At 45.2% G+C, this 121,896-nt stretch overlaps 3 protein-coding genes and 1 long non-coding RNA gene across 18 annotated transcripts; 2 read left to right on the plus strand and 2 right to left on the minus strand.

Annotated features, from left to right (window-relative positions):
• The first annotated feature begins 24,061 nt into the window (after positions 1 to 24,061).
• LOC310754616 lies at positions 24,062 to 43,075 on the plus strand. Its single transcript, XR_014543928.1, has 3 exons — positions 24,062 to 24,170; positions 27,726 to 27,830; positions 42,813 to 43,075. It is a non-coding gene; the product is annotated as an uncharacterized lncRNA (long non-coding RNA).
• A 15,997-nt stretch (positions 43,076 to 59,072) lies between these two features.
• Positions 59,073 to 68,003, plus strand: PMPCA (peptidase, mitochondrial processing subunit alpha). The gene is made up of 13 exons (XM_083596448.1): positions 59,073 to 59,176; positions 60,707 to 60,909; positions 61,275 to 61,354; positions 61,787 to 61,869; positions 62,464 to 62,558; positions 63,098 to 63,198; positions 63,751 to 64,014; positions 64,165 to 64,257; positions 64,355 to 64,473; positions 64,682 to 64,772; positions 65,094 to 65,156; positions 65,379 to 65,523; positions 67,474 to 68,003. Exons 1-13 carry the CDS (start codon positions 59,130 to 59,132, stop codon positions 67,641 to 67,643), a joined length of 1,554 nt encoding a protein of 517 aa, XP_083452574.1. The 5' UTR covers positions 59,073 to 59,129; the 3' UTR covers positions 67,644 to 68,003.
• Positions 68,004 to 69,784: 1,781 nt separating this feature from the next.
• On the minus strand, positions 69,785 to 81,093 carry INPP5E (inositol polyphosphate-5-phosphatase E). 2 transcript variants are annotated; one of them, XM_083596410.1, is made up of 11 exons: positions 80,908 to 81,093; positions 78,591 to 79,487; positions 77,399 to 77,522; positions 76,586 to 76,683; positions 75,246 to 75,370; positions 73,767 to 73,886; positions 72,990 to 73,097; positions 72,090 to 72,248; positions 71,869 to 71,984; positions 71,523 to 71,659; positions 69,785 to 70,850 (listed from the first exon to the last, which is right to left on the minus strand). In XM_083596410.1, exons 2-11 carry the CDS (start codon positions 79,325 to 79,327, stop codon positions 70,718 to 70,720), a joined length of 1,857 nt encoding a protein of 618 aa, XP_083452536.1. In that variant the 5' UTR covers positions 79,328 to 79,487; positions 80,908 to 81,093; the 3' UTR covers positions 69,785 to 70,717. The 2 variants fall into 2 exon arrangements, with proteins under 2 accessions (XP_083452536.1, XP_083452535.1); XM_083596409.1 differs by having other exon boundaries at positions 72,090 to 72,251; positions 80,908 to 81,092.
• A 982-nt stretch (positions 81,094 to 82,075) lies between these two features.
• Positions 82,076 to 121,449, minus strand: SEC16A (SEC16 homolog A, endoplasmic reticulum export factor). 14 transcript variants are annotated; one of them, XM_083596218.1, is made up of 32 exons: positions 121,347 to 121,449; positions 112,147 to 115,862; positions 110,134 to 110,276; positions 109,436 to 109,524; positions 107,865 to 107,985; positions 106,550 to 106,736; positions 105,223 to 105,385; positions 104,966 to 105,108; positions 103,838 to 103,899; positions 103,593 to 103,731; positions 102,950 to 103,192; positions 102,245 to 102,342; positions 101,485 to 101,566; positions 100,982 to 101,099; positions 100,732 to 100,843; positions 100,111 to 100,216; positions 98,642 to 98,782; positions 97,682 to 97,795; positions 96,896 to 97,103; positions 95,976 to 96,215; positions 94,808 to 94,896; positions 93,532 to 93,585; positions 92,759 to 92,908; positions 92,547 to 92,624; positions 92,391 to 92,447; positions 91,968 to 92,079; positions 90,667 to 90,813; positions 89,585 to 89,679; positions 89,043 to 89,117; positions 87,959 to 88,018; positions 85,471 to 85,533; positions 82,076 to 84,808 (listed from the first exon to the last, which is right to left on the minus strand). In XM_083596218.1, exons 2-32 carry the CDS (start codon positions 115,786 to 115,788, stop codon positions 84,740 to 84,742), a joined length of 7,200 nt encoding a protein of 2,399 aa, XP_083452344.1. In that variant the 5' UTR covers positions 115,789 to 115,862; positions 121,347 to 121,449; the 3' UTR covers positions 82,076 to 84,739. The 14 variants fall into 14 exon arrangements, with proteins under 14 accessions (XP_083452344.1, XP_083452345.1, XP_083452346.1 ...); XM_083596219.1 differs by lacking the exon at positions 121,347 to 121,449 and adding an exon at positions 120,432 to 120,580 and having other exon boundaries at positions 93,532 to 93,582; XM_083596220.1 differs by lacking the exon at positions 121,347 to 121,449 and adding an exon at positions 120,432 to 120,580 and having other exon boundaries at positions 90,667 to 90,810.
• Between the last annotated feature and the right edge of the window lie 447 nt (positions 121,450 to 121,896).

Genomic DNA, 121,896 nt, shown 5'->3' on the forward strand with positions numbered 1-121,896 from the left:
CCCTCTTTCTTTTGCATCAGTTAATATCTTAAATTTTATTCTGGGCTTTTTGCCCTGCCAGACAAATCTAGATATGTCTTTTTGCCACCTCTTGAAACAATCCATTTTATCCACAATCTGCAATGTTTGAAACAAAAATAACATTCTCGGCAAAACATTCATCTTAATAACAGCAATTCGGCCTAACAAGGAAAGTCTCAAATTTGACCATATTTCTAAATCTTTCTTAACTTCTGTCCAACATTTCTCATAATTATCTTTAAATAAGTTCACATTCTTAGATGTCAAATTAATCCCCAGGTATTTCACCTTCTTTGCTACCATTAAATCAGTTTCTCTCTGGAACTTCTCTCTTTCAGCAACTGTTAGATTTTTATCCAGTACTTTTGTTTTCTGTTTTTTCAACTTAAAACCTGCTACTTGACCAAATACTTGTATTAGCTCTAAAACTCTTCTCGTACTAGTGTCTGGCTCTTGTAAAGTTAATACTAGATCATCTGCAAACGCTCTCAATTTATATTGTTTAGCTCCGACCTGAATCCCTTTAACCAGCTGGTCCCCTCTGATCATGTTTAATAAAACCTCCAAGACAGATATAAAAAGTAATGGGGATATTGGGCACCCCTGTCGTGTCCCTTTTTCAATAGCAAATTCTTCAGTAACCACATTATTTACAATCAATTTTGCTTTTTGTTCAGAATAAATTGCACCTATACCATTCTCAAAGCCTTGGCCTACCCCCATCCCTTGAAGATTCTTTTTCATGAAGCTCCAAGAAATATTGTCAAAGGCTTTCTCCGCATCCACAAATATTAATACTGCCTTGGTATTAATATTAACTTCTAATAACTCCATAATGTCTATTATATTTCTCACATTATCTGATAAATGTCTTCCTGGAAGAAAGCCCGCTTGGTCTTTATGAATCTCCCCCACCAAAACTCTTTTCAATCTTTTTGCCAAAATGTCTGCAAAAATTTTGTAATCCACATTGAGTAATGATATAGGGCGGTAGTTCTTAATCTGGTTCTTATCAGTCTCTGATTTTGGTATAAGTGTAATGTACGCTTCTTTCCACGATTCAGGTGCCTTCTTCCCCTCTAAAATTTCGTTACAGACCTCCTTCAAAGGTTGTATAAGCCATTCTTTCAAAGCTTTGTAATATCTGGAGGTCAGTCCATCAGGTCCTGGAGATTTTCCCAATTGCATATTTTGAATGGCTCCCTCAATTTCTTGATCAGTTATCTTCTGGTTCAAAATCACTTTACTTTGTTCAGAATTTTTTTGTAATCCATATTTTTTAAGAAATTCTTCTATTTCTTTTTCATTCACCGGCCCTTGTGCATAAAGTCTCCTGAAATAGCTCTGAAAACAGTATCTGATCTCATTTGGTTTGTAAATATTCTTTCCTTCCACTTCTAGATTTGTAACCGTGTTCTGTTTTTGTCTCTTCTTCAGTTGCCATGCCAGAAGTTTCCCACATTTGTCTGCCGATTCAAATGTCTTTTGTCTCATTTGTTTTATTTTCCATTCTATCTCTTGCTTCATCAATTCCATATATTGTCTCTGATAAAACTTAATTTCTCTCAAAATTTCATGTGACTTTGGTTTAAATCTCAAATTTTTTTCTCCTTCTTTTATCTTTTCCAAGATCTTATCCTTCTTCTCATTATGTCTCTTTCTTTTTATGGAGTTCTGTTGTATTAAAAATCCTCGCATAACGGCTTTGCTTGCGTCCCAAATTACTCTTTTTTCCACTTCTGTTCTCAGATTTATCTCAAAATAGTCCTTTAGCACCTTCTGGGCCTTTTTATACACCTCTTCATCTCTAAACAGGGAATCATTCATCCTCCATCTAAAGGAGCCAGCTGTTGTTGGGTTCATTTCCATCTTTACAGCATTATGGTCGGAGCAAGTCTTTGGGCAGATTTCCACTTTCTTAATCTTTGATGCCATCCCACTAGTTACCCATATTTGGTCAATTCTAGTCCAAGTCATTTTTGCCTCAGAAAAGAAAGTTCCCTCTCTCTCAAGAGGGTTCCTTGTTCTCCAAATGTCAATCAAGTTCATATTGTCAGTCATTTCAAAAAAAGTCTTAGGTAGTCTCCCATCCTTGGAGACCACCTGTCTTTGTGCTTTATCCATATTTGTAGAGACCACTCCATTCATATCTCCCATTAAAACTACATTATAATCCAAATAGTCCATTAGTGTCTCATGCAATTTCTTTAAAAATTCTGACTTCCCTTCATTCGGTGCATAAACTCCTATTATCAATAATTTTTCTCCTTGAACTTGAATTTCAATTGCCAAATATCTTCCTTGTTCATCTTTAAATATTAATTTAGGGGCCAATTTTTCCTTTGCATAAATCACCACTCCTCTTTTCTTCACTTTATCCGATGAAATGAATTCTTGTCCTAATCTTTTGTTAATAAGTAATTTTCGATGTACTCTAGTCACGTGGGTTTCTTACAAACAAATCAAGTCCAATTGTTCTCTTTTTAAAATATGAAAAACCTCACGCCTTTTTCTGGGAAGGTTCAGTCCATTACAATTCCAACTTAGAATTTGCAGAGACATCTTGTTGTTTACTTAGTTATTCCTCCAGCTGCTCCCAGCAGATCTTCTTCTGTTAGTGCTTTATGCCCAAAGGATAGGTTTGAAATGTCTGGTACTTCTGTTAGGTCCGTAGGTTCCACCGTTTCCTTCAAAAGGTCCTCCTCGTTCCTTGCCAAAAATTGTTCTTTATCTTGCACTGTTTTTATCTTGATTTTCTTTCCTTTATAGTTAAAAGACAGGCCTTGTGGGAACTCCCATCTGAATAGTATGTTGTTCTTTCTCAATAGAGTGGCCAGATCCTTATAGTAAGTCCTCACTTCCAAGATATATTTAGGAATATCTTTAAATATCTGCACACGAAAGTCTTCAATCTCAAGGGCTTTTTGAAAGTGTAAATTTAGTATCTTATCTCTCTCCTCCTGAGATCTCAGAGTTATCAAGCAGTCTCTTGGGCTCTTTCTGTTTTGTCTCCTGCCCAGTCTAAAAGCGGTTATTATCTTAAATTCCTCTTCTTTCAAATTGTCCTGCCAAAATTCCAGAAATTCTTTTGTAAGAAAGTCTATCAAATTGTCCTTTTCACTTTCTGGAATCAATCTTAGTCTCAAATTTCTACTTTTCCTCTGTAGTTCCAATAAAGACAGGGTCGCATCATGATCTTCCAACTTTTTACAGACTGGTACTAACTTTTCCTGTGCAGTTTCTGCAGAAGTTTTTGCCTCCTCTGCAGAAATTTTTGCCTCCTCCGCGATCTTTCTAGTTATCTCATTTTCTTGAACTAATTTATTTATTGTCTCTGTATTTAAATCCAATTTTGTTGACAGTACATTCAGCTGTTTGGAATTTTCAGTGCTCTGCTTTGTGAGCGCTTCCAGAGATTCATTTATTTTGACTAATGCCTGTGTCACGGTATCCATAGATAAAGTTGTAGCAGCTGCAGTTGGATTTATAATTGAGCCCCTTCTTTTCTGGTCAGCTTTACTCTTAGCTCTTGTTGTTCTCTCCTCTATTGGGCCACTCATGTCCCAAGGTCGTTCCCACGGGAATTACTTTCAGATGGAAAATTCCACAAGCCTGTTCCTTACAGTAAGAATAATAATTATTTTCCTGCAACCTCTAGAGGGAGCAGTCCAAAGTTCCAAGTACAAAGAAACAAGAGTTCCCTTCAAAGGCAACAAAAGTAACAACCAATTGTCCAATATTCTCAAAGTCAAAATGTAACTTTCCAAAGTGCCAGACTTGTAGCAAATAGAGTCTTTACTTGTTGTAAAAAGGCAAAGCACCAACTTTGTAGCAAGTCTCTAATGACAGCTCTCAGTCCCGGTGGCTCACTTTCCAGGCAGTCCTCCCCAAGGGTTCAAAATGGCAGAAATTTCCCCTTCTATACTTTTTCCATGCAGGTAAAACAAATCAAAGATCTTCCCCCCCTGCCCCTGCCTGCCAAAGGGGGGGATTTAAGTCCAATGTCTGAGTCCGTCAATTTTAAGGCTGCTTCCTGTCAAATTGCAGCTTCCAATTTCGTTGCTTTAGTTACATGCAGTCCGAGGAAGGCAGACTTCCTTATTTTTTGCCTTCTCCGTTTTCAGCCAATTTCCAAATATTTTCTTTTAAAGTTGTTGTTCGGTCTTACTCACGGATAATCCAATTAGGTTCCAAATGTCAGGAAGGAATCGGCGCTCTCCGTCAATGGCGACATGGCTTCACTCCACGGGCTGGGTAGCGGCTCTCAGCACCGCGCTCCCCGATGCCGCTCCGGAGCCTTTAAAAAGGCTCCTTTGCAGTGAGGGGGGCGCTTAAGGTGCCCACCGAGCCTCCTTGCTCTCAGGCTTCCGCGCCTGAGATTTTAGGGGTCCCCGCTTCGCCGTAGCGGTCAGACCCGAACTCGCAGAGCAGCCTCCCTGAGCAGAGCTCAGCGGGAGGCGGCCATTAGACGCTGGCGCCGACCGGAAGTCTCCACTTTCCCCAGTTTTTACACCTGTAATCTCTTTATTTGCTCTTATGTTTTTGGCAAGTACTTCCAAGACCAGAATAAACAATAATGGTGATAATGGGCATCCTTGTCTTGTTCCTTTTTGGATCTTACAATCATCCGTTATCACCCGATTTATAATTAGTTTGGATTTTTGTTCTGCTTTAAATAAACTTTAGACCCGGCCAATATGGCCAACTATTGCCCAGTCTCAAATCTTCCATTCTTGAGCTAGGTGATTGAGCGGGTGGTTGCTGAACAAGTCCAGGCACACCTGGCGGATTCGGACCATTTGTATCCCTTCCAGTCGGAATTCGGGTCTCACATGGGACTGAAACTTCCTTGGTCACGCTGGTTGATGATCTCCAAGGTGAAAGCTGTTTCCTAGTTCTGCTGGATCTCTCAGTAGCCTTTGATACCATTTACCACCACATCCTGCTGGACTATCTAGAGGGGCTGGGAGCTGGGGGCACTGTTATACAGTGGTTCCACTCCTTCCTCCTGGGCCATGTTCAGAAATTGGTGTTGGGGGATGAGTGTTCAGACCCCTGGGCTCTCACTTGTGGGGTGCCTCAGGGTTCTGTCCTGTCCCCCATGCTTTTTAACATGTACATGAAGCCGCTTACATCAGGCAGTTTGGGCTGGGTGTTCATCAGTATGCAGATGATACCTAGCTCTACCTCTCTTGAAGGTCCTGGGGTATTACCCCATGGCCTGGACCCCACCTCACCAGCCTGGGGCAATGATCCAACAGCACACAGAATAAGATTTATAAAAAATGATTTCTTCTCATCTCTGTTCTTGCTCAAAGACTGTTGCAGCAAAAAGCAAGTGAACAGACTGTTTTTAAAAAATCATGCAAGTAATAGGACATCAGCTCCCCCCCCCCTTTACTTGTGCCAGCCGCTCGAAGTAGCTTCAGAGCGCTTATCTCTTGGCTGCTATCTCAGAAGGACACTGCTGCATTCTCGCCAGCCAGCTACTCTGACCTGCTACTGCCTGGAACCAATTAGGATTTACAGTCAAGCGACATAAACCCAGAAGGCCAAGGGTTACCCACCCCCCTGCCCCAAGTACTAACCTGGAAAGTGACTTTCTTAAAAAGCAAGTGAATGCTTTCTGTGAACTTTGTCAAAAGTTTTTCTTTTTAGGTGCTATTGAAGATGCGCAGCATAGGAATTTTAAACTTTGAAACTTTGCCAGTGCACGGGAACACCATGTCCCTCCTGCTTAGAACTAGCAATCACTTGGCAGATGAGCTGAAAATTACACGCAAAAGCTCTGAAAAAGCAGAATGCAGGAAAAATACTTTTAAAAATCTCAGCTGGCAAAACTTAACCCAATAAAAAGGACTGTCAAATTGGGTTGCCATGTTAACTTCTTGCCCAGTTCCACGTGCGAAGTCTTCCTGCCACATTCCCTAGACCTATACCTTGTGTGAAAATGATATGTTCTGTGCAGTCGCTGCCGTCTTTGTTTTCTCTTCTCTTAACAGGTGGACTTTTGCCAGAACGCCCTATCAACCAGGTGAGGAGGTGATTGGACCCAGACGCCACTCCAGCCTTGTTGGAAGGGACCCAAGATGCCTGATGCCCACCAGATGACCCAACACCCACGAAACTACTGCCCTGCTGACGTCACTCCTGGACGCTGACGTTTTGCACAGCTCAAGAATCCAGCATGGATTGAAAGAGGACATTTTCTCATTTTATTTTATCTCCCTTTGCATATACAGTTTTTATAGAAGGTTGCTGGGCCCCTGGATAGCCTTACACCACCCCTGCAGAGGAGGGTGTTTTTGTGGGACGTTCAATCAGGGAAATTACGCCCCAGCCCCTTTCATTATCTTGCCACCTGGCAGAGCTCCACCCGGAGCCTCCAGAACTTAACTGAAGCCCCCCTTGGCCCACAGCACTGACTTGGTAATAGATAACAGGATCCCTGTGCACAAATGGCATGGGTAAGGCTGTGGGTACCCATGATGGTATTTTTGCAAATGGCAGAAATGATGGCTTATTCTGCAAATCAAACCAATTGCACCTTCTGCACTCTGGCGCCTACAGATGCTCTGGGGGGACTGCCCCTCCTTCCTGTTCCTTGGAATGAGTCCTTAGTTACAGCTCCGATTCTTGCCTTCCACCCTCTGAGCAACCATTTTTTAAAATGGAATTATTCCATCCCTTTTCCAGGTTCACCGAATTACTGGCTAGCTTTGTGTCAAAATAAATCAAAGAGTGCCAGTAACAATCTGACATGTGTAGAGACCTCCAGCTGCAATCGTACCTTCCCAGCCCAAACCGTTACACCTGAGTCCACGCCAGGAACTCTTTCTGGCTTGGTGTGGGCTTCAGAAGGGGGAGGTAGTGTATCTGCTCAAGAACGAGAACATGTGGCAAGCATGGAGTTTGCTTCCTGACCCGATAAACTCTGCACCCCGTGGAAGGAGGCGTTCAGCTGACCTAGCAACAATTGCAGGAGGCAGCTCCCAAACATTGGGGCAAGCATCAGTGGCCTCAAGAAAGGATAGTGGCCCATTTGGGACGAGCCTGGAAAGGCTGTCCAAAAATTAAGAGGGGGGAATGAAGGAGGTGAGGACAGGTGACCCCACCTAGGCCTGAAGTCACACCCTCCCAACCAGGCCTCAAAACTGTCAAAAATTCCTTTCTCTCTTCTAAAAATCCACAGCTAAAGTTTTCCTCTGCTTTTCTCACAAGATGCTGTGCATTGGCAAACTGTTACTTTTATCAGTACGAGAAGGCTTCAAAAAGCTAATGAGTAGACTCTGTCAGAGCAAGCCTGAGAACTGACTTTTATCTCATTCAGTTGCAACATCTTGGACATGCTGAACCGCAAAGCTCCTCAACCCCCTTGGCTTCTCACCCCCTTTCCTAGGAAGAGTCCAAAAGAGTCCCAAGACAGGAGCTTTCTGTTCATGCCCAGGAAACACACGGGGCAGGACTCTTGAAGAGGAGGAGAAAGGGGAGGGAACTGGAAGGGGAATATATGCTCTGTGCAAATGACTGTGAACTCATGCTTGTTTTGTGAATCTATCACACTTGCTCCTTCTGCCCCCCCCCCGGGAATGGCAGAATAAAGCTCTTTCTCTGGATTTAACCCCCTTGGTGTCGTTTGACTCTTTTCGTCTCTCTCTGGGGACAACGCTATCCTACCCGTGGTTAAAAGGGCCTAGAAAGGCTACACTGGAGGATGGATGGCAGCTAACAGTTTGAGGTTGAATCCTGACAAGATAGAAGTACTGTTTTGGGGAGACAGGGAAAGGGTGGGTGTGGAGGACTCCCTGGTCCTGAATGGGGTAATTGTGCCCCTGAAGGAGCAGGTAAGCAGCCTGGGAGTCATTTTGGACTCACAGCTGTCCATGGAGGCACAGGTCAATTCTGCATCCAGAGCAGCAGTCTACCAGTTCCATCTGGTATGCAGGGAAAAACCTGGCCAGATGGGTGCGGTATAAATAAAACATTATTACTATTATTAAATCATATATGAGTTTCTACTATATCAAAAGGCATGGGAATTGAAAGACTGAAATGAACACCCTAGGTCAGAAATTAACATATGTTTAATTTTAATTTTAGTTTAATTTCAGAAATGAAAAGGGCTGCAAGTAAAGTTGGGCTACATCTGGTTTTAAAGATTGTGATGTTTCATCAGCTAAATATCGCAGTATACCGGAATAATATTATATCTAAAATAATGACAGAACTATGTGGAGGCTAATTGAGGTAATGTCCTGCCAACTGCTGCTGCTTAGGTGTTTAAAACAGATAAATTTTTGCTTACTTTAACGTATTGTTACAACTGTGACTCTAAGATACAGAAAACCTTTAAGTTAGCACATTTTTTTAAAGCTGTGGAAGTAATTAATAGCATAAATATCAAAGGTAACGTGAGATTTTGTGCCCACAAATTTAACTATTACTAAATATTAAAAAATCCAATTCTGTGACATGAGGGAGACGCAGAAACACAGAGAAATGCACACACACAAACACACAGTAGGAGAGAAGGGAGCTATGAGGCTTAAACAACAGGGCAATATTTATTTGCATTTTTTAAACTAAGTAAATAACCCCAGTTTATTTTTCCACAGGTCAAGCTGCTACATTTGCATAAGGTTTACCAGGCTTTGGGAAGGCGGTGTCAGGGCTTTGGCAGCATCCCAGAGCCCTTCCCCCCTTCCCAAAATTGCGCAACCACTTACTAGACTTCCTGCTTTGGGTGGTGGCAGAGCTCTAGCGCATCCCAGAGCCCTCATGCTGCACTCCAAAAGCCACACAAAATGGACGGACTTCGCAATCTTTCCTGAAATGGCACCCTCTGTGGAAACCTATGTTTGGCGCCCTCAAGTGGATCTTTTTAATTGTGCACCACCTCAGCTAAGAGGCGCCCTGTGCAGAGAAACTGACAGCACCTCTCAAATATTGCTGGCACCACTGTCAATCCAGTCCTGCCACTACAGCTGAGCTTCTGGGAAGGAAATTATCGGGCTCTGGCAGGGTTCTAGAGCCTTTCTTGTCCTTCCGAAAGGTGGGCAAGCGCGGTTCTGGTTGTTTATGGTTTTACACCTCTGCTCCCACCCCAAAAAGGATTCTCCTCCACAATCAGCTGAGCGGGTCAGATTTTGTCACCAGGCACAAGAAACATCCACCATTAATGTTGGTTCCGCTTCATTAGCAGCACTGAAGTGAACTCTCTGGAGCACAAATCAAGTCAGTCCGTCTTCACAAATCCCCTCTACATGAGAGGAGAGACAGTTGTCCTTTCAAGGGAGATAAGGGGATGGCTCTCCTGAGGTAATAAAACAGAAGCCCTTAAAAGCCAAAAACTGAAGGGCAACTGCTTTTCTTGGAAACCATCATTAGAAGAAACACAATTACGCACAGTGGTTCAGTTGTATCTTTGTACAAGGAAGTGTCTATGCAATTTTGGTGTTCCACCACTAGAGGTGTATTCAGATTTTTTAATGGTCTGAAATAGCATAGCTCTATGTAAATACGAAAACGGAAAAATGAACGGAAATGGTAATAAGTACCTCAGGAGAAGGTTCCACAAGAAAAGCAGGTTCTACAAGCAATGTATTGTGTCATATATGAGGTTCCGCTTGAAAAGGAACGGAGAGTAAAATTAACCTCCTTCATAAATATAGCTCAGAAATGAAAAGGACTGCAACCAGGGCTAGGCTCTGTCTGCTTTTCAGCATCGTGATATTTCACCAGCTAAACATCGCGGTATACCAAGATAACACGATGTATGAAATAAGGACGGAACTGTGTAGAGATGAACGAGGTAGTGTCCTGCCAACTGCTACTGCTTAAGGATAAAAAATTAACACATTTTTACTTATCTTTAACATACAGCTGTGATTTTATAATACAGATAATTTTTAAATTAGCACATTTTCTCTAAATTAAAAGGAGTAAACCTAATTCGCAGTATAGCTATCAAATATAAGGTGAGAGATTGTTCCCTAAAAATTTAATTCTATTATTAAACATGAAAAATATTCTATGATATGAAGGAGACACAAAAAACACACAGAAACATGCACATAAAAAGGGGGGAAAGGGAAGAAAGATACTTAAAGAACAGGACAAGGTTTATTTTTATCAATTCTGAAGTAAATGAGCCCAGTTGATTTTTCCATGGACTTGGAGCGGCTGAAAGGGTTCCGGCTTTCGGAAGGGGGGACAGGGCTCTGACCATCCCAGAGCCTTCACGCCGTGCTCCAAAAGCCACACAAAATGGATGGAGATTGCAATCTTTCATAAAATGGTGCCCGCAAGAAGCCTGTATTGGCGCCCTCAAGTGGATCTTCTTAATTGTGCATCTCTCAGCTCAGCAGCGCCCTGTGTGGAGAAACTGCTGTCACCACTGTCAATTCAGAACTGCCACTGCAGCTGCGCTAGGCACCTGGCTCTGGGAAGGACGCTCCCAGGCTCTAGTAGAGAGAGCCCTTCTGTCCTTCCAAAAGGTGTGCAAGCACAGTTTTGGAGGTTTCTGGAATTATGCTTCTGCCCTCCCTCCCAGCACCCGCATTCAGGATCCTCCTCCACATTCAGCTGAGTGGGTCAGATTTCCCCCCCAGGCACAAGATAGACCTACCCTTAATGTTGGTTCTGCTGCTCCATCTTCAAAAAGAACCTCTACACTGTAGGGTTGCCACCTGTCCTGTATAATACAGGATTGTCCTGTATTTCAATGTAAAATGCTATGTCCTGTTTGATACAGTTTTGCCCTCTATTTCGGGTCTCCTCTCTTTCTCCCTTCCCACCCTCTCTCTGCCAAGTTATGGATCCTCTCTAAATGCATGTGTTTGAAAGGGTGTGCAAAAGATCATGTAATTTACAAAGATCATGTATGATTTACAAATTCGTGTGTGTGTGTGCAGCAAATTCCCGAGGGCTGGTCCTGTTAGGCTGCAATAAATTGTAATTGATTTCTTTGAAGTCACTCCAGCACTAGATGAAAAAACAAATCACCACCCACCCTGCCCTGTATTTTGACAGAACAAAGGTGGCAACCCTAATGAGAGGAAAGACAGTTGTCACTTAACATGAGATAAGGGCTGTCTCTCCTGAGGTAAGAAAAACAGAAGTCCTTAAAAGCCAAAAGCTGAAGGGCAACTTCATTTCTCGGAAATAATCTTTAGAAGAACCAAAATTAAATACATTGCTTCAAATATATATTTTTGTACAAGGAAGTCTCTATGCAATTCTGGCATTCCACCACTAGAGGTGCACCTCAGATTTTTAAAAGATTGAAACACCACATGCAATGTAAAAATTAGAACAGGAGTAATGGGGTGGAAACAGCCTACAGTTTTATTTCACCCAGAACAAAGACCCAGTTTGGCACCCATATGCGCATTTCCATACACACACACACAGGCTGGGAGCCTCAATGGCGTCAATCTGGAAGCTTAACTTGCGCAGAAAACCTAGATGGCTCCCCTCCCCAAGCCACGGCTCTGATATGCCATACAAAAAAACCAGGTCCTACAAGCAATGTATTATATAATATAGGAAATTCTGCTACTTGAAAAAACATTGAAATAGTGAAATAAGCCTCCTTCATAAACATAGGTCAGAAATGAAAAAGGCTGAAACTAAGGTTGGGCTATGTCTGCTTTTAAACATCGTGATATTTCACTAGCTAAACATTGCGGTATACCGAGATAACTTGATGTCTGAAATAAGGACAGAACTGTGTAGCGGCAAACAAGAATGTCCTGCCAACTGCTACTGCTTAGGGGTGTAAAATGGATAATTTTTTACTTACCTTTAACATAGTTGTTACAACTAAGATTCTATAGAACAGATGATTTTTAATTTAGCACATTTTCTCTAAAATTAAAGCTGTAGATGTAATTAGCAAATGTTAAGGTGAGAGATGGCTCTCACGTATCCAACTATATTACTCAATGCAATAAAAGACAATTCCGTGATATGAGGATGGCACAGAAAGACACACACACACACACACACACACACACACAGAGAGAGACAGAGAGAGAGAGAGAGAGAGAGAGAGATGGAAAGAGAAGGAAGTAACAAGGCTTAAACAGCAGGGCTAAATTTATTTGTATTTTTCAAAACGGTGAAGTAAATGACCCAGTTTATTTTTCCTCAGGACTAGCAGCAGGACTAGCAGCAGCTTCTAAGCCGAAAAGATGCTTTTGCATTAAGTTTACTTATCAGGGCTCTGGCGGCACCCCAGAGCCCTTCCCTCCTCCTCCTCAAAGCTGGGCACAAACTTTCAGAAGTGGGGGCAAGGCTCTGACAGCATCCCAGAGCACTCGCACCCTGCTCCAAAAGCCACACAAAATGGACGGGCTTTGTAATGTTTCATAAAATGGCGCCCTGTGAGAAGCCTATTGGTGCCCTCAAGTGGATCTTCTTCCTCAGGTCCGCCCACTCTCTGCAAAGCAAGTGTTGTCACCACTCTAAAATGCTGCACTGCGGCAGACCAAGGCGCCTGGCTTTCTGAAGCTTACCATGCCTTGGGAAGGAAATCGGAGGGCTCTGGGATGCAGCCAGAGCTCTCATGCCATTGCCTTCCCAAAGTCAGGTAAACTTTCTTCCACCCTTCTGGGGGGCCCTGGTTTTGGTTTTATGTGTTTTCCCCCTATATAAGATACTCCTCCACATTCAGCTAGGAGGAGCCTCAATTCCCCCCCCAGCATCCTGCCCTGACAAAACCAATGACCTACAAATCCTTGCAGCATAATAAAGAATGGAGCCACAGTTAATAAGTGAAGCTGTCTATACCTCCCCCCTGCCACTTGCTTCTGTTCTTGTCACACTTCCTAGCAGATGGGTAATAAGGCTGAGACAGTTGTCAGTTGTCAGTGAGGGAGCAAAACCGAGCCCTAAAAATCAAAATATGAAGAGCAACTTTATTTTGCAGAAACCATATTTAAAAGAACCACTATAAGGACAGAGGTTCAATTCAACCTTTTTGTACAAGACAGTCTCTTTGCAATTCTGGGGTTCTATGACTAAAGCTGCATTCAGGATTGTTTTTAGGTCTGCAGAAGCTTAGCACTATGTAAAAATGAGAACAGGAATAATGGGCAATAAATAGTACCTCAGGAGGAACAGACTCTATAAGAAAATAAGTCCTAGAAGCCACGTATTAGATCGCATATGTAGTTCTGCTATTTGAAAAGGCATGGAGATTGACTGGCTGAAATGATCATCTTACATAAACGTAGGTCAGGCATGAATAGGGCTGCAACTAGGGCTGGGCTCTGTCTGCTTTTCAGCATTGTGATATTTCACCAGCTAAATACTGTGGTATAGCAATATAACACCATGTCTAAAATAAAAGACACAGAAGCATACAGAAAAACAAACAATCACATTAAGAAGGGGGGACAAGAAGAGAGACGATTAAACAGGGCTATGTAGATAGATAGATAGATAGATATTTAAAACAGTGAAGTAAATGATTCCTTTTTATTTTTGCATGGGTCTAGGAGCAGCTTGCAAGCCATCCTAGAAACCTTCCCTCCTTCCCAAAGCTGGGCAAGTTTCAGAAGCGGTGGAGCAGGATTCTTGAGCATCTCAAAGCCCTTGAGCAGTGCTCCAAAAGCCACACAAAATGGACAGACTTTGTAATTTTCCATAATACATGTATGGTGCCCTATGTGAAACCTATATTGGTGCCCACAAATGAATCTTCTTAATTTTGCGCTATGTCAGCTCATCAGCTCAGTGCCCTGTGCATGGAAACTGCCAGCGTAGACACTGCTCTCAACAAGAGCAAGGAGGCAAAGCAAGGCACCTGCCTCTGGGAAGGATGTTCCCAGGTTCTGGCAGGGTCCTAGAGCCCTTCTGTCCTTCCCAAAGCTGCACAAGCACTTGCCATGCTTTAGGAAGGAGATGGGAGGGTTCTGCATAATGTGTGAAATAAAGATGTAACTATGTAGAGGCGAGGGGGCTTTAATGTCCTGAACACTGTTGCTGCTTAGGGGTCTAAAATGGATAATTTTTTATTAACTTTAACATATTGTTACAACTGTGATTCTATAGTACACTTCACTTTTATAATACCACGTTTTCTCTACGATTCAAGCTGTGGAAGTAATTAGTAGCCTAAATATAAAAGGTTATGTGAGAGATTGTTGCCTAAAACATTAATTCTATCATTAAACATGAAAAAATCCAATTCTGTGACAGGAGGGAGACTCAGAAATACACACACACAAAGAAACAAAGTCAAAGAAGAGGAGAAGGGAGGAAAGAGATTCAAACCCGAGGGCAAGGTTTATTTTTATTTATTTTTCAACTCTGAAGTAAACTGACCCCAGATTATTACTAAAGAACTAGAAGAGGCTTACAAGCTGAAAAGCTGTTATTGCATAAGGTCAGCTTTCAAAGGACTTTGGCAGGATCCCAGAGTCCCTCCCTCCTTCCCAAAGCTCTGGTTTCTGGTTTGGGGAAGCCTCCCCCCCTTCCAGAGCCCTTGCACTGCACTCCAAAAGCCACACAAAGTGGACAGATTATGTAATGTTTCATGAAATGGTGCCCTTGGAGAAGTCTGTATTGGTGCTCTCAAGCGGATCTCCTTAATTGTGCACCACCTCAGAGTGATGCCCTGTGCAAAGAAACTGCCCTCACCACTTGATCTCAAATACCTTACTGCGGCAGAGCAGGGCACCTGGGTAAGCAGTCCTCCTCCTGACTGAGGCCCCTTCTGGGGGGTTTTGGTTTCCCCACATACATGATCCTCTTCCACATTGAGCTGAGAGGGGCCTTAGATTTTGCTCCCCAGCATCCTGCTCTGATAAAATCCATGATGTACAAGATAATTGCAGCAAAATAAAGGGTGCAGCAACGTTTCATAAGTGAAACGGCATACACCTCCCCCCTGCCATTTGCTTCTGTTTTTCTCAAACTAGCTAGCAAATGGTTGAAAAGGCTGAGGCAAAAGCATATGCACAAGAAAGACCCACCCTTAATGTTGGTTTTGGTGCATTAACAGCATCAAAGTGACCTTTCTGGGGCACAAGCCAGGGCAGTGTGTACCAAGGTTCTGGGTTGCCCCCCTGCCGTCGCTGCCACTGCTGCGCTGATGTAGTCCAATGAAAAGCAGAGCTTTGCAGGACTTGTGTACGGTTTACTCCTTATTCTTTGCTTCTCCTGAAGATATTCCACTAGGCAGCAGGAATGATCGTAGCCAAGGGGGGCAGGGGGGCAGCTTCCCTATTAAATCAGGCAAATTAAAAAAATGTTTTAACAAACTAACCAGCCATGTTACTGTTAGCATGGTTCAAGCTTCTCCAACAATAATCCTGCCCCCCCCAACAGAAATCCTAGCTATGACATGGCAGCCAGTGCAAATTGTTCAGAAACCATAATTAGAAGAACTACAATTAAGCGCATAGGTTCAATAGTACCTTTTAGTATGCAGAAGACTCTGTGCAGTTCTGGGGTTCCACCACCAGAGGTGCATTTGGGATTTTTTTAGGACTGGAAAAGCATAGCACTATATAAAAATGAGGAAAGGAAAAATGGACAAGAACGATGACAAGACCCCCCTTTTTGCCACACTGATGTGGTTCAAAAGAAAGCCAAGCTGTATGTTTGGCACCAACTTGACTGCAGGACGTGCCGGAATAAGCTCTTTTAAAAGCTGAAAGCTGAAGGGCAACTTAATTTCTTAAGAACCATCATTAGAAGAAACACAATTAAGAGCAGAGGTTAAATCATACATTTTGTACAAAGAAGGTGCTATGCAATTCTGGGGTTCCACAACTAGGAATGCGTGAAGGATTTTTTTTTAGATCTGAAAAAGCATAGCACTATGTAAAAATTAAAACAGGAAAAATGAACTGGAAACAGCATGAAGTACCTCAGTAAAAATAAACCTAACAAGAAAAGTAGGTTCTATGACTTTCTGCCACTTCAAAAGGCATGGAGTTTGACAGAAATGAGCATCCTACAAAAACAAAGACCAGAAATGAAGAGGGCTGCAACTAGGACCGAGCTCTGTCTCCTTCTCATCATCGTGATATTTCACCAGCTAAACATCGTGGAATACCGAGATAAGACGATGTCTGAAATAAGGAGGGAAGTATGTAGAGGCGAACAAGGTATTGTACCGCCAACCACTACTGCTTAGTAGTGACTTAGTTTATGACTTAACTTTAGCATATTATTACAACTGTGATTCTACAATACAGGTTATTTATTTATAATTTTTATTATTTATTTATTTATAAATTAGCACATTTTCTATAACATTAAAGCTGTAGAAGTAATTAGTAGCATAGATATCAAAGGTAAGGTAAGAGATTGTTCCCAGAAATCTAATTCTGTAATTAAGCATGAAAAAGGCAATTCTGTGACATGAGGGAAACACAGATGCACAGACAAATATACACACAAACAAACACAAAAACCACAGGTCAAGGTTGATTTTTATTTTGTTCGACTCTGAAGAAAATAAACCCATGTTATTTTTCCACGGGACTCAATGCGGCTTCCAAGCCGAAAAGCTGCCTTTGCAGAAAGCTTACATGTTGGAGCTCTGGTATCAACCCAGAGCCCGCCCCTCCTTCCCAAAGCTTCCCGGCTTCCAGAGGGGGAATGCTGCACTCCAAAAGCCACACAAAATGGAAGGACTTTGTAATGTTACATAAAATGGCGCCTTTGTAATGTTACATAAAATGTGAGAACCTGTGTTGGCGCCCTCAAGTGGATCTTCTTAATTGTGCGCCACTTCAGCTCAGAGGTGACTTATGCAGAAAAAATGCTGGCGCAGTGCAAGGCACCAGGCTTTGGGAACCTTACTGTGATTTGAGAAGGAGATGGGAGGGCTCATGCCACTGCCTTCCCAGTGTCAGGTAAGCAGTCCTGCACCATCCTGGGGTCCCCTGTTCTGGAGATATTTGGTTTTGCGCCTTTTTTCTCCTATACAGGATCCTCCTCCACATTCAACTGAGAGGGGCCTCAGATTTTGTCCCCAGCATCATGCCCTGTCAAAACCAATAACTTAAATATAATTGTAGCAAATAAAGAGTGGACAAACATTTCCTAAGTGAAACTACATATACCTCTGCCATGCCACTTCCATTTGTTCTTATCACACTAGCTAGCGGATGGGTAATAAGGATGAGGCAAAGGAATATGCACAACAAAGACCCATCCTTAATGTTGGTTCTGTTGCATTAGTAGCACTGAAAGGACCTCTGGGGCACAAACCTAGGCAAATTGTGCAGAGCTCCTGGGCTGCCCAGATGACAAGACTGGCTGCCCAGTTCGTCTTGCAACAGTGGTCCAAAGTAAAGCAGAAGGAGGTCTACAAAATGCCAGAACCACCCTGTGTAGGGTTTTCTGCTTTGCCTTTTCTTCTCCCAAAGGTAGCCCACAAGGCATCTGGCATGGGCGCAGCCAAGGCAGTGCAGGGGACCAGCTGCCCTCCTCTAAATCAAGAAAAAGCTTAATAACAGAAACAATTGTCTTGTCCACATCAATCCTGATACCCTAAAATAAACCCTGCCTATGCCCATGTCAGCAGGTAAGGATTATTCTATCTTCACAAGGGCTCCGTATAGGGCTGGGCCATGGCTGGAAGCTATGGAAGCAATCAGTAGCATAGATTTCAAAGGTAAGGTGAGAAATTGTTCCCTAAAAAATTAACCCTATTACTAAATATGAAAAAAGCCAATTCTGTGACAGGAAGGAGACACAGAAACACTCCCCCACACACAAATAAGGGGAGAAGGGAAAATATAGGCTCTGAGAAAAGAGGAAGATTTATTTTTATTTTTTTCCAACTCTGAATAAAATTACCCATTTATTTTTCCATGAGACTCATTGCGGCTTCCAAGCCGAAAAGCTGCCTTTGCATAAGGCTTACGTGTCAGGACTCTGGTAGCACTTACTAAGCACTTAGTAAGGTTCCGGCTTACAGAAGGGGAGGCAGGGCTCTGGCGCCAGCCCAGAGCCCTCCCACTGTGTTCCAAAAGCCACACAAAATGGAAGGACTTTGTAATGTTACATAAAATGGCGCCTTTGTAATGTTACATAAAATGTGAAAACCCGTGTTGGCGCCCTCAAGTGGATCTTCTTAATTGTGCACCACCTCAGGTCCGCCCTCCCCATGCAGAGAAAGTGCTGTCACAGCTCTCAAATACCGCACTGCGGCAGAGCAAGAAACCTAGATCTGGGAATTTTACCTTGCTTTGGGAATGAGATTGTCACCGCTTTCCCAAAGTCAGGTAAGCAGTCCACCACCTTGCTGGGGCTCCTGGTTCTGGACATTTCTGGTTTCATGTGTGTGTTCCCCCCACAGGATCTCGGTCCACATTCAGCTTAGAGAGGCCTCGGAATTTGTCGTCCCCCCAACATCATGCCCTGACAAAATCAATGGCATACGTATCCTTGCAGCAAAAGAAAGATTGCAGTCACTCTTTAATAATAATATAAGTGAAGCTTAATAATACCTCCCCCCGCCACTTGCTTCTGTTCTTGTCACACTAGCTAGCAGATGCATAATAAGGTTGAGGCAAAAGGATATGCACAATAATGAACGACATTTAATAATGCTGATTCTGTTGAATTGGAAGCACTGAAGCTCTGGGGCACAAGCCTGGACAATCCTGGGCTGCCTTAATGACAAGACCCACCCTACTGGCTGCACTGATTTGCTCCAAAGGAAAGGGAGTAATATGTCTGGCACCAATCTGGATGCAGGAGTTGCCTGAAGGAGAGGTGCAATATGCTTTAGGGACTACACTCCTTTTGTGTGTAGGGTTCACTCCTTAGCTTTTTCTTCCCCAGAAGCAATCCCACAAGGCAGCGAGAATGGACATATCAAGGGGGTGCTGGAGGCAGTTGCCCCGAATCAAGCAAATTAAAACAAAATACTTAACTAACTGACCAATCGTGTCACAGATAGTTCAGTTCTGCCACCACCACCACCCCACAACAAAAATCCTGTCCACCTGAAATAAATCCTGGCTGTGCCCATGGCAGTAGGTAAGGATTGTTCTGTCTTCACAAACCCCCTCTAAATGAGAGACATGTTGGTTAAAGAGAGATAATGGGGTGGCTCTCCTGAGGTGACAAAATAGAAGTCCTTAAAGCAGACAGCTAAAGGGCAACTTCATTTCACATAAATTGGAAGAACCACAATTAAGCACAGAGGTTCGATTCTACCTTTTTACAAGGAAAGCTCTATATGGAATTCTAGGGTTGTACCATTTTTTAGAACTGATTTTTTAGTATAGCACTGTGAGAACAGGCATAATGGAAATGAAACAGTATTAAGTAGCTCAGTAAGAGATTGCTCAAAAGAAAAGCAGGTCCTATAGGCAATGTATTATATCAAATATGGAGTTCAGCTACTCAAAAAGGCACTGAGATTGACAGACTGAGATGAACATCCTTCATAAACATAGGTCATAAAAGAAAAGAACTTCAACTAGGGTTGGGCTCTGTCTGGATTATAACATTCTGATATTTCACCAGCTGAACATTGTGGTATACCAAGATAAGACCATGTCTGAAATAAGAATGGAAGTATGTAAAGCAAACAGGGTATTGTCTTGCCATCTGCTCCTGCTTAGGGTAGGGTTGCCATATTTCAAACAGTGAATATCTGGACAGAAAATGTATAGGAAATCATGGACCTATGGCAGTCCTTCTTCCATGAAAATAGTGATTTTGCCCAGAAAAGCTCAACAACTTTTCCATCCAGATTTTCACTGTTTGAAATACGGCAACACTAAGCAATGGTTGTCGGTTAAACTTTAAGATGAGGGAATGGGTCTCTTGAGGTAAGGAAATAGAAGCTCTTTAAAGTCAACAACTGAAGGGCAAATTCATTTCTCAGAAACCATCATTAGAAGAACCACAATTAAGCACAGAGGTTGCATCATACCCTTTTGTACTAGGCTAATTGCAATTCTGGGTCCACCACTAGAGATGCAGTTGTGCTTTTTAAAGGACCGAAATAGCATAGCGCTATTAAAACTGAGAACAGAAATAATGGACAAGTAAAAGCCTTAAGTACCTCAGGACGAATAATACCTAGCAACGGGAGCAGCTCCTACAGGAAATGTATTATTTCATATATTATGTTTTCTGCTGCTTGAAAAGGCATGGAGATTGACCGCCTGAAATGAGCATCCTACATAAACATGTAGGTCGGAAATAAAAGGGCTGCAAGTAGGTTTGGGCCATGTGGGGCATCCAACATCATTATATAGTATTTCACCAGCAAACCATTGCTGTATAATGATATAACACAGTATTTGGAATAAGGAAGGAAGTATATAGAGGTGAAAGGGGTGAAGTTCTGCCAATTACTACTGCTTAGGGGTCTAAAACAGTTAATAATTCACAGAATCACAGAATCACAGAACTGTAGAGTTGGAAGGGACCCTAAGGAATTGATTTACCTTTAACACATATGCAAACAAACAATCACAAAGAAGGGAAGAAAGTGGCTTAAACAAAAGGGGAAGACATTTATTTTCCCTGAAGTAAATGACCCTGGTTTCCTTTCAACAGAACTGGGAGCAGCTTCCAAAGCAAAAAGCTGCCTTTGCATAAGGTTCAAGTGTCAGGGCAGAGCCCTTCTCTCCTTCCCAAAGCTGAGCAAGAACTTACTAGGTTTTCAGGTTTCAGAAGGGGGGATAAGGCTCTGGCAGCTCCGCTCCAAAAGTCACACAAAATAGAGGGACCTTGTATGTTTTTATGTTTCATAAAACGGATCCCTGTGAGAAGCCTATACAGACACCCTGAAGTGTATCTTCTTAACTGTGTGTCATTTCAGCTTGGCAGTTACTTGTGCAGAGAAACTGTCGGCACAGTGCGGAAAAGGAAGGCGCCAGGCTTTGGGAAGCCTACCGTGTTTTCGGAAGGAGATGGGAGGGCTCTGGCTTCCCACCGCCTTCCCTAAATCTGGTATGAAGACCTCCACCTTCCTGGGGCCCCCTGTTCTGGTGATTTGACACCCCCCCCCATATACAGGATCTTTGTCCACATTCAGCTGACAGGAGCCTCAGATTCTGCTCCCCCCCCCCCCAGCATCCTGCCCTGACAAAACCAATGACACACATATGTTTGCAGCAAAATAAAGGATGGAGTCTAGGTTCATTAGTGATGCTGCAGACACCTCCCCCCCTTTGCCACTCACTTCTGTTCTTGTCGTGCTGGCTAACAGATGCACAATAAAACTAAGGAATATGAACAACAAAGACCCACACTTAATGTTGGTTCTGTTGCATTAGCAGCACTAAAGTGATCTGGACAGTTCTGGGTTGCCCAGATTTCAACCCTTTTGGTTCTGCTGATGTGGTCCAAATGATAGCAGAGCTATATGTTTGGCACCAATTTTGCTGCAGGTGTTGTGCTAAGTAGGCCTGAAGGAGATAATTTTAAAATAAAAACTTATCTTTCAGATAAGTTTTAAATTAGCACATTTCCTCTATAATTAAACCTATGTAAGTAGTTAGTAGTATAGATATCAAAGGTAAGGTGACAAATTGTTCCCTAAAAAATTAAATCCATTACTCAAATTGATAAAAGCCAACTCTGTGATATGGGGAAAACAACGAGGCAAGGTTTATTGTTATTTTTTTCCAACCCTGAAGTAAATGATCCCAGTTTATTCTAGAAGCGGCTTCCAAGTCGAAAAACTGCCTTTACATAAGGTTTATGTGTCAGGGGTCTGGCAGCATACCAGAACCTCTCCCTCCTTCCCAAAGCTAGGCAAGACCTTACTAAGCTTCCAGAATACTGAAGGGGAGAAAGGGGTCTAGCAGCATCCAAAAGCCACACAAAATGGAGGGACTTCGTAATTTTTCATAAAGTGGAGCCTTATGAGAAGCTTGTATTGGCGCCCTCAAGTGTCTCTTCTTAATTGTGCACCACCTCAGGTCCGCCCTCCCCGTGCAGAGAAAGTGCGGTCACAGCTCTAAAATACCGCACTGCGGCAAAGCAAGCAAGGCGCCTGGCTCTCAGAAGCTGACCATGCTATGGAAAGGAGATGGGAAGGTAGTTGGAGGAGGGTTCTGGCAGTATCCTAGAACCCTTCTCCAACCACCTTCCCAAAGTCGGGAAGGCAGTCCTCCACCTTGCTTGGGCCCCTGGTTCTGGAGGTATCTTATTTTACACCTTTCCCCCCAATACTGGATCCTCTTCCACATTCAGCTGAGAGGGGCCTTAGATTTTGTCCCCGAGCATCCTCCCTGGGAAAACCAGTGAGGGATAGATCTTTGCAGCAAATTAAAGAATGGAGCGACAATTCATAAGTGAAGTTATAAACACCTCCCCACTGCCATTTGCTTCTATTCTTGTCACAGCAACTAGCACATGCTTAATAAGGCTGAGGCAAAGGATTATGCAAAAAAAGACCCACCCTTAATGTTGATTCTGCTGCATTAGCAGCACTGAAGGGTCCTCTCTGGGGCACAAGCCGGGGCAGTCCTGGGCTGCCCAGATGACAATACCCCGCCCCTGGCTGTGCTGATGTAGTCCAAAGAAAGCGAACTATATGTTTGGCACAACGTGCCAGCCAACCACCTTAAGGACTCCACTACAGACTTGTTTAGAGTTTACACCTTAGCCTTTTCTTCTCCAGAACATATCCCACAAACAGCTGGCATGGGCATATCTGGTGGAGGGGCAGTGCCCTCCCCGAAATAAAGCAAAAAACAACATGAGCACTTAACTAACTGACCAATTGTGTCACAAATATCTCAGTTCTTCTCCCCCAACATCAATCCTGCCCCCTTAAAATAAATTTTGGCTACACCTATGGTAGCTGGTAAGGATTGTTCCATCTTCAAATACCTCCTCTACATAGTACACAGTTGTCGGTTAAATTCAGATAAGGCTCTCCTGAAGTAACAAAACAGAAGCCCTTTAAAACCAAAAGTTGAAGGGCAACTTCATGTCTCAGAAACCACCATTAGAAGAAACACGATTACCGGTAAGTGCAAAGGTTCAATTCTATCGTTTTGTACAAGGAAGTCTTTGGGCAATTCTGGGGTCCCACCACTAGATGCATATTTGGGTTTCTTTTAAGACTGAAGAAGCTTTGCACTATGTAAAAATGAAAACAGCATAAATTGGACTGGAGTGTTAAGTACCTCAGGAGGAATATATCCTATAAAAAAAGTAGGCCCAACAGACAATGTATTATATAATATATGAGGTTCAAATACTTCAAAAGGCATGGAGAGTGACACTCTAAAATGAACATTCTACATAAACATAGGTTAGAAATGAAAAGGGCTGCAACTAGGGTGTGGCCATGTCTGGTTTTCAACAACGTAATATGTCACCAGCTAAAACTTGTGGTTTACTGAGATAATATGATGTGTGAAATAATGATTGAAGTATGTAGAGAGGAAGGAGGTAATGGTCCTGCCAGCTGCAACTGCTTAGGGGTCTAAAAGGGATACATTTTTATTTATCTTTAGCATATTGAGAAAACTGTGATTCTATACTGCACGTTTTTTAAAATTAGCACATTTAAAGCACATTTAGTAACCGAGATATCAAAGGTAAGCTGAGATATTATTCCCTAAAAAATTAACTCTATTACTAAAAATGAAAAAAGCCAATTCTGTGATGAGGGAAACATAGAAACAAACAGAAACACACACACACAGAGAGAGAGAGACAAGGGATGAAGGGAAGAAAGAGGCTTACACAACAGGACAAGGCTTATTTCTATTTTTTTGAACTCTAAAGTAAACTGACCCCAGCTTATTTTTCCATGGGTCTCAAAGCGTAAAAGCTGCCTTTGCGTAAGGTTTACAAGCTTCCAGCTTTCCGGGGGGGGGGGGGGGACGGGACATTGCTATGGCAGCAGCCCATAGCTCTTGCGTCAGTGCTCCAAAAGCCACACAAAATGGAGGGACCTTACATAAAATCGCGCCCTGTGAGAAGCCTGTATTGGCGCCCTCAAGTGGATCTTCTTAATTGTGCACTACATCAGGTCCGCCCACTCTCTACAAAGAAAATGTTGTCACCGCTCTAAAATGCTGCACTGCGGCAGAGCAAGGCGCCTGGCTTTCTGAAGCTTACCATGCCTTGGGAAGGAAATCGGAGGGCTCTGGGATGCTGCCAGAGCCCTCAAACAACCACCTTCCCAAAGTCGGGTAAGCAGTTCTCTACTTTGCTGGGTCCCCTGTTCTTGAGGTTTTTGTTTTTTCCCCCTTTTCCCCCTGTACAGGATCCTCCTCCACATTCTGCTGAGAGAGGCCTCAGATTTTGTGCCACAGCATCCTGCCCTGACAAAACCAATAACCTACATATCCTTGTAGAAAAATAAAGATTGGAGCTGTAGTTCATAAGTGAACACCTCTCCCCTACCATTTGTTTATGTTCATGTCACACTAGCTAGCAGGTGGGTAATAAGGCTGAGGCAAAAGTTTATGCACAAGAAGGAGCCACCCACTCTCAGCAGCCAGAAGCATCATAGCCAGATGCTGGAGAGACCTGTCAGGAGTAAGCATAGACCCATGGTATCAAATAGTATGGAAAACAGCCTTATTAGAAAAACTAACCAACAAATTGAAACTGAGACAGGGACAAATAGAAGAAGACGCTTTCACCCCGGTATGGTTACCTTTTATCACATACACAGTCCAACAAGAACCCACCAACAGCATACAAATCAATCTGGCTAACATGATCCAAAAACACACACACGAAAACAAGTTTCACTACAGCCAAATAAAGACAACCAACCACACCTTAGGCCACACCAAACCTCTCTCACCACCAAAGAAATACAAGCGAATAGTAAAGAGAACCCACAAAAGTGACCCTGACACAAAACCCCACCTATACACTAAGTAGAATAGAAGCATTGCCACCCAACCCCACCCCACTCACCATCCCCCCTCCACCTCTCTCCCTTCTTTTCTTCCTGTTGTAACACTAATGTCTCAATAAATGAAACTGATCTGTAGAAAATGTAACTTGAAAAAAGAGACATTGCACATACTTTTGTAAACCAAGAAAACTTTAATAAAAACATGTTTTAAAAAAAGAAGGGGCCACCCTTAATGTTGGTTCTGTTGCAGTAGCAGCACAGAAGGGATCTCTTTGTGGCACAAGCCTGGCCAATCCTGGGCTGCCCATATGACAAGACCCCACCCCTGGCTGCACTGATGTAGCCCAAAGAAAGCAGAGCTATATGTTTGGCACCAACTTGTCTGCAGGCGTTGCCTGAACTAGGCATTTGTTGTTGTTGTTGTTTAGTCGTTTAGTCGTGTCTGACTCTTCGTGACCCCATGGACCAGAGCACGCCAGGCACTCCGGTCTTCCACTGCCTCCTGCAGTTTGGTTAAACTCATGCTGGTAGCTTCGAGAACACTATCCAACCATCTCGTCCTCTGTCGTCCCCTTCTCCTTGTTCCCTCAATCTTTCCCAACATCAGGGTCTTTTCCAGGGAGTCTTCTCTTCTCATGAGGTGGCCAAAGTATTGGAGCCTCAGCTTCACGATCTGTCCTTCCAGTGAGCACTCAGGGCTGATTTCCTTAAGAATGGATAGGTTTGATCTTCTTGCAGTCCATGGGACTCTCAAGAGTCTCCTCCAGCACCATAATTCAAAAGCATCAATTCTTCAGCAATCAGCCTTCTTTATGGTCCAGCTCTCACTTCCATAGATCACGACTGGGAAAACCATAGCTTTAACTATACGGGCCTTTATTGGCAAGGTGATGCATACAAGGCTCAATACAACTGCCTTAGGACTCCACTCTGGACTTGTGTAGGGTTTGCTCCTTAGCCTTTTCGTCTCCTTAAGATATACCACAAGGCAGTGGGTCCATATTGTTCTGTCTTCTGCACAAATCCCCTCTACATGATAAACAATAGGGTTGCCATAAGTCCAGTTTTTCCAGATGGTGAAGGGCAATTTCATTTCTCATAAACCATCATTAGAAGAACCACATTTAAGCACAGATATTGCATCATACGCTTTTGTACTAGGTTCTATGCAATTATAGGTTCCACCTCTAGAGATGCAGCTGGGATATTTTAAAGTCTGAAATAGCATAGTACTATTAATACTGAGAACAGAAATAATGGACAACAAACAGCCATAAATACCTCAGGGGGAATATGCCCTGCAATGGGAGCAGGTCCCACAGGCAATTGATATCATATATGAGATTTTCTGCTACTGGAAAAGGCATGGAGATCGACTGGCTGAAGTGAGGATCCTACATAAACATAGGTTAGAAATAAAATGGCTGCAATTAGGGCTGCACCATGTCTGGCATCCAACATCATGATAGATTATGTCATCAGCAAAACATTGCTGTAAGCTGATATAGTATAACAGGGTGTCTGAAATAAGGATGGAAGTATGTAGAGGTGAAGTGGGTGGATTTCTGCTAACTACTATTGTTTCGAGGACCAAAACATAAAATTATTGACTTATGTTTAACGTCTTGTTAAAACTGTGATTCTGTAGTACAGATAAATTTTAAATTAGTACATTTTCTCGAAAATTCAAGCTGTAGAATTAGTACCACATATATCAAAGGAAAGATGAGAGATTATTCCCACAAATTTAATCCTATTACTAAACATGAAAAAAGCTGTTTCTGTGACATGAGGGAGACACAGAAATATAGACAGATAAACACACACACACACACACACACACACACACACAAAGAAATAAAGAAATACAAAGAAGGGAAAAAATAGAAATAGAAAAAGAAGAAGACTTATTTTTATTTTTCAGCTCTGAAGTAAATGACCCTGGCTTCTTGTAAACTGGGAGCAGCTTCTAAGCTAAAAATCTGCCACTGCATAAGGTTTAATTGTCAGGGCTCTGGCAGCATTCCAGAGCCCTTCCCTCCTTCCCAATGCTGAACAATAACTTACTAGGCTTTCAGCTTTCAGAAGGGGGGGGCAGGGCTCTGGCAACAGTGCTCCAAAAGCCACACAAAATGGAAGGACCTTGTAATGTTTCATAAAATGGACCCCTGTGAGAAACCTATACAGGCACCCTGAAAGGTATCTTCTTAACTGAGCGCCACTTCAGCTTGGCGGCGACTTGTGCAGAGAAACTGTCAGCACAGTGCGGAAAAGAAAGGCGCCAGGCTTTGGGAACCCTACCATGTTTTCGGAAGGAGATGGGAAGGCTCTGGCTTCCCACCGCCTTCCCTAAATCCGGTATGAAGACCTCCACCTTCCTGGGGCCCCCTGTTCTGGTGGTATGACACCCCCCCCCATATACAGGATCTTTGTCCACATTCAGCTGACAGGGGCCTCAGATTCTGCCCCCCTCGCATCCTGCCCTGACAAAACCAATGACGCACATCTGTTTGCAGCATAATAAAGGGTGGAGTTCATTAGTGATGCTGCAGACACCTCCGCCCTTGCCACTCGCTTCTGTTCTTGTCGTGCTGGCTAACAGATGCATAATAAGACTGAGGTAAAGGGATATGCACAACAAAGACCCACACTTAATGTTGGTTTCTGCTGCATTAGCAGCACTAAGGTGATCTGGACAGTTCTGTTTGTGTGGATGTGGTCCAATGGAAAGCAGAGCTATATGATTGGCACCACATTGGCTGAAGATTTTGCCTGAAGTAAGCCTGAAGGGAAATGTACAAGGCGCCATCCAATCACTTTAGGGACTTCAGTCTGGTCTTGTGTAGGGTTTATTCCTTAACCTTTTCTTTTCCAGAAGCAGTCCCACAAGGCAGATGCCATAGGCAAAACCAAGGAAGTACAAGGGGACAGCTGCCGCCCTACATCAGCCGAACTAATTGAGCAATTACATCACAGATAGGTCAGTTCCCCGCCCCCAGCATAAACCCTAGCTACGCCCATGGCAGCGGGTAAGGATTGATGTAGCTGCACAAACCCCCTTATATGAGAGGTTAACTTTGAATAACGTGAGATAAAGGAGTGGCTCTCACGAGGTAGCAAAACAGGAGGCCTTAAAGCCGACAGCTGAAGGGCAACTTCATTTTTCAGAAACCACCATTAGAAGAAACACAATTAAGCCCAGAGGTTCAGTCATCATCTTTTGTACCAGGCTCTATGCAATTCTGGGTTCTGGGTTCCACCACTAGAGATGCAGCTGGGATTTTTAAAGGACTGAAATAGCATAGCGCTATCAGAACTGAAAACAGAAATAATGGACAACAAACAGGCTTAAGGACCTCAGGAGGAATATGTCCTATAACGGGAGCAGGTCCTACAGGCAATGTATTATACAACATATAGGGTTTTATTCTACTTGGAAAGACATGGTGATTGAATGGCTGAAATGAGTATCCCATAGAAATATAGGTCAGAAATTAAAAGGGCTGCAAGTAGGGCTGGGCCATCATGATATAGTATGTCACCAGTGAAACATTGCTCTATGCTAAGGTTACCAGATGTCCCCGTTTCCTGGGGACAGTCTCCAGATTTACAAATCAATCCCCTGACAAAATCCATCTATTTAGTAGGAATTCGTTGAAAAAAATCTGGTAACCTTACTCTATGCTGATATAACACGGTGTCAGAAAAAAAGATTAAAGTATATAGAGGTGAAGGGAGTGAACTTCTGTCAACTACTGCTGTGTAGAGGTCTAAACCAGATTATTATTGACTTACATTTAACATTTTATTAAAACTGTGATTCTGAAGTACCGATAATTTTTAAATTAGCACATTTTCTCTAAAATTCAAGCTGTAGAATTAATTTGTACCACAGATATCAAAGGAAAGGCGAGATGGTTCCCGCAAATTTAATTCTATTACTAAACATGAAAAAAGCCAATTCTGTGACATGAGAGAAAAACAAACAAACACAAAGAAAGAAAGAAACACAAAGAATGGAAGAAAGAGGCTTAAACAAAAAAAGGAAGCCTTGTTTCTTTTCTTTCAGCTCTGAAGTAAATGACCCAGGTTTCTTTTCAAAAGAACTAGGAGCAGCTTCCAAGGCAAAAAGCTGCCTTTGCATAAGGTTTAAGTGTCAGGGCTCTGGCAGCATTCCAGAGCCCTTCCCTCCTTCCCAATGCTGAACAATAAATTACTAGGCTTTCAGCTTTCAGAAGGGGGGACAGGTGGGCAGGGTTCTGGCAACAGTGCTCCAAAAGCCACACAAAATGGAAGGACCTTGTAATGTTTCATAAAATGGATCCCTGTGAGAAGCCTATATAGGCACCCTGAAGTGTATCTTCTTAACTGAGCGTCACTTCAGCTTGGCGGCGACTTGTGCAGAGAAACTGCCAGCACAGTGCGGAAAAGGAAGGCGCCAGGCTTTGGGAACCTTATCATGTTTTCGGAAGGAGATGGGAGGGCTCTGGCTTCCCACCGCCTTCCCTAAATCCGGTATGAAGACCTCCACCTTCCTGGGGCCCCCTGTTCTGGTAGTTTCACACTCCCCCCCCCCATATACAGGATCTTTGTCCACATTCAGCTGACAGGGGCCTCAGATTCTTTCCCCCCCCCAACATCCTGTCCTGACAAAACCAATGACTCACATATGTTTGCAGCAAAATAAAGGGTGGCGTCTAGGTTCATTAGTGATGCTGCAGACACCTCCCCCCCTTTGCCACTCACTTCTGTTCTTGTCGTGCTGGCTAACAGATGCACAATAAAACTAAGGAATATGAACAACAAAGACCCACACTTAATGTTGGTTCCTGTTGCATTAGCAGCACTAAAGGATTCTGGACAGTTCTGGTTGTGTGCTTGTGGCCCAAAGGATAGCAGAGCTATATGATTGGCACCAAATTGGCTGCAGACGTTGCCTGAAGTAGGCGTGAAGGGAAATGTACAAGGCACCATCCAATCATCTTATGGATCCCAGTCTGGTCTTGTGTAGGGTTTACTCCTTAACCTTTTCTTTTCCAGAAGCAATCCCATAAGGCAGATGCCATAGGCAAAACCAAGGAAGTGCAGGGGGACAGCTGCCCACCTATATCAATCAAATAAAAATACATATGCCGGACTAACTGAGCAATTACATCACAGATAGGTCGGTTTTGCCCCCCCCCCCAGCATAAATGCTAGCTATGCCCATGGCAGCAGGTAAGGATTGATGTAGCTGCACAAACCCCCTCTACACAAGAGGTTAACTGAGGTAAGGCAATGGCTCTCTTGAGGTAGCAAAACAGGAGCACTTAAAGCCGACATCTGAAGGGCAAATTCATTTCTCAGAAACCACCATTAGAAGAAACACAATTAAGCCCAGAGGTTCAATCATACCCTTTTGTTCCAGGCTTTATGCAATTCTGAGAACCACCACTACAGATGCAGCTGGTATTCTTTAAGGACTGGAATAGCATAGTGCTATTAAAACTTAGAAGAGAAATAATGAACAAACAGCATTAAGTACCTCAGGAAGAATATACCCTACAAGTGGAGCAGGTCATGTGGGCCATGTATTATATCATATATGAGGTTCAGCTACTTGAACAGACATGTATATTGACCAGCTGAAATGAGCATCCTACATTAATGAAATGAAATGGTCAGAAATGAAAAGGGCTGAAACTAGGGCTGGGCTATAGCTGTTTTTCAACACTGTGATATCTTACCAGCTAAATATCATGGTATACCAAGGTAAAATGATATCTGAAATAAGGATGTAAGTAAGTAGAGGCATACCGGGTAATATACTGCAAAGTGCTGCTCCTTAAGCATCTAAAACAGACCATTTTTTACTTACCTTTGTTACAACTGTTATCTTATATTAGAGATTATTTTTATATTACCACATTTTCTCAAATATTAAAGCTGTATATGTAATTAGAAGCATAGATATCAAAGGTAAGGTGAGAGATAGTTCCCTAAAAATTTAATTATTTTACTAAGCATTAAAAAAAGGAATACTCTGACAAAAGGAGACACAGAAACACTAATACACACAGACAAGAGGAGAAGGGAAGAAAAAGGCTTAAACACCAGGGGAAGGTTTATTTTAAATTTTTTTCAGCTCTGAAGAAAATGACCTCAGTTTATTTGTCCACAGGACTCCATGTGGCTTCCAAGCTGAAAAGCTGCCTTTGCATATGGTTTCCCAGAGCCCCTCCCTCCTTCCAAAAACTGGGCAAGCACCTACCGGGGGGTGTAGCCAGGATTTATGTAAGGTGGGCAGGCTTCATGTTAGGTGGGAAAGGACCTCCATTAGTTAAGGGGGGGTTGTATTGTTTGGGGAGGGGAATTGTCCCCTACCCCTTCCCAGGACCATGACACTAAGTAAGCTTCCAGCTTTCGGATGGGGGGTGGCATTGCTCTGGCACCCCTCTGAGAGGCCTCGCGTGCCCCAAAAGCTACACAAAATGGACATGTTTTGTAATGTTTCATTAAATTGCGCCCTGTGAGAAGCCTGTTTTGCCACCCTCAAGGGCATCTCTTTAATTGTACACTACCTAGTTAGGCATGCATTGTGCAGAGAAACTGCTGCCATGCCATGCTGTCAAATATTGCACTGCGGCAGAGCAAGGCGCCTGGCTTTCTGAAGCTTACCATGCCTTAGGAAGGAAATGGGAGGGCTCTGGGGTGCAGCCAGAGCCCTCACACAACCGCCTTCCCAAAGTCTGGTAAGCAATTATCTGCTTTGCTGGGTCCCCTGTTCTTGAAGTTTTTTGTTTTTTGCCTCCCCCCCCCCCCCGTACAGGATCCTCCTCCACATTCTGAGAAGGGTCTCAGATTTTGTGCCACAGCATCCTGCCCTAATGAAACCAATGCAGTGGCGGAGCATATGTCTGTGCTGCCCAGGGGGGGCACTCTCCCGAGGGGGGGCGGGGCATGGAGGGAGCTGCACACCCCCACCAATCCCGCTTTCTTCCTCTCCCCTACACTTCCCCCTCCATTATTTACTCACCTGCCTCCTTCCTGTCCTCTCCCCTGCCTGCCAGCCTGCCAGCGTCCTGGGAGGTTTCACAGGCAGGCAGGCAGGCGGGCAGGGGAGAGCATGGGAAGGAGGCAGGCAAGTAAATAACAGAGAGGGAAGGGAAGGGAATAGGAAGGTGCCAGCACCACTGACGGGGTTGCATGAGATGCCCGGCATGGAAGGAGCGTGGCTGCAAAGATCCGCAAGGGGTTTTTTTTTGTCACACACCCCAGAGATGGCACCTGGGATGAACCCCGCCCCCACCTTCGTCCACCAGTGAACCAATTACGCACATATATTTGCAGTAGAATAAAGAATGCGTCCACATTTCATAAGTGAAGCTGCAGACACCTCCCCTCTGCCATTTGCTTCTGTTCATGTCACGCTAGCTAGCAGATGCATAATAAGGCTGAGGCAATGGGATATGCACAAGAAAGAACCACCCATAATGTTGGTTCTGTTGTATTAGCAGCACTGAAGGGACCTCTCTGGGGCACAAGCCTGGGCAGTCCTGGGCTGCCCAGATGGCAAGCACCCCCCTTTTCCCCATTTTGGCTGAAGTGATGCAGTCCAAAGAAGGCAGAGCTATATGTTTGGCACCAGCTTGGCTGCAGGAGTTGCCCAAGGTGGTGTACAATACCTCACTCTGGACTTGTGTTGAATTTATTCCTTGGCCTTTTCTGCTCCTGAAGATATCCCACAAAGCTGCTGACATGGGTTTGGCCTAGGGGGCTGGGGCTGGGAGGGCAGCTGCTGTCCTCCTAATACAGTAAATAAAGAAAACTTTACTAATTGGCCAATCACATTGCCGATAGCTCAGTTCTGCCCCCCCAAACATATGTCATGCCTCCCTAACTTCAATCCCAGCTATACCCATGGCAGCTGGTATGGATTCTCCCATCTTCACAAGCAAATGTCAGTTAAAGTGACGTAATGGGGTGGCTTCCTGAGGTAAAAAAACAGAAGGCTTTAAAATCTAAAAGCCAAAGGGCGACTTAATTTCTCAGAAACAATCATTACAGGAACCACAATTAAGTGCAGAGGTTCAACCATACCTTTTTGTACATGGAAGTGTTTATGCCAGAGGTTTTCAACCTTTCTGAGACCATGGCTCCCTTGACCAACTATATTCTTTCTGCGACATCCCTTTGGGGCTCAGGGACCCAGTTATGTCACCCCTTGCCTGCAGAGCTGGCAGCCTTTTTTTGAACATTTCCCTTGTGGAGTATTCCCTCTCACCTCACCTCACATCTCCTTGGGAGTCCTCTGGGTAGCCACTGCTGCTGCCCCTGGTCTCTGAGCTCCCTCATCCCACCCCAAAGAGTGGTGCCTCTTCACACCTTTCCACAGGGGCCTGGGCAGAGGATGTTCCCAGCCTTAGTGGCCTGATGGAGACTGGCCAAAGGTGAATGTGAGGCAAGCACCTTACCTTGGAAGGCAACAGTGGCAGTAGCAAGCCTGCTACAACAAACAGCTGTGCAAGCCTTTGAGAGAAAGAGATGCAAGTGGGCATCAGAGGAGAGAGGGAATGAAAGAGGGAAGAGGCCAGTGTTGCCCACGGCATCACTAACCATCATTCAAGGCACCCCAGGGTGCCACAGCACACTGGTTGAAAACCACTGGTCCATGCAATTCTAGGATTGGACCACTAGAAGAGCATATGAGATTTTTTTAAAGCACTGAAATAGCATAGCACTATTAATCATGAGAACAGGAATAATGAACAAGAAACAGTGTTTACTACCTCAGGAGGAATATACCCTACAATGGGAGCAGGTCCTATGGCAACTATTATATCATTTATAAGGTTTGGCTACTTGAAAGGTATGGAGATTAACAGACTAAAATAAGCATCCTGCATAAACATAGGTTAGAAAAGAAAAGGGCTGCAAGTAGGCTATGGGTGGTTTTCACAATCGTGGTATGTCACCAGGTAAACATTACAGTTTACCAAGAGGACTCAGTGTCTGAAATAACGATGAAACTACGTAGAGGCGAACAAGGCATATGTCGTGCCATCTGCTACTGCTTATGGGTCTAAATTTTTACTTACCTTTAATATATTATTACAACTGTGATTCTATAGTACAGATAATTTTGACATTCATACATTTCCTCTAAAAATAAAGCTGTAGAAGTAATTAGTAGCATAGATATAAAATGAAAGGTGAGAGATTGTTCCCACAAATTTAATTGTACAGTATTACTAAACATGAAACGCCCATGATGTGACATGAAGGAGACACAACCCCCCCCCCACAAACGCATACACATAAAGAAGGGGAGAAGAGAAGAAAGAGACTTAAACAAAAGAGGAGACTTCCCCACCCCTAAGCTCTGAAGTACGTGACCCAAGTTTCTTTTAAACAGAACTAGGAGCGGCTTCCAAGCTGAAAAGCTGCCTTTGCATAATGTTTATGTGTCAGGGCTCTGGCAGAATCCCAGAGCCCTTCCCTCCTTTCCAAAGTTGGTCAAGTGCTTACATAACTTCCGGTATAAGGAAGGGGGTGCAGGGCTCTGGTAATCTCAGAGCCCTTGCACAGTATTCCAAAAGCCACACAAAATGGACGGACTTTGTAACGTTACATAAAATGGCTCCCTGTGAGAAGCCTGTATGGTGCCCTCAAGTGGATCTTCTTAATTGTGCACTACTTCAGCTAGGCACGCCCTGTGCAGAGAAACTGCCGTCACCGCTCTCAAATACCGCACTGCGGCAGAGCAAAGCGCGTCGCTTGGGGAAGCTTACTATGCCTTCGGAAGGAAATGGGAGGGCTCTTGGATCCTCCACATTCAGCTCAGAGGGGCCTCAGATTTCTCCCTCCAGATTTCTCCCTCCAGCATCTGCCCTGGCAAAACCAATGAGTCACATATCCTTGCAGCAGAATAAATAGTGGAGCCATGGTTCATAAATGAAGCTGCATACACCTCACCCCTGCCACTTGCTTCTGTTCTTGTCACATTAGGTAGTGAATCAGAGTAAGGCTGAGGCAAAATGATTTTAGTTAATATTTTAGTTGCAGTTCATTCATTTTCAGCTTTGTATTCTTGTTATAACAAAGTGTGTCGAGACATTCCATTTTTGTGTCCTTAACCTAGGATTAAGGTGCCATTTAGCCCCTACCTTTAATATCTCCATTTATAACACTGTGCCTAAGGGACCCCACTCTGGACTTCTGCAGGTTTTACTTCTTTGCTTCTCTTCTCCAGAAGCAATCCCACAATGCAGTGGGCATGGATGTAGCCAAAGGGGGCAGAGGAACAGTGTCCCCCCAATCAAGCAAATAGAAACGGATACTTAACCAATGGACCAACCACGTCACAGAATGCTCAGTGCTGCCCCCACCCCATAAATCCAGCCCCACTAACATAAATCCTGGCTATGCCCATAGCAAGAGGTGGTGGTGATGGTTTTATACACCGCCCATCTGGCTGGGTTTCCCCAGCCACTCTGGACAGCTTACAACATATCTAAAATCATAATAAAAACATCCTTAAAAACTTCAAATGTTGCCTTCAAATATCTTCCAAAAGTCAGATACTGTAGTTGTTTATTTCCTTGACATCTGAAGGGAGGGTGTTCCACAGGGAGGGTGCCACTACTGAGAAAGCCCTCTGCCTGGTTCCCTGTAACTTCACTTCTCACAGTGAAGGAACCAGCATAAGACCCTTGAAGGAGGACTTTAATGTCCAGATTGAGCGATGGGGATGAAGATGCTTCTTCAGGTATAATGGGCCGAGGCCATTTAGGGCTTCATAGGTCAGCACCAACACTTTGAATTGTGCTCAGAAACGTACTGAAAGCCAGTGAAGATCGTTTAGGACCAGTGTTATATGGTCCTGACGGCCACTCCCAGTCATCAGTCTAGCTGCCACATTCTGGATTAAGTGCAGTTTCTGAGTCACCTTCAAAGGTAGAGCGCATTGCAGTAGTCCAGGCAGGAGATAATCAGGGCATGCACCACTCTGGTGAGACAGTCTGTGGACAAGTAGGGTCTCAGCCTGCGTACCAGATGGAGCTGGTAGACAGCTGTCCTGGACACAGAATTGACCTTCGTCTCTATGGACAGCTGTGATTCCAAAATGACTCCCAGACTGCTCACCTAGTCTTTCAGGGGCATAGTTACCCTGTTCAAGACTAGGGAGTCCCCCACCCCCACCCACCCCCTGTCCCCCAAAAACTACTTCTGTCTTGTCAGGATTCAACCTCAATCTGTTAGCTGCCATCCATCCTCCAATTGCCTTCAGGCACTCACACAGGACCTTCACTGTCCTCTATGTGAGGGGCATGTTGGTTAAAGTGAGATAAAGAAATGCCCTCCTGAGGTAACAAAGCAGAAGCCCTTGCAATCTGAAAGGTAAAGGGTAGCTGCATTTATCCAAAACCATCATTAGAAGAACCACAATAAAGTTCAGAGGTTAAATTCTACCTTTTTGTACAAGTCTCTAGGCAATTATAAGGTTCTACCACAAGAGGTGCATTTGGGATTTTTTAAGGTCTGAAACACATAACAGTATGTAAAAAAGAGAACGGAAATAATGGACTGGAAACAGCGTTAAGTACGGTAGGGCAGGAGGAATATACCCTACAAGAAAAACAGGTCCTACTACAGGCAATGTATTATATAATATATCAGGTTCTGTGACTTGAAAAGGCATGAAGATTGACCGGCTGAAATTAGCATCCTACATAAACAGAGGTTAGAAATGAAAAGGACTGAAACGAGGGCTGGGCTTTGTCTGGTTTTCAACATCGTGATATGTCAGCAGCTAAACATCGTGGTATACCGAGAGAACACGATGTCTGAAATAAGGACGGAACTGTGTAGAGGTGAACGGAGTTATGCACTGTCAACTGCTTCTGCTGAGTCTAAAACGAACTTACCTTTAACGTATTGTTTCAAGTGTGATTCTACAGTACAGATAATTTTTAAATTAGCACATTTTATGTAGAACTAACTTGTAGCATAGATATCAGAGGTAAGGTGAGAGATTGTTCCCTAAAAATTTCATTTTATTACTAAACATGAGAAAAGACAGTTATGTAGCAAGAAGCGTGCACAGAAGCACACAGAGACAAACAAACACACATGGAAAGGGGAAAACGGAAGAGAGAGGTTTAAACAACAGGGCTTCATTTATTTGTATTTTTAAAAATTCAGAAGTAAATGACCCCAGTATATATTGTTTCACGGGACTCAGAGCGCCTTAAAAGCTGAAAAAGCTGCCGTTGCAAAAGGTTTCCAAGTCAGGGCTCTGGCAGCAACCCCTCCCTCCTTTCCAAAGTTGGCCAAGCACTTACTAGGCTTCCAGCTTTCAGAAGGGGGGGAGGGGCAAGGCTCCAGACCATCCCATAGCCCTCGCACCGTGCTCCAAAAGCCACACAAAATGGACGTCTTTATAATGTTTCATAAAATGGCGCCCTACGACTAAACGACTAAACAACAACAACAAATGAGAAGCCTTATTGGCGCCCTCAAGTGGATCTTCTTAATTGTGCACCACTTCAGCTAGGCACGCCCTGTGCAGTTCTCTGACGTCACAGGCACTGCTCTCAATCTGGCACTGAGGCAGAGCCAGGCGCCTGGCTCTGCGAAGGATGCTCCTGGGTTCTAGCAGGGTCTAGAGCCCTTCTGTCCTTCACAAAGCTGTGCAAGCACTTAACATGCATTGGGAAGGTGATGGTAGGGCTCTGGGATGCTGCCAGAGCCTTCCTGCTGGTTTCTTGTTTTACACATTTTCCCTCCCATATGCAGGATCCTCTTTCACATTCAGCTGAAATGGTTCATAAGTGAAGCTGCATACACCTTCCCTCTGCCACTTGCTTTTGTTCTTGTCATACTACCTAGTAGAGGCATAATAAGACTGAGGCAAAAGGATATGCACAAGAAAGAACCACCCTTAATGTTGGTTCTGCGGCATTAGCAGCACTGAAATGACCACTCTGGGGCACAAACCAAGGCTGGACAGTCCTGGGTTTCCCAGAGGATAAGACTCCCTCTTGGTCCTGCTGATGTGATTGAAAGGAACCCAGAGCTATATATTTGGCAACAGCTTGGCTGCAAAAGTTTCCCAAAGGAGGCGTGCAAAGTGCCATCCAACCACCTTAAGGACTCTGCTCCAGACTTGTGTAGGGTTTACTCCTTGGCCTTTTATTCTCCTTAAGATAACCCACAAGACATAGGGCATGGGCAGAGCCAAGTTGGTGTGGGGGGCTGGAGGGCAGCTGCTCCCCCCAGAATCAAGACTAATTTACCAATCGCATCCCAGAAAGCTTGGTTTTGTCCCCCTAACATCAATCCTGCCCCTGCATATGAATCCTGCCCGTGCCCATGGCAGTGGGTAGGGATTGTGGTGTCTTCACAGCCCCTGTCTACATAAGTAACAGTTGTTGGTTAAAGTGAGACTAGGAAATGGCTCTCTTGAGGTTACAAAAAAAAAACCCTTAAAAACGCACAGCAAGGGCAACTACATTTCTCATAAACCACGATTAGAAGAACCCTATTAAGTGCAGAGGTTCAACCATATTTTTGTACAAACAATTCTCTATGCAATTCTCTGGTTCCACCACTAGAGGCAAATTCAGGATTTTTTTAGGTCTGAAAAAGCATAGCACTATGTAAAAATGAAAATAACAGGAAAGGACTGGACAGAATGTTAAGTACCCCAGGAATAATATACCCTATAAGAAAAGTAGGTCCTACAAGCAATGTATTATTTCATATATGAGGTTCTGCTTCTTGAAAAGGCATGGAGATTGACGAGCTGAAATCAGCACCCTACACAAACATAGCTCAGAAATGAAAAGGCTGCAACTAGGCATGGGCTATGTCTGCTTTTCAGCATCATTATGTCAGCAGCTAAACATTGTGTTATACCAAGACAACACAATGTCTTAAATAAGAATGGAAGTAAGTAGCGGCAAATAAAGTAATATCCTGCCTACTACTACTTCTTGGGCATCTGAAATAGATTCTTTTTGACATACATTTAACATTTTGTTACAACTCTGTATTGTAGAGATGATTTTATATTAGCACATTTTCTCTAAGATTAAAGTTGTGGAAGTGATTGATAGGATGGTAGCATAGATATCAAAGGTAAGGTGAGAGATGGTTGCCTAAAATTTTAATTTTGTTATTAAAGATGAAAAAATAAATTTATGTGACATGAGAGAGACAGAGAAACACACACACAAATACACACACACACACACACATACAAAGAAGGGGAGAAGGGAGGAATGATATTCAAACTGCAGGGCAAGGTTTCTTTCTTTCTTTTCAACTCTGAAGTAATGACCTCCACTTATTTTACCAAGGGACTCGGAGAGGCTTCCAAGCCAAAGAGCTGTGCTTGCATAAGGTTTATTTTTGGAAGGCAGTGTCAGGGCTTTGGCAGCCCCTCCCTCCTTCCAAAAGCTGAGCAAGCACTTACTAAGCTTCCAGCTTTCCGGAGCGGGAACAGAGGGGGAGCAAGGCTCGGAGGGGGAGCAGGGCTCTAGCACAGAGCCCTGCGCCCCTCTCCAAAAGCGCACACCCTGGGCAGAGGAGCTTCAGGCAGCACTGTCAAGCCATTACCGTCACTGGAGCTGAGCAAAGCCCCTGGCTCTTGGAAGGATGCTCCCAGGCTCTGGCAGGGTCCTAGAGCCCTTATTCCCTTTCCAACTCTGGACAAGCATTGAGAAGGCAATGGGAAAGCTCTGGGGTGCTTCCAGAGCCCTCCTACAGCCATCCCAAAGTCAGGTGAGCAGTCCTCCACTTACTGGGACCACTGGTTCTGGAGGTTTCTGGTTTTATTCATTTTTTCCCATATGCAGAATCCTCCACATTCAGGAGAAGGGCCTCCAATTTTGCCCCCCAGTGTCCTGCCCTGATGAAACCAATGATGCACATATCCTTGCAGCAAAATAAAGAATGGAGTGATGGTTCAAAGCTGACACTGCATATCAGCTCCCCCTTAACATTTGCTTCTGTTCTTGTCACACTAGCTAGCAGATTTGTGATAATGCTGAGGCAAAGTGATATGCACAAGAAAGACCCACCCTTAATGTTGATTCTGCTGCATTAGCAGCACTGAAGGGACCTCTCTGGGGAACAAGCCTGGACAGATTGTGTGGATTTCCATACAAAAAGACACACATGCCACACTAATGGGATCCAAAGGAAAGGAGATGTTCAGTTCACATCAATTTGGCTGCGGGAGTTGCCCAAAGGAGACTTTTAAGGTGCCATCCAACCGATTTAGGGAATTCCACTCCAGAATTGTGCAGGGCTTATTCCTTAGCCTTTTCATCTCCAGAACATATCCCACAAGGAAAAGGATACATTTTGTTCCATCTTCCCAAAAAACCCTCTACATGACAGGAGAGACAGTTGTCAGTTCAAGTGAGATAACGAGATGGCTCTCCTGAGGTAACAAAACAAAAGCACTTAAAAACTGGCAGCTAAAGGGCAACCTCATTTCTCATAAGCCTTCATCAGAAGAACCACTATTAAGTGCAAAAATTCAAGCACTCCTTTTTGTACAAGGAAGTCTCTGCAATTCTGGGGTTCCACCACTAGAGGTGCAGTCTGGAATTTTTAAGGACTCAAATAGCATAGCACTATGCAAAGATGAGAACAGTAATAGACAAGAAAAAGCATTAGGTACCTCAGGGAGAATATACCCTACAAGAAAAGCAGCTCCTACAGGCAATGTATGAGATCATATATGAGGTTCTGCTACTTGAAAAGACATGGAGAATGGAAATGGGCATCCTACAAAAACATATGTCAGAAATGAAAAGGACTGAAACTAAGGCTGGGCTCTGTCTGGTTTTCAACATCGTGATATGTCGGCAGCTAAACATCGCAGTGTACCGAGATAACACGATGTCTGAAATAAGGACGGAACTGTGTAGAGGCGAATGAGGTTATGTCCTGCCAACTGCTACTGCTAAGGGGTCTGAAATGAACACATTTTTATTTTTAACATATTTTTACAACTGTGATTCTATAGTACAGGTAATTTTTAAATTAGCACATTTTCTCTAAATCAAAAGCTGTATTAATTAAAAGCTAATTAGTAAGATAGATATCAAATGTAAGGTGGGAGATTGTTCCCTAAAAAATTAATTCTAGTACTAAACATGAAAAATGTCAATTCTTTGATATGAAGGAGACAGAAACACACAGAAACACACACATAAAGAAGGGGAAAGGGAAGAAAGATACTTAAAGAACAGGACAAGGTTTATTTTTATCAATTCTGAAGTAAATGAGCCCAGTTGATTTTTCCATGGACTTGGAGCGGCTGAAAGGGTTCCGGCTTTCGGAAGGGGGGACAGGGCTCTGACCATCCCAGAGCCTTCACGCTGTGCTCCAAAAGCCACACAAAATGGATGGAGATTGCAATCTTTCATAAAATGGTGCCCGCAAGAAGCCTGTATTGGCGCCCTCAAGTGGATCTTCTTAATTGTGCACTACGTCAGCTCAGCAGCGCCCTGTGTGGAGAAATTGCTGTCACCACTGTCAATCCGGAACTGCCGCTGCAGCTGAGCTAGGCACCTGGCTCTGGGTAGGACACTCCCAGGTTCTGGTAAAGTCCTAGAGCCCTTCTACCCTTTTCAAAGCTGGGCAAGTGCTTACCAGGCTTTAGGAAAGAGATGGGAGGACTATGGGATGCTCCCAGAACCCTAGTGTTGCCTTCCCAAAGCCAGGTAAGCAGTCCTCCACCTTACCGGGGTGCAGGTTTTGGAGGTTTCTGATTTTATTCCTTCCCCTAAATCCTCCTCCACATTCAGCTGAGAGGGGCCTCCGATTTTGCCCCCCTGCATCCTGCCCTGACATAACCAATGATGTACATTTCTTTGTTTATGAGTGAAGCTGTATATATCTCCCCCCACTGCCACCTGCTTCTGTTCTTATCACACTAGCTAGCAGATGCATAATAAAGCTGAGACAAAGGGATATATACAAGAAAGACCCACCCTTAATGTTGGTTCTGCTGCATTAGCAGCAGCAAAGTGACCTCTCTGGGGCACAAGCAAGGGCAATGTGTATGGCAGACCAAAGCTCCCCAGACAACAAGATTCTCCCACTAGGCAGCACTGATTTGGTCAAAAGTAAAGCAGAGGTGCATGGTTGACATCAGCTTGGCTGCAGGAGATGCCCCAAGGAGGCATTCAAGGTGCCATCCAACTGCCTAAGTGGCTCCACTCTGGACGTCTGTAGGGTTTGCTCCTTAGCCCTTTCTCCTGAAGATATCCCATAAGTCTTCATAAACTTATTTACTATATAAGCGACAGTTTTCAATTAAAGTGAGATAAGGGGATGGATCTTTTTGCGGTAATGAAACAGATGCCTTTAAAAACCCGCAGCAGAAGGACAATTTAATTTCTCAGAAACCATCATTAGAAGAACCAGAATTAAGCGCAGAGGTTCAATCATATCTTTTTGTACAAGGAAGTATCTATGCAATTCTGGGGACCCACCACTAGAGGTCATTCGGATTTTTATAGGACTGAAGTTGCATAGCAACATGTAAAAATGTAAACAGGAATAATGGACAGGAAACAGAGTTAAGTACCTCAGGAGAAATATACCCTATAAGAAAAGCAGGTTAGAAATGAAAAGGGCTTCAAGTAGCCTTTCATTCATTGGTAGAAGTGCAGTATTTAAATGAAGGAATTGATTGATTGATTGATTGATTGATTGATTGACTGACTGACTGATTGATGAATGAGTGAACACTTCCAATGCTTGACAATGAACTATCACCTGATTTTAATAATGCAGAAGCATAATGCTGATATGTGCCACCTGGCGACTCTTCCTCCTCCCTCCCCACCTCTGCCATCAGCTATGGAAGATACCCCAAAAATTCTGAGAACTGTAACCTCAAGAAATGGTGCCTTTCTTTTTCTTTCCTCTCCACCCCTTTGTCCCCATCCTTCCACAGGGCCTGCAAGATGGAGCTGTTCCGCCTGGCCTTCGGTCCTGGCCCAGTTTAACCCCCCTCTATGGGACCCTTTTTTTGGCTCATGTGGGACCAACATGGATAGCTGGCCCTGATGAATACTTGAGGTTCCCGATCCGTATGGTTGTAATTCGTGGGCAGTCATTTAATTTTACCCTGATTCTAATTTTTAAGCTGTATTTTAATCAATTGTTTGATTGTGTTTTAATGTATTTGATATTTGATGTTAGCTGCCCTCAGCCCGGTCTTGGCTGGGGAGGGCGGGGTATAAATAAAAATTTCCTTCCTTCCTTCCTTCCTTCCTTCCTTCCTTCCTTATATGTACTGTGTCCTTTAAGAGTGCAAGTACCAAATGCAGGCAAGGGATGTGTTACTACTGAATCTTTGTATGGTGCTCTGAGACCCATTTTGGCTGAGGGGTTTAAATAAATAAATAAAGTGGGGCTTCTTTCAGAGTGGTCACACATAATTCTGCACATGTTGAATTATATAGAAGCTCAGGAAGTTTTACCCAATGCAACAGAAGACAGAATCAAGGATTTAAGATGACCTTAACAGATTGGAAAACTGGTCCCAAACTAACAATATGAATTTCAATTGCAAAAAAAATAAGGTTCTACATTTAGGCAGGATGAACCAGATGCATAAATATAATCTGAGGGACACCTGGCTTGCCGGTAATACATGCAGAAAGGACCTTGGGGTCTTAGAAGACCACAGCTTCACATGAGTCAACAGTGTGAAGCAGCAGCAAAACAAACAAACAAACAACCCTAATGCTATCGTAGGCTGCATCAACACAAGCATAGTGTCCCGTTCAAGAGAAGTAATAGCTCCACTTTATTCTGCAATGGTGAAACTCCACCTAGAATACTGTTTCCAGTTCTGGATACCACAATTTAACAAAGATATTGGTAAGCTGGAATGTGTGCTTAGGAGGGTGACCAGGATGATCAAGGGTCTGGAAACCAAGTCTTATGAGAACAGTTGAGGGAGCTGGGTATGTTTAGCCTGGAAAACAGACTGAGAGGAGATATGATAGCCATCTTCAAATATTTCAAAGGATGTCCCATGGATTATGGAGCAAACATCCCCCTGCCCCTGTTCCGGAGGGTAGGACCCAGACAAAATAATTCAAGTTACAAGAAAAGAGATTCCAACAAAACATCATGAATAACTTTCTGGTTGAAATAACTGTTTGACAGTAGAATGAACTGCCTTGGGAAATGGTGAACTCTCCTTCCTTGGAGGTTTTTAAGCAGAGGTTGGTTGGCCATTTGTCATGTAGGTTTTAGCTGATATTCCTGAATTGCAGGGGGTTGGACTAGATGATCGTTGAGGTCTCTTCCAACTCCCCAATTCTATCATTCTCTGAAACAGGCTAGTTTAGCATTTGAACAGCTCTTCCTGCACTTGGTAGGCTGGGCTTAGTGCCGGAACAGGAAAAAGGAAACCAAGGATGGAAGAGTAGCTTGTGCAAGCCAGCCAGCCGGTTACAAGGATTCCAGAAGATCCAAGAGCAAGTGAAGCAGGAGCTTAGCTTCATGGGCAATGGACACCCACAGGAATAAGCTTAAGGAGGGCCCTGATGGTGGCAACAGCAGCTCTGAGACTGCACAAAGCACATAAGTCAAGCAGAGTTAGGTGGTGCAGATGCTCATTTCTTGCCTGTGTCCAGAGCTGGTAGTCAACATATTTGGGTACCTGAACAAGGGCAGGGTGGTGTATCTGTGCCAGGCCTGGTAAGATGCTGCCTATCTCCACATTATGTGGTAGGGTGTGGAGGTCAAGCTGGTCCTGAATCACTCCTTCACTGAGAATTGGTACTGGTTTGCCTGGAAGCACTCGGTGTCTGGCAGTTTGGGGTCATGGAGATCCTCAACGTCAATGACTATTTTGGTCTCACTGGATGAGCTGAGATATGTTTTGGGGGCAGACTTGCTCTCCCTGTGGGTGTTGGGCCTTCACTGACAGGAATTTCCTGGGCAGGAATTTCAAATACCTCAAAAGCCTGGAAGTTCTGGAGCAGATATAAAAAGGTCACTGATACCGGCCTCCTGCTCATTGTCAATGACTTGGGGCATCTCAAGAGATTCATACCAAACTGATGCAGCCTGGTCACTGACCCCAGAGTCCAGTATCTGGCCCAGGAGCTCTCCTGCCTATGCCACCTTGGCCTTTGTTGCTGTCAAATCACAGATGAGGCTGTCTCTGTCATGCCTGAGCAGGCTGAGGCCTCTCAACTTGAAATTATGTGACTTCATCACCAATGAGAGCATCAGGCACCTGACAATGGCTGCCTGGAGCTGAAGCAACTCAGTCTGATGACTTGCCATAGGCTCAGCAATTACAGTGACCACTATCTGTCCCAGAATCTCCCCTGCCTGCACCCCTTGACCTCAGATAATAATGTGTCAGATAATAATGGTCAAGACACTGCTTTCTCAGTCACACCTGAGGAGGCTGAGGACCCTTGACCTGATCTGCTTCAACATCAGTGACAAGGGCATTGGAGCGGCATCACCTGCAATAGACGGCTGGAGCTGAAGAAACATCAGCTGGCAAGCTTTGAGTGGCTCATTGATTTTGGCATCCACTGCTTGGTCCAGAGGCTCCAGGAGCTGCCAAAACACCACAAACAAGGTGCTGCTGTCCCTGTCATGCCTGAGAAGGCTGAAGACCCTCCTGGATGAGGGCATAACAGTCAATGATTGCATTACAGTACATAACTGCAACTTACATGCATTTAACTCACGCAATTTCAACCATACGTGGTTGAAGGCTGTCTGGTTGAAATTCTGCTAGTTACATGCAAGCAAGGAATAGAGTGTAAAAGCTTTATCTACTGCATTGGGTTGCCAAGTGCAAAAAGAGCTTTTAATCTCTCTATGCTGTTTGGGGGTCAAGTCCCCCTCAGAACACTGGTTCCAGAAGGCTAGGAGTGCTTGTGTAGGGATGGTTTGAATATACACCTTTTTGCATATATGTCATCCCTGGAATGCAATCCCTGCATAAGATGCAATCGTACTGTACAGTACTTGTTTTTGTTTTCTCTTTTTCCAATAATTTTTTATTATTCTCCTTACACACTTTTTCAGACAATACATTGATCAACAATATAAACCTTTTTGCTCTGCCGAGCTAACGACTTCCCTCCTTCCCTTCAGCTGGTATCCCTTATCAAATCCAATCACACATTCTGACTCTTTACAGCTTATCAACAATGTAGGAGTTACTTCAGTCCTGCTAGTGTCTTTAAATTTTTACAGTTATCATTTAAGTATACAATAAATTTACTCCAGTCTTTCTGGAATTTCTGATTGTCCTGGTCTCGAATCCTGCAAGTCAGTTTGGCCAACTCAGCAAAATCCATCATCTTTGCCTGCCACTCCACAATAGTAGGAATTTATTGTGATTTCCATTTTTGGGCCAAGAAAGTCCTCGCTGCCGCTGTGGCGTACATGAATAGTCTTTGATCTAACTTCATAATCTTGTTTCCCTTCAAGCCAAGCAAAAAAGCTTCCGGCTTTTTGGGGAAGGTATATCTAAAAATTTTCTTTAATTTGTTGTAGATCAACTCCCAAAATGTCTTTACTTTATCACAAGTCCACCACATGTGATAGAATTCTCCATCTCCATCTTTACATTTCCAACATTTTTTATCCCTCATCCTGGACATTTTTGCTAACTTTACCGGTGTCAAATGCCACCTATATATCATCTTCATTAAATTTTATTTCAGAGCCGTACAAGTTGTAAATTTAATACTTTCATTCCATAATTTTATCCATGCATCCAATTCAATGTTGTACCCAAAATCTAAAGCCCATTTTATCATAGCTTCTTTCACTTTCTCATCTTTCTAAACCATTCTAACAACAGATTGTACATTTTGGATTGTGTTTTACCTCTGCCTTCCAACAATTCTACAGTGGTACCTCTGGTTACATACTTAATTCGTTCTGGAGGTCCATTCTTAACCTGAAACTGTTCTTAACCTGAAGCACCACTTTAGCTAATGGGGCCTCCTGCTGCTGCCACGCTGCCAGAGCACAATTTCTGTTCTCATCCTGAAGCAAAGTTCTTAACCCAAGGTACTATTTCTGGGTTAGCGGAGTCTGTAACCTGAAGTGTATGTAACCTGAAGCGTATGTAACCCGAGGTACCACTGTATTTGAAATCTTGATTTTTTATCTTCAAACCCAGCTTTCCTCTTGTCTTCTTTAAGTATATCATTTGCCTGGTGGTATTGCAACCAACCTGTAAACAAACCTTCAGTTTGTTCATATGGTTTAAGCTTTAACCCTTGTTCTGTTCATCTGGTAATTTCCTCATAGGTGGCTCGCCTTCCCTCCATATTTACTTTCTTAACCATCAGTACCTCTATCAGTGATATCCACCATGGTGTCTTTCTTTCCAATAAGTTTTTATTTCTTTCCCATACCTCATAAATTGTCCTTCTAATCTCATGGTTTAGGAAACCTTTATGAACTTTTACCTTATAATACCAAAGGTACGAGTGCCACCCGTACCTATTATCGTGACCTTCCAAATCCAAAAGATTCGTATTTTCCAATGTTATCCATTCTCTTAGCCAAACGAGACAGGATGCCTCAAAATAAAGTTTCAGATCTGGCATGGAGAATCCACCTATTTCTTTTATATCTGTTAATATTTTAGATTTTATCCTCGGCTTCTTCCCCTGCCAGACAAATCTCAATAATATTTTTTGCCATTCTCTAAATTGTCCTCTCCCCTTGATCACTGGGATTGTTTGAAATAAGAATAACATTCTAGGCAAAACATTCATTTATATCACTGATATTCTGCTTTAAAAAGACAGTTCAAATCTATTCCAAATCTCAAGGTCTTTCTTGATTTCCCTCCATGTGATTTCATAATTATCCTTAAATAAATTTATATTTTTCGATGTCAACCGGATTCCAAGATATTTCACTTTCTTAGCCACCATAATTTCTGACCTACATTGCAATTCCTCTGTCTGTTCTTTATTCATATTATTAACTAACATTTTGGTCTTAATTTTATTAAGTTTGAATCCTGCTACTTGCCCAAATTCATCCATTTTCACCAGAGCTTCTCGTACACTACTCTTTGGATCTTCTACTGTTAAGACTAGGTCATCTGCAAAGGCTTTTAATTTAAACTCTTTTGCCCCCACCTTAATACCTCTGATTTCTGGCAATTATTTCAAATTCTTATTTAATACCTCCAGGACCATAATAAACAACAATGGTGACAGCGGGCAACCCTGCCTTGTACCTTTGGAGATATCAAAGTTATCGGACAAATTATTATTTATTATGAGTTTGGCTTTTTGTTCTGAATATATGGCACCGATACCTTTCAAAAACATTTCCCCTATTCCCATCATTTTTAAATTTTCTTTCATAAAATGCCACGAAATATTATCAATCACTTTTTCCACGTTGATAAACATTAGCGCTACTTGTTTATCATTCCTGGTCTCCAAATACTCAATTATATCCAATATATTCCTAACGTTATCTTTCAGCTGTCGACCAGGTAAAAAACCAGCTTGGTTCTTATGGATTACTTCATTTAACACAATTTTTAATCTATTAGCCAGAACATCTGCAAATAACTTATAGCCATTGTTCAATAATGAGATAGGCCTGATTCAAACCATCAGTGTCTTTCTTTGGAATCAGGGTAATGTGCGCCTCTTTCCATGTATTCAGAATTTTCCCGTCTTTCAAAATATTATTCATAACCTCACATAGCACCGGCAATAATTGCCCGCTTAGTATCTTATAATATTTTGCCAAAATACCGTCCGGGCCTGGAGCTTTCCCTGTCTTCATTCTTTTTATTGCCATCTCAATCTCCTGTTCCATTATTAGCCGATTTACCGTAACTGTTCCATTTTCACTAAAGGGATCTGTTGTAACTGATGACTTTGTATGTAGCTCTCTATTTTCTTAGTATCTTGTTAAAGCAGTCACCAGAAATTTGAGAACAGCATCAATAGGAGCGGGGAACCACCAGGAGTCTGCAAGACCCCAAGTCAGTTACTACCAGTACTTTCTAGTGCTCTGCCGTGGTTGATGCTGCCCTTTGCTCTGGGGCTCTGCTGTTGTAAATGAAGAAGAAGAAGAAGAACATACACACAGAGAACACACACACATACGGTGTGTGTGTGTGTGTGTGTGCACGCGCTCGCTCGCGCTCGCGTGTGTATAAATGCACCCAAGACATGCTAACAAGCCAAAGTGGCCTGTTAATTTATGCAGCGGGGAGTCAACTGAAAGAGGAAGACTCAAATATGCAAAGGAAAAGTGCTATTTAGACTTGATTTTTGCTGTTTTCTCTAAGGAAACCTTTCAGAAACCACCCTTTTACTTGGAACTTTTTACTGAATGTACCTGAAATGGTTTTCTGTGCATGTAATAATAATAATTAAAAAAAAACCCTTTTGACTCTTAAACCATTCCTGACTTAGCACTTGTACAGTGGTACCTCGGGTTACAGACGCTTCAGGTTACAGACGCTTCAGGTTACAGACTCCGCTAACCCAGAAATAGTACATCGGGTTAAGAACTTTGCTTCAGGATGAGAACAGAAATCGTGCTCTGGTGGTGCGGTGGCAGCTGGAGGCCCCATTAGCTAAAGTGGTGCTTCAGGTTAAGAACGGTTTCAGGTTAAGAATGGACCTCTGGAACAAATTAAGTTCTTAGCCCGAGGTACCACTGTATTAATCTGAAACAAATGTAGAAACTCTGATGGAATAACAAACTGTAACCATTTTGAATGTAACAAATAGTGTAAGAAGGACAAATGACTTTGAAGCAATAAACATTTATTGAGATACAAAGACAAAACTGTTGCAAAATCTTTCCTGGGGCTAAGATCCTTCTATGGTACCCCATGCAGCTAAATTGCTTCTTAATCGTGGAGTCTTGAGAGTGTCAGCCACCTGCCTGTCCTCAAACTTGCCTTTGACTTGTAATGTCTTTCTTCCCTTCCTGTAAAGGCAAAGCATAAATGTCAATATGATATGCAAGACATCACATTGCATCTGAATACCCTGTTTCTGACATCTATTGTACCACTCCGATTTCGTCCATCAACCTCTTGTCTGAACTACCTAAAGTTGTCACTCCTGTGTAACCCTATCAAATGCAAATGTGTCTGCACCCAGCACCACTGTCTTTGCATCTGTGTGCCTCCTTGCATGCCTCACCAATGTACCTCAATCCACCCTACCTTTACGTGTAATGTGACAGCTTGCGACATTTCATACTGCCCGAAAACCTAAGGTATAAAGGTTCAAACATGTCTCTGTTCTGGGTTCTTCTTCTGCCCATCTCTGGCTACCCAGTTACAACTGAATTGTTGTTGTTTAGTCGTTTAGTCGTGTCCGACTCTTCGTGACCCCCTGGACCAGAGCACGCCAGGCACTTCTGTCCTCCACTGCCTCCCGCAGTTTGCTCAAACTCATGCTGGTAGCTTCGAGAACACTATCCAACCATCTCGTCCTCTGTTGTCCCCTTCTCCTTGTGCCCTCCATCTTTCCCAACATCAGGGTCTTTCCCAGGGAGTCTTCTCTTCTCATGAGGTGGCCAAAGTATTGGAGCCTCAGCTTCACGATCTACAACTGAATAACCAGGATCAAATTTTAAAGCTTATTTGATCTGATACACTGCATTGCCTGAGTCTTTTCTCCACTTGCCTAGCCATCTCTCCTGAGGGCTCCTGAAGCTCCAGTAGCAGATGGGGACCTTCCAAAGTACCCCCCCCCCCCGTTTTGTATTTTTACAAACGCCAAACGCTGCTCCTCCACGGCCCTGGGCACCTGCAATGGTCTTTGTAAGTGTGCAGACGCGGTTGGCCCTCCATGGGAAGCCGTCTGGCGGTTTCACCTCTGACTGGTAGCTCAGTCCTTCTCCTTCAGGCGAGGGACTGTGCACACTTCCTCCTCTTGGGTGGCTGAGGCAAGCGAGGCAGAAGTAAAGCTAGCGGGGCGAAGCCATGACTGGACACAGCATGGGATTGGGCAATGATAGTAGAGAGCAGCGGGGAAGAAGAGGTATCAAAAGCACCTGGAGGTGGGGGCAGCAGCGTACCTAATCTCCCTTGCACCCTTGGCAAGGAGCTGCAGATGCACTCCTGGTCTCTTGTGCCCCTGGCGCCTCCGAAGCCGGGAGAGACCATGGACTAGAAACTAAAAAATGTTGCTTTTCGTCACCTTTCGCGCTCTGCCAATAGCCATTGGGGTCTGCTCTGCCTCCCTCCCTCCTCCGTTGATCCATCTGCCTGCCTGCCTGCCTCCTCCTCTCCCGCCCCCCTCGCTGCTGTCACTTCTGCCTCCTTCCTCACTCCTTTTTTCCTCTTCCTGCATCTCTCTCCCGCTGTCTTTCCCCATCTTTCTGCTTTGATGACCCATGCAAGCAACTGGATTCCTCCGCCGAGATGCCCGACCGCCCAGAGCAGCGGATGAGCGGCCCAGTGAGCATGTGAACGGGTGGGCTCCTTGTCACTCCAAGCCAGACTGGAGAGGCGCAGTTTTTGTGCCCGCCTGAGAATGGCCACGTATATGTGGATGCAGGTGGCAATGGTTCCCCATCCACCACTGACCACTGATTATGATCAAGGGACTGCTGCCCTGATTCCCAGTTAAGCATTTGCCTTCAACGTTCCAGCTCCTAGTGTTATGGAAAATATGCTCGTAGGAAAGTACATTTTTACTCTCGAGTATGCACAAGCACAGCGCAGACAGATAGCATCGCTGACAAGCACCGGTAGCCCATTAGATTTTAAATCCCCTTATAAAACAGCAGTCTCTATAGGAATAGCCTTGTAAGCAGCAAGCTAGACTCTGCAAAACCTCTGCAGAGTATCCATCAAACAGCAGGGGGCAAAGTAGAGAAACGCGCCTCGCGGGACTTAGGGTATTAATGCGGGTAAACTCATTTTTATGAATGAAAACACAGTAAATATTCCCAAATGTTCGGGTGGACCGTGGTCCCGAGCAGCCAGGTAATTGGCAGCCACAATTCCGGTACTCGTCCTTTCCAGCAAGCTATCAATGAGCAATACCGGGTAACAAAAGGCAGAAAAATGGTTTGTTGTTGTTTAGTTGTTTAGTCGTGTCTGACTCTGCGTGACCCCATGGACCAGAGCACACCAGGCACTCCTGTCTTCCACTGCCTCCTGCAGCTTGGTCAAACTCAGGTTCATAGCTTCGAGAACACTGTCCAACCATCTCGTCCTCTGTCGTCCCCTTCTCCTTGTGCCCTCCATCTTTCCCAACATCAGGGTCTTTTCCAGGGAAGAAAGATGGTTATCTAATCATAAATAAAAGACTATTTGAACAAGAGGTTGAGTGAATGGGATTAGACCGATATTATCTGTCATATGTCAAAGAGATATGTAAGTTGTTGCCCAAAAGGTGAAAGACACTATGACTGACAATTGACAGGTCAGCGACTCGAATTTATGCACATCACCACCCCTTTCTGTGACATAATATGCTGACTGTATTACGCTTTTGGGGGGTGGATTTCAGGAGGAAATAGAAATTTGAAAAGGAGTTGCATCCTTTCGTTTGGGGCTTCTTCTTGTTGCCTCTATGAAGTGGAAGCGTCTTAACAATTAAAAATCAGTCTTACTAGCTACAGACAGTGGTACCTCGGGTTAAGTACTTAATTCGTTCCGGAGGTCCGTTCTTAACCTGAAACTGTTCTTAACCTGAAGCACCACTTTAGCTAATGGGGCCTCCTGCTGCTGGAGCACGATTTCTGTTCTCATCCTGAAGCAAAGTTCTTAACCCGAGTTAATATTTCTGGGTTAGTGGAGTCTGTAACCTGAAGCGTATGTAACCTGAGGTACCACTGTACTTTGTTTTACCTAGACTTGGTTTCAGTTCCTGACAAATGGACCATGCGGAATCGCGAGGTCCTTTTCTGAGGGGTGCGCTGCACCAGCGACCTCTGATTTCCACATCAGTAGTTTTAATGGAGACGATTGTGGGATCTCGGAGATTTTGCCTATTGACTCCAGCAGTTCAGCCACCTTCTGCAGCTCTTTCACGCTAGAGAGCAGCTACCTGAACTGAAAGGAGGTCGTTTGAAGAAAGTTTTTTTTTTTTAAAGGAAAAAGGGGAAAAAAGGAATGTGGACATGCCAGGATTTTTTGTTTATTTGTATGACCGCTGTGACATTAAAAATATATCAAATAAAGAGAAGGGAAATTAAAACTCAAAGATTACGAGGAAATAAAAGACTTGGTTTATGACTGGCTGCAACATAAACAATTAAACGAGACATTTAAGGGAGATAATAAGAAGGGATTCAGGTATACTGTATCTAGATTCCAAAGAGAAATAATAGATTATTAAAGAAAACATATAGTTTACTGTTAGAATGGGAGACAAAAGATAAGGAGGTGAAGTCAGTAATGATTTAATGGGCACAAGATATAGGACATAATATACAAATGGATGATTGGGGAAAATTATGGAAAAGTAACCTAAAATTTACGCATTGCATATTGTTGAAAGAGAATTATGTGAAGATGATGTATAGATGGTATATCACACCGGTGAAAATGGCAAAAATGTACAAAATAAGTTCTAATATGTGCTGGAAATGTAAAGAAAAAGAAGGTACCTTTTTTCATACGTAGTGGAATTGTAAAATAATTATAAATTATTGGGAGATGATTGATAATGAAATTAGTAAAATGTTTAAGATAACCTTTGTTAAAAGACCAGAAGCGTTTCTGTTAGGTATTTTAGGGCAGGATTTACCAAAAGACAAGAAAAATCTATTCATGTATGCAACAACAATGGCCAGAATTTTATTAGCTCAAAGACGGAAAAGTGACCTGCCAGGCGTGAGCCGAAGATGGCAGGCTGGCAGAGCTACGTGGATAACCTGATGTGTGATGGCTGCTGCCAGGAGGCCACCATTGTCAGCTACTGTGATGCCAAGTACGTCTGGGCAGCAATGGCTGATGGCATCTTTCAGAGCATTACGTCTTGGTCTTTGTAATGGGCAAAGAAGGGGTCCATGGAGGCGGATTGAATAAGAAGGCATACTCAATAGCAAAATACTTGAGAGACTCTGGGTTCTAGTTGCTAGGCAGACTGTTAAGTATTAGGGGAAATTGCTATTAAACTTTCCTGGCCTCAAGCTACACTGTGGAAACTTTATTAGCAATGCAGGGCGATGGGGTATGAACCTGTGTCTCCTTTGTATCCCTTTATTGGTGGGGAAAGGTGTTATTCTTTCTTTAATTCTGTTCATCCTTGTTTCCTTGTGTACTGTACTCCAGCATTGATTATGGTCATGGGAAAGGGAAGGCGTCCATGGAGGGACACTCAACAAGAAAGCTTATAAACTGGCTTTATACCTGAGGAGACCTGATGTCTAAGCAGCCTCTCCCCATCTACATAGCAACTGTTCTCATCACCACCTCTTGTGTTAAAAGTACTACTAGCCTATAGATGGCTGTTTTATTTACACATTTCCCTATTGTCATGGCTCCAGTTACCCTTTTTGTTTGTATGTTAATCACTGTTGTACCCATGTTCTGTATCTGGCACCATCTATTGCAACACAAAAGATGATATGCATGTACCTTGAAGCCTTGGGAGGGAACCATGCCAAGTCCAGGCGTTACTTGTCTTAGCAATTAGTGTGACATTGAGAACTAAACCAATTTAAATTAAACTAAATAAGGTGCCGATTGTACAATCCAGATTGATCAATGCGTCCTCAGCACTTTGAGCATTTATACAGCTCATTAGTCTTCCTTTTGTAGAGCATCGTTGGGAGGGAAAAAGTGCATGCATATCTCTACTTTCCTCCGCTTTATCCTTACCTTTAATCCAGTCTTCTTTTTTGTTTGCTTCCATCTCTATCTTTCTATCTATACACATTTTTAAATACAGTGCCTGGTTTGTTTAACCAATTTGTAAAAGGCGAAAGATTTATACGATCTGAGGTGAAACCAGGTGGCAAAAAGACATATCTAAATTTGTCTGGCAGGGCAAAAAGCCCAGAATTAAATTTAAGATATTAACGGATTCAAAGGAAAGAGGAGGGTTTGCCCTGCCAGACTTTAAACTTTACTATGAAGCGGCAGCTTTCTGCTGGTTGAAAGAATGGCTACTTCTTGAAAATACAGACATTTTGGATTTGGAAGGTTTTAATAACATTTTTGGGTGGCATGCATATTTGTGGTATGACAAGGTCAAAGCACATAAAAGTTTCAAAAATCATATTGTCAGAAAAGCACTATTAAATGTCTGGGTCAGATATAAAGACTTGCTGGAAAATAAAACTCCAAGGTGGCTGTCGCCAATGGAAGCTAAGGCAGTTAAAAAGTTAAATATGGAGTCCAAGTGGCCAAGATACTGGGAAATTTTGGAAAAGGAAGGGGACAAATTGAGATTGCAGAGTTTTGAGAAATTAAAAGGGAAGGTGAGAGATTGGTTCCACTACCATCAAATAAATGAAGCGTTTAAAGTGGACAGTAAAATTGGCTTCCAGGTGGAAAAATCAAAATTGGAGATAGAACTGTTAGAACCCAGTACTAAGAATTTGTCCAAAATGTACAATTTGCTGTTGAAATGGAATACACAAGATGAAACGGTTAAATCGGTCATGATTAAATGGGCTCAGGACATTGGTCATAATATTTTGTTTGCTGATTGGGAAAAGTTGTGGACCACCGGGATAAAATTTACGGCATGTAATGCCTTAAGAGAAAACATTATGAAAATGATATACAGGTGGTACATAACCCCAGTCAAGCTTGCAAAGATTTACCATGTGCCTGACAACAAATGTTGGAAATGTAAAGAAACTGAAGGTACTTTTTTTCATCTTTGGTGGACTTGCCCGAAGATTAAGGCATTCTGGGAAATGATCTATAATGAACTTAAAAAGGTATTTAAATATACTTTCCCCAAGAAACCAGAGGCCTTTCTCTTGGGTATTGTCGGCCAAGGGGTGTTAAAGACGGATATAACTTTCTTTATGTATGCTACAACAGCAGCTAGAATACTCATTGCGAAGTACTGGAAGACGCAAGAACTACCCACACTGGAAGAATGGCAGATGAAGGTGATAGACTACATGGGCTTAGCAGAAATGACGAGCAGAATCCGAAACCAGGGAAGAGAAGCAGCGCAAGAAGAATGGAAAAAATTTAAGGACTATTTAAAGAAATATTACAAAGTTAATGAAAGTTAGAATGATGTTGGACTGGAAAGTAAATGGTTGCTATTAGCAATGGTTAAGACAAGGAGAATAAGGAAGTATAGTCTAAATTTAAATTAAAATAAGGGAAGATTTGCTGAACAATCGATAAGAATTTGGAATACAGAAAGGGGAGGCATGAGGAAGTCGGGGAAGATAGGATATGAAATTAGGATATGAAATGATACATGTTTTTTGTTCTGTTTTTGTCTTTGTTTGTTTGTTTGTTTGTTGTGTTTATATGGAAAAAATAAAAATATTATAAAAAAAAGAAAAAACCAATTTGCTGCTTGAAAGCTGTCACAAGTGTTGCTTTAGTTTTGTTGTTGCTCTTCTGTGTAGACTTGCAAAACTCTTCATGGTGTCTGAAGCTCATCCTGCTTTTGAAAGGGTAACTGTAAAACTATGAAAGGTGCAAATACTCTTCTCCCTTCCCTTCACCACCATCCCTATCTTGAATGAATCCCCAGGGACATTCCATCACTGCAATAGCTCAGACACGTAATTTTGTTTTTGTTTCTGCCAGCTCCTGTTCTGAAGTTGAAATGTAAAAAGGCTGCCATCATGGACTTTAGATATCCCAGTGTAAACCATCTGGAGTGTGTCTGGTTTCATTTTTTCATAGGACCAATTTGATTTGCAGTTTGGGTTTTTATATGAAATTGCATTGTCATTGTCAACAAACTACCACCTCCAGCTATACACCTATAGCCTAGTCTGAGATCAGTCTGTCAGATCATCAACTGAGAAATAAGTTTTGCTGCTTTGATGTCAGTGTATGTTTTGAAGGTTGGTAGTTGTAAGATAAAACGGTCCAAACGGATACCATTTCAAATCTACCGTAATCTTCATTTGGCCTGTTATGCCCTTGCTGCAGAAATTGTGGAGTGAACTGCCTTGTGCACTAGTCATCCGAAACACGTGTAACCAAATTGTCAGTTTGAGCACAGTACTAACTTGTATGTCCATTTAAAAGAGAACTGCAGAACTCTGCATACAAAAGAGAAAATGGAATATGGTCTTGGTTGGAATAACTGAGTTGGCTGTCTTGTGATGAATTTTTAATGTATTCTGTGCCATACCAATGTTTAAAAAAAATGAACTGTTGCTATTGTGAGATGGATTTAACTGACAAGAAAGATTTCTTCTGAATGGCACTACTTTAGGGACACTAGTATTTGCTTCTGTTGTTTGGGCCTTTGTGGATAATGTACAGACTTAAAAACAAATTCTTGTTGCTGATTTGTCCATTTATTTCCCTGCACTTTGTTACATCTGGGATACAGTCTACCTCATCTGATTTCATATGCATTTCAAAAAATGCCATAACTATTAAGCACTTGTTTACAGACAGATGAAATAAATTTATTCAACAACAACAACAAAAAGATGGAAAAGCGACGAAATACCAACGAATGAACATTGGCACGAAAAGTTGAGGGAATACGCAGAAATAGTGAAGCTAACTGAGGGACTCAAAGATAAGGACAATAACGACTTTAAAAAAGATTGGGGATATTTTATGATGTATATACAGAAACAATGCACTGAAATGAACTCACTGTCAGGATTCGAATAATACACTTACAATGGACAAATACAAATAGGAATTATAATTGTGTGGTAAAAATGAGAAGAATAGACAAATGATACAACCTTAATTTTAATATACAAGGAATATAAAATTATGAGCAGAAGAAACAGATATGCTATAAACCAGGAAGGGAAGTCGTGGGAAGTTGGGGGGGGGGTGTTAATTGAAATTGTAAAATGTAATTTGAATGTTTGACTATGTTAAATTTTCTTCAATAAAATTAAAAATGTTGAATAAAGATAAAAAGATATCAAAGCAGTTTACATCAATAAAAACATAGCACCACACAATAAAAAACATTGAAAAGTCAGAAATCGTTAATCTCCATGGAAGGATCTGCTTATAATTGCCCACACCCCAGCCTCCAGCTCTTTCTCAGCGATGGAGAACTGGAAAGGTGGGCATGTGGCACCAGAGGTGTTGTGAAGGGGTTGCCCAGGTGGATAGAACACACACTCCTGGTCCTTTCTACCAGGCCCTGAGTGTGTGGCTCTGAGTGTGGCGTAGCCAGGGAGGCGTAGTTGCCCCGTAAACAAAGTAAATAAATAAAAATGTTTAACTAACTGACCAATTGTGTTGCACATAACTCGGTTCTGCGCCCCCATAAATAAATCCTGGCCATGCCCATGTGGGTCTCTCTCAACTTTGCAATGCAAACTTATGCCATGGACCTGTGCCCCAAGGCTCTTACGGATCTAGCCATGTCCGTGCAAGCAATGAGCAACTGGCTTCTTAGTGCGATCAGAACCCATTGTGTCCTTATTCATGGCTCAGTGGCAGAGCACCTGCGCTGCCTTGCAGAAGGCGTTCCAGTTCAATTCCCAGCGGCATCTCTACAGGTAGGGTTGAAGAGACACCTGCCCAAAATCTTTGGATAGCTACCGCTGCCCCTGGCACACGCCTGCGCGTGTGATTTCCTCCCCGCATATGGAGCCAGGAAACTTATTGCCCCTCAGTGAAGGGCACTCCTCAACAGCAAACTACAATTCCCAGAACTCTTGTGGTGGGAGGGGATATAGGAGGCCAATACGCTTCGCGTCCAGGAGAGAGGCGGGCCTTTGGGCGCCACCGCAAAGCGAGAGCGGAGGAGTTCTACGCCACGCAAGCCATAGAGGCTGTAGGGGATCGAAAAGCAAGGCTCTGAAGCACAGTGCCCCCTCAGCGTGCACAAAAAAACCGTAGGGCGGAGGAGGCACTAAGAATCTGTCCGTCAAACCTCTTAGGGCTAGGGGTCCATTGAGATTTGGAAGTGTTAAGCGGGAACCTTATTCTCCTTTCCTCTTTACTCTCGCCCTCCTATCTTCTCTCTCCCTCTTGAAGCAGCTGACTTAAGCTCCGCCCCGTAAAGGCGGCCGCCGGCCAATCCACGCTGTCCTCCTCAACTGGCCAATCCGCGCTCACCTCGCGTGCCTCGTGACTGGCACCTCTCCGCCCTCGCCGTAAAGGGAAGCAAAAATGGCGGCCAAGGTGGTCGGTCGGGGCGCCTGGGGCTCCGCGAGGAGGTGAGGCTGGAGCGGACCCGGCGAGGGTGGGGGGCGTTATTTGGGGGCGAAACGTTAGCAGTGAGCCCCGCCTCCCTCAGCTTGACACTCAGTGGGGGCGATGGGGAGACGCTTCCTGCCCAGGAGATTCTCCCCTCCTGAGAGCGAGAGAGCGCGCCAAGAGGCGGCCCCTTTCCCTGAGGGAGAGAAACCGTTTATGTGGAACTCGCGGGGAGGGCAGGAGCTCCCGGTGGGTGCAGCACAGACCTCCCTCCACGCTGTATTAACTCAATATAACGGCAAGCATCGTTTATGCACCGCTTTCCCCGTGGTGAGCACCGTCCCCCAGCACCCCCATTCCACCCCTGCCACTTCTAATTTTATCCTCACTACACCCCTGTGATGTAGGTCATGCTAAGTGGTTTGAACAAGGTCTCCTAGCAGGAACCAGGAAGGTTGTGGCTCATAGCTGTCAACCATCCCTTATTTGGCGGGAAACTCCCTTATCCTAGCGCTGTGTCCCACTGCTGCCCCTTATTGATGATGTCCCTTAAATTTCCTGAGTTTCATGCTCGCCCGGCTCGGGAGGGAAGCAGTAGCTCGGGGTCCTCCGCGGTGTGAGAGAGCGCGTGCTGGCGCTGTCATCCTGGCGCAAGGAGTTCCATCGGCCCTTCCCCGCCCGAGGGGGGGGGAGGGAGAGAGACTCTTGCCCACGCCGCCCACGAGCCCGGAGGTGGCAGCGGTGGCAGCGGTGGTAGCAGCTGAGGAGGCGGCCTGAGGGAGGAGGAAGAGGAGGGGATGGGGAGGGACGCAGAAGGGTGGCGCTTCGCGGGCGCAGCAGCGCCGCAACTGCCTCATGCCAGATTGACAGCATCTGTCAATCCTACCAATATATGTAACTCTTTACAATAGCAAAATCCCTTATTTGGGCTGCTGATCCCTTATTTTCGAAGCTGCTGGTCCCTTATTTTCAAATATGTAAGTTGACAGCTATGTTGTGGCTGCATCAGAGGCACCAACTTGAATAAAATATTGGGGGGCCCAGGTAAGCCCCACCCCACATAATTGATCACAAGATGCGGTGCACACCATTCGAATGGCAATGTACATCAACTTGGGGAAGTTGGTGCCCTCTAATATTTTATTTTTGGGGGGGATGAAGGGACCTCACTCCCTAGTATTTGGCTCCTATGGACTGCATTGATATCTTCATGTAAGTCTGGTGTGTGTGTGTGTGTGTGTGTGTGTGTGTATATATATATATATATATATATATATATATAATAATAATAATAATTACTGTTAATTTATTTTGTTTGTGTCCCGCCGTTCTTACAAAAGAAGCACGTGTCATATATAAACCTGCAGTATATAAAAGTAAATCAATTAAAATCCAACTAAGTCTGCTCAAACCCATTGAAACGAATAGCTCTACGTTACACCATGTTCATTATTTTTCAATGGGTCTGAGTAGATCTAGCAAATGAATGCAACCTATAGTTGCTGAAACTATTTCTAAATCAATGTAAATTCTTATTTATTCTTCTGTAGGTTTGGCCTAGTTGCCTACCGGAAATACAGCAGTGGGGGCAGCTATCCCAACATCCCTCTGACAGCTCCTCTGCCTGGAGTGCCAAAGCCCGTCTTTGCCACTGTTGATGGCCAAGAGGGCTTTGAAACCAAAGTGACCACCCTGGAGAACGGGATGCAGGTGGCTTCCCAGAACAAATTTGGACAATTCTGTACAGTTGGGAGTAAGTTGATTTCAATTGCAGCTATGCAGGTTTCCTGGTACCAGATTTATCTGCTTGGGTATATTATGTGACACATTTTGTGTGGTCCAGGATGGGAAAAGCAGACTATTCTCTGCTTTCTTCCCACCAGCAAACCCATCCTGGTTTTCCAATCTAAAGGGATGGGAATAATTTTGCTTTGGCAAAGAGCCTTATGTTTTGGGGTGGGGGTCATATTTGTGAAGAGGCTTTTGAGCCTTTCCTCCTGACATGCCTCCTGACTGGGTTCCCAATCCCAAGCGCAGGAAGATCTGAGCATCCACACTACTTTTGGAGGGTAAACAAACTGATTCTCTTTTCTTCTCTCTCTTCTGCCCTTTTTTCAGTCCTTATAAATTCAGGCTCAAGATATGAAGCAAAACATACTGGTGGCATTTCACACTTTCTTGAAAAGCTTGCTTTTTCTGTAAGTAAAGTGATGAGTGATAGTCATATGTACTTGAACTTACTCTTTGCAATTATGGGTGACCAACATCCATTGAAGTCAGTGGACCCAATCAGACTATGACTAATGTTAGGTATCACGCTGAACATATTATTGTAAACTGTCTTGCCGTCTCTTGATGAAGAGCGGTATATAAATTTAATAAGTGATATAACAGCAGCAGCAGCAATTATCGTAATAACCTGTGATCCTTACTACTGTTATTTGGTAGCATGTGTGTCCCCTATAATTCCCCTCACCTTTTTCATATCCAGCCTCCTCCCCATGTCCTGTTAATCCTATAAGTCTCTGAGAGAAACCCCCCCCCCTCTCTTAGGCTACAGCCATGGTCACCCATGGCTAGAACATGGTTTATGCTGACATCCTTCCTTGCTTTTTCTGTTGTGCTTTCAGTCTACAGCTCAGTTTGGCAGTAAGGACGAAATCCTCCTCACTTTGGAGAAGCATGGCGGCATCTGTGATTGTCAGGCGTCAAGGTATGTCAATCTAAGCATCCTCTGCTGAAGACAAAATGATCAGGAAACAAATGGGCATCTGTCGAATTTGTATTTTATTCACTCTTTTAAAAAGCTAAATAATATATGGACCTCTAAAATAGGCCTTTTACTGTTGGACCTACTTTCACGCCAGGCTCTTATGTTAATCCTTTTTAGGGTTCAGATTAGAGCCTGTGTTGTGTTGTGGTTAGAGTATTACCTGGGAGACCAGGGTTCAAATCCCCACTTAACCATGAAGCTCACTGGGTGACTGTGGGACAGTCGCTGCCCCTCTCAACCTAACCTGGATTAAACGAAGAAGGAACAACGTGGGTCACTTTGTGCTCCTTGGAGAAAAGTTGGGATAGAAATGCAGTAAATAAATAACAAAACTGTTCTGACTTGTAGTAGCTTTCCAGGGTTTCTTAAGTCTGGTGCACATTTCTTCACATGCAGTTAAGACTGCTTTTTTATATAGTTTAAGAAAGGGCCTCAGCAGAATCACAGCAATGTAGGAGGTGTCTCAGGGCCATGACTTCACTGAGGCTGAATGTCCTAAACTGCTCATCAACCCAAATTCATCCACCTTTGCAGGGACACCACCATGTACGCCGTTTCAGCCGATGCCAAAGGCCTGGATACTGTTGTCAGTCTGCTGTCTGATGTGGTGCTACAGCCCAGATTATCAGGTGAGGCAGTACAAATCTTGAGACTGTAGCAAGAGAGAGGACTGAAACTCTGGCTTGGGGAGCCCCTGTTTCCACAGATAAAGATATAACAGGGGCTATGGTTGCTGCAGCAGATAGCATGAATATGGGGATTCAGGGCAGTAGAAGAGTAGCATGGGGGCATAAATGCATGTCCTCTGAAATTTATTTGTTGGCAACTCAGAGGCTTGGCTCTGTTTTGAGGACCATATTGCGGTTCAGGCAGGACTTTCCTTCCACATGAGAATGGCATGTGAATGTGCCGTCGTAAATGCAGCTTCAGTAAATGTGCTGTTGTACACTGACCAAAAGGTCAAGGAGTGACATTCTTGGCCTTGCTTTGAGTTTGGTTCTGTGAGCTGCATTCAAGGACCCTCTTGTGCTCAGATCCTGCTTGCGGCTTTCCCATGGAGGCACCTCATTGGCCACTGTGAGGACCAGATGCTTGACTATATGGGCCACAGGTCCGACCCTGCATGGCTCTTCGTATGTTCTTAGGATGCTTTTTTCTCTTGGAACAGATGAGGAAATTGAGATGACACGCATGGCGGTCCGCTTTGAGTTGGAGGACCTGAACATGAGGCCTGATCCAGAGCCACTGCTTACAGAGATGATTCATGCAGTAGGTCCTGTTTGAATCTGTTCCAGGAACATGTTTTTGAGATTGAAATTGAGCGCTCTGTGTGTGATGCTTGAGAATCCCTCAGCTGCACAGCTTAGGAAAAAGAGCAGTAGCTAAGAGACCGCTTATCTCTTGAACTGACTATGAGGGTGCTCTTTGGGACGACACTGTCAGTGGGCCAAATAGGGGCATTACCAGAACAGCTGCCCAGTGCTGGTTCTGAGAGCCTTCCCAGACTGTGTACCTGTTCTAGGATAGGCTACCTCCCTAATTCCTGGACACAAGAACAGCTCACTTAGAGGATCTCCATCTTGTTGTGATTAAGCCACTGGTTTTGTTGCTGGTGCTCTATGTTCACAAGAGTTGAATTTCTGCTGAAGGCAAAAACTTTTATTGTCTTGCCTGATAAACATATTTAGGCCAGTGGTAATCTCTTGCTAATTAGACTCTTGGGACTCATGTCTTATAAGGCAAGGGAATGCAAATGAATTTGTGGATCACTTCCCCCTCCCCCCAAAAAAGAGCCTCTCCATCCGTTTTTTCTCCCAATAGGCAGCTTTCAGTGAAAACACGGTAGGATTGAACAGATTCTGCCCGGCTGAAAACATAGACAAAATTGACAGGAAGGTTCTCCATTCATACATGCGGAATTACTACACACCCAATAGGATGGTATTGGCTGGCGTTGGGATTGAGCACGACCAGCTGGTGGACTGCGCCCGGAAGTATTTCCTTGGAGCTGAGCCTGTGTGGGGGAGCAGTACGGCTGCAGCAGTGGACAGGTCTGTCGCCCAGTACACAGGAGGGATCCTCAAGGTAAGCCAGAGAAAATCCACTCCTGCTAGCCAGTGGATGCTTAAAGAAGTGCTTCCAGGTGGAATTGGTGGCGCAAGCTTCGTATTGGAAGAAGCCATAGTCTGCGGTGAGCATCTGTTTTCTTTTTCTGATTATTTTCTCCCTCTGCAGCTGGAGAAAGACATGTCAGATGTGAGTTTGGGGCCCACCCCTATCCCAGAGTTGACCCACATCATGATTGGGCTGGAAACCTGTTCATTTCTGGTAAGGACCTCCCCGCCCCCTGAAGCCTCTGCTTGCACTCGACATCCTTTACGCCGAACTCTCAGCCACCCACTGCCTTTGTACCCCCACATTCTAGGAGGAAGACTTTATCCCCTTTGCTGTCCTGAACATGATGATGGGAGGAGGTGGGTCTTTTTCTGCTGGAGGGCCAGGCAAAGGCATGTTCACCCGGCTGTACCTCAACGTGCTCAACCGGTGAGTCTCTTCTGCTCAAGGGGCAATGTGACAGATCCCCTCACAAAACCTCCTTGTCTGAGATCCCAGACTTGTGCTTCTGTATTGGGGATGAATTGCGCATTTGTACACAGGAGGTTTTGAGCAGAGGGGAAGAGCAAGATGAGGGTGGAGGAGCCAGCAAGAATTGTTGCCTGTGGGAGTTCACCTTAGCTTTTCCGCTTTCCAGGCATCACTGGATGTACAATGCCACAGCCTACCACCACAGCTACGAAGACACAGGCCTCCTGTGCATCCATGCCAGTGCAGACCCCAGACAGGTGGGTGGCTTTCCTGGACTGATTTCACATCACAGACCACTTGGTGTCCAGTCTTGGGCATCTCCTCTGGCCACCTCATGAGCTGATCAGTGGTAACTGCAGTGTGGGGATGCATTTACAACCACAGCTAAAAGCTTTCCAGGCTGGCATGCAGGCAGCCCTGGAATCCCACTGCTCTCAGTGGGGCAAGGTTGGGTTCCAGGAAGAACTCATTGGTGATCAGCATTTTATACAGTTGCCTTCCTTCCATCCTTCCTGTCCCCACTTGACAGCCACCTTCATTGCTGCTTTTCATCTACTTACTTCATTATTTGTTTCCAGGTTCGAGAAATGGTGGAAATAATCACCCGGGAATTCATTTTAATGGCAGGAGCAGTTGGAGAGGTTAGCTGTTCCCCATATTCCTAGAATTTACCTGCTGTTCTTAAACAGAGCAGCAGCAGCAAATTCCCATCTGGGTACCTGGGAGGAGCTCCTGGGGAGGTTTGTGCTGCTCATGACTTTCTGGTGCCTTTGGTCACTGACCCTGCTCCCTCCTTCCCCATGGAGCACATGAAACAAAAGCCTGAAACATAGGTTGCGTTTGTCCTCGGTCTCTTCTTCCAGGTTGAACTTGAGCGAGCAAAGACTCAATTGCAGTCCATGCTGATGATGAACCTGGAGTCTCGGCCGGTTATTTTTGAGGATGTCGGAAGGCAGGTGTTGGCAACTGGCATGAGGAAGCTGCCCCATGAGCTCTGTGTCTTGATTGGTAAGTAAACTTGACTGGCTTTTCTAGGGTCTCTTCTTTTTCTGGGCCTCATAGCTCAGAGCACCTGCTTGGCATGCAGAACATATCAGGTTCAGTCCCCAGCAGCATCTCCAGGTTGGGCTGGGAATACCCTCTGCCTGAAACGCTGGAGAGCTGCTGCCAGTCAGTGTAGACAATATGCAGCTAGAGGGCAGCTTCTCATGTTCTTCTGAGGGATAATATATTTTTGTAACCATCAGTTTTATTTTGGGCTCTTACCAAGACCAGCTTCATTGTGCCCACATCACTTTGACACTCCTGGGCACACACACAAAGCTCTGGCTCCTAATGCAGTTTTAGATCCCTCTCATTTCTCTAGCCACTTCTTTCTTTCTCTGGGCCACATGACTGCTGTTTGCTGGCCCCTTGATCTCCATTGCTCCTACTGCACCTCCTTCCTGGCTTAGATTTCCCTTTTTGTGCTAGTCATCCCAAACTCATCTCCTGCTAATAGTGGGGTGAGGAGCCTCCAGCTCTGAGGCTGAATGCATCCCTCTGGGCCTCACGATCCAGCCTTCATGACTTTCCAGAGGGTGTGCTCTGCACCATGTTGGGTGCCTTTGCCTGCTTGGAACGTGTCCTTTAGCTGTGCTGATGTTTCTTGCTTTGGCTGGGTGGAGGCTAGAGAGATGTATGGGTGAAAAGACACATTTGGCTTTTACACAACTGGAATGTTGCCTCCCATCTTAACAGAATAACATTCGCATCTGTTGCTCTATCCCTACTCAGTGCCTTTGGAAGGTGCGACCCTTGGGCTGGAAGCATTTGCCTGTTGTTCTTACAGATCACCATTACAGTCCAATAGCCAATACAGTGGTGCCTCGCAAGACGAAATTAATTCGTTCCGCGAATTTTTCGTCTTGCGAAGCACGAAATCCCATAGGAATGCATTGAAAATCAATTAATGCGTTCCTATGGTCAAAAAAAGTCCAAACAAAGCCAAATTTGGTACAACAAGAGTTTATTAAGTGCTCTTTAAAGTCACACATACTGTAAAGAGCATTTCAAAATTCAAACCCAGAATTTTTTTTTTAAAACAGCAGAGTGGCCCAATGGTCACAGAAAATCATAAAAATGCAGAAAAAAAACCCACAAGCTTCCAGATTCTTGCAAACCCCTCCCCAACTGTTCCCCCAGCCACCCAGCACACAGAAATTCAAATCCAGATTTTTTTTAAAAAAAGAGCAGAGTGGCCCAATGGTCACAGAAAATCATAAAAATGCAGGAAAAAAACCAAGCTTCCAGATTCTTGCAAACCCCTCCCCAACTGTTCCCCCAGCCACCCAGCACACAGAAATTCAGATCCAGAATTTTTTTAAAAAAACAGCAGTGTGCCCCAATGGTCACAAAAAAATCATAAAAATGCAGAAAAAAAACACACAAGCTTCCAGATTCTTGCAAACCCCTCCCCAACACCAAGTCCTTGAATTCCAAACACCCCAACCCAAAATCCAAAACCCCACAAAAAAGTTTTAAAAGCTTAACTTACCAAATGGCTGCAAAAGAAGTTTTGGAAAAGCTTCAGAAATCACCAAAGTCTTTAAAAACCTCAAAAAAGGCTACTATGTACACTGCGTTCTATGAGTTGCTCCTCGAAGTCAAGTCACAACTGTATTAACGGTGTTAAGAAAAAGGAAACAAACTTGCAAGATGTTTTCGTCTTGCAAAGCAAGCCCATAGGGAAATTCATCTTGCGAAGCAGCTCAAAAAACGGAAGACCCTTTCGTCTAGCGAGTTTTCCGTCTTGCGAGGCATTCGTCTTGCGGGGCACCGCTGTACCTACATGTACTCAGCACCAAATTTTAAAAACTAAATTTGCATAAGCAGAAACAGCGGCAATGTGGCTTTGCTTTGTATTGGTTCTGAATGTCCCTTGAAGCCATGCCTGATAGTTTTGTTCCCCTTCTTTAGGCAAAGTGAATGCTAGCGACATCAAGAGGGTGGTGACAAAGATGCTGAGGAACAAGCCGGCTGTAGCCTGCCTGGGGGACTTGACTGAGCTGCCCAGTTATGAACACATCCAGGCAGCCCTTTCCAGCAAGGATGGGCGGCTTCCAAGGATGTATCGGCTCTTCCGTTAACAAGCCCTCTTGGATCCACTTGTCGAGATTTGTGGTTTCCCTGCCAAAGCAGCTCCCGTGTGTGTGTGTCCAGGAGAGGAAGCTTTGTGAAGGTTCTCCGGGCACCTTCGTAACTTTGAAAAGAGCACTCTGGGCCTGTCAACTCAAGCACCTTTGTCTCTGGAAACAGCTTCTTCTTAAGTTTCCTAAACGAACTGCAAAACATGCACCAGTGAAAAGACAGTGGAAAGAGCTGCCCACAAAACTACAGCCTGCTGATTTGATTTTATATGTGTTGCAAGCCACCCAAGAGTGGCTGGGGCATCCCAGCCAGATGGGCAGGGTTTAGACAATAAAATTATTATTATTATTATTCTCAAAGTTTCTGTTTGTGTTGATTTTTTGTCCTAAATCAGGTGCCTGCAGCCCAGCGACAAAGACCTGTTCCACTCCATGGTAGTAAAGAACACAAATAAATTAATATAACAGGTCACGTGTTGTGATTACATACTGATTTTTGCTTAGCCACAGGAGTATACTGATATAAAAATTAAAGACCCAAGGTGTATATTTTTAATTGTAACGTTTCAATATTTCACTATTAATTGCTTTTAACCTCTTAGCTAGATTGCACAAAGGGAAAGGTTTGATTTCTGTGTGAGGTTCCCTATCTAACAAGGTGGCACAGATGACCCTCCAGGATGTTGTTCTATCATGAGTTAGTTCTGGACTGTAAAACCACTATCCTTGAAGCTTCTTGGGAGAAAGTAGAAGGGAAGTGAGATACAAGGAAGGCATGTCAATAGCCCAAAGACCTGGTTGCCAGAGTAGCAGTGATAGAAGCATGACATTTGAGACCAATGGCCTGGCCACATTTGGGCCACTCCAAGGTGATTGCAAGGGTGAAGATACTGATATGGAGCCATGCGTGGTTTTTGTTGTGTGTTTTTTTTACTTCTCATGACCCATAACCTTTCCTGATGTACGTAGAAGGATGTTTATGTTTTAAGAATGTTTAGATATTTTGTGGCTCTTTGTATGCTGCCAAAAAGCCCTTGTTCTGATGCTCCTCATGGCAGACTTCTTAACTGGGAGTTCTAGCCTATTGCAATAGCTACAATCAATGCTGCGTCCCTCCTGGACTTGAATTAATTTCCTTGGTTCTATGTTTTATTTAAGAGGTGGTCCCTCAGCTGGGTAACAAACAGAGTGGTGTAGAAGTACATTCTTACTACAGTACTTGTGTAGAAGTATATGCCACTATTATGGTCTTTCACTTAGGCAGGAAGAGTAAAGTGCTTAACAGTGACTGGAAGCCTCAGGCGAATATTTGGGCTATCTGAAGAATGGGATTCTTTTCCTCTCCTACTGCCCACTTACCCATGGCCAGCCTTTTCCTCTGCCTCTATAGAGTTACAGCAGCTTAGCCAGTGGTAGCTTCAAGTATGCTTGCAATGCCCCATCATGAACAAAAGAGCCTTGCTGGATCAAGCCAATGGATTATCTAGTCCAGCATCCAATTCTCACAGTGGTCAAGCAGATGCCCCGATGGGAACCCTACAAACAGGACCTGAGTACAACAACATTCTCCCCTCCTGTGGTTTCTGGAAAACGGTTTTCAGAGGCAGGAAGTGACTGAAAACGGAGGCAGTACACTGCCATCATGGCTGATAGTGACTGGTAGATCCACAGAGGCACATCAGGACTCTTAATTTTTAAAAGACATTCAAATTGGTGGCCCCTGCCACATGGAAGCCAAGTTTTAACTTCTGTGAAAGAGGGGCAACTCAAACCAGTCACTACCAGAAAGATGTCCCCCTATCCCAAATCCACTTGTGCACAACAGTGATGAACAGGGGAGATTCCTGCATCTTTGGGGCATTTATAGGTGTGAAGTTTGCCATGAGGCACAAAATTCAACCTATTAAAGACACAAGCTCCTCCTCTAACATGGAATCATATTAATTTCCTTTTGCATTATTTACTCTGAGCAGAGTTTAACATGTCACAACATTTAGGGGTGGGGTCCTGCCTTTTCTAAATGACTGAAAGCTTATCCTAACCTGATGGAATGCCTTCTGTTTGCTTTGTGAGGATGTTTGATGGTGAATCAACAATGCAAACTGCAGCTGAAGAAGAAGGAAAGCTTGACACATTTGAAATAAGTTTTTAGAAATCCAGCTCTTGGTTTATTAAATTATGGACACAAATGCAGCCCAGAGCAGTAACAAGCAACCAAATGGTGGAAGGGTAAATCCAAAACTCCAACATGCCTGCGGCCCTGCTTTGCACCTGTTGACAAGTCAAAATTTGGTCTTGCCACAAAGAATACTGATTTTTGTAGCCAGCTGGGAAGAGACAAGCAACAAAGGTTCTTGGTTCAATGAAACCAGAAAGCCTTCTATTTCTTAATACTACTAATCTATGTCCAGGTCTGGGAATGAGGGAAGATATCCAAGGCCCTTCCCAGGAGTTGCAACATGCCATCAGCACTCTCCCTGGCACTTCCTACTTCAAAAATAAATGTGCCTGTTCCAAATGGGAACTTTGCTCTTTCTGGAATTGAGAAAACCATGTGTTTTGGGGGGCAAATGAAGCTAGCAGCATGCTCAAATGTTTCTGCATATTCAGCTTCTTGGTGGCAGGGAACGAATGGAGTAAAAATACAGATGCAGAATGTTCCCAGAGCTGGTCCCCAGAGGCACCTGATGAAAACCAAGATGTGAGCACATGGTCTTAAAACACAAAAAGGATGCCCATGACCCTTTTTCAGGCAACAAGTTTCCCAAAACGGCATCAATGAGACAAGGGAGCATCTCAGTCTAGGAAAGTCTCCCCCCAGCTCCACTGGACAAGTTCGTTGCCTTCTTGTGATCAAGTGTCTACAAAGAGCCAGTCACTGTCAACCTCAAGAGCATTCCTTTCATGTTTCCAGGCACAGCAGCGACAAGGCAGTTTCAAAGACCTGATGGCAGGAGGCCCCAAGCGACAGATGCTGGCGCTCTTTCCTGCACAGGCCCTTTCACTGCGGGGAGCAGTCAGAAGCTCCTCTTGTGCCCAGCTCAGAAAAGCCCTCTTTGGATGGCCCTTTGAGGTCAGGAAACAGAACAGACGGCACTGGCTTTTTGGTCCTTGAGTGCTTGCTTCCTCTGAAGTTCCCTGGTGATACGTCGCCTGATGCCAATCAAGTAGAGTTCTCGATCAAACAGGCCAGCAGCCAGTGGGATGCTGGAAAGAGACAAGGCAGCATTTAGGTGGGAAGTGACACGCAGGTGGAGGAAGCTGCATCTTCACAAGCCATAAAAGCAGGACTCCTGGCATCCCCAACACTTGTTGAACTCTTAACTCCCAGCAACCCCAGTAGCCAGCATCGTCAAGGCTCAAGGAAGATGCTGGTGCTGATGGTGGGGAGTATTATTCAGCAACATCCAGAGGGCCTCTGTTTCCCCATCCTTGCTGTCAAGGGATATCCATGCCAGGTGTGGGGAACGTCCAGATGCTGCTGGACTATGACTTCCACCAGCCCCAGTGGCTGAGTAGGATGAGAGGAGTTGAGAGTATAATAATAATAATAATAATAATAATAATAATAATAATAATGTATTACTTATATCCCACCCATCCAACTGGGTTGCCCCAGCCACTCTGGTTAATCATGCTACTGTCAAAATGAAGACTTTTTACTGAATTAGACCACACATCCCTCTCTGGGGACTAGTCTGCAAGACCTGTGCTGCCTGCCCATGACGCAATTCCTGTGCCAATGTGGTTCCCTACAGAAGGGGAACAAGTGCAACCAGTCTGCTCTCTCTTGGAGGCTGCTTAGTACCTACCCCTCACCTCCAGCCCTCCATCAGATTCATGCCAAAGGCCACCACGACGCAAAGTGTCAATACTAACTTGTCTCTTCCAGGCCTGACTTTGACACGAAATAACCCATATACAGGCCGGTGGTCTGACGTTTTGATCCCAAGGCAGGAAGAGTATTTCACAGCTTGAATGTCATCCTTGTGACGGCTCCGGTAGATCACACGATCCTGAGAAGTCCAAGGGGCAAAGAGGGGAAAGGTGAGTTAATCGCTACAGCAGAGAAACAGCCAGCTCTCTTCCAAGGGCACTTTCCTTTTCACAAGCATAAAAGACACTCAGTGGTAAGTGCTGTACTTCTTTCCCACCAAGGCACAATATCATTCTTCCTGAAGTTTCCAGGTGAGATGCTGTCTGCTGCTCATGTAGAAGTTCTTACCGTGTACGATGGTGTCCTCTGCTTGGAGGTAGTATCGTAGGAGTCCTGCCCAACATCAAACTTGTAGGAAGGGCGGAAAAGAATGGGAGCCTCTTGGAACCCCTTGAAAATTGATCCTGTGGGAGGGAAGGACGCAAAGAGTCAACTTTCCCCGTGGCTTCATCAGGGCTGAATCAAGCTTTAGTTTTGGGATGGAAACATGGCTGTGATATTCTCCTTACCACTGGCCATTTCCTTAATCAACTGGTCATGCTGTAGCAACTTAGACATGTCCGCTTCCAGCCCTTGGCTAAGGATCTGCTCCACCACCTCCCGATCCTCGTTCAGGCGGAAATTGAAGTCCCCAAACCAAAATACATTGTCAAAGTGGGTTGTGACGTCTGCTGCAGAGCCAAATGAAAGGGAGCTGGGATTAGGTGAGGAATCTTACCATGACCCTATTTCAGCTGAAGATCCAAGATGCAGAAGTTCAGCAACCAAATTGTGAGATGCAGGAGTTTGATGAGATTGTCACAAGCCTTGACCTTCAAGAAGCACGTAAATAAACTGCTAAGTACTGCCACTGTTAACATTCTAAATTAAGGGGGATGCCTCCACAGTAGCTTAGCTCTGGAGCTCCCTTCTTCAAGGGCTTTATGGTGGCCTAAATACATTCTCTTATGTTTACTGGGCCAAAGGAAAAGAAACTATAAGTGATGAGGTTTTCAATCTCTCTAAAGATTGTGGACTTCCTCCTCCTTCCCTGCAAGAAGGGCAGCAGATTAGAAGTTTCAGCCTCTAGTTAGTGGAAAGCCATTGCCTGTAATTGGCAGTTCCTCTACGTCACACTAAACTGTGGTTTAGCATGACATGCATGAGCAGGCGGAACGCCAGCAAATTTCAGGCTCTGCCTTGCAGCTGGAAGGAGGAGCTCAAAAACATTCACTTTGGCTTGTGTTAACTGTGTTTCCATTAACCACATGAGGGCTAGACCACTGATTTGGAGAGGAAAATCAGCTTATTTTTTAGAACCAAGTTTTCCATGGTGGTTTACATTTACTGGGAAGGAGCAGCTCATTACAAAACTGCAAGTATTTCACACAACAAAAAAGGGCCTTTCTTCCAGACATCAAGCTACTCACAAGGGCTGGAGCGATAGGGGTTGGTATCTGGAATGTTTTTTGGAAGTGTAAGAGCCTGGATGGTTTTGTTGTAGTCCAGGACCCTCTCGTACACTTTGCCATCTCCAGCTGAAAAAGAAAAGACAGTCTGCTTAATGCAAGGCCTCTTGAAAACAGGAGACAGGGGACAGAGTTAATGGGTAGCTTGCTCTGGCAATTAATTATCAAGAGATTCCTATATGGAGAAGAGGCAATGGATTCTGTTTTGAAACCCAGCTGTACTGCACAGGTCCTGGGCAGGATGGGGTGTGGTCTACAAGGCTGAGTCAAGGCAGCCCAATTTAGCAGTCAGCACCATCAAGCAGGTTAAGCAAGATTTTCCTCAAAACAGACTGCCCAAGGATCCAGAAATGCCACACATACAAATACAGACATCCAGCAACAGAAAAATGGGAAAAGGACAAAGACTGGGGAGAGGGACAAAGCCCAGAAATGCCAACAGAGGATAGTACATTATTTTCTCCACCCCATAGAGAAGCTCTATGTAATCTATGACTTGGATGAAAACATCTGGTCAATTGCCTTTCCTCTGCTTCCGTCTCTCTCTCACAGACACACAGTCCCATATTCTACAAATACCCAGCCTGATCTGCATGGTTCATTTTAGAGCCTGCTCTTGAAATGAGATGTTGGTGACAAGTCCCATTCAAACCATTGATCCTGGAAAGAAGGGGCAGCAGTGTTCCTTGCCCCATCTGCTGCTTATATATGGGGATGGGGGCCTGGGGAGATACTCACATGTGAAGTGGGAGGTAATGAAGAGGAAGGAAGTGCCGAAGAAGGTGAAGCAAACTCCGAGGGCCCCCTTGGTCTTGATCTGAGACACAATGCGAGTTGTCACCGTGGCATATTCCACCTCTGGAAGGAAGGAGGGAGAGAATGCCTGTCACAAGTGATGCACCCAACTCGTGGCCAACCCTGACCTCTGGCATAAACCAAGATCACAGGCCAGTGGTGGTGGTTAAACAAGGGACTTTCCTTCCAAGAAAAGTTGAAGCTTCTGCTTATATTGGTGCAGATTTCATCACATTGAAGAAAAACAGTAACAACCGACCCCTGGGTTTGAGTCATTTTAATTCTGTTGGATATTGCAGTTTTATGGGCATTTTTAAAATTAGATTGATTATAAATGGCTAGCTTCTCTCTCTCCTATCTCCCAGTCCCTACTTCGGAATGGTTTTCTAGGATTTGGGATATAGCAGTAATGTATAATATAAATTAATTTATTGTAACCATGCATGGGGAAATATTATGTATGAATTATTGAAAAAAAGAGCAATTTTAATTTTGGTTTGGAATTAGAAGTTTGGAGAAGACATTAAGACCCTGTTTATTATTTTTGTTACTTTAAAAAGAGTAATATATTATGTGCACATTTTTTTCTCTTTTTGTCCTATTCTGTGAAACATAGTAAGAATGAGAAAATATTATGTATGGTTTATTTTAATTTGCTGGAAGCTGCCTTGACCCCTAAAGGATAAATAAATAAATACTGTCCCTAAATAAATTTAAATCCAGCTTGATTAGATTTAATACTTATACCTTGCTTTTCTATCCTAGTAATAATCAAAGCAGGTTAACAATGCAAAGCAACGAAAAACTAACTAATAAACTGAAACTGATACGGGGACAAATAGAAGAAAACACCTTTGGCTCCCCTTTATCACATACACAGCCCAACAAGACGACAAGAATCCACCAATAGCATACAAATCAATATGGTTAATTTGATGCAAAAACACCCACCCACCCCACTCACACATGAAAACAAAGTTCACCATGGCCAATCACAAACAAACAACCACACCCTAGGCCAACCCCAGCCTCTCTCACCACCAAAGGAACACAAGCGAATAGTAACGAGAACCCACAAAAGTGACGCTGACACAAAACCCCACCTATACACTAAGTAGAAGCATTGCCACCCACCCCCACCCCCCTCACCCATTCCCCTCTTCACCTCTTTCCCCCTTTTCTTCCTAATATAACACTAATGTCTCATCAAATGAAACTGATCTGTAGAAAATGTAACTTGAAAAAAGAGACATTGCACATACTTTTGTAAACCAAGAAACCTTTAATTAAAAATATGTTTAAGTTAAAAAAAATGCAAAGCAACAAAAATACTAAAACTACATATTCAAGATCAACGATAAGAAATTCAATGCATAAATGACTTAAACTTTTTTCAAAGACCACCCAATTGGCAAGCCCCACCTGAGCAGAACCAGATGAGGTCCCTCCGCAGGAAAACTGACATGTAGAGTACACCGTGAGATGCCGCATAGAGCATGACGTAATGGGGGCCCAGCGTCTCCTGCAAGCGGATCTCCCACTCACGCCTGGCAGGGGGAAGCAGAGGAAAGGAAACCTGTTGCACGAGCTTCTCCTCACCCAGCCTTGCACTCCACCAGACATGTTTCAAAAAGGCTTGCTAGTGACAAGTGTCAGGCTCATTTACATGACATGGGGTGTCTGACACTGTTCTAAAAAGTGCAGGGAATCCTCAGCAGTGCCCCCAGATTTAGGTTGTACCCAGCTAAGTCCTACTCAGAGCAGACCCACTGAAATAAATGAACGTAAGTTAGTGTCATGGACTGGCTGGATGCAGAGGAGCTGGGGAACCCCTTAGGGAACCCCTAAGGGAGGAAGGCTCAGAGCCAGAGGATTTGTGCTGAGACTATGATGCGTGGTCAGAGGGAAAAGGAGCAGGCTGGAAGGAGGAGGTGTCAGCAGTAGGAGAGGTGGCAGGGTTTAGTGAGCAGGAACAGGCTGTGGCAGAGGGCAGTTCAGACTGAGGCTGAAGCAGATGCTAAAGAGGAAAGGGATCAAGAGGCTGCTGAAGAATACAGGGAATCTCCGCCTACTGCTGCGACTGGCTCTCCTCACCCAGTCTCTGAGAATGCACAGAGAAATGAAAAGAGCAGTGATTAGTTGTGTGCAGATGCGGTCTGCGACTGCATGGGGAAAACTCTGGAGAGAAGAAGTCTTAGAGAGGGGTGGGAAGGCAGGAAACTTTAGTCCTTGCAACTGCTTCATTGGGGCAAGACCTCCTAGGAAAAGTTGCTGAGACCACTAGGCCTGAGCTCTGTGGCTGGTTTCCTTGAATAAAGATTTAACTTCACTGGCCTCGGGTGATTTGTTGTTTTTGTTACTGACCTACACTTGACTCAAGCCCTGACAGTTAGCCATGTCCATCAGCTTAAATGCATCTACTCTGAATAGGACTAGTACTGGATGCAACCTCAGACTTCCTAATCCTTGCAAGGAACTCTCCGCTCCACCCACAACAGAGGCGAGGCAAAGGCCTCCTGCCTCCCAGGAGCCCTGGGGCCCTTATTTCAGACACTGACAATGATCCAGACTGAAGAAACAGGGTACACTTGCATCAGGCAGCAGGAGGTCTGTACTGGCTATACTCTACAAGGGGAGCATTGCCCTGCATGAGGTCATGTGGCAGTGCTCAGCTACAGACTTTGACCCCTTGCAGGCAAACCACCCTCTGTGCAGTGGGTGGGGGTTACGAGGCCAAAGCCAGCTTCTCTTGGTTTCCATACCTATCTGGGCAGCCTTCTTGGATCCCTATCACATACATGTCCTGGGCAAAGTCAGGGCCTGGCGGCAGCAGGAAATCATCCAACACCTCAGGAAGTTCCTGCAAGACAAGGAAGACTTTTCCAAACTCTAGGTGAGTACTTAAGTGGAAGGGTGATAGGGAAGGAGAAGGAATGGACTCTCAAGGATACAAGCGCCAACATGTTTAGGGGATGTAACCAGCAAGCTGACTACTAATCAATCCCATGCAGGTTCATTAAACCAATAGAGTTCTTTAGGTTTACAGACACACATCATGCACTCCAGGTGTGCTTCCAATAAAGTTTCCATAAAGGTATAAAACAAGTTCAAAACAGGAATCATAAAGTGGCATCACCAGGGAACGTCTACACTTCTTAAGTGGCACATGTAAAATGTCACAAGGGATGTGAGCAGGAATGATCTACTCTGCCATCTTGCTTGTTGTATGTGGGCAAAGCTGTTATTGTGGCCAGATTTGCAGGATGTGCATGACAGAGGGAGGAAGAGGCTTCCCAGACAATTTTGGACACAACTATGCATAGAAACATAAGAAGCCGCTTGATGCTGAGTCAGTCCATCTAACTCAGTATTGTCTACAATGACTGGCAGTAGTGGCTCTGCAGGCTGAAGATGCCTCTGGAGATGGAACCTGGGACTTTATGCATGCAAAGCAGGTACTCTGCCATTGAGCTATGATGGCCCTTTCCAAATAAGTATTATTGACTTGGCCAGGCTCCCTGGATCAAAGGCCAATCACCAGGCAAAGCCCCCAGCCAGCCTTTTTCTTCCCTCACCTTTTGGCCCTGCATATTCCAGGTGGCAACAAAGATGCCAATGTTCCGGTCAGGAAAATACCGGTTCAATTCCTCTGCTCCCAGCAGTGCACCAGTCGCCAAAAGGCTGCCTTCCAAATAACTTCTGTAGGGAAAAATAATGCATTGTTATTTCTTTTAAAAAAATAATTATTATAAATTTGCTTCATTTAAGGCTGAAGTGAAAACTGCCTAGTGATGCAACAGAACTAATGTCCTGTCTGGGTGGGGTTTCTTTACAGGTGGAGGTGTGCTTGCCACATCCTGCACTCTTGGTGCTTGAAAGATGGGTCTGGAAACAGAACAACAGCTGATGAGGCCACTGTGATAGTGAAGGAATACACTCCTAAAACCCAACACATAACCTGTTCACTGCATTCAAGACCAAACTCCTCCAAGAGAGTCCCATTGAGAATATGCAGCAGTAAATCAAACTGTAAGATGTAACTCAAGCATGTGTCACTATGGCCAGATCTGCACCCTCAAAGCGCTGGCTGGCATGTCAGTCTAAGTGGAGCTGGGGCCTTGCTGGCCAAGGCTGTCACCTGGACAACTGTAATGCTACAATCCACTATCCCAGATTGCCTTCCTCATTCTTTCTTCCTTGGGAAATGAAAAACAAAACAAAAACAGAGTTTGGGAAACATCCTATGAGAGTCAGGGAAGGCAGGCAGGTGGGGAATTACCTAGTTGAAAGGTAGTGCCCTTCTATTATATATTGGTGTAACAAAATATAGCAGGATGCTGAATCATAAACACCACTGGGAATCCTGTAAAATATATTATGTACTTCTATTTATTTGCTCCCCCCCTTCATTCCTTTCTTCAAACAAGTTGTGCTTCTTAGTGCTATTTATTTCTTTTTGTGTGTATTTATATTCATAAGCTATGGGAAATAAAAATATGAAAGCAAATGAACTAAAAGTTTAAATCAAATATATTTTGAAAATCTAAGGGGCCCTTTCAGGAAAGAGATGAGAATGGGTTATCAGATTCCTGCCAACTCCTGTTCCTAAGTCTTTCCCTGGGACGAACTCAGGGATTTTTTATTCCAACAGAAAATTCCGTCCCCACCTCACTGAGCACTCAGTGAGAATTAGCATAAGTGTACCTGTGGAGGAATGCTGCTCATGACTCCCCCTCTTGACCTCCCCCCACGCTACAAGGACCCTACCTGTTCCGCACATCCCTGACGCGGATGGGGGTCAAGAGACTGAAAGTGGACTTCATGGAGGTGGTGGAGCAGTTGTCACAAACCATCCCGCGGCTGTGGAGCCTGGTGTCACTCCAGCTGCTGCCTGCCCTTGGAAAGGCACTCTGGGAGCAAAGCCTGTAATCCGCCCAATCTGGGTCGATCCTATTAGTTGTCCTCAGAGAAGGGAAGGAGCCATCAAGCTCCAGAGGGGGCGGAGGATGGGTGGGCATCACTCTAGACAGCTTCCCATGCAAGTTGCCATGCCTGGTGGGGGGCGCCTCCGAAGCTTGCTGCAAGCCACAGAGGGATTCCTGGTCACAGTGCGAATTGCTTGCGGAGGCTGCCATCTGTCCCAGAGGATTCTCCCCTTGGAGGGATCCATTGGAGGAGCCCATCTCAGAGGGATCCACCAAGCTGTCTCGGCTCATCCTGAAGAGCCTCCTCCTCCGCCAGATCAGTTCATCGAGAGAAGAAGTTCGCTCAAGTCTTGGGGGCTTGCGGGGAGGCTTTGGGGTGAATGACCTGAGCTCCGTGTGGGCCTGGAACCCTTCTAGATGGCTTTCCAAAGCGTTGTTGAAAAAGGAAACCTGGATTTCTTGCTGGTGCTTGGAGAGGAAATCCACGTTGTCACCCGCCTCCTGTCTGGCAGCCCGAGCAGCCTCCTTGGGTGGTATGTTTTGTGGTACTTTGTCCTCAGGGTTCGGTGTGTGCTCCATTGTCCCCTAGGAAAATCCATTGGATATCCCATCTATGCGGAAGTCAAGGCAACAGCCTAAGGCATGTTTTCCTGAGTGGGAAAAGAACCCCAATCAGGACACCAGTGTCAGGAATAGAAGGCCCGTTGCCTGAACATGAAGATGCATTGCTGGGATCCACCTAGGAATAAAATAACAACAACAACAACAATAATGTATTTTGTATTATTATTATTATTTTTAAAAAAAGATTAGCCAAGATCTCCAGGCATTATTAAAGGCTTCCCATCTAAAGCTCCCAACCTCCACATAGGATCTCTGCTTTCTAGAATAACTGTTTTTTATTAGTTTTTATAGGAGTGCTTTTGGTGTTTTATGTTGTTATTGTGTTGGACTGTGAATATGACATTCTCGGCTCCCTTTGGGCAGGACAAAGATGTAACAAGCAAATAATTTAAATATATTATTGATTAGCCAGATCACTCCCATTTGACAGGTGGCCAGCTGAGTGACTCACAAGTCAGGAACCTGGGATGAGGGTGCATCAGTTGATTCAGGGGTGCTTTATTTCCACAGCCTGCAACTGTGTGGGAACACCGTCATGAGCAGTGACAGTGTTTGTGTACACAGAATCTGCCTGGCAGTAGCTGTTCAAGTCTAAAGCTCCGGAAAGGTGCTGCCACTCTAAGGCTCAGTCACACCCCTCCGTTTCCCAGAGAAGCTGCAAGGACCCATAGCTACAAGCAAACAGTTTGACTCAGCCAACACACCTTTTTCCACAGCAGGTTTCTCAGGGATTGCTTGAATCAAGAAATATGAGGTTGGCAGTCAATGTGGCCCAGTGTTTGGGAAGAAGACAGGACTGGATTCAAGACCTGCTTCTTCTACAGCCACTCTTGCTTAGCCTCTTTAGCCCTGTCTATAAAATGGGAATAGCAGCTGCCTCTGTAGGCTCAAGCACGCTAAGCAGCAGTGGCTAATGGCTCTATCCTAAGGCCTTTGTCAAGGCAGTGATCCAGAGCTCAAAAGGAGGGATGCCAGCAGAACAAGGGCCTGTTTTGAAACTGTAAAAACTTTAGCATACACTGTGAGTTTCAATGGGATGTTTAAGCAGCTACCCAGCTATGTTACACTAGAGAATATACCCAGCTATGTTACACTAGAGAATAGAGCAGACCCACTAGAGGTTAATGGAACTTAGTCGTGTCCACTATTCTGCAGTGTGTGTTTATACATTTATATTGACCTAAAAAATAAAATGCTGCTGTGATACAGTATTTCATACAACCACACACACACACCAACGCATGTAAGCACGAAATGGAACTCTACCAAAGTTTTCGCTGGATCCCTTTTAGAATTGCGGTTTGTCACCAAGATAATATATATGTCATTGTGATTAACCAACAAAAAATATCAAGCAGCCGATGAAGGAGCGATTCAAACTGTTTCCCTGCATATTATTCACAGTAATAATATGTAACACAGTAACATGCGTATACACACACAACGTGCGTTGAGACACCCTGTCCCGGGACAAGCCCCCACCCTCATCTTCTTCCCTCCAGTCCCACCCCCCGCCTCCATCAGCACCCCCAAACCTGCAACTCTCTGAATGAGGCCAGGCCGCTTTCCTCCCCGGCCTCTCGTCGCCGCTGCCCTCCTCTGCCTCCTCCTGCGGGGCCTCCCTGCTGCTCCTCCCAGCCGCCTCACTCCGCCAGGGGAGCCAGAAGCTCGAGTCCTTCTCGGAACCGCCGCCTCAGAGATGGGCCTAGCGGCGTGGACTCCAATTCCCATCAGCCCCTGCGAGGGCGGCCAATGGCAGGGCATGACGGGAGTTGGAGTTCCGAAACACCTGTAGAGGTGTCCTGGAGCGGGTGTCTTCCCCACCACGGACCACGACGATGTGGGCTTTTAATACTTTAAAATAAATGGATACTGCCTTTCTATCTTTGAAACAACAGCAACATTAGTAGTAGTACTTTATATAGTATGGCACCACTTTTAGCGGTTTTTCAACCTGTGGGTACCCAGATGTTGTTGAACTACAACTCCCATCACCACTAGCTAGCAAGGCCAGAGCTCAGGGGTGATGGGAGTTGTAGTCCAACAACATCTGGGGACCCACAGGTTGAGAACCATTAAAAGTGTCCGTGGTACATTGTGTGAGGGATCCCTACGTTAGTCCCATACTGTAGCCGTGGGCTGAAAGACTTTAAAAGCAGGAGCACCTCCGTGGCCCTCCTGGGATTACTGGACTCAAACTCCCATCAGCCCCTGAGAACACATCCAATGGCCAGGCATGATGGGAGTTGTAGTCCAATAACACCTGAAGGACCACAGCTCTCCCCCCGCTCCTCTCAAATGCAGAGTTTTACTCATTTACTACATTTATGTTCCAACTCTCCCACTTCGATCTTCACAATGACCCTGTGAGCTAGGTAAGGCTGAGAAGGAGCCACAAGCTCCAGCTGGCTGTGTCCACTGTTAGCTTCTACTAAGAGCAGACCCACTGAACCTGATTGGACACGACTAACGGCAGTGTATTGATTTCTGTAGGTCTGCTCTGAGCAGACGGCAATCCTAGTTTTCCAGCTTTTTTATTAGCATTATTTAAAACATGGTGCTGAGGGGGAGATGCCTATGGTTCTACTGTGGCGCATGGTAGGGTCTTCTGTTGTTGTGACCAGCCCCTCCCCTTTGAAAGAGATATATTTTGAGAACCCCAATTCTTCTGCGTGACCCCCCAATAACCACAAGCCAAGTAAATTGTGAAACGTGCTTCAGAGCACAAAATATTTTATTTTTTAAAGAATGTACAGTGTGTTGATTCTAACATTTAGAGAGGACAGGGAGAAGGCTCTCTGTGCCAAGGAAAACCTCTTGAGCTGAGAACATGTTTTGGCGGGTCCACATGAAAAGACACAGAATCAGAGACAGCTGCACAAAAAGGGCAGAATGGCCAGTGGGGCACAAGTATTTGAGAAGACTTGGAAGGTAAAAAAAGAAGCAGCCATCATCACACTGTCAGCAAAAAGTCCAGGGCTCTTGAATGTGGATCGTTAACAATTCCTCCTGAACACAAGTAATCCCTTCATCACATATTTAAGGCTTTCCAGATTCCAAATATGTGGATTTAACCCATAAACACTCCAGTCAATATTAATAAATCAGTAATAATAATCATGATTTATTTATATGCTGCCCATCTGACTGGGTTACCCCAGCCACTCTGGGTGGCTTCCAACAAATTAAAACACAATTAAGATCAAACATTTAAAATTCCCTATAGAGGGCAGCCTTCAGATGTCGTCTAAAAGTCAGATAATTGTTTATTTCTTTGACATCTGATGGAAGAGCATTCCAGAGGGAGGGTGCCACTGCTGAGAAGGCCCTCTTCCTGGTTTCCTCTAACCTCACTTCTCGCAGTGAGGAAACCACCAGAAAGCCCTCAGAGCTGGATCTCAGTGTCTGGGCTGAATGATGGAGGTGGAGATGCTCCTTCAGGTATGCAGGGACAAAGCCGTTTAGGGCTTTAAAGCACCAACACTTTGAATTGTGCTCGGAAACGTACTGGGAGCCAATGTAGATATAATTTGGGACCAGTGTTATATGGCCCCAGAAGCTGCTCCCCATCACCAGTCTGGCAGCCGTATTCTGGATTAGTTGTAGCTTCCGAATCACCTTCAAAGGTAGCCCCACATACAGCACATTGCAGTAGTCCAAGCGGGAGAAAACCAGAGCATGTACCACTCTGGCGAGACAGTGTGCAGGCAGATAGGGTCTCAGCCTGTGTACCAGATGGAGTTGATAAGACAGCTGCCCTGGACAGTGTTGATCTATGCCTCAATGGACAGCAGTGAGTCCACAATGACTCCCAGGCTGCACACCTGGTCTGAGTCCAGTTACCCCATTCAGAACCAGGGAATTCCCTGCACCTGCCCACCCTCTGTCCCCCAGAAACAGTACATCTGTCTTGTGAAAATTCAACCTCAATCCATTAGCCGCCATCCATCCCCCAACTGCCTCTGGACACCCACATAGTATGTTTACCACCTTCATTCGTTCTGATTTAAACAGGAGGTAAAGCTGGGTATCATCCACATATGGTGAACATCTAGTTCAAACCCCCTGATGATCTCTACCAGTGGTTTCAGTGTTAAAAAGCATGGGGGAGAGAGGACAGAAACCTGAGGCACCCCACAAGTGAGTGCCAAGGAGTCCATTCACTTCCCACTCCTTTCTGGACATGATGCAGGAGGAAGGAGCTGAACCACTGCATAACAGTGCCTCCAACTAAACATCTCTTTCATCTCTTCAGCATGATTGGTTGTGGTGGGTGAGTGAATTGGCTCCCTCACTACCAGAGCAAATCTTAACCCAGCACATAAATAAATATTTAATTCTCCCTCCTGTTGGGGTTCCGTCAAGCTTAAGAGGGTGTGAGTGTGGCCTACTTCAAAGGGAAGGTTGGCTGAATCAAAATCTGCTTGATTTAATAGAATACCACAGTGATTCTGATCATGAAGTAAGAGAAAGACCCTCCCCCACTTAAAGAACAACAACCTTTAAACCATTACTGCATTAATTTAGAGATTTATAACCAAGGGTTTGAGAGAGAAAGAGAGAGATATATTGCACTTCAAGAGGAATCGCCAGAGAGAGGAGAGCATCATCTACGATATAAAGAGCTTCTGGGAGTTGTTTGTTTTTTTAACTATACAGTGGCTGCAGAAGGAGCCTAAACACAAACTACATACATACTAGAGAAAATCCACTTCCAATTAATTTTTAATTACAAATCACAGTTTTCCTTTTTCCTTTTTTAATTCATTATACATATATCTATTTGGATGAGCTATGTTTCCTGCCTCCCACTCAAAGGGAGGAGGTGTATTGTGGGAGAAAGGTCAATATGTCAAGAAAAATCCCAGCCAAATATCTCTTAAATGCTTCAGGATAAGCAACCAATGCAGGCTGGTGGTTTTATATGCATAAAACTGTGCCCCAATCCCTGTAAGGCCACAAACTGCAGTGTTAAAGGTGACAAATATCCCCCTAAATATTGGGAAAGAGCTCCCCTTTCCTAAAGCATTCAGAAACCACTGAAGAATATATGGATTCCAATCAAAGTCAGCCAAAGGGTGTGGGGAGGACAGCCCTCTCCCCACCTCTCTTTTGATTATTGCAGCAGAGAGTAGCCATTTCATTACTGGGGATTTCTCTCTCTCTGGAGTTAGAACACTCCAGCTGGCTTTTACGTAACGGGGTGCATTTGATGACTGATGCAAGTCAAGAGTCTCAGTGGGAAAAGCCACCAAAACGAATCTTCCCCTCAATACGAGAGAGGACAGATTCTGTACGTGGCATGGGATTTTGAGAAATTCTTTGTAAATTCATGTGTGACGGCCCAGGTGACAGACTTGCTGGGTGCTATTTTAAGGTGGGGTATTTTCTCTGTCCAATTCTGCCATGTCTTGAGTTTCCTGAAGCTGCAGCAGACTGGAAAAAGACAAGAAAAAACAAAGCTGAATCCAATTTCTACCTACACAAGAGAAGAAAAAAATCAACAACCCACAAACAGAACATTTAATTTATTTATTAAATTTGTACAGCGCCCTATACTCGTATGTCTCAGGGCAGTTCATACCAGGGACATTTTCATAAATGTATGGGAACACTACTTCCCTTTGACTCCAAGTTGAATAGATAAACTCAAAATGCAAAGCATCTGGAATTCTGTGCCAAATCAACCTGAATCCCCAAAGCTGAAAGGCTTTTGCAAAAGCATCCCCCAAGCAAACCTGTGGGCTGAGGTGAGACACAAAGAAACGTCTCCTGGTCAGTGGTTCCTCCAAATGTTGCAGGACACCAACTCACAACACCTAGGGAGAATTTGCCAAGCCAACTTAGGCAAGCTGTAGTCCAGCAACACCTGGAGGCCCAGAGGTTTCCCGCCACTCCCTGCTCTTGACCATTTACTCACCCCACCCCCAAAAGAATATAGGCTTTGCTCAGGATGTAAATTATGGGATGTTTTTGCAATAACTCCTCTGTGACCCTCATAACTCCCATCTGTAGAATGGGCAGAAGAGGGAGGATCTCCCTTACCAGGGGGCATGTATATGTGTTTTTTGTGTTTTTCCAGAAATGAACAACATTACCTGCACAAACTGGGAAGGGTTGTAAAACTGGACTGTGCCGGCTGGGGGTCCTCCTGAAGGTGGCTGCAGTGAAGAAGGAGAGCTTTCCATTAGTGAGATGCAAACAAAAAGAGGCATCACCGTTTCTTACCAAGTTCATTTTGTGCACTTGACAGATGGAAGGAAGAGGTTGCATAACACCGCCAGCGCCCCCAAGTAGGTGCAGAGCAACAGAAGTTTGTTGTTATACATGGATGGAAACACACAAGACACACACACAAAAGGAACTAAACCCACGCATTCTTGGCCCTCCCCCCCCCCCCAGCGCTTCAAGAAGTTTCCCACATTGTCAACAGCAGCAGCAGGGTGCAGGGTCATCGCCAAACCAAGGCACATGCACAGACCCAAAATGACTTGCTTGCTTGGGGCATGCGGGAGGAAGAGCAGAAGGGGTTAATGGTGGCCAGTTGCTTGAGGAAGCACCAGCCAGCAACCTGCATTAGTGAGGCTTATGCCTTGCTTGAGAACCGCATGGTGGACTCGCCCCAATTCATGTTATCAGAGGAGCCCCCCACCCCCACGAAAGTATATGAAGCATTTGGCTTCTCCCTCACAGAGCTGGGGGAAAGACTTCTGCACTCCTTGCATTTTAAAGGCTAAGAGGCCCAGATGAAGAAAACCTGCTTTGGAGGCTCCTCCAAACGTAAAAGGCCTTAACCCAGACAGATCTATTATCAGATCATTTCGATCTCCAGAAATTGCGCTGTTAGAAGCACCACAGCGTCCATTCCACATTTGTGAAAATTCAGTCTTTTAGTGTGGTAGGAACTCTGGAACTCCCTGCTTATTGGTGTTAGGAAGGTGCCCTCTTGCTTTAGACACCTGCTGAAAACTTTTCTGCTTCAGCAAGACTATCCAGACCCGTTTGCTTGTTTCATAAAAATTATACACCTCTCAAATGTAGAAAGAAAACGCTGGTGACCAATGGGGTGACAGATGTCGCAGCCAGATCGTGCCCTCACATCCAAAAGGAAAACCTCAAAGCGGTTTACCAAAAATTAAATAAAACAAAAGAATAAAATTGACACTAAGAAGAATTTACAGTAACGATTTAGGAATTTCAAAAATATAAAAACAGCAGTAGACTAAAAACAGATTAAAACTTGCATCAACTTTCTAAACATCTGGGCAGGCTCATCTAAACAAGAATGTTTTAACAAGTGCTGAAAAGAGTACAGGAAAGGTCTGACATCAATAGGCAGGGGGTTCCAAAGTGCATTGGTGCTACCTGACTAGGAGATCCAAGTTCTTACAAATGAATAATGGGTATTATGTGGCACCTGTAACAGTGCCTGTTCTGTTTATAAATTTTCGAAACAAACCACCACCCAAGAGGCAGCTAGTGACGTCTTGGCCCTGTGGGCAGAACCTCCAGCCTGGCTCTCCTCAGGTAAACACCTCCCCTGCAAAGCATCACACAGAGACCAGAGTGCTTTTGGTACATCTGATGCACCACCATGCAGTGGCTATAAAAACCTTGGTCTGCCACATTCCCTCTTTTGCCCAGGGGATCAAGGACTTCCAGAGAGAGAGAATTATTTTTAAGCAGAACAGCAACATGTCCACTTGGGGATGGCGTGTGTTCCAGGTCCCCAAGTATCACTCCCCTTGTACAATAGCCTTCAGCATTATGGTGCTAACTCCACTTCAGAGGTTGTAGGACTACAACTGCCATCACGCCCACCCACTGTTAGGGACCATGGAAGTTGTAGTCCAGCAACTTCTGGAAGGCACCAAGGTTAGAGGAAGCCACTGCAATAGTATTTGAAGGGCAGTAAAAACTCATATCTGAGTGTTTGACATGAGGAGAGTTTAATTTGCTGGGTTCTTCAATGCTGCTCTTGAGTCTTTGTTGCACTGGTTTCAATGTTCTTTGTGTTAAGATTTAAAGATTCATCATGTTTATCTTTATGCTTTTCCTGTTTGAAGTACAATGCCCTGACTATTCATATCAAACACTGTCTAAATCAGCCTTCCCTTTAAGCTGTAGTTCAACGCTTCTGGTTGGGGAAGGCAGGTCCAAGAATTCCAACAAATAAATATGGGGGGGGGGGTCACCACCATATTTTGAGGACTGGAATAAATCCAGCTCTCAGTCCTGAGTTATTTCTTCCAGCAAAGACTAAGTAAGTTGTGTCCGTCCCCCACAGGAAGAGGTGGAATGTCCAATGCAGTCAAAATTCTCAAAGGGAAGGATTACTAAGAGAGGAAGGAGCCCAGCTAAACTTGGATCACAACTGCGACTCTCTAAAGGCAAGGAGGAATACTTCATCTTTGTGGCCTCATGTTAGTCCCAAGAAATGCAGGTAGGAGAAGATGTGTATTAAAAAGTAAAGCAAACATAAAGGGGGGGGGGAGAGAGAGAGAGAGATGGAGGGTAGGGAGGATGAGGAGAGAACTCAAAGAGGGAGAGAGCCAGGGTTAAGGAAGGATGGCCAGCCAAATGTACCTGATTAAAATGCTGGCTTACTTCACGTGATAATGAGCTCATTGAGCTAGAGCGCGAAAGCTACAAAACAGCAAAAACACACACATACACACACACACAACAACACACACAAAAAAAGGGAATCAAAAAGTCATCATGCAGGCTTCTGCCTCAAGCTCTCTGTTCTCCTATTTTCAATAAACGGGGTGGAGAAAGGACCTTCCAGCACCAATGGTTAAATGATATGAATTACAAAAGGAGGTAAGTTAGCTTAAATTGCAGAAATTAAAAAAAAAGGGCAGGAGAGTAACTTCTTTGGTTAAACACACCCAAGATGCAGCTGGTAATGGTGCCTGCCTACGATTTGTAAATCTAGTGGGGTTACGGTTATGCATCTGCATGGCATTTAATATGATAAACCACACACATGCACAGAGGGGGAAAGAGGAGAATCTACCACCCTGCCTTTTCACATAAAAAAAGAAACTTCCACCACAACCTCCTTCCTGTGGGGAAAGGCCACAGCTCAATGGCAGAGCAACTGCTTTTCATGCAGAAGGTCCCAGGTACAGGCCCCCATGGCCTCTCCTGGCAGGGCTGGAAATGTCCCTCCTTGTATGAAAACCCTGGAGAGTCACTGCCAGTCAGTGTAGACAATACTGAGCCAATGATAAGGCAGACTCCTCTGTTCTTTTATGCAGAGACCTGTTCAATTAGCACCCCCCACGCCCACCCCCTGCCCAGCCTGAAAGAACAGCCTGCTGGAACAGACCAAAGGTGTGGCATTTAGTCCAGCCTCCTGTTCACACAGTGGCCACCCAGATGCCCCAAAGAGAAGTTCAAGAGCAGGATTTGAGCACAAGAACACTCTCCCTTCCTGTCATTTCCAGCAACTGGATTTCAGAAGATGACTACCTCCAAATGCCAAAACAGATCTGAAAAGCCTCTGCCAACTACTCCTGGTTCTGATTTTGGAGGTAACACAAAACTTCAGGGGCAAATCTGCTCATGACTCAGTTACCTGCTGCTGCTGTCCCTTTATCTAAGGGTTTAGGACTTGCCTGCAGAGGTCCCCCCACCCACCCATTTGGCCATGCAGACCTACCTCTCCAGGCTGGGAGTCCTCTGGGTTGGAGGGAGGGAGCTCAGAGCCAGGTGGCAACATGGCAGAATTTAAGTACTCCAGGGAGAAAAACAAAGAAGCAGAATTAGGTGGCAGAACAAACCAGGGAATGGGACCCTAAAGGCCCAGCAAAATGCTACCAACAATCCAAAGATCAATAGGCTTTTGAAAAAAATAGGTATTTTACAAAATTCTTTTCTTCAAACAGAAATCCTGCTATGGGACAAATCCATATCAGTCCCCAACAAGGGTTGTGTAACCTCCTAAAGACTTATAAGCGACATGCTGGATCAGGCCAAAGCGGGCCCATCTGGTCCAGCCTCCTGTTCTCCCAGTGGCAAACCAGATGCCTATTATGCCACAGGAAGGACCTGAGCACAATAGCAGCACTGCCCCCACGTGTGGTCTGATTCAGAGGCACACTGCCCCTCCAGCATTGGAGGCAGAACATATCCATCAAGTTAGTAGCCACAGGCAGTCTTAATATTCTCTGAGAACATGTTAACACTGCAAATCCAACTTACCGAGGGTTCTGCAGCCACTCCAGGGTTGCTCTGGCTTCCTGGCACCAGCTGCCCTCCCGCCCCTTTCTCCTCCAAAGGCAGCTGATCCTCTGGAACTGCAGGAGAGAGACCCCAAGTTAGTACACAAAACAAGTTTTGTATCTCTTCAGACAGGGTGGTTGCACCCAAAGGTGCGCATGGGAGAGGCCAAGACTGAGCAGCCCATTTTCCAAGGAGAAAAGACCACAAGCAAAGGATAACTCCTCTTTGCCCCTGAGAGTAGGTGGGACTAGCAAGTAGACCTTCCACCTGCTGCTGGACTACAACTCCCATCATCCATGATTATCAGCCATGCTGACTCAGGGGCTGATGAGAGTTTGAGTCCAACGTTGTTTGGAGGGAAACAAATTAGCCACCTCTGTACTTTAGAGCTTTCCATGATTTGCCAGAAAACAGCTGTCTGCGATAAAAACTTTCACCCTCTAAACTGAATAGGGGTGGGGGTGGGGAGACTAATTGCTGTTTGTTAATGGGATGTTCTACACAGTGTCTACATTTCAGAGTTACGAAGCCGTAAAAGATTGTTTGCTTCATATTGTATACTCTAAATATGTTTTTTAGTATTTTCATTTTTATCTTGTAGAAACTCATGTTTATTTAGCACCTTGGCTTTTACTCTTTTAGATCTATTGATCAATCGGGGAATATATTCTCTAGTGCTGGCTGTTCAAACATCAAGTCAACTGGTAAAGGAAATTTCAAATTTCAAGGAAGAACCAGAGAATTGTAGGGCTGGAAGGGAACCCCAAGGGTCATCTAGTTCAACCTTTAAATCCCACTTTTAAAAATTATTATTATAAAACCCAAGGCACCTAAAGAGAGCGAGAAATACTTATAGCTGCTGGCGAATCCACCCACCAAATGGCAGTTCCCATGAAGACTGTGAAAACTCATGACACTTTTATTTCCTCCTTTCCTTAAAGAACAATAAAGAGGCCAAACAAGAGGAATAAGACTGACCCTCAAACAGTTATACAAGAGGAAGTGAGGGAGGCAGAGGAGGTGGGCTGGGGCAGGGAGACGCCTCTCCAGGCTCGACTCACCTGAGTTTGGGACGAAGAGGTTTGCTGCGATGGGCATGGGGGCCAGGGGAGCAAAGAGGTCTGATGGAGCAGGGGGTGCAGCACCACCACTGGGTGACTTGGCCCCACCAGGGTTCAGGATGTCGACATACCGGGCTCTGCTTCCTGCTGGAAAGAGGCAAGGAGGAAAGCTTATCACCATGCAGTGATGGAGTCTGAAGGTAGAGATCAGGGAGTGGGTGGGTGAGGGCAACCAGGAAGCAAGAGCACCCTCCAAAAATAGTCATAATCACATTAGCAAGGGTCCAAGCAAACCCATTAAAACTAATGGACATTATTAACTTAGGTCCATTCATTCACAGAGAGCCAGCACGATGTAACAGTTAAGTGTTGGATTAGGGCCTGGGAGAAACTAGGGTTTGAATCCCCACTTGGCTATAAAGCTCAATAGGTGTGACCATGGGTCACAGTCACTACCTATCAATCTAATGTAGTAAGGATTAAAACAGAGAAGGAAGAGAACTATATACACTGCCTTGAGCTCCTTGGAGGAAAAGGTGGCATATAAATTAAATAAATAAATGAATTTTCAGTTACTCTAAGCAGGACAGCTGGATTCAAGCTCACTAACACTGGGAGTGTGAAGTGCGGAGAACAACACGTGCCAGCAGAATAGCCACGAAATGGTCATTCCACACTTGCAAAGAACCAATTCTTCAGTGTGGCAGCACCTACCCTGTGGAACTCCCTGCCCCTTGATGTTAGGAAGCCACCTTTGCTGTATTACTTTCAATTCCTGTGTTGTTGTTTTAAACTGTTTTTAAAACTACTCACTTTATATTGAAAAAACAACTAACGAAGTTTTTTGTTGTTTTTTTTAAAACCTGGCCTTTGGTCATAATGGCAAAAAATAACTGCTTATCCAACAGCAAGAATTGCAAGTGAATATGGAAATAAAATCTGGGAAAACTGGTTGCCCCTTATACATTATTGTCAGGAAAGTAACTGCCTACTCTGAGAGCAGATTCAAGTAGGTTTTAAGGTATGCAAGGTATTTTAAATAGGAAATACTGTAGTTCTGTGGGTTATTGTTAATAGTTGTCAAATAATAATTACACACACACACTTCTCTGCCTAATCCCTGCCTAGTAATTATTTGTTTCACACATAATTTTGCGTAAGGGTAACAGACCTGACATGCAGCTTCTTGCATCTGTAATGACTGGCAAAGATGGAATCCTCTGCCAAGGACCGAAACAAACAAACATGTCTATTGTACATGCTATTAATGCCCAGAACACAGCTCACACCTGAACAGTTACCTGCTTTCCTGGAGAACATGTTTACGGAGCTGTTGGGAGGTCCTCCTGATCCAGAGGGAACTGCTTGAGGGACCTGAGGGAACCCTGAAGGAGGTGGAGGTGGTGGCTTGCTCTGGAAGTAGGAGGAAAACAGACCCTTGAAACCAAGGCCACCTCCTGGGGCAGGTGCATTAGGAAAGGAAACGAACTAAACTCTGCTCTTGCTTGACCCCAGACTATCTGTCACATTCACATCATGCACTGTGATACCACTTTGGACAGTCACGGCTTCTCCTGAATAATTTTGCGAATTCATTCAGGGTGCCAAGGGTTGCTGGGAGACCCCCTTAGAACCCTTGCAAAGCTACAGCTTCCAAAATGGTTGAACAGCCAATCCCTCTTTTACAGGGAACTCTGGGAACTGCAGCTCTGCCCAGTATTTACCTCTTCCTCCGGTTCATCCAAGTTGACCCACCGCTGTTTCTTTTCATCCCAGACAATCTAGGAGAACACATAGGAACTGGTTAGGAGGCAAACCAGGCAGGCTGTGCAGATGTTCAGTTAAGGACTCACAACCACTGGGATTCAGGGTAGACCTACCGATTTGTTCTTATCATCAGGGAGGTGAGCTTCGTTTTTGCCTTTCCCCATCAGCCAGCCAAGCCATGTTGCTCCACTCTGCAGGGAAAAGAAAAGAAAGGTAAGTCTTGCAAGAGGGTGAAGACAATGGCCCCGCCCCCAACAAACCCAGCCAATTGGAAAAGCTGGGGGCAGAGATGAAGCTGCTACTTTTACCTTGAATGCTGGCCTACCTTCCGAGGCTCAGGCTCTTTTTTGCTTGGCTTCCCTTCTGGGATGGGCGGTGGGGGCGGGGAGGGCTGCTTGGCTGCAGAGTTCCGCCTCTCGCGCCCAACAGAGTGCACAGAGGATTCTGAGGTGGTCCGGGATCGCACCCCGAAGCCCTGCAATTGTTACAAAAGGAACCAGGATAACATTACAACCCCAAAAGAGAAGGAAGCTTCAGCAGGTGCCAAGAGGTGTTGTGGGTCCCCTGTTAGTCTGGGTCCCCTGTTAGTCTGACTCATGAGCAGATCCGCTGAAATACAGTGGTACCTCTGGTTACGAACTTAATTTGTTCTGGAGGTCCATTCTTAACCTGAAACTGTTCTTAACCTGAGGTACCACTTTAGCTAATGGGGCCTCCCACTGCTGCTGCACGAGTTCTGTTCTCATCCTGGGGCAAAGTTCTTAACCCGAGGTACTACTTCTGGGTTAGTGGAGTCTGTAACCCGAAGTGTTTGTAACCAGAGGTGTTTGTAACCCGAGGTACCACTGTAGATGGATGGATGGATGTTGACTAACTTTGGTTGATCAGCTTTGTTAACTTTGGTTCGTCAGTTTCAGTGGGTCTACTCTTGAGTAGAACTTAGTTGGACACAACCCAAGGTTCATCAGGGCAGAGAAAAAGTTCCAATGCAGCATGGAGGTTGAAGAAAGAGTGAGATGTTTTTTTAAAAGGGAGGAATGAAAGAGAGAGAGACAGACAGACAGAGTGACAGAGGTAGGGAGTCTGCGCATGGCATACCATGTGAACTGAAGAAGACTGGGAGGTGGATCTGGATCGTCGGCCCGAGCCCTGCTTAGACACAAAGCCAGTACATCAACAAGCAAGCTAAGCCAACCTACTAACAGCGGATGCAGAGTCAGACCAGCACATTCTTCAGCCACAAGTTGAGCTTGTTAAGTGGGAAGGCAAAGGCTGTATGGTGAGCCTGATACAACAGGTTGGGAGTGGGAGCCTTTGGCCCTCTGGAAATTGCTGAACTACAACTCCCATTAGCACCAGCAAATGTGGCAAGTGTGATGATGGGAGTTGCAAGTTTTCAGTTGTTTTAAACTGCTTTTAATATTGTGTTTTAAAGTTGCAACCCACCCAAGGACCTTAGGGTGAAGGGCGGGTAATTAATGTTTATAACAACAGTTCAGCAATATCCAGAAGACTATAGGAGCTCCATGCCTGTAGCAGGTCTTGACTGGACTCCCCCCTTGACCACCTGGCTCCTCTGCTCTTGGCCACTCTTCAATATGACTGTGTGGAAAGGAGGATTAGGTTATCCTGGGGGGGGGGTGTCCAGAAAATCTGGCCCACACACCTAAAACAGAGGGGGCTACTCTGCCGAACAAACGGTCTTAGGAACATGAGAAGCTGCCTTATACCAAGTCCATCCAGCTCAGTGTTGTCTCCAGGGTTTCAGGCAGGGAGTCTTTCCCATCCCTACCTGGAGATGCTGTTAGGGACTGAACCTGTGTCCTTCTGCATTCAAAGCAGGCACTCTACCAATGAGCCACCTCGCCTTCTGCTTCAGCATGCCCCTGGCGTCTGAGCATGCACATAGCACACACAAACAAGGGTGGGGATTCACAGCACGCCTTCAATACCAGACCTTTCTTTTCTGGGCTGTACACAACAAATTTTTTTCTCAGTGTACACTCACTGAAATGAATAAGCCTAAATCAGTCATGTCCCATTAATTTCACTGGGTCTCCTCCGAGTATCGGGTTAACGTTGGGTACAACCCTTTTATGTGTGTGCCAGATGAGGATGGCCACACACTCATCGTCAGCACAGCTAGCTAGGAGGACAGCACTTCCAAGCGACGGATTCGAAAGTAGAACCCAGAAGCGGACCTCCAGATGCCCCTTTGCTTGGCCCTCGTACAAACCTGAGCTACAAACTGGAGAGGAAGGAAGGACAGAGCTTTCAGACAGGGTCATGGGTGGAATTTGGCTCCAAATTAATGGCCATTATGTGCTCCCAACAAAACAAAACATTAAAAAAAGAGTAAGAGCAGGATGGATACCATGCTTGCCATCTTCCCATAGAAGTCATCCTCTCTGGGCTCTGGTCTGGCCTTCCAAGCTTGAGTCTCCTGGGAGCCGCCCTGCAATCCTGAGGCAGATATAAAAGGCAGATCAGGATGAGTATGCAATGGGTTGGAAGGAGGCACAAGAATGATTGCATCATTAAATTGCATCAATGGATAAACCAGCTCAACGTTTGCTGAACTTGCTTTCACAGGAAGCAGTGATGGCCATCAACCTAGAGGGTGATGCTTTAAAGAGGACTAGACAAATTCATGGAGGAGAGAGCTAGCAATGGCCACTAGTCAGGGTGGCCACGGTGCTCTGTATTCACAGCTGGGGGCAGCCATGCTTCTGAGCATCAGTTGCTGGAAACTACAGGAGGGGAGAGGGCTCCTGTGCTCAGATCCTGCTTGAGAGTTTCCCCAAAGGCATCTAACTGTCCACTGTGAGAACAGGATACTGAACGAGATAGGCTACTGGCTGTGTTGAATCAAAGGTGAATTGTTTCAGAAGCTTTGCTAATGACATCTTGGCTGTCAAGATAACCCCACAATTAATGGCTGTCAAAATAACCCCACAATTAATTGGTAGTTGTTGCAGCAATGAGCTCACATATGTTTACACATATGTGCTGGGCTCTGAGCCCAGAAAGGGGAACTATCTTTAAGACTTGGGTATCTACCACCAATGCCCTCATCTAGTCAGGTGAAATGACATATGCTGCTTTGTTTATGAAGAATGTATGCATGTTTGCTTGGGTGTGGACAAGCCATCTGCTTGCTATGTTGTCTATTCTGCATCTGCAAAGGCTAGGAGAACTGGCAGGCTGCTTTGCTGTAAGTCTACACCTTCTCTAGAACTGGCCACTCTGATGTTTTTCACATTCTTCTTTAGTGTCCCTGCACCCAACCACTCCTACAAGCCCTTCTTTGGGCCTGCGGTTCAGAACATTGGTCAAGGGCTGGTTTCTTCTTATGTTCTTATGATATTTTGGTGTGGACATTCCATATTGTACGGCACTCCCCAATGTGACCGTAACTTTGCAATGCAGGACATAAGCAAGTGCTGGGGACCTTTGAAACATGTGCAGCTCTCCAAGAATGGAAAAAAGCAGAGAGACCCCTTTCTGTCACACCCCACCCCTGCCACAATGCCAGGACAAACCTGCATCTTGGTTGAGCTGCTCCTGCAGCTGAAGCTCATTTGCTTGAGAAGATGGGCCTGTTTGTGGCACCATCCCCATTGTGGGGTATGGAGGGTTCTGCTCGGCTCCATAGGCATGGGCATAGCTGGGTCCTGGCCCTGTAGAAGGAGGAGCCGCAGGGTAGAAAGGCGTATGGCCAGTAGCCTCTGAATGGGAAGAAGGTGCCGCAGTGACTGAGCTGTCAAGGATGGCCTGGGGAGCTATGGAGGGAGTGACAAAGAAGGTAAATGGACATCTAGGATGTTTGTAACCCACAACAGACTGGAGCCCAGAACAACTCACTATCAATCCAAAGAATATTCCACCCCTCTCTGATGGATGAGAATATATTTGGGTCAATTTGCATGGCCAGAAGCAGCTCAGTGGCTGCTGGCAGGTCAAACCTACCATCAATGAACTGCATGGGTTGTGGAAACAAGCTCCACCCAGACAGCCTGTGTGCCTTGAGACATCATAACCAAAAAGAGCAAACTGGATCCCCAACCAAGTGATGACTGCTGGCACAGAGGAGGAGAAGGCTAGCAGTGGCTACTAGCCACGATGGCTATGCGCTGCCTTTACAGTTGGAAGGAGCAACTGTATCCGGCTCTTGCTTGTGGGCTTCCCACTGCAGCATCTGGGTGGCTACTGTGAGGACAGGAAGCTGGACTAGTTAGGCCACAGGAGTGACTCATCAGGGCTCCTCTGATGTACTTAACACCAAACACAACAAGGCCTTAAACTGGGAGCACAAAGGGTCCTGGGGAGCCCACCACCACCTTCCAACAGTGGACACTGCTGACAAATGGTTCCCACCCTACAATTCACTGTTGTTTCTTATTCTCCCTGCCCCATCTCTGACCTCTCCCTACCCCATGAAACAATGGCAAGGAACACCCACCGGAAGGCATCAGCTGGACACTCGGCTGCACAGGGTGACCTGTGCCAGGAAGCAAAGAGGCCAGGAGTGGGTTGTCAGAGCCAGATAGCATCTCATGGCCAGCACCCATCCCCTCGCTTTGACTGACATGGTCCAGTTCAGAGCTTGGTGTGCTGCAGGCATATTGCTGAGGTGTGGATCTCCCTGCGCTGTAAGCGATCCCGCCCTCCTGGGAGAAGAAAAAAATCAAAGATGGCAGTTTTCAACTGACAGGCATATCTACATGTTTCCCTTTGCTAGGCCCAAGACCACCACTGCAAAAGGTTTCTAGGTTAAAGGCTCCATCCCTTAGTCAGAGAGAGAGGAGCACAGGTCGCTGCCTTACAAGGAGTCAAAGCATTGAGCCCATCTAGCTCAATATTGTCTACACTGACTGGCAATGGATCCCTTCAGGGTTACAGACAGGGTTCTTTTTCTTTTGTACAATGATTCTTGAGATCAAGGAGCAAGTTTTGGTCTATGTCTGGAGACCCTAGGATGCAATTTTGAATCAAGATGGTGGATTGAACCTTTCAAAACTGATTTCAAAACTGCACTGGTTTTTTTCTTGGTTTCTTAATATTCCTGAGCAACATGAGGTATAAGGCTGCTAATGTTTCTAAGCAACTCTTTAAAAATAAGGGAAAGGTTTTCAGCTGAAACCCTCAGCTCACTTCTGTTTATACTGCACAAAGCGGGGCTAAACTGATTGAATGAACATGCTTGGGAATCTCACACACTGAACTTATGGGAGGACAGCATACTCACCTTGATCTGCCCATCTAAGCTTCGAAGTTGTACCAACCAATCAGGTTCATCAAAAAATTCCTGCTCAGGTTTCTCCCTTATCTGAGGGTCAAAGAGCCGCAACCGAGGGGAGATCTGTGAAGCAGAACCATTGGAAATGGTCAAAGGAGGACAGAGAGAAGGGAGCTTCTGGGACTGCTCTGTTGGGGCAGTCAACTGCAACCACTTTTTTAAAGATTTACATATATTTATTTATAGTAATACATAACAAAGTATAATAGCGGATGCCAAATAAAACTAAATAAGACAAAAGTAGAATGGGATAGCTAAACATGTAGGAATAAATTTACATACTAAAATCCAACATAATAAATTAACATCACAAAGTTTCAAGTGACAGAAATGGGTTAACATTCTCCTGTACCTTATTACTTCAGTACATTATAAAAAGACTCCATTTCCTGATGAAGACACTATCTTTTAGTCTGCCCTCTCTAGTTCTCACTATATATGTGAGCTTAACTATGTTAACTATGTCCTAGATTTTAGTTATCCATTCCTCATGGATGGTGTTCTCATTTCCTCCCCAGTCATGACAGATAATAATTCTGGCAGCAGGCAAGAGATGTTGCATCAATTCCCTGTCCTCTATTAGTACAGTTTCTTTAACATTTCTGAATAGCAAAATCTGACGATCCATACGTAAATTATAGTCAGGTATTACTTAAATTTTCATTGCTGTATCTTCCCAGAATGTTCTAAGTTTTGGGACAAGTCCAGAATATATGCTGCATTCAAGCACAGACTGCAGTCATTTCTAACTTTATGTTTCCCTCTCCACTGAAGATATCCAGGGACTAACTGCTCATAGAAACATTGGAGAGGGCTGTGTGTTGTGTTCGGAGGGGCCTACCTTAACCAAGACACACAGCACTGGAAAAAGGCAGTTGAACCTCCCCCCCCACCCCCAATATACTGTACCTGGATCAGCTGACTAATCAGGACCGGGGAATAATAACAGGGGTTCTTGAGGATGGCTTTGGAAATCACTTCACAGTAATGGAAGGCCTGTGCGGCCAGCCCCACTTCGGCCAGTCGACAGGCATAGATAAACTTAAAAACCTGAAAGAAAGAGGATTTTGAATCTTAGGTGATTTGGGAGCATGGCCTTAGAAGCAGCAGCAGTTAAAAGCATGAGGGTGCCTGGCCTAGACATGCTGCTTGCACAAGCAGCACCAATGTTCCAGAACCTCAGAGCTGTCATTTCTTCTCAAGCAGCCCAAACCTACAAGGTGCCTAGTGCCCAGCCCCTGCCCTGGCGTTCACTCCGGACTCTTCTCAACAGCTCATGTCTGGGTCATGTAACCTTCATAGAGAGGAATGTAACAGGGGACTTTGCCCCCTTATGAGGAAACAGCCTTCGAGGACACCAGGATCGTGCCTGGAATAGCTTTTGGCTGATGCAAGCAAGTTAATTAAGAAAGGTATTTGTATGATCAATGTGTCATTAAAAAAATGAAAACGGGTCACAACAATAAAACCTTAAAAGCTTGCAATAAAAGCCATTTAAAAAGTTAGAAATAAGACAGCAATTAACAGTTGTGGAAGGATGTCTTCTTAACTGCCCATGTAGGGCTGGCAAAACAGAAATATTTTCAGCAGGTGTTAAAGAACAGGCTTAGTGGCCAAGTTCCTCTCCTCTGCTCAAATGTCTCTCAAGATCTGAGGGATAGCTCAGTCGGCAGAGCAAGAGACTTTCAATCTCAAGGTTGTTTGGTTTGTGCCCCACACTGGGCAAAAAGATTCCTGCATTGCAAGGGGGGAGGCTATATGACCCTTGTGGTCCCTTCCAACTCTACAATTCTAGGATTCTAAGGCGATGCTCTCATTTTAGCTGCAATTTTTTAATCTTACGTTTCTATCTTTTGCTAAATCCTTTGTACCTGTATTACAATGCATTTTAAGCAAGCAGATGTTTTCATGCTCAGGATTTATCCTGTGTGTGCTCTTGTTTTAGCGAGTCTGCGATGGTATAAAAAACTGATCTGATCTCTCCACAGCTCCATGCATCCAACCTGAAACACTCCTTTCCCAGCTTCTGTGGCCACTCCCATCTTTTGCTTTTCCTTCCTCTCCCTCTCTCCTGCCCTGAAGCTGTGTGGCCCAGAGAGTGGGGTGGAGGTGGGGCTGGGGGCTGCCACCGCCCCCAGCACACACAAGCAAAAAAGGAGCTTCCTCCAGCACACATTCCCAAGAAAGGCTCCTGAACTGCGGGGGCAAGGTGCTCCTTTTCCATGCTTTCTCAGAACTAGAGCTGTGTTGCACATTATAAGCAAGATCAAAGTGGAAGGGGACAACAGCTGTCAAGCATTTGCAACCACTGCAAAACAACAAGGGGACAAAGAGCAGCCATCACCCAGGAGACTGAGAAGACAGGAGGCACCCCAAACCTGGAAATTGGGTAACGAGCATGGCTGTGTCCCCAGGGACTGCGCATATTCGTAGGCTTCTGTCCTTCGGATGGCTTCATTGGTGGAGAACTTTGAAAAAGGTGAACTGAAAGGTAAACAGAAGGGGGTGGGATAGGAAAGTATTTTGTGAATGAGACACAGGCACTTGACTTGAAGGTCATTTAGAATATGGAGGTAGAAAAAGGCGCAAGACCCTCTGGCACCCCTTGAACAGCTCCATCAGCAAATTTCATTGCCATGGCCCTTCTTTGGCCTCAGAGATAGAAACTTGGGACAGGGGCAGAGAGACAAGCCACAGTCCCTCAGCGAGGCTGCAATCGGCCCAGGGATCAGCAATAGGTGCATATCAAAATGTACACAAAGGCAAGGCTTTCCTGCACAACAACCACAACCTTGAGTCAGGGAGAGGCAGCTTTAATGCTCTTTTTTTTTAAAAAAAATGGTGATAATGAAGGGTGGCTGCTTCAATGCATTTGAAACTGTGTTTGTGTTGGTTATTTGGTGTTTGCATGCTGCTTTGTGAAGGCTCACCCCTCTTTAGAAAGTGGGTTATAAATTTATAACTTAGGGCTTCATGGCAACCCATTCCTCCCCACCCACCTGTGGTTTGAGCCAATCAGAACCAGCTTAGTTGTTTTCTTCGTGTAGACTCCGAATCCAACCTGAGCCATCAGGTAGCAGAAGTGAGCAGCATCTAGGAGGCCTCTCGAAGCTGTGGCAAAAGACAAAAGGCATCCCTTAAAACGGGGGCAGGAGAGGACTGAGACCCAGGGGCCCTCTGTTCCCAGAGACTGATCACTCTTCCCTCCCACCCCAATCTCCATCGGTGGGATTTGCTTCTGTGGTTTACCAAGCGTGTCGCCCATGGTGGTGATCGTCCTGTGCTCCACCTCCATGTTATTTGTCAGGTTGGAAAGGACCATTGCCAAGTGGGGTCTCCAGTCTCCCCATTTCTCATCTCCACAGCACTAGGAGGGGGGGGGTGGCAGGGAGAGAAAGACAGGATAAATGAATTTTCCAGTACACTGCTAAGTCTTTACCTCTGCCTTTCAGTTTGTTTCTGCATTAAAAACAACAACACTGTACTGTGATTTTACTGTTTTGCTTTTACAATTGTTTTGCACACTGCCTTGGGACTAATGTGAATGGAGGCATAAAGATATAAAATAAGATGAGCCACTGCAAGTCTGACGAATAAATAACTACAAATTCACAAAGTGCATGGCTGCTAAGGGAGCACTTAACAGTGCATTCCTGTTTAAGCACGCACAAAACTGAAAGCCCTTTGCCCAATGAGGAATTGTGGCCTCCTCCAATGGGCAGGGACAAGGCAGGCTCTCACTCAGGACTCACTGTGGATGCTGCGGGCATCCTCCCGGACATGAGCTGGTAGACAGTCTGCAGGGGGTCGTTGATTGGGAGGCTGTTGGCGAACCTGACAAGCCAAGAACACACAAAGTCAGGGGTCTTTCTAAGGAGACATTAAGAGAGTCCAACGGCACTTTGAAGGCATAAGAAGAGCCCTGCAGCAGCAGTTGGATCAAGCAAAGGGAACCCATCAAGTCCAGCATGCCAGTCCAACAGCAACCAACACGATGCTCCAATGGGAAGCCCAAATGCAAAACCTGAACACAACATCAACTCTTCCCACTTGTGGTTTCTAGCAACTGGTATTCAGAGGCATACTGCTTCTGGCAGTGGAGGCAGAACAAAGCCATTGTGGTTAGTAGCCACCGATAACCTTCTCCTCCTTCGATTTGATAAATCCCTTTTAAAGCCACCCATAAGAAGTCTGTAAGACTGTGCAGTCCAGCCGTCTTATGGTGATCAAGCAGATGTCCACGATGGGAAGCCTGCAAGCAGGACCTGAGGAAACAGCAGCAATTCTCCCCACCTATGATTTCCAGAAATTGGTATTCATTGGCATATTGCCTCTGATAGTGGAGAGAGAACATGTACCCATCGTGGTAAGCGCATTTATTTGCTTACTCCAGGCAAGAGATGAGTAAAGAACAGGTGTGGGTAACCAGGTGACGGCAGCAGAGTTTTAAAAATGTATTGAAGTTCACTGGAAAAAGGGCTGGGAGTGCACATGGAGGTAGGTATCTCTTACCTGGTCATCACTCTTGCGTGAGCCCTACTGTCCATCTTGCTGGCCAGCAGCAAAGCGTGGCCCCAGAGCCCGTGTTTCATGGCTGATTCCAGAGCGTCCTGGTGAGAGGAAGGGGGGGGGGGAGACAGAAACTTGTCAAGCTGGGCATGGATCTCCCCTGGGGTGTGCTCAGCACCCATAGCTCTCCTCCTCACTCCAACACATGCTCAGGAAGAAACCAGCATTTGACTGAGAAACCTTTAATCAGATTTCTTTTGGTGTCAGCACCTAGGGTCAATGCCAGCTTCTAGAAAGACCTTAAAGGGGCTACTTCAACATCTTGGTATAGAAGGGTGTGGTGTATCGCCCTCACTGAAAACCCAACATGCAAGCTATGACTGGCAAAGAAGAAGAATACACAAGGACGCTTTTGCTGGAGAGTTGGTGGGACATCACCACCATCACAAATGCAAAACCAAACAGGACCAGTACCCAGCAGTTTGCACTAATGTCATGCGAAACACTTCCTCCCTTCCTTTTAACAGAAACATCTGCCATTGTAAGGTGGAAATTACTATTATAACAAAGATTAAGGTATCTCCAGAATTGGGAGTCATAGTGCTGTTTTTGTTGCCTTTTGTTCAGTAACAACACTAAAATTTTACACACACATACGTATTACTGTTATGTAAGAAAGAAGGAAATTAGCCGTCCCTAGCCCGTCACCTTCTTGCGGCCATAGAGCAAGAGCTCCCGGAACCGGTCTGTCTCCTTCTCGAGGTTGCCAATGGTGGCGATGAGGCTGTCTGAGAGGAAAGAGAGCTGGGCTTCTCCAGACTCCTCCTCTGCCTGCTCCAGGGCCTCGTTCGTGAAGTCAATCAGGTTTGCTTCATTGGGTGATTTCCCTGGGAGCCACACTGTGCGATGATCCTGCAGCAGGAGCTCAGCAAGGTCTGTGCCCACCACTGTCTGCAAGGAAAGCAGTGGACAGCAACACTCTTTCAAAAGGGCAGCTTGGATGGAGACATCCCACGACCTGGCAAGGGGGTGGGGAGAGAAACATCTAGCTGGTCCCCCTTAGCCCAGAAACTGCAGGACTTGAGTTCGCAGTCAAGTGTGACTTTTGGTTTGTTTAGTAAAATTAACTGTTTGGTAGACTATACCCAAAGAGTGATTATCATTCTTTAGCTCTGCATTTAGGCATTCTTTCAAAGCTCAAGGTGGGAGGGCAGGGCAGGGCATGCCTTTCCCTGTACATCACTGCAACCATCCCATAAAACTGAAAGCACAGTGAGTTGGAAGGATTAATCTGCAGGATATTAAGCATTTCACTGGTTCAGACATTTAGCAGGAAGCCCAGAACTCTTACCCCATTCTGTCTGCACAGGAGAATGATGAAGTCCCAGAGGAGCCGGGCAGACTCCTTGTCGATCAGAGTGTCATTCTGAAAACACCGGGTGGCTTGGTTCTGGGCAAAATTGATAACATCCACTTTGTGAGTCTCTTCTCTATAAGGAGGAGAAGAGAAAGCAGTGGTGAGGCAGGGGACTAGGCCTCCAAGGGAGGCAGCTCGGAGCAACCTCCGACGTGACAAAAGGCAAGTGCTTCACATACTTGGTGAGGGGGCCAGGGAAGGCTCTCATCTCCTCCTGCTCCAGAGAGTGCTGCATCACCATCTGCAAGGCAAGCAGAGGGGAGCATCATGGACAGGGTCTGTGATGCATCTCATTACACTGAAGGCAGCACTAACTAGACCCTGCTGAACTCACAAATTAGGGAACTCAGCAATGGGGGAGTGGGCTCTGCTGAATTAAGGGGGACATAACTATTAATAATAACAACAATAGTAATGTATTACCCATTTATCAGTCAAAGGTCCCAGGCAGGATTACAACATTAAAACACAGTATGCAAACCAGTTTAAAACAGCTTACAATCACAGAAATATGGTGGGTTCTAAAATATACCCCTGAAGTGACAAATGTCATGGTAAATACTAATAATAATTTATTATTTCATGAGGCAAGCCAAAGTTATTTTCAATATAAGGACATATATAAAACAGATAACTACATATGAAAACCATGAAAACAATTGTGTGTATTCACACACACACACACACACACACTTATTAATATAAAGTACAGTTTACAACCACATCACATATAGAAAAGCAATGGGATAAATATTTTAGAAGGCTTAGTGAAATTAATGGCAAGCTTTGTTTCATTGCATATCATCATAATTTTTAAAAAAACGAGCTGGCCATTTACACACATTAAGTGTTATTAAGCATTATTAATTATTATTATTATTATTATTAAATACATTTGTCCCAGATCACCTGGCACTTCAAGTGTGTGACCAGCAAGGACAGCAATGAAAGCTGGGCATGAACCGGAAGCTTCCTAGAAAGCCTCCTCCTCTATTTTGTCTGTTTAAAAAGAGTCTTAATTAGTCAAGTTCAACAAATAAATAGAAGCTCTTCCAACAAAGCTCCATTTTAACTTTTTTGCACCGTCTAAATAATTTGTTCATTCCACCACTTTAGGCCTCATATTTGAGCTCCTTGAAGGAAAGGTGGGATATAAATGCAACAAATAAATGAACAGAGCAATGTTTTATACAGGATGGTTTAGCCTGCAAACTTGGTAAGGCAGTGAGAGATTCTGTAGCATTAACAATAGCAAGACACAGAGTCCTGGGTGGAGCACAGCCGAGGCAGGCCTTCCCCTCCCTTACCTCCATGCTGTGGATCTCAACCAAAGCTGGCTGCCCCTCTGAAGGCAGGTTTGCCAGGACCTTGATCAGGTAGCCCCCAGGACCGAACCTGCAGCAGACATGGGGCACTGAAAATTTCTCAGGCGGCAGAGGCCTTGAAGGGGCTGCGATGGGGAAGGAAACAGGCAGGCAGGTTAAGAACAAACGTCTGGCAGGTGTCGGCTCTCTGTTTGCACCTTACTGGATGCATTAAGCCCAAGAAGCCGCCCAGGTGCTACCTTGTTCCACAGTCATCCACGCAGCTTGAGTTGCATAGCTGTCCATGAAAGGGGACTGCTCGCCAAAGTGGTCATAGGAATACTCTGTGTGGAGTGAGACTGGTTGGTGATTCGCTTCATAGGTGCCAGCTGTCAGGTCATGGTTGCTTCGATACAGCTGGCTCTGGAAGGGAAACATAAGGAAGAAGTGCTTAAGGGCCAGAGTTTGAGCAGAGGAAATGGCAAGGTACAAGCTACTCACCGCCCTTCAAGTGAGAGCCCAGGTTGTCCTAATAAACCACAAGGACCTGCCCAGGTTCTAATATCCTCAGTCGAGCACCTTCTAAGTGCCATCCACATCAGAAGAATGGTTGGGGGTGACGTGAGAGAGAGTGAAGTTTCTTCAGCTGCTCCCTGAGGATATTCTCTCCCAAGAGAGGTCAGGATGGCTCCCTCCTTGCTATAATTCTGCTGGCAGGCTGAGACTTCCCTGTACAGACAGACCTTTGGAAGACTAAGGTGCAGGTGGTGCTAACCACTGGGCTGCTGTCGGAGCAAACTCAGTTTTTAACCGCTGGTTTTAAATGTGTTTTGATGTACACATTTACAGCAGCTTCAGGTGCGTCTTTTTGGGTTGTGGACTGCCGAAACCCAGAAGTACAGGAACAGGTTACTTCCGGGTTTCAGCGGTCGCGCATGCGCAGAAGCGCTGAATCACAACCTGTGTGTGTGCAATGCGGGTTGCGAACACTGCGGGTTGTGAACGTGCATCCCGCACGGATCACGTTCGCAACCTGAGCGTCCACTGTATTGCTTTTAACTAGTTTCCTTTTATTACTTTATATTTTACAATGATGTTTTTAAACTTTGGAAGCCTTGAACCCCAACTTCTGAGAAAAGCAAGATATAAAATGTTGAACATCAATAAGAATAGTATTAATAGTATCATCATCACCATATCTTTATTAAGAAAGGAGCTGGTGCTGTGACATCTTTATTGTAATTATTTGTAGGCCTTAATAAATCATATATATACGTGTGTGTTTCTGTTAATGTTTACTTGCTTTTTAAATTATTTTCTCCACCTCCCACATAGGTTTCTAGCTGTTCTTATTTTATCCTTAAGCCACCTTGAGTCTCTGTCAGGGAAGAAGGCGGGATATAAATAAATACAATAACAACAACAACCACCCTGGGACAGTTTCTTTTGGTGGTGGAGGTGGAGAGAGAAATCAGCGAGACCCAGCTGAGGCACAGCTAGTGCAGGGGGAGGGGGGAACCCAGACTGCAGCGCTGGGGGTTCTTTTGTGCTGCCAGGTGATTCTCCAGAGACAGGCCAAAGTCTTACCTGCTGGGAGCGCGAGCTGAAGCTGCTCCGCCGGCTGTGGGAGCTGCGCAGGCTGTGGCCAGACTGTTCGCTGTGAACACTGTGTCGGTCAAACTCGTCCCCATAGAGGTTCCGGCGAGGCTCTAGGTCATCAAAACTGGCGGTGAAACGGGGGTCATACTGCCAGTGCTCCTCATACTGGTCGTGGCTGCAAGGCATGGAAACAAAGCACAAAAGAAAGTGCAAGGGAGGCCTTGGGATTGTGGGGAAGCTCCAAACTGAGGGGTCCTGAAAGTACTGCACAGGCTGCCAGTGAGCCTGATTTAAGGGGTCAGTGCTGGCACATAAAGTCTACAAGGGACAGGGGTCCAGGGGTCTACAAGAGTGCCTTGTTAACCCTCAAAGGCCCTGCTGGTGCCACTGCTGAGCTCTGCCTACTTGGTGTGGACCTGCAACAAGGCCCTTCAAATCCTAATTTCCACTGTAAAACTGAGGCCATGTTCACAGCGCTATACTGCTTCAAACACTCAAGGCTTCTTTCCCCAAAGCATCCCGGAAGCTGTAATTTGTACAGGGTACTGAGAGTTGTGGGGAGACTGCCCCCTCCCATTCCCCTCCCACAGCTAGAATTCTCAATGTTTCAACAATCAATCTCCTTCTGAGTGAACTCTAGGAATTGTGGCTTTGTGAGGGGAATAGGGGTTTTGTAACAACTCTCAGAACCCTTAACTATACTTCTTAGCTATGACTTTTTAAAGTGGTGTCATGTTGTTTTCAATGTATGGTGTGAATGTGGTTAGGTCCCATCTACACCGTACATTTAAAAACACCATTATACCGTAGTGCTTTAAGTGTGTGGTGTGGATGTCACCTGTATTCCACACTATTACAGGGAGATTTCAAAGTCTGCAAAATCATAGAGCTGTAGAACTGGAAGGGACTCAAAGGGTCATTTAGTCCAATCCATCTGCAATGCAGGAATCACAGATAATGTGAGAATCACAGCTAAAGGACAGATAGACACCTCACTCCACTTGAAGTTCTCCAGCCTCTGCCAGTCCTTTGGACATCCAGTCCTTTGGGATCGCATGCAGGCTCAGAAGCCAGGAGAACCTTAGCTGTTTCTGCCACTGCTGCCATGGCCAGGCCCTGCAAGGGCAGCAGAATTCTGACAGAGGACGTTCCCTGCCAAGGAGGGGCTTTTTCTACTCAAATGTGAGGCCCAGAATGTGATCCTGCTACTTCACGAGCTTCAATCCTCTGGGGGTGGGAGGTGCACTTGGTGTTTTGAGAAACACCCATCAAGACCATTCCAGACATCCAGAGGTTCACAAACCTGTTTGCGTAGGGATAGGCCTCTCTCTTTTGGTAAGGGTGCTGTTCTGGGTAATCCCAGTACCTCTGGTCGTAAACACTGGGGTCTCTGTACCTGGCGTCGTATGGGTAACGGCTTGGACCTTAGGAGGGCAAAGGCAGGAGAGAATCAGTAATCCCAGGAGCTTCACACAACCATTTCAAGCCACATTTTAAGACTTGCCAGAAACAGAGAGCACATGCTAGCATTCTATATGAAAATCCAGGCGTGTCAAATTTAAAAATGGCATCCCTGCTATTTATTATACAAGGTGTGTGTAAGAGAGTTGTGTGAACTTGAGGATGTTTCAGCTATAATTAAGAATAGAACTGGAATGTCCCCTCTGAAAACTAATGGGGTCAGGCTTTGAAGAGGATGGAGTTTGCCATCAAAGAAGTGCCCTCTTTCTCTCTCTAGAAAATGTTATTTTTAGGTTTGAGATTATTTTTTAGCCAGATCCCATGCAAGGTAATAAACCTCTGAGCTCATTTACTGGGACATGCACACCCTGCATTTCCACCTTTAGCAATGGAGGCACTCAGGGAGTTCAACAGGGTTTACTCCCAAGACAGCATCCATAAGGCTACAGCCTGGGAATTTCAAAACAAAGCCATCTCAAAATATATAATAAAATTAAAACATCCTCAGCAAGGCAAATGGGGGCATTGCTATGCATCATTCCAAAACATACAAATCCATTTTCTTACAACCAATGCTGCTTGGTTTTTTCCTCCTCAAACTTGTAAAGTTGCCAATTTCATTACTGACATACAATTCCATACCTAGGGATTAGCTTTCATCATGAATGAGAAAACTGCTACTGTAGATTTACAAATTAATTATTCACAAATCTTAAAAACACTTTTCCAGGTCAGTGAAGTATAAAAGGTTCAAAGAAGAACTTCACTTGGTAGCTTGAAATTAGCATCAGTAGCTCCCTTACTAGCTTCATGGGCACAATGAGTGACAGGGCAACGAAAGTAGTTTCTGTGCCAAAACTGGGCCTAAACCCTGATTGAAACGGATCTAGAAAATCCATCTCCTCTAAGGTACACCTGTATCTGGTCTGTAACCACCCACACAAGAATCTTGCCCAAGGTACTTATTCACAGCCATGATGACTAAGTTTTACTTTATTTTTAAAGAAAAGGCCACAAAGCTCAGTGGCTGAGCATCTGGCTCGCACGCAGGAGGTCCCAGGTTCAATCTCTAGGGGCATCTCCAGGTAGGGCTGGCAAAAACTCCCTGCCTGAAAACCTGGAGAGCCGCTGCCAGTCAGTGCAGACATGACTGAGCTACATGGAACAATGGTCTGACTCAATGTGATGCATCTTCCAATATTCCTAATCAACCATGCTCTTCTCCAATACAAGATCATCCCTATAAACCTGCTGCTTGCCTCCATCTTTGAAACTCTGCAAACGTTATAAGGGTCCTCAGTGGAAAAGGGAGAATATAATGCTAGATTTAGGTTAACTATAAGATGAAGCAATGGTTATAAAATGTGTTTTGCTGAAGGACAAAAAAACCAGCAACCCACTGATATTCCCTACCTCCATAATCATAGGGATTTACATAATAGTCTGAGTAGTAATCATTCCATCCGCCTTTGGTGTTGTAGTAATCTTCAGGATATCCCTGCCTGCAAGAGGAAGGAAGAGGGGGTTGTTTTATTTGTTTTAAACATCAATCATCAAAGAGATCCACGCCCATCAGCTCACAACTGAACTGCAAAGTGTGATGTCACACAACTTGAAGCTCTTAACTGGTTGTTTCTTGCTAAAATTTAACTGATGGCTTCCCATTTACTTTGTTCTTCCTGATGCTTTAGGACCACTTCACAAGCACCAGATTGCTTGGTAAAGCCAGGACGCAACAGGCCTTTGTAGTTTCACACTGCAGCAGCCATAAATTTATTCTGCAAATAGAGGTTCGGGCGGATGCCTTCTGTGTCAACTTTTAAATGCCCGTATTCCATCAAGCTTACACAGGCAATTAAGAATACATCTTTCCACGATAGTTAGCAGATTTACGTTTACTTTTTTTATATGGTGCTTGTCTTATGGTTTGATGCACAATTGTCATGAACTGCTCTGATTTTATTTATTTATGAAAAGCAATATAGAAATATTTTTATTTTAAAAAATGAACATGAAACTTCTGGATGGGGTGAGGGTTGGCTAACGTGTCTTTCAGAAGGGGGTGCACACATAAACACACACACCCCACACCGCTTTCAAGGACTGCATACCTGGAGGAGGGTTTATCAGAGGTGTGGCTTGCTCTGGAGCTGGGGCGTTCTGGCTCCCCCTGATGATAGCTCCTAGCGTTCCTACTGGGTGCCGTGGTGTCATAGTGCTGGGAGGCAGGATCGTATCGGCCGTATGGATGTTCCTAGAGGCAAGAGGTTATATATTACTCAACAGAAAGCTCAAGAGCTGAAGTCCACCACATCTAGATCCCCTTCCTCTCCCAGCTGACCTTTTGCCAACTGCTAACTAGAGAAGCTTTGGAAAGAATAAAGGCTCAGACGTCAGGAGAAATTGGGAGTTTAGGCCATCATTCCTTTCAACAATTGCCATGTGGTATCACATGTTTGGGGGAACCCACATGATCCTCCCCTTGCTGGTTTTTGAAGTTTCTAAATCCCTTCACCCTGAATGTCTTTCTAATTAAGAACGTAACAGCAAGGCTGACAGGTCAGGCTAAAAGAGGCCCAACCAGTCCAGCTTCCTGTCCTCACGGTGGGGAAACAAGATGTCCCAATGGGAAAATGCTCCCAAGCAGGACCCGAGCACAACAGCAACTCTCCCCTCCTGTGGTTTCCAGAAACTGGTAGTTGTGCAAGCATAGCCAAAAGTAAAAAAGACAAAAACAAATTAAAACTGGGTGCAGGGAGAAGGCTCTAGTCAAAGAGCGGCATAAACCAGCCAAGTCCTCTGGCCACATTCAAATGATAGGCAAAGCTAGACCTTCCCACATGCCACTGCACTCCAGATATGTTGGCATTAGAGCTCCTGGCAACTCGCACAGAAACTGATCAGGGATAGAGTTCTAGTTGAAAGCATTTTGAGAGCATCAGGAGTGGGGAACCTTAGTCTGCAGTTGGGATCTCATCCAACCCCCTCTGGAGCAGCAAAAACCAAGGCATCTTCAAATATCTGAAGGAACATCACATGGAAGATTGAGCAAGCTTTTTTTCCTTCTGTTCTGGAGGGGAGGACCCGAACCAATGGATTCAAGTTACAAGAAAGGCGATTCCAACTAAATACCAGGAAGAACTTTCTGACAGCAAGAGCTGTTTGACAGGGGAATGGATTCCCCCAGGAGGTGGTGGACTCCCCTTCCTTGCAGGTGTTTAAGCAGAGGTTGGGTGGCCATCTGGCATAGATGCTTTAGTTGAGATTCCTCTGCAATGCAGGAGGTTGAACTAGATGATCCGCAGGGTCCCTTCCAACTCTACAATACTATGATTCTAAGCTTGTTCCATCTTCAACGTGGGAGCCAATCTTCAAAGGGCAGTCACATGAGAGATGGAGCAAGGTTGTTTTCTGCTGCTCCAGAGGATCCTAATTAATGATTTCAAATTGCAAGTCAGGAGATTATGATTAAATATTAGGAAGAATTTTCTGATGGTGAGAGCTGTTAAGAATGTGGAATGAACTTTCTCAGAACTTTCGCCTTCATTGGAGTTTTTAAAACAGGTTGTATGTCCATCCATCAAGGATTCTTCAGCTGCGATTCCTGCATTACAGGGGGTGGACTAGATGAGCCTTGGGGTCCCTTGCAACTGTAGAATTCTATGTTTCTATATATGGAACTGCTTTTAATTGTTTTGATATTTTTTTTGTTTAATGCTTGTAAATAACCCACCATGGGATCTGATGATTAAAAAAGGCAAGTAAGAAGTTTAATTCATTGAATGAATAAATGAATAACTAAATTATTTAGCTGTGATTCCTGCATTGCAGGGGGGTTGGACTAGATGATACTTGGGGAGGTCCCTCCCAACTCCACAATTCTGTGATTCTCAGCTGACATCTGTCCATCAGCTGTTCAGAAGAGAGAAACTGAGAGAAGGGAAAACTGAGAGAAGGGGAAAGGAAGATTTTCAATGTGGAAGCAACACCCCCCCTTTCCACTAAGCCAGCCATTGCTTTTCCCTCTGGGCTTCCGCTAACACGCCCACCCTCCCTACCACCTCACCACCCCACCTACAGCCAACCACAGAACGGCACAGAGGAAAAACAACCTGTGAGCCCACCTGGTAATAAAGGTGAGCAGTCCTGGGGTCCACTGGAGGGTATGGCGTCTGGTACGAAGGATAACTGTTGTAGGGGTGCCCATAGTAGTAGTAAGGGTTCTGTGGCTGGATGAAGGTGGTCTGGCAGGGGGTCTGAGAAGGCGGCGGGTGCTGCGGCTCATGCTGAGAGGGGATCCCGGCTGGCTGACCAGCCACTGTCACTGCATTAGTCTGGCTGGTGGCAGCCGGAGCACTCTGAGGTTGGCTCGACGACACTGGCTTGCTCTCCATGGACGCCTGAGCGTAGGTGACCAAACCCCCATCAGCCTCATAAGTCCTGTGGCCTGGGGGCTGCTGGGAAGAGCTGCTTCCAGGATGCACCTGGGGGTTGGACGGAGCATGGGGCTGCCCTGAGGATGCTACCTGCTGCTGCTGCTGCTGGGGGGAAGTGCCACCCGGAGGCTGCACATCTTTTGTGACCTGCTGATAGAAATGCTGTGGATCCTGAACCTCATTCTCCCCTCGGCCAGGGTGACCAAACACCAGCCCACTGGAGAGTGACTGGTTATGCACCTGAGTGCAGCTGGTGGTGCTGCTTTGCTCTAGGGACTTTGCTACCGTGAAATCTAGTACTCTGGGAAGCTCCTGACTGCCTGAGTTCTTGGGACTGCTGTTCACAGGGCCCGTAGCGAGGGTCAGAGGGGTTGACGTCACACTGGAGGCATTAGCCCTAGACTTGCCAGACAAGTCTGAAGGAAGCCCTTCTGAAACACTAGCCTTTTGGCTTTCGGAAGCTAAGTTGAAGGTGCCTTCGGAGGCTGGGTGCATCAGTGAGGGGGAAGGCTTATTCGAGGCCATTTCAGAAGTGCCGAGGGGATTTTGTAAAAAATTAGAATTTGACAGAGCAGCAGCAGAAACAGATGCCTGACCTGCAGGTCTGGGTTGCCCCAGAGGCATGGTTTCACTATGAGGGTTTCTGCTGGTGTGGAAGCCCAGCAGAGGCTTATTGCCACCCCCGGGATCTTTTGCCAAGTGGCTGCTTTCACTCTTGCTCAGCTGATCAGTGAGGGAGAAATTAACTGGCTGAGCCAAGCTGTAGCTTTGATTCGGCTGGGCGATCAGGACGGGCTGGTTCTGCAGAGCCTCCGTAGGTGGGGAGGAGAGGAGGCTTGCGTAACCCGAACTCGCCTGGGAGCGAAGAGCCTCTTCTTCCCCCAGCTTGGGAGGGTTTTCCAAGTTTTCGGAAGACACATTCCCAGCCAGGGATGGTGGGTGGGGGACGGACCCTGGTGAGAGGGACTGCTGGCCAGGCAAACCTTCCTCGGGTGGCTGGAGCACCTGGGCTGCCTGCTTGGTCGGCACCTGCACTGCTGGAGCAGCCGGGGCCAACAGCACATTCCCCCCAAAATTTGGCACCTCACTTTGGGCCCAGAGCGTAGTGGCTGGGCTCTCACATTTTTTCCTGTTTCCCTGGGCCCTGCCTGGCAGTTTCTTCTCAGGGACCGACTGCACGTTTTCCACCAAGGACCCACCGCTGGGTTGCAGAGGCCCTGCAGCACCACTCCCCAATGTGAGAGGCAAGGGGTAGTCCCGGGGCACGAAAAGGGTCTCCAGATTATCGGGAGGCTGCTCCAGGTTCCCCGGTGAGGCGACTGGGGTGGCCTGGCTCTTCTTGGCACTTGAAAGGCTCTCTCTCAGCTCGGCCACCATCTTTGCTTGGTCGGCCTCAGGGGGCTTGACCCCCAACCCATGCGACCTCACAGGCTCGAATGAACTGTTGGCGCTCGTCTGAAAGACCCCCATGGGCTTGGGGGGGCTTGGGGTGGGTGCATGGGACAGAGGGCCGCTGTGGTGGTAACTCTTGCCAGGGCTCTGCCTGCTACCATCCCCTCCCAAAGGGGAGGAATCAATCTGCTTGAAGAAGCCCATGGAGGAAGACGATGATGCCTCCTCCTCTGGGAGCTTCCCGCTCTCCTGCTGGATAAATGTGCCCAGCTCCTGTGGCTGAGATGCGCTGGGGAGACTCCACTGGCTCAGGCTGCTGTAGTTGGAGGAGACACTGTCGGACCGGATGGGGTGAGGCAACAGATCAGGCGCTTCAAGGTTTGGCCCTCTTTCCAGGCGGCTGGTGGCGCTAGACTTCGGCAGTGATGGGCCTAGCAGTGAGGTGTACCTGGTCGGATCTGGGGCCACCCCGGGAGACAAACGATTCTGGTTTGTAGGCTCGCTCGGCAGGACTTCCTGGTTTGGAACGCACTCCAGGTTCTCAATGTTTTCGTACTGCGTGCTGACAGGCCCTCGCGCATCGGCAAGGCTGGCTTTGTCTTCAGTGAGGAAGGCTGCACTTTTGCCAGCCTGGGCATCAGGTGGCTCACAGGTGGCTCTGAAGGGATGCTGAGCTTCCAGGCCCTCAGCTGCGCTTGCCTGCATAGGAGAGAAAGACGCTGCCGGGATCTGCTGAGAGTGGAGGGGCTGGTAGTATGTGTGGCCCATCGTCTGTTGAAAAGTGTCAGCGCTGCTGCTGGCCTGCTCGGCTCCTTCTGATGAAAGGATTTCCTCATTCTCAGCCTCATCTCCTTTGAAAAACATGGAAACTGTACCTGAATCAGTATTGGTAGGGCACTGCCTGCTGGCCGCTTCAGATGCGCCTTGAGGTTCAGCTGAGGAGTCGTTTTCTTGAGTGGTGGGATTGCCAAGAGTGTAAGTTGTTTCAAGAGGTTGCAGGTAAAAGTGTTCTTGAGTGAGGTGGCCGGGCCAAGGGCACCCTGCTCCTGTGTTTTGCCAAGCAGTGTGATGGTGACCAGAGCTCTGGCTGGAAGTCATGCTGGAGACATCACCATACGTCAATGGGGCCTGAGCAGCATTGTGAACGAGAGGCTGCTGCGGAGAATTCTGATGGGGCTCCATGTGGGGACCTGGCTGGGAAACACCAGCAGCAGACTGAGTTACAGCATAGTGGGTGTTTTGGGATGGTGGCTCTGGGTAGGAAGAATAAGCCTGGCCCTGAGGTGGCCCTGAGCTCCCTTGGGAGGGTTTCCACTGAGGCACAGTTTGCTGGGCAGGAGAGAAGAAAGACAAAGATGCTGACAGGGAAGCAGGGTTGCTTGGATTCCCACCAGCCTCCTGCCTGCTCAGAGGCCTGTCTGGCATAGGAGCCAACCCCTGGTGCCCGCTGACAGAATTTTCAAGAGCGATCCCCATGGAATGATGCTGCCCCAGAGGGCTATGGGTACGCTTGCCAGGCTCAATGCTCAAAGGCGTTTCGGCACTGTTTGTGACTTGTGGAGCAAACAATGGCATGGGGGCTGCCACACTCGAAAATGCACTGTTTCCTCCAGGTTGAGAGGCAGGCGCTGCTGGGGGAAATGAGAGCAGACCATGAGGACTGTCTGCTGCATGTGGAGGAAACGCTGCTAGAGAAAAGTCTTGCACAACAGGTGGATTGCCTCTGGGGTTGTTGCTGGCAGCAAACTGGGTGCCTTGTGGGGCTTGCTTGCCAAAGGCAAAGGGGTCTGTCACGGGTTGCACCGGGCCTGCGGCTGCAGAGACTGGCACGGTGGCCCGCTTGCCGAACGGATTGCTTCGCCAATACATGTTCTGTGATGTTGCCAGTGGAGGGGGCCCGCCTGCCCCAGTGGGGATGGTTTGTGGCGGAGGCTGCATGACAGACTCCTAGTTGAGTTGTTCAGGAGAATTACTGGAAGATGCTGTGGAACTGGCTTCACTTCATGCACTCACTGCAGAGGAGAGAGAGAGAGAGAGAGAGAGAGAGAGAGAGAGAGAGAAGACAAAGAGTTAAAGAGGCTTCCTACTTCATAAGAAGTGTGAACTAAGCATTGCCAGAAGTCACCGTTATGATGGGGGGGTGATCCTTTTGAGTGTTTACTGAAATACTGTCATCCAAAGAATTCGAGGAACAAGTCCAGTACAGGGTTATTTCCTATGCAAGATGATTTTTTGTTCATCTTGTTCATCACAATTAAAAATGCAAATGTTTACTCACGAATTATTATTTTTTGGAATGTTTGTAAATATTTTAAAATGTGACAACTCAACAGGATGTTATTCTACCACATTAGACTTTAAGGGGAGGGGAAGGAAGGCACAGAAAATTCAACATGTCAATTTTAGCATGCTTGAAGAGTTGTTAACATCAACAAGTTCTGGAGAAACAAGGAAATCCTTCATTGCTACATTAATGTTTATGAAGTATAACATAATTTTCAAAAAAGAAATATCCTGTTTCCAAAAGCTGAAAATTAATCATAGAAAAACAGAGTGGGAAGTTGTCCACATCATTAACTTGCATATATTATTTAAGTCCACATCATTGACTTGCATATATTATTTAAGTTCATTTTTCATTTGCTGCCAATTAATTTTTTACTGTGAGAATCTGAAAATAGCTCTCCATTCACAGAAGGCTGCATTGAAAAGGAAGTCCATTGAAGCACATGCCTTATAGCCAGGTGCTCCCACTAAACAATTTCAAGTGCTACTCTATCAAGACAGAAGCCTTCTTAAAATGAAGAGGGTCTCATAATAAGCAAAACCCTGCTAAACGTCAGCCCTTTGGAAATGCAACCCTGCAGTGAGTGTTTACACCTAGCTTGGTAACTCACTGGAATCAAGGGGGCTATGTCCTGAAATTAAGGAGGCCCTGCTGCAAATGTGTAAACAGGCACTCTCCTCATCACCTCTAAGTTTCTGTGCAAGCAACTTGGTGGGGTGTATTAATCATAAAAAAGAGGTCCAACTAAACAGTGGCCCTCCAGATGTTGAGGGATGACCTCCACACACACAGCATCCCTGATCATGGTTGCTTCAATTGTGCTTGAACAACAACAATGCTCCCCCACTTTAGAAAAGCCTTGCTTTCTTCCTCTCATTTTAGGCCACAGTGTTGTACCAAACAACTAATCTTGGCATGTGAAGCCTGGAAAGCAAGCAAACATGACAGTGGGCTTTCCTAGGCTTACTTTCATGGCTGCCCTGAGGTTTTAGATCAGAACCAAAATCTTTCATCCTGTAATGCACTGCACTATTACGTGTTCCTAGAACCCCAAAGCAAGGGGGCCCCAGTCTTTCTGGAAAGCTAAGAAGTTGTTGTGATCACTGCAAAATGCCTATTTCAGAGAAGAAAAAATGGATATTGCTTAGAACTCCCCCACCCTCAAACAGGTATGCACACAACAAAACAGGCAACCCTTCCAACCAAAGAGAAAGGCAAAACTCCCTCCATTTTTAAAATGAAAAAGAATGGGATCAGTGGATCTTGATGGGAGTCACAGGGGAACAATCTTCCAAGAAAGGCAGAATAGCATCACCCTTTCTGATAAGCTTCTCCAATACAAACTTCCAATGGGATATTTTGTTTAAGTATGACCTAGTTTAATTTTTATTAAAAGGGAGACATTCAGAGTGCCAAATCAAGAGTTCTGAGTGGGGAGGAGGGACTACATGTGGATCAAATGCCCACGTACAGTATGACTTGGCGGCAGTGCAGATGGAAAGGATTCTGGCCTGGATAGCTCAGTCAGTTAGAGCATGGTGCTGGTAACACAAAGGTTGCAGGTCCAATCCCCATATGGGACAGCTGTATATTCCTGCATTGCAGAGGTTCTGACTATGGTCCTCAGGGCTCCTTCCTCTATGAGTCTATGACTGCAATTGATCTACACTGGACATGATGAGCTCCACTTTATTCTGCCCTACTTAGGCTTGATCTGAAGTTCCAGGTCCAGTTTTGGGCACTCACTTCCTTTAAGATTTCTAAATGAGAGAAATAGTCAACAGCATGGAAAAATAAGTTTTGAGGAACTTGGAATGTTTACTCAACAGAAGAAAAGACTGTTAGACGGAATTACAGTGCTCTTTAAACCCCTGAAGGGCCATTATATAGAAGGGGGAAATGACTTGTTCCCTGCTGCCATAGAGGGCAGGACTAAATTACTTAGAAGTAATGGGTTTAAGTTCTAGGAAGAGAGAAAATCCAGTCCAATGTCAGAAGAAGCTTCTTGACAGCAAGAGAAGCTGGAACGATGGAACCAATAATTGAGGGGAGGGGAGGGGAGGATGCCTTCAGGTAGAGTCTGGGCCGCCATCGGGGGTGGGGGTAGGGGGTGGGCTCTGGATTTCATGGAACATACTACCCTATTTGTAAGGCACCATTGCATAAAGTACAATGCAGATGCAGATGCCTTCAGGAAAGGCCACTAGATTTAGTTTTGGCTTTTAAAAGCAACACCTTCATGTCTTTATGGAGTTCACAACATCCATGTTTGTTTGCTTTTTGGTGTGTGTGTGTGTGTGTGTGCACGCGCATCGCCTTAAAACACACAAAGTTTTAAAGCAATATTTACAAAGCTTTCAAAGACTTGCTTTTTTGATTGAAGAAAATAAGATTTTATTCTTTACAACACATGTTAAACACTTCATCCAGTGTCATACTTGAATTAAACCCAGTGCACAAGCTGCAAGGAAATCACAGTTGCAAAGGTCAAATCAGATTCAGGAGATATCCTTTAATTGGACCAATTCATTTGGTTAGCTGTGTGGGGCTGTGATAGTGAATGAAGTCGAGAAATGTGAGATTTTAGAAATGAGCGTTTGGACTTTCAGGCCTTGGCTTCAGGCCAACTCATCCAAAAATCTCCCTTTAAGCAAAATCAGGGCTGTTATTAACCACAAGTTGTAAAAGGCTGGGATGCTTCCTGGCTCAAAGAAAAGGCAGCTAGAAATTCCCAGGCAAACTGAATATGCTACCTGTCTATTCACCTCATCTGACCACTAAACCAATCTCCAGGATTTCAAATAGGAGCTTCTCCCAACCTTACCTTCTGTCTGTAAGGGAGATCCACTACTCTATAACACGCCCCCCCCCCGTAACTCTTAACCACACTCACAGGCAAACACCCTTTTTATCACTGCCAATAATTGTTTTGAGTGACTCAGAATGTGGGATTAAGATATAGACCAACAAAGCAGTCCTGATGTTTTTACACTGCACTCCTGGATTGGCTCCCTTTTTCTCAGCACCTGTTTTTCCCCCCTGTAGGATGATGAGCAGAAACTCAACAGGTGATGCCATCTCTCACTGGAAAGAGTACGAGTTGCACAAGTTTCAGGTAGGTACCTGTGTTGGTCTGATGCAGTTGGCCAAGTGTTTGGCAGGACATTTCCATATATTTCCTGTGCAAAAATTTCCTTAGTGGTGCAAATCAGATCTCACAGTTATGTTCAGATATCCTTCTTCAGAGTCCACAGCTATCTATTAAGGGGGAGGGTGCCTGCAGCAGAAGTCAAAATCTTGACAGGCTGTGGCTCAGTGGTAGAACACCTGCCTTATGACAGGTTCAGTTCCTGGCATCTCCACATAGGGTTAGGACTGGCCTCTGAACATGAAACCCTGGAGAATAGCTGCTGCCAATCAGTGTAGACAATACTGAGTTAGAAAGATCAAGGGTCTGACTCAGTTCCCAGTGTTCCTATAAGGTTCATGTCAGGCCAAGTTTATATTCTTTTAGACTTCAGGTGAAAATCCTTTAAACTTTCCCAAACCACTTAGTTAACTTTGGTTAGCCTGTTCTAAGTTATATATAGCTTCTCACACTCATGGGTGTCCTGAAGCGACTTGCTGTAATACAGTTTGGGGTTTCAGAAATAGGTGGGTCCTTCCCAGGCCTACCTTGAATTGCCACTAGGGATCGAACCTGTGACCTTCTACATGCAAAGCAACTGTTCTACGTGGTGATCTGAAGCCTTTCCCAATCTACCTTCTACCTAGTCACATCACTTGACTCATGGAGCTCAGCACTGTCAACATGGAGCGGCAGCAGCACTGGAGAGCCTCAGACTCACAGGACATTCCTAGCCTCACCATAGGAGCCTGTCCCTGCAAATCACAGGCTCTAACCACTGAGCTACATCCTCCCCTTAGAATAATTTTCGGGTCCTCGTGGTTATGAATAGAAGGGCTGAATTAAACAAGAATGCCAGCATATTTAACTTAGCACGAGTGGGGGCCGAACTTGGGCCCCTCCTGCGTGCATGCAAGAGAAGTCACAACCTCGCCCTGAGAGGCTGATTTATTTCTCGTGAAGAAAGCTCACCCGCGACCGCCGCATCCTCATCCTTATAACCACCTCCTTCACCACAATAGCATGCGACGGATAGAAGAGAGGGTGGGAGAAAGGAAGGGCCTGCCAGGTAGACTGCCGCTGAGCCTGGAGGCTCCACCTTTATCCCCGCACCGGCCTACTCCGCCCTCTCCTTCCTACGCCCCCGACACCCCCGGGGGGACTCACCTGCTTACCGCTCGCTCAGCAGTAGCACAAGCAGCTCCAACCGGCTTTAACGGTGCCTCGGTGACAGGCAGGCAGAAGCAAAAGCAGCAAACGCCGCCGCCATCTTGGAACATCCGGCAGCGCAGACGTGTCACGTACGCCCCTAACCATGCGTGTGACGCCATCACGGCCCCCCGCCCCCCGCTTTGGCCGGCTCCTACACAAGGTAGAGATGCATGTAGACTTACGAAAAGGGATGACAGTAGACTCGTGCACGATTTCACTTCCGAGTTCACTTGCGAAGGTTTTTCCTTTCTTTTTTTTACTCCCTCCCCTTTTGCTCCCTAAGAGCCACGAGGACTGGAAACTTTGGCTGCCTGAAATGCCTTGCATTTAAATCATATTTCCAATCCACCCCGCAAAGGATCGTGGGAATTGCAGCTTGCTTAAAAGTGCTAAAACTGTAGCTCTGAGGTGTGGTGAACTACAGTTCCCAGGATTCTTTCGAGGGGAGAATCGCTATGTACATTACAAAGCTGTCTGCAAACGTGACATGAAGGTTGGCAACATCAATCTCGCCGTGCGTGAATCCCTTGCAGATGATCACAGTGCCTGGATCCACAGCAGTGCTCAGAGGAGGAATGACTGCTAGGAGGAGCACAGAGAGAAGAATCGCCATGGTGCACCTGTAACAGCGAAACCGGGTGCCTTCATCTGCCCCAGATGCAACAAAACATATCTCTCCAATGTCGGTCTCTACAGCAACATAAGGCGCTGTAACCTTCCAACAGCTCAACAGCTTATCTTAAACTCCCAAAAGCACACGCCTTCATGATCTCCCGAGACAGAGGTATGCTAACAACGTACGGGTGCCCTTTCTTGGGTGGGTTACAATCGGAGGAATCGATCCATAGAAGCTGGGATCAGAGCGCCTACCTGTCATCTGTGTTTGTGTTCCGGTGGGAGGAAACAGGAATTGAAGGATGGGCATGCTGCTCCTTATTTTCTTAGCTCTACGGTTTCGTCCGCCGTCAGTAATTCGTTGCTCGGCGTTTCCGTCCTCCGCCCCCAATCAGTTAAAGGAGAGGCCACGGCGATCCCTTTAAGGAAGTTCGGAACTCTCCGGCGGGAGGAAGCGGAAAGAGCCGAAATCATTCCCCGGCTTTTCAGCTCGGAATCTTTAGTGCGTGGAGTAGGCTGGCTAAGAGCCCCACCGTGCCTCTGACCATGCACAGAGTTCCCTCGCCCTACACGCATTTCTTGAGCTTGTGAGACCCGGAGGGAAGGACGCTCATCCTCCCCCACATTATTACAAACACTTTCTTTTTATTTAGTTTTAAATTCTTCGCAGAATTCTCCGCAAAAGTTTTGCAACCCAAATTTAATTTACATGAAGAAGATGCCTGGAAATATTTTGAAGGTCAGGGTGGAGGCACAAGCCATTTGTGCTAAAATGCTAACCAAATCTGCATCTGCATCCACACTG

This window comes from Podarcis filfolensis (genome assembly GCF_964270895.1).
Source record: "Podarcis filfolensis genome assembly, chromosome: Z".
NCBI classification, from domain to species: Eukaryota; Metazoa; Chordata; class Lepidosauria; order Squamata; family Lacertidae; genus Podarcis; species Podarcis filfolensis.

Bases quoted from the DNA above. Each gene is read 5' to 3' on its own strand.
- PMPCA (XM_083596448.1), top strand. From the start codon at position 59,130: ATGGCGGCCAAGGTGGTCGGTCGGGGCGCCTGGGGCTCCGCGAGGAG. The intron at 60,910-61,274 runs GTAAGTTGATTT...CCCTTTTTTCAG, and splicing joins ACAATTCTGTACAGTTGGGA to TCCTTATAAATTCAGGCTCA. The intron at 64,773-65,093 runs GTGGGTGGCTTT...ATTTGTTTCCAG, and splicing joins CCAGTGCAGACCCCAGACAG to GTTCGAGAAATGGTGGAAAT.
- INPP5E (XM_083596409.1), bottom strand. From the start codon at position 79,327: ATGGAGCACACACCGAACCCTGAGGACAAAGTACCACAAAACATACCA. The intron at 73,887-75,245 runs GTGGGGCTTGCC...CCTTCCTTCCAG, and splicing joins CCTCATCTGGTTCTGCTCAG to AGGTGGAATATGCCACGGTG. The intron at 70,851-71,522 runs GTTAGTATTGAC...GTCTCTTTCCAG, and splicing joins GTCAGGCCTGGAAGAGACAA to CATCCCACTGGCTGCTGGCC.
- SEC16A (XM_083596218.1), bottom strand. From the start codon at position 115,788: ATGCAGCCTCCGCCACAAACCATCCCCACTGGGGCAGGCGGGCCCCCT. The intron at 98,783-100,110 runs GTTTGGGGTGCC...TCTTTCTTTCAG, and splicing joins GCTCGTTACCCAATTTCCAG to GTTTTTAAGTTTATCTATGC. The intron at 92,448-92,546 runs GTAGGTCTACCC...GTGTTCTCCTAG, and splicing joins CTGATGATAAGAACAAATCG to ATTGTCTGGGATGAAAAGAA.